The sequence below is a fragment of the Rhinatrema bivittatum genome, chromosome 1, assembly GCF_901001135.1.
Source record: "Rhinatrema bivittatum chromosome 1, aRhiBiv1.1, whole genome shotgun sequence".
Classification (NCBI taxonomy): domain Eukaryota; kingdom Metazoa; phylum Chordata; class Amphibia; order Gymnophiona; family Rhinatrematidae; genus Rhinatrema; species Rhinatrema bivittatum.
In genome coordinates, this window is record NC_042615.1 from 240,850,750 (window position 1) to 240,981,910 (window position 131,161).

The 131,161-nt window shown below is 44.0% G+C and overlaps 1 protein-coding gene across 2 annotated transcripts; it reads right to left on the reverse strand.

The window, feature by feature from the left end:
• Positions 1–8,414: 8,414 nt before the first annotated feature.
• On the reverse strand, positions 8,415–117,699 carry SMYD1 (SET and MYND domain containing 1). Of its 2 annotated transcripts, XM_029593051.1 has the most exons (10): positions 117,435–117,697; positions 72,223–72,399; positions 60,229–60,442; positions 58,845–58,975; positions 55,431–55,469; positions 40,616–40,805; positions 39,237–39,329; positions 23,405–23,568; positions 16,553–16,721; positions 8,415–10,109 (listed from the first exon to the last, which is right to left on the reverse strand). In XM_029593051.1, the coding sequence occupies exons 1-10, from the start codon at positions 117,554–117,556 to the stop codon at positions 9,948–9,950; spliced, it is 1,461 nt and encodes a 486-aa protein (XP_029448911.1). In that variant the 5' UTR covers positions 117,557–117,697; the 3' UTR covers positions 8,415–9,947. The 2 variants fall into 2 exon arrangements, with proteins under 2 accessions (XP_029448911.1, XP_029448919.1); XM_029593059.1 differs by lacking the exon at positions 55,431–55,469 and having other exon boundaries at positions 117,435–117,699.
• Between the last annotated feature and the right edge of the window lie 13,462 nt (positions 117,700–131,161).

Genomic DNA, 131,161 nt, shown 5'->3' on the forward strand with positions numbered 1-131,161 from the left:
TTTGGTACCACTAGCTTCTGCTCGGCTGTGTCTCAGCTGTTTCTGCCCCGGGCCAGGTTGTACTGCATCACATGAGGGTCTATCTGTGTTCTGCATGTGTGACCCAGGTAAAGGTATTCTGCAAGCTTGTAGTTTCTGTGTAGGGATCTATAGCAGCTTGGCTTGTTCTGTTTTCCTCATAGGAGGTGTATTGTTGTTTAGGGCCTGGTTAAATATTTGTAGTGTTGCCTTTTCATACTGTGTTGCCTTGTTACTGTTTGAATGAGTTTCATAATGCAGGTGTAACTTTTTGCACATTAGTTTGTGCACATTATTGCAAATCCTGGGAATCTATTAGGTGCTATATTTCTGTTTCCATTTCTTCAGTTTTGCACAGAATGCAGAGTGGCGTTTTTGGATCTCCATTTCAGTTTGTCTCCATATTTGTAATTTGCGGTCTTTCTGTACTTGGTGAAGGTCAGTTCTGTGTGTGTGACTGAGGTGAGGTATTTTACTAGCATGCAGGCATTTGTATCAATATTATTTGTTGTGTTTTCTCAATAGGACATGTATTACTATTGGTGGCATAAAAACTGTTTATGTTGCTGTTACTGAGATGACACCAGAAATATCTTTTTTGCACGGTTAATTGAAAGGGGAATGTCCTAGCTCTGTTCTGCACCCATTGTTGGGGGGGGGGGGGGGTCAGGGGGTCAGGGTGGATCCCATAGATACAGAGTATATGTTTACATTTAGCCCCATGATGGTCATGTGTTCAGTGTGTCACGCATGTGAGAACCATCTGTCAGGTGTGTCCCGACAGAAAAAAGATTGAGAACCATTGCAATATACGGTTACATGTATCATCTCAAAGAAGTTCATGAATCTGAGGGCCAACAAAGACACTTTCCTTTTTCTTAGCTTCACTTAACCTTGGAAATTTACTATCGAGGTACTTGAAGGCTGCTTTAGTTTGACCCAGTAACATATCTTGAAAACTAAAGTCAATCAACAATTTTAAGCATATTTTTCACTCTCAGTGATCCAGATTTAGAATAGTTTGACTACATTCATTTCAGAAGCATTTGGCTGTAGGCCAGTATATTTGGAGTAGGTCAATATCCATGGCCAGTCACAGCAGAACAGCATGAAGTTTAGATTAGGTTTTTACTTTCTGTCACTTGTATAACCCATTAAAATCCTCTATAGAAGAAAGAATGCACTTTATTTCATCATATAGCTTATTTGTGGATAATATTGCCCTCTAAAACAAAGTCATGGAAAGACATGGATCTGGAGATGGGTATAAAAGAAACAGGTTCATATGCAAAATACCTCAGTCATTTTGCTTCTTATCACTTCCCCCAAGGAAAAGACTGGTTCTATGTATCTGTAATTTAAAGTGTCAATATACTTAAGATTTGTATTGTAATCATTGAGGTCTTCAGTCAGATATTAAACCACAGCAAGTCCTCAAAGCACTTTAGAAGCTTGAAAATTACAGCAGCATTCTAACAATAAACAATAGCTAACAAAAGTCTTCACCCCTTGAACATTTTTCACATTTTGTTGTCTAAGTGCATCAGATACTATCAACTATTAACAGACCATATTCCATATCTTTGAGAGCTAAACATGTTTTATTGGGGGATAAAGCATATGCATAATCCAAAAGACAAAACTGAATTCCAACAATTGGATAACTCTCCACTCCAATGAGTCAATCCTTTATTTATTTAGACATTTTTTATAGCATCATTCCAAGTGTAAATCAAAACAGTTTACAAAGTGACATTCATAATTAGAAACATAGAAACATAGAAATGACGGCAGAAGAAGACCAAACAGCCCATCCAGTCTGCCCAGCAAGTTTTGCACTATTTTTTTTTCTCATACTTATCTGTTACTCTTGGCTCTTAGTAATGTTTTGGTTCTATTTCCCTTCCACCCCCACCATTAATGTATATATCTGTTACTCTTCGCTCTTAGTTTATTTATTTAATTTATTTATTTAAATTATTTTAATATACCGATGCTCAAGACCAAGTCTTATTGTACTGGTTTACAATAAACTAGGGGGGGAAACCAATTAACACAGAAAGCGAAAAGTTACATTAAAACAGGGAATGTAGAACAAGGCTGTTAGAAGAAGAGGGATAGATTAAACAATTTCTAACTGGAGAGCAAAGCAAAATAAGCAGAGAGCAATTGCTTAAATATAAAAACATATATGGTTATCATATAGGTGATGATTTAACAAGTTATTTGAGTGAGCAGTTCTAGCATAACAGTTCCTTTGTGAGGCGGAAAGAGGACGCAACCGAGGGGTGGTGGTCCGTGCTGGTTACCGTAAGGCGTCTTCAGTGATATGCTTGGGCGAACAGCCAGGTTTTCAATTTTTTTGTCTTGTGATGTTGTCTTTCCTGGCGATGTGGACGGCGAAGATCTCCTGGAGGTTTGCTTCCACCCACGCCATCAGGGGGTCTATTTCTAGGGACACCTGTTGGCTTCTTAGTAACCTTTTGGTTCTATTTCCCTTCTATCCCCACCATAATGTATATAATTCTCATACTTATCTGTTACTCTTGGCTCTTAGTAAACTTTTGGTTCTATTTCCCTTCCACCCCCACCATTAATGTATATAATTCAACCAACAATATCTATCAAGATAAATTTCTAGTACATATTACAGTTGATCTAGTACATGAGGCAAAGAATGAGGATAGTTACTAAATGTTAATTTTCACATCTTAGTCAGTGAGTTGTTTTGAGAATCTTCCATTCTCTAATTTTATTGATTTATTATTTGTGATTCTGTTATTATTTTTGTCCTTCTTATTTGCGGTTCTGTATATTCAGATGTTTTTAAGTTGAATTTTATGCATTTTTGAATAGCCATGTTTTTAATTCACGTTTACATCTTTTCCTTTCTTGTAGAATATATAACGCCTTGGGCAGGAAGTTCCAGAGCTTTGGACCTGCTATTGAACACACTCAATCTCTTATTTGTGTTAGATGTGTGCACCGTATTGTGGGAATAGACAATAGTCCTTTATTTTGAGATCTTAGTGTTCGTTGAGGGTTGTAAGGTTGTAGTATCACTCCTAATTGGCTGGTGTTATTGTAGTGAATGATGTTGAATATTATCATTAATACTTTATAGTAGATTCTGGATTGTACTGGTAACCAATGTAGTGTTATCAGCGAAGATGTAATGTGATCATATTTCCTTTAGCCTAATAGTAGTCTTGCTGCAGCATTTTGTAGTAGTTGTAGTGGTTTTAAGAGACTTGCTGGAAGACCTAGTAGTAAGGAGTTACAGTAGTCAAGGTTTGAGAAGATTAGAGTTTGCAATACAGTACAGAATACTTGGTGGAAGCACCTTTGGAAGTAATTATAGCTAGATTTGTCATTAATATTCTTCTTTATAAAACCGTTTAAGCTCTGTCAAATTGATTAGGGCCATACGTCCCTACAAGGGCCTGACCTCAAACGCTGTGCCTGTCTGTCCACATTTGGAATGTAGGAACATAAAAAGCTGACTTAAAATGTTTGGACCTTGCATATTTCATATGCTCAATATTTTTCATGACCTTGCCAACAGTAATGTTTCATGTGCTATTGAAAACTGGTGGTAATTGCACTCTAGTTCATCCTCTGTGTTCCCATTGTTTAAAGAGTCACTGTGTAAAACACAAAGTCAACATAGGTTGATATTGTAGATTTTGACTTGAATAGCGTTTTTCATATTTCTGAGAGGTCTTCATGTTCCTTTGTCATCAGCTGAAGTGCATATTTAAGTACAGTTCATAGCTTCTGGGTAGTCAAAAATAAACTCCAGCTCAGTTCTTGCTTTACAAATGGCAGTTTCCATTGCTCTAAAAGCATCCTCTGTTGAATTATTTTTCAGAAATGAAAAAGATGTCATTTTCTTCTGGCAGTGAACCAGTTCAGGAAGAAGTGACAGGTTAAACCACAACATACCTGCACAAAGGATATCCTCTATTGCTGTGCCTGTTTGTCCAGGCCTTATGTTCCTATGTGGGCTTGACTCTGTCCTGTATTGCTGTGCCTGTTTGCCAGGCCTTATGTCCCTATGTGGGCTTGACTCTGTCCTGTATTGCTGTGCCTGTTTGTCCAGACCTTATGTCCCTAGGTGGGATACACCTCTGTCCTCGACTGCTGTGCCTGTCCATCCAGGCCTTATGTTCCTAGGTGGGATTGCCCTCTGTCCTTGAATGCTGTGCCTGTTTGTCCAGGCCTTATGTCCCTACAAGTGTTTGACCTCGATTGCTGTGCCTGTCAGTCCAGGCCTTATGTCCCTATGTGGGCTTGACTCTGTCCTGTATTGCTGTGCCTGTCCATCTAGGCCTTATGTCCCTACGTGGGATTGACCTCTGTCCCCGACTGCTTTGCCTGTTCGTCCAGGCCTTATGTTCCTACAAGTGTTTGAACTCGATTGCTGTGCCTGTCAGTCCAGGCCTTATGTCCCTACATAGGCTTGACCTCTTCCCTCGACTGCTTTGCCTGTTCGTCCAGGCCTTAGGTTCCTACAAGTGTTTGACCTCGATTGCTGTGCCTGTCTGTGCAGGCCTTATGTTCCTACAAGTGTTTGACCTCTGTCCTTGACTGCTTTGCCTGTTCGTCCAGGCCTTATGTTCCTACAAGTGTTTGACCTCGATTGCTTTGCCTGTTCATCCAGGCCTTATGTTCTACAAGTGTTTGACCTCGATTGCTGTGCCTGTCTGTCTAGGCCTTATGTTCCTACAAGGGTTTGACCTTGATTGCTTTGCCTGTCTGTCCAGGTCTTATGACCCTAGGTGGGATTGACTCTGTCCTGTATTGCTGTGCCTGTTTGTCCAGGCCTTATGTCCCTTAAAGGGTTTGACCTCAGTTGCTGTGCCTGTCCATCCAGACCTTATGACCCTACGTGGGATTGACTCTGTCCTCGCCTGCTGGGCCTGTTCATCCAGGCCTTATGTTCCTACAAGTGTTTGACCTAAATTGCTGTGCCTGGGTGTCCAGGCCTTATGTTCCTACAAAGGTTTTACCTTGATTGCTGTGCCTGTCCATCTAGGCCTTATGACCCTACATGGGATTGACTCTGTCCTCGACTGCTGTGCCTGTCCATCCACGCCTTATGTCCCTACAAGGGTTTGACCTCGATTGCTGTGCTTGTCCATCCAGGCCTTATGACCCTACGTGGGATTGACTCTGTCCTCAATTGCTGTGCCTGACCGTCCAGGCCTTATGTCCCTACAAGGGTTTGACTTAGATTGTAAGCCCTCTGGGGATAGGAAAATACCTACAGTACCTGAGTGTAATCCACTATGAAGTGCTGGAAAAGCTTGAAAAGAGGAATAAAAATAAATTTAAAAAAAATTGCTGTGCCTGTCCGTTCAGGCCTTATCTCCCTATGTGGGCTTGACCTCTGAACTCGACTGCTTTGTCTATTCGTCCAGGCCTTAGGTTCCTACAAGTGTTTGACCTCGATTGCTTTGCCTGTTCGTCCAGGCCTTATGTTTCTACAAGGGTTTGACCTTGATTGCTTTGCCTGTCTGTGCAGGCCTTATGTCCCTAGGTGGGATTGACTCTGTCCTCGATTGCTGTGCCTGTCCGTCTAGGCCTTATGTCCCTAGAAGGGTTTGACTTAGATTGTAAGCCCTCTGGCATAGGGAAATACCTACAGTACCTGAGTGTAATCCACTATGAAGTACTGGAAAAGCTTGAAAAGAGTAATATAAATAAATAATAAAAAAATTGCTGTGCCTGTCCGTCCAGACCTTATGTCCCTACTTGGGGTTGACCTCTGTCCTCGACTGCTGTGCCTGTCCATCCAAGCCTTATGTCCATACTTGGGGTTGACTCTGTCCTCAATTGCTGTACCTGTCCGTCCAGGCCTTATGTCCCTACTTGGGATTGACTCTGACTTGATTGCTGTGCCTGTCTGTCCAGGCCTTATGTCCCTACATGGGCTTGACCTCTGTCCTCAACTGCTTTGCCTGTTCATCCAGGCCTTATGTTCCTACAAGTGTTTGACCTCAATTGTTGTGCCTGTCAGTCCAGGCCTTATGTCCCTACGTGGGCTTGACCTCTCTCCTCGAATGCTTTGCCTGTTCGTCCAGGCATTATGTTCCTACAAGTGTTTGACCTCGATTGCTTTGCCTGTTTGTCCAGGCCTTATGTCCCTATGTGGGATTGACTCTGTCCTTGACTGCTGTGCCTGTCCATCCAGGCCTTATGTCCCTACTTGGGATTGACTCTGTCCTCGATTACTGTGCCTGTCGTCCATGCCTTATGTCCCTACAAGGGTTTAACTTAGATTGTAAGCCCTCTGGGGATAGGGAAATACCTACAGTACCTGAGTGTAATCCACTATGAAGTGCTCTAAAAGCTTGAAAGAGGAATATAAATAAATGTCCGTCCAGGCCTTATGTCCCTATGTGGGCTTGACCTCTGTCCTCGACTGCTTTGCCTGTTTGTCCAGGCCTTATGTTCTTACAAGTGTTTGACCTCGATTGCTTTGCCTGTTCACCCAGGCCTTATGTTTCTACAAGGGTTTGACCTCGATTGCTTTGCCTGTTTGTCCAGGCCTTATGTCCCTACAAGGGTTTGACCTCGATTGCTTTGCCTGTTCATCCAGGCCTTATGTCCCTAGGTGGGATTGACTCTGTCCTGTATTGCTGTGCCTGTCCATCCAGGCCTTATGTCCCTACGTGGTATTGACCTCTGTCCTCGACTGCTGTGCCTAACCGTCCAAGCCTTATGTCCCTACATGGGCTTGTCCTCTGTCCTCAACTGCTGTGCCTGTTCGTCAATGCCTTATGTCCAGTCCTAACGGCTGAACCCTCATTGCAAAGGGAAACCTCAGTCTCTGGCAATTCAAACTAGTAATCCTTCACAGCATGGATCCTTAAATAAAACAAACAGTTTTCTTTAGTTTCAGGGCAGAGAAGAGAACTTCCTCCATCTTGCTTATGAAGTCACGATCTGTTTGCAAATGCTTAAATCCTAACAATTTGTACCATTATATACTCTATGGGCCAACCCATTCCAGGAGAGTTCCCACTCCTGCTCAAAGGAGTGGGAACTCTCCCCATTGTTGCAGCCTATCTCTTGTCACCTGTTGACCCATGTTCAGAACAAGAAAAGATCTCCAAGGTATTTATGTGGCAAACACAACACAGTGAGACCATGCTCCAGGTCATCACACTTTGCAGGCTCTTGCTCCACTCTAGGGGCCAACCCATTCCGGGGAGCCCTTCCCAGCTCAAAGGAAAGGGAACTCTCCCCGGGTATAGCCAGCCTGTATCTACCCTCTGACCTATGTTGAACCGCTGTTTACATGGTAACCTCCTCTGCCTCGGCCTTGAAAATTCTCTTTTGTATATCTGCTAACTCTACCAGATTTTAAAAGACCAGCGAGAGCTCACTAGACGCCAATGGAAACGCCCCACTCTAGGGGCGAACCCATTCTAGGGAGCCCTTTCCTGCACAAAGGAAAGGGAACTCTCCCCGGGAGTAGCCAGCCTGTATCTACCCTCTGCCTCTGTGCCTTGCTGCCACATACCAGATGACTCACTCAACTCCTTGTGGTGTTCTGGCCACTATCATGGTTGCTCAGTGTGTTGGTGCTAATCTTTCTGCTTGCTATGTATGTTCCTCCTTCATTGTGCTGTAGGATGTCGATGCCACTTGTCTTGTCGCTTTGCCTGTCGTGCTGCCTTTGAGGGTTCATGCATCTCTTATCGGTGCTCTCTTTTGAAGCTGTGGTGTGTTTTTGACACTCTCGCTGCTGCTTTGTGCCTCTATTAAGGCACTCTTCTTGCCACTCCTGGTACCCCTTTGCCCCTTTAAAGTACCTTAGGCTTTTCATGCCACTTTGGTGCCACTTTGCCACAGTCTAAGTACCTTGGAGCTGTTTTGTTGTTCTGATGATTGCTCCCCAGAAGTTTCATAAAAATTGATAATAAAACCCCAATTCTGCAGCCAAAAATAGGCTGAAAATACTTCCCCCATTGACTTTAATGGGAACCGGAAAACGAATGCACGTATCAACATATCGGGGCGCCATTGTACGAATGCAACGAATATGCCCCCCGACGAATACGTATCCTGAATGCAATGAATACTTTCTGGCTGCACATCCCTATCTTCCATCCCTCCCTTCTTTTTCAGTTCTAGATTTGGAAAAAAAAACCCAGTCCCATGGCAGAAGAATCCTTCCTCCCTTTCTGCTGCCTCAAAAAGGAGCAAACTATCGGCAACGCCCTTCCTTCCCTCCCTTCTGTCCAAAAAAAAAGAGGGAGGGAGGGAGGGAGGGAGAGAAATCCTTAGCAGCCCTCTGCGTTTTGGGGCAGCAGCGAGGAAGGGAAGGAAGAGATTCTCTGCTGCTGCAGGTTCCTTCTTCATGAATTGAAACAACTGGGTCAGTCTTCAGGTGCAACTTTTTTATTTGAACAGCTAGCAGAGAAGGAAGAGAGTTGTTGCGTTTATGTGCGTCGGGGGGAGGATAGAGACATTTTTTTCTATTTCAAGAACTGAGAGAGAGGAAGGAAGAGGGGGGAAAGGCTTGGGCTCAATGGATTAAGGGGAGTCATTTTTTTTTTAATTTAAAGAGTCAGGAGGGAGGGATGGATGGAGGAAAGTGGTCCTGATGCCTGGGGAATTTTTATTTTTAATCGAAAGCTGGGAGGGAAGTGGACAAATCTAGGCCCTGCTACTGCAGCCCCCTACATTTGGCCAACCAGGTTAGTCAGGTAAGCACTGAATAATATTAGTGCTGGCTGCCTAGCTTTCGTCCTCTCCCCTAATTCCGACCCCGGGGCCACCCAGAATTTGACCAGCTAAATTTAGGGACTTAGTGAAATGCAGAAGGCTAAATTTAGCTGGTTTGTCCAGTTGGTTTTCAAAGGTTTTGATCTAGCACACTGAGTCCCTCTGCTTATTTACCTCAAAGGAAATCCCGAAAGATCTTTCTATGGTTTGTGTGTGTTTCTTCCCATACCTTTATTAATATCCGCTCATCACACATATGCATGGCCGATTCTTTACAACTGGATGAATAGTGACCATATTTTTTTTAAATCAGTTTTCTGATGTTCTTAGATTTTCACCCATGGGGATCTTGTTATAGAAAACTTCAATAAACATGAGTTGTTTTAAATCATATGGTGGTGTTCTTTGTTAATATTATAAACTCAAAAATCTTTGCATACCACTCTTTCTATAAATCAATAGTGTCTCTTACTCAGCGATACAAAACTGCTATTAAACGTCTTCCCTTATTCATTGTCACTTTTAAAGTGCTTTCTTTTTCTGCCAGAAAATACGTGTTCTTGCTTTCTGCCCGATATATCTCCACTATTATTACACTTCTCTCCTCATCTCTTCTATGCAGCCAATAGGAAATCCTGTGATTGATATGACAAGAAATCAAATACCATAGAGCAGAAGGACAGGTGTGGCTACAAATTGGAAAAATATGAGACACTCAAATATTCTTTAAAAATATGATGAGAAACATGACAGAGAAGGAACTGACTGGATTATTTGGCTAAAGGGATAGAAGATCAACGTGTAAGCTATGGAGAAAGTGAGAAGTTTGATAAGATGAACAGTATCTGAAACATCAAATGGAATATATTCCCATTATCCAGATCCTTCACTTTATTCATAGCATGTATGTCACTTAGATTTGACCAACGTACGGCATGCCTGTGGCACTGCTGCTTTTCTTTAGGATCAGTGGATGCCCTTGCCCTATATAAATGCATCATAAGGTTAATACAGTGCTGCAGAAACAGTAGGAGAGTTCTGATGCAGGTGGTGAATTTTAGTCAAACTTTCGATATAACTGCATACAGTCTAGAAGTATCAAAATTCACTGTACTTCCTTGCAACCTATGCACTCCCACACAGCCCCCTTAATGATGAAATGAATCGCAGTGTAGCATTAAGAAATTTGACTATTTCTTGTGGAAGATGCTGGGCGTGGTGTCACTGTTACTCATGGGTTCTGGCATGACATGCATTGGCTGGTTTTTGAGGGCGGCTTCTCGCATCTTGTAGTACACATACTCGTTGTCCTTGAACATGCGTAGCTCCATCTCAGTCTGAACGCGCATGGCCTGGTAGGAGAAAACCAAAGAAGTGAAAGATTCAGTTGCATTTTTTCCTGACTTCAGTCTGCAGAACACACCATAAGAACAGATTTACCTGAAGGGCCTGACTTTCAAAGCAATCTATGTGCATAAAACACAGTTAAAAATGTCCCATGACTCAGTTTGCATACAACCTAGTTGTGCACATACATGTAAGTAAACTGGGGATAGGCGATTGGGGGGGTGGGAGGTGGGGGCAGTGTGCAGTTGGGTCTTATGTACCAATTTTTGAATTCTAAAAAGTAGGAGTGTATGTTAAACCAGACACATTATGCCCTTAAAGTAGCAGGTGTAACTTTACGCAGCTAAGTTTGTACACATTCTAGACCACTTATCCAGGAATTTTCAAAGCTAATTGTGCACATAAGTTCACTTTGAAAATCTGGCATAAAATCTATGTATAAAAAGATACTCACAGACTTCACCCAAATACACATAATTATAAAATCACTCTCCCTATCAGCAGCCATCCATGTACCTACTACCTAGCAACTTTTACATTCGTTATGATCAGATTTGAGCCAATCTGACACCTCATGAGATTCCTTGTTGGCCTTTTTACAGCTATGGTATACAATAATAATTATGCCTATCACTTAAAGGGACATTCCTGCCATGGGACTGGCTGGTATCTGATCAGTACAAGGTATATACACTGGGTGAATGGAACTAACTCCTCTATGAGTACTATATCATTCAATTTAAGAAGAGGATAGCATATGTCTTTTAATCATTTATTGATACAAAACTTCATTAACTTCAAAAATGTGTCCAATTTAAAACAACACACACACCCATACCTACACATTCACACCTTAAAAATATACATTTCAAGGAAGGTACACATAAAAACCCACTAAATACCCATATTAACTTAATACAATAACCATTATGCCCTGTGGGAAAAACCCACTTACAATCTATCTTCACACTTTAAATACTATACACATTTATCTACGACGAACAAACTCCTCCAGTGTCTCCTTCCTTCTTGACGCAATATTTGAATTTGTCTCTGGCTTGTCTCGATGTAATCAACCCCCAACAAGCGGCCCCTGTTTCGCAATCGTTTGCTTCCTCAGGGGGGTAAGAACCTCTGAGAAAACCAAACGAAACATAACATTAAAAATCAGGACACATTCCCATATTGCAATTCTGCCTCGACCTGTTTACAAAAAACTCAAACAACCCCAAAATCTTACCGCCCTAACACTTACCCAACCAGTACTCTTCTATACACAATTTCAACCTGAATCTCAAAGCCTCTCCAACGCGGTCTTCTTCATATCAAATATGATATCATAACAAGGGTATTCCATCTGCAACATATCCATACATATGCCTATGAGATACTATGATTTCAAAACTCCTACACTATTCAATTGTACCCCTATAGAAACTCACATACCTTGTAAACATTTTTCAATCTCTTTTCAACGTCGAAAACGCCCAAAGGTGAACCACCATCTTACGCTGCGTCAGTGTATGTTAACCCTATGTTGACTAATCCAAGCTTTATTGACCCACATCGGCCACCACTCCCATCTACGTCTCTTCAACGTCAGAAACGCCCAGAGGTGAACCACCCTCTTACACTGCGTCAATATATGTTGACCCTATACTAACAACTCCAAACTTTATTGTCCCGCGTCGGCAACCACTCCCATCTACATCCTAAATTTAAAAACACGTGTATACGCAACCACGCGCCCCACTGGATCAAAACAGACAACAAATCCGCACCCTCTCCTACTTATTCAAACAGCGTAATGGGGAACGAAACACTCAATATCGGAGACAAAATAAAGTATCAACCCTAATGCCTTCAAAAAGAATATTCCTTCAACTAAACTCCCCTACAACCTGCCTTGCTCCGCTACCCACTCCTCAGATGTAAACAAACAACACCCCTCCTTTAAGAAATCCATCGTCTCGCATAATGCCCTGAATGAGGAACACTCTAAAAGCAAGCCTGCCACTCGATTTCAGCATTCAAACCAGTCGGCATCAAAGTCTGCCACTTGAATATACATTGTTGCTCCCATTTAATCAGTAGACGATGCACATCGCCCTCTTTACTGACACATTGTCTTATAACAAAGTATCTAACATCTTCCACAATATGTTCCATCTGCAGCCAATGTGTTACCAATGGGGCAAATTCCTTTTTTGTTCTGATGCAACTTTTGTGTTCTATTATCCTCTGTCTGATAGCTCTAGTCGTGTGGCCAATGTATACCTTGTCACAAGGGCAAACTATTGCATAAACCACTTGTTCAGAGGAGCATGTATAATGACCTCGCAATTCATATGGGACTAACAACGTTTTACAACGATATTGTTTAATTGGTAAAACATGTCTATGTCCACTGGTTTTCTATGTTTCAATCGTTGCCTTAAATTTCTACCCTTCTTGGTAGCAAATATGGGTGGCTCAGAAAAGCCCGGTAATGACGATATAATTCTCCATTGTCTCTTAATGCTCTGTTTGATAGCTGTGGTTTTCGTGGAATATGGAAGGGTGCATACTACTCTGGAAATCTTATCCTTAACCTGCACAGATAACAGGTTATCACGATTAGCAAACAATCCCCTTTTATACGCTCTCTTGATGATCCTTTTACTGTAACCCCTCTCCACAAAGCGGTTAGATAACTCCTGAGCCTTGACTTTGTACTCCTCCACAGACGAGCACAACCGTCTGTATCTAAGGAATTGACCAGCCGGGATGTTCTCTTTTAGCCTACGGGGATGAAAACTCTTCGCATGGAGTAAGGTGTTCCTATCTGTGGGTTTCTTGAAAACTGATGTCTCAAAGTGATTCCTACATCTAGTAATGGCTATATCCAAAAATGATACCTTCATTCTGTCTTTCACAAATGTAAACTGTAAGTTAACAACACAAATGTAAACTGTAAGTTGTTAACTTACAGTTTACATTTGTGAAAGACAGAATGAAGGTATCATTTTTGGATATAGCCATTACTAGATGTAGGAATCACTTTGAGACATCAGTTTTCAAGAAACCCACAGATAGGAACACCTTACTCCACGCGAAGAGTTTTCATCCCCGTAGGCTAAAGAGAACATCCCGGCTGGTCAATTCCTTAGATACAGACGGTTGTGCTCGTCTGTGGAGGAGTACAAAGTCAAGGCTCAGGAGTTATCTAACCGCTTTGTGGAGAGGGGTTACAGTAAAAGGATCATCAAGAGAGCGTATAAAAGGGGATTGTTTGCTAATCGTGATAACCTGTTATCTGTGCAGGTTAAGGATAAGATTTCCAGAGTAGTATGCACCCTTCCATATTCCACGAAAACCACAGCTATCAAACAGAGCATTAAGAGACAATGGAGAATTATATCGTCATTACCGGGCTTTTCTGAGCCACCCATATTTGCTACCAAGAAGGGTAGAAATTTAAGGCAACGATTGAAACATAGAAAACCAGTGGACATAGACACTACCGTCATGGGTCAGTTCCAATGTGGACATTGTTCCGTATGTAATAATGTTTTACCAATTAAACAATATCGTTGTAAAACGTTGTTAGTCCCATATGAATTGCGAGGTCGTTATACATGCTCCTCTGAACAAGTGGTTTATGCAATAGTTTGCCCTTGTGACAAGGTATACATTGGCCACACGACTAGAGCTATCAGACAGAGGATAATAGAACACAAAAGTTGCATCAGAACAAAAAAGGAATTTGCCCCATTGGTAACACATTGGCTGCAGATGGAACATATTGTGGAAGATGTTAGATACTTTGTTATAAGACAATGTGTCAGTAAAGAGGGCGATGTGCATCGTCTACTGATTAAATGGGAGCAACAATGTATATTCAAGTGGCAGACTTTGATGCCGACTGGTTTGAATGCTGAAATCGAGTGGCAGGCTTGCTTTTAGGGTGTTCCTCATTCAGGGCATTATGCGAGACGATGGATTTCTTAAAGGAGGGGTGTTGTTTGTTTACATCTGAGGAGTGGGTAGCGGAGCAAGGCAGGTTGTAGGGGAGTTTAGTTGAAGGAATATTCTTTTTGAAGGCATTAGGGTTGATACTTTATTTTGTCTCCGATATTGAGTGTTTCGTTCCCCATTACGCTGTTTGAATAAGTAGGAGAGGGTGCGGATTTGTTGTCTGTTTTGATCCAGTGGGGCGCGTGGTTGCGTATACACGTGTTTTTAAATTTAGGATGTAGATGGGAGTGGTTGCCGACGCGGGACAATAAAGTTTGGAGTTGTTAGTATAGGGTCAACATATATTGACGCAGTGTAAGAGGGTGGTTCACCTCTGGGCGTTTCTGACGTTGAAGAGACGTAGATGGGAGTGGTGGCCGATGTGGGTCAATAAAGCTTGGATTAGTCAACATAGGGTTAACATACACTGACGCAGCGTAAGATGGTGGTTCACCTTTGGGCGTTTTCGACGTTGAAAAGAGATTGAAAAATGTTTACAAGGTATGTGAGTTTCTATAGGGGTACAATTGAATAGTGTAGGAGTTTTGAAATCATAGTATCTCATAGGCATATGTATGGATATGTTGCAGATGGAATACCCTTGTTATGATATCATATTTGATATGAAGAAGACCGCGTTGGAGAGGCTTTGAGATTCAGGTTGAAATTGTGTATAGAAGAGTACTGGTTGGGTAAGTGTTAGGGCGGTAAGATTTTGGGGTTGTTTGAGTTTTTTGTAAACAGGTCGAGGCAGAATTGCAATATGGGAATGTGTCCTGATTTTTAATGTTATGTTTCGTTTGGTTTTCTCAGAGGTTCTTACCCCCCTGAGGAAGCAAACGATTGCGAAACAGGGGCCGCTTGTTGGGGGTTGATTACATCGAGACAAGCCAGAGACAAATTCAAATATTGCGTCAAGAAGGAAGGAGACACTGGAGGAGTTTGTTCGTCGTAGATAAATGTGTATAGTATTTAAAGTGTGAAGATAGATTGTAAGTGGGTTTTTCCCACAGGGCATAATGGTTATTGTATTAAGTTAATATGGGTATTTAGTGGGTTTTTATGTGTACCTTCCTTGAAATGTATATTTTTAAGGTGTGAATGTGTAGGTATGGGTGTGTGTGTTGTTTTAAATTGGACACATTTTTGAAGTTAATGAAGTTTTGTATCAATAAATGATTAAAAGACATATGCTATCCTCTTCTTAAATTGAATGATATGGTATCTGATCAGTGCCATGGTGCAGCAGTAATATGCAGATTGAGGCAGCATGAAAGTCAGCTGCAGGCAGCGCCTCAGGAACTGACTGAGCAAAGCCAGTTCTCTTGCTCCTTCCTGCACATCTCTGCTTCCAATGCCTCAGAGGAAAATGGAGGCAAAGCAAAAAGATTCAAGAGGGCGCCATCTTGTGCTCCTACCATGTGACAGGGGCCGACCAATGGCACCGGTAGCCCCTGTGACATAGTATGGGCAAAGGCTATCGGCGCCATTTTGAATACCGGCAGCCGACAGCCCGAGTGCAGGAGATCGCTCCAGGACCCCTGTTGGACCACCAGGGACTTTTGGTAAGTCTGGGGGGGGGGGAGTTTCAACTTTAACAGGAAAAGAATACCATATGTAACTAATGGATGAATCCGGGTCCCCTGAAAACTGATGCAATGGATTTGGGTCCCGACGAATATGAATACCGAATCGTACGAATCCATCCCTGCTGCACATCCCTAGGTGTTACTACTGTGAGATGGCTGGGACTGTTTCTCCTGGGGGCTGTGAACACTGGTGTCCCCACCATATCCCTACCCCCTGCCAGTCTGCTGAACAAAAGGTGGGTTCAGAAACTGAACTCATTTCTTTCAAATGGCAGCATGCAGCCCTACCAGTGAACCATTAGCCTTTTAAATGATCAATCCTGATATTTATGAAGTTGATGGTATTAAAGTCTATGAAGGCAAATGATGTGGTGAAGAAAGTGACTACTTTAAAATAAGATGGTGTTTGAGAATCTTTGTTTTCAACACTACTGAGCTCGACTACATAGAAGTTTGACCACTTCTGTCTATAGCTCTGTGTATTTGGTCTACTAAATGTTCATACTCCTTACCTCATTCTGCCACCGAGGATGACATCTTCATTAGAAGACAATCTTCCTCTTAAAACACATTCACCATAATGTATTTCAATGGCATTACACTTTTAAATGTATTACCCTCATCATTTATCTTCATAGATTTCAACAGCATCACACTCAAATATAATTATAAATATTGAAAGTCATCTTACTCACTAGTGGCTTATTATTTTTGGAAGGTATGGAAGTAACCGTGTTATCTTATATGCCACCCCCCTGTTGGAATTCTAATGCCTAGAGTGCAGTAGGACCCATTTCAGAATCTTAGACTTTTCCATGAATAATACTGAAAACCACACAGATTTTTAGGCCATAATCACCTACCTCCAAGTCTTTGGTAATTGGATGAGTAGGTCCATGAGTCACCAAAAGAATAGCATAAGCTTTGCATATCATACCATGGCCAACTTCTATAAGACCAGCATGCCAGTGTGTCACTCCTGCACGCATTACTGCCATCCCTAACTGTGCATTGTTTGGATGGTACAGTTTTCTGAAAAAAAGATAAATTGCTTCATTTTCAGAAATACAGTTATCAAGCAATTGTAAAATCATATTGCAAACCAAACAGCAAACAACAGACAAATTGTAAGAAAGTATATTAGAACAGGAGATAGCGGTGGAGAAATTATCTAGATATGTATGTGCGAGAGGGACAGGTAGTCTGCATTTGTGTGAAAGTATGAACAGTTGTCAGCTAAGATAAAATGGTGATTGAGGAAGTGAGTTAAAAGAACAACTCTGACTCCATTAACACAATACAGGGTCTGCATGTAGCTTATTTCGAAAGTACCTAATATTTTGCCAGAAAAGATAATGGAAATTAGTATAGTTTATATGAATGTGCCAGACTGAAAGCATAAAAGAAGACGAGACAGAATGTTGGGTGGATTCCTGCTGAGCCCGACCAGATCAGCACAAATAGCTGTGCAATTATCCAGAATCCCTGGTAACGCCCAGTCCTTCAAACGAGATCCTGCTTGCGAGTCACCATCTGTAGAGCCCAGAGGACACCCTTACAGGAAAGTAACCATGTTTGCTAGGCCATTTGTATATACTTATTCCCTTTAGTTGGGAAAAAATATTTACGCTGCTTATTTTGCTTGTGTAACCTGTTTTTCTGGTTTGTACTAACAGTCATTCTTATAAGTGACAGAATATTTCATTGTTGTATTTTGCCAATACATATATACTCACATATACTGAATGGTTAGTTTCATTATTATTATTATCTTTGAGAAGGGTTAGGTTATCTTTTAGGGTGTTCCTCCGACTCCTCACTCCCACAAAACCCTGCTTTCATTCTGATGTCCTGATGGTAACCCTCTATCTTTTCCATCAGACAATTAACAATTGGGATTATATCAGTCAAAGAGGCACTTCTAAAACTCATGTCCTCTGTGGCATCCTTGAAGGGCTTCAGGATATATCTACCAGCTGCCTCATCACTGCCCAATCATGATGCCCCAGGGGGCAAGTCACACCTATCCTATTTCCTGAGAAAAAATGTGAATGGGTGTCACTGTCTGCTGTTCCACTAACCTCACCAGCAACAGGTACCAATATGCAATACTTATAATGACGTGCTTGAGAGGCATTCTGATTACCTCTTGATTCTCTCGCAGAAAATGCCCTGCCTTTACAATTCTGTGGAAGTGCCCCGCAATTTTCTTACACTTATCTAAAAGCTCTGCCAAGAATTCATTGTGATAGCTCTTAGACCCCAGTCCTAGGGCATCCTCCACAACCAGATGAAGAGTTCTGTGCAAAACATCAGATTCCCTCTAAGCCCCCCATCTTGTAGTGCCTTTACAATGTAGTGCCATTGTCTATCCCAAAGAAACCAGCATTTGAACTCCTAGCTCTCCTGTCTGGCTGCCAACCCTCCAGCATCTGTCTTATGGCTGACAGAATATACGCAGAGATATGAGACTCATCCATTGACTGAGTGTGCAGCAATGCCCACCTACACCATGTTCCTCCATCCTTGTCAGAGTTGCTGCCCTCCCCTGCTTCTGTCAGATCCCACTAGTGGGCAATGAGAGAGAAATAGGAGTGCGTAGCATTCATGGAGGTCCAGATGTCAGAAGTGAAATGCTTGCTACTCCCCTCTGCCTTAGCCAGCAGCATCTGGATGCGACTACAGCACTGTTTGTACAGGCTGGAGGATAACAGACCTACTAAAGGTGGTCATGGAGGGATCTTTATAACGTGGGAATGCCAGCTTTGTATAATGCAGAAATCACTTATTTTCTACTAGCTGCAGGGGCTGGCTATCAAGAGCAATTATTTCATCAACGCTCCTTGATATAACTTTGGCTGCTGCTTGTCTCCTGCCCAGGGACATTGCTAATGAAGCTCACCCCCAGGGCCGGCGCATCCTATTAGGTGAACTAGATGGTCGCCTAGGGCACCAACCATTAGGGGGCAGTGAAGAGCAGCCATGTGGGGCTGCGAGCGGAGTCTATCCCGCTCATGGCCAAGAGGAGTAGAGACTCGGCAGACTACAAGCGGCGCCCATCCTGCTCATGGCCCAGGGAAGCACAGAACCGGCTGGCTGCAGGCAGTGCCCATCCTGCTCACAGCTGAGAAAAGCAAACGCTCGGTGGGCCACGAGCAGTGTCTCAGTGAATGAGGTTGGTACCGGGGGGGGGGGGTGGGGGGTAGGAAGGGAGGGAGGGGGTGGGCGCAAGGAATAAGATTCACCTAGGGTGCCTAACACCCTTGCACCGGCTTACCCCATTTCTTCCATCATAGGTTGTCAATTCTGACACTTGGCAGAGGGCTGCTGGCCTGTCACCTGACTACTGGTGGGGGTCGAGGGCATGAGATGACCTTGGGAAACACTTTTCCTCTTTTCTGCCACTTCCCCTGACTGGAAGAATGTGTCGCTGAGCTACTACGACCACGTCCACCTTCCCCAGATGCCAGTACTAAGGGGTGCTGCTTCTGTAGGTGAGAATGCATGCCAGTGTTAGTTAAGTGCCCATTTGTTTCCCACGACTTACAACTTTTGCACAGTGCTTGCACTTTGCAAAGCGTGGGTCATCCCTTATTTGGAAATGTCTACAAATCATGAATTTCTTCCGTGATCCCTTCTCTACATCCTTATCGGCGGATGCTGGCACTGGAGCTGAGGTAGAGAGTAGACTCTGAGGAACAATACCAGGGGCATCAGTTGTGCTCTCTCTACTTGTTCAACCCTATCCTCATTTTGTCCTGTCTGTCTTATCAATGAACTGGATGGAGGAAAATATGGTTTCACTGCATCATCTGCTGCAATCTTTTCCCTCTTGTTGAAAACAGATTAGAGACAAATACATCCACTGTCATCTGCACTCTACAGTAGCATATCATAATCTTCATGTGCCATTTTCTTTGGCTTAGAGCTGGCTCCTACTGCCTTAATAGTCCAGAAGAAATCCCTCTTCATTTTGGTGCAGGTCTACTTTTTGGATTCTTGCTGGCACTGCCAGTGCCAGTGCCAACCTGGCCAATTTTGAATACATTTACATTTACTTCATCTGCTCTGCCCTTCCCTCTCCCTGACATGATTGCTTTTATGTCACTGGGGATGTGAAGGTTACAACAATCATTTAATATTTTGCAGCAGAGATAGGCATTTGGGAGAAACAAAATAGGAAATCAGACAAAATTTCCCATTTCGTTTTATTTTGTTATCAAAGCGAAATGATTGAAAATCCAACAAAATTTTCATGTTTTGTTTTGAAAACAAAATTGATCTGTCAGGCCTAAGCCCAGGCCCAAAGCCAGGGCCTCACCTATGGATCAGGCTGCGGCCCAGGCCTAATGTCGAGGCCTTGATCAAGACCCCAAAAATGGAAAAAATGTACATGCTCCATCGAGGATCCAGAGTCGAGGTCCAAGTTCAGGCCCAATGCCTGGGCCTCAGCCCGGACCCAGGCCCAATACTGTGACCCGATCCAGAGATCATGTCCTGATGAAGGGGCCTCAGCTCAGACCTAGACCCGATGCTGGGGCCCAACCTGAAGGCTGGGTCCTGGTGCCGAGGCTTTGTCCCAGGGTCAGGCCCAGGCCTCAGAGATCTTCTGGTCCATCTTCTTTCTTCAGCGGTAAAATGACATCCTCCCTCTCCGCTGGTTAGGGAGTGCCGGGTCAATTAACTCTGGCACTTCCCAAGCAGACAATATCATTTTGCTGCTGAATAAAGAAGAAAGAAGACAGGCCAGAAGACCTTATAGGCCTGGGCACAGGGCCTTGGCCTGACCCTGGGTTGAGGCCCCAGTGTTGAAACCCAGCCTCTGGGCTGGGCCATGGTGTTGGGCCTGGGTCTGGGATGAGGCCCTGGCATCGGGACCCAGTTTCTGGACCAGGTCGAGGTATTGAGCCCCGGCCTAGCTTGAGGCCCAGGTGTTGGGACCCAGCCTCAGGGTTGGGTAACTGCATTGGGCCTGGGTCTGGGCTAAGGCCCTGGCATCGGGACCCAGCCTCTAGACTTGGCCACTGCATCGGGCCTGGCCTGGGTATCTGCTCCAGGCTTTGAAGCCTGGGCCTTGCATAGGGCCTAGGCTGAGGTTGCAGTGACCTACCACAGCCTAGGCCTATGTAAGGCCTGTGTCTAGGCCTTGGTGTCAGATTCCCCCCAGACTGGGTAAGTGGGGGCCAGGGAGGATCCTATTCCTGGCATTTTATTGGGTGTGAGGGATGGGTTTGAGGCTTGGGAGGCCCCGGGAGACCCAATTTCTTTTTTTAATTTTTTTTTTTGGGGGGGGGGGGGGTTAATGTTGTTTTTTTTTAACTAAATAAACAAAATATACATTGGACGAAATGAATTTCGTGACATACCAAACCCCCCAAAACAAAATGAAAAACAAAACAAAAAATGTTCTTCTTCCCACCCCTATTTTGCAGTGGTATTGTAATGCCCAGACTGTGCTAGTACCACACTGCTATGTAGAGAACACAGAAAAACTGTGCATTAAGTGTCACACTATCTGCTCTACACTATTTCTCTGACACAGACAGGCTTCACAACACAGCCTGTTATGCTGTACTCTCTGCCCTGCCCTCAGTGCTCACTTATGCCCACTGCCTAGGGCCCTCTGCCAGAAAAACAGAGAAGAAATAAGTAATCTCAAGTGTTCCTAAGGCTTCAATCATCAGAAAGGAAAAACTGAACAGCAACTGCAAGCGAAGCAACATGGCGCTGTCTCACTGCTTTCTTTTCTTGTGTGACGGGCTGTGGCTGGCACAGTGAGACTATAAAATATGCTGCAGCAAAACATTTAGCAAGAATTCAGAGAGCTCAGGGCTATGCTTTCACACAGACAATGTCTTGAGAAGCAATGCAGAGCAAATCTCTGATATGCTCAGTCTTCAGGATCAGAGTCATTGTACCCAGTCTGCAGCGATAGGTCAGACTGACAAATTGCTTTGCTGTGATACGTCATTCCTCTCATATCCTTGACAACATGCCCATCTTCCCCTTTCCTGCTGACTGCCTGCTCTACACTGTATCAATTTCTAACTGTACACATGCACCTGTTGCTTTTCTATGAGTCCGTTGACTCTAATGAAATTTTGGAAATCATTCTATTTCAAATGAATGAAACAAATAGGATTCCTTTATTTCAGGGGACCCTTTTAATTAATTTTGGGGAGCCCAGAAAGAAACAAATTAGCTCCTATTCATTTTGTTTTCCAATTTCATTGGAAACTAATCCACATGCCTAGTGATTCCATTAATTTGCTCACCACAGAGGTCAGACTTACCGACCTATAGTTCCCAGCCTCCTCCTTATTTCCACTTTTATGAATAGCCACATTTGCCCCTCACCAATCCTCCAGAACTACTCCTGACTCTAAAGAAGCATTGAAAACATCAGCCAGTGGCGCTCCCGGGACTTAGAGGAGTCCTGGGTAACAAAACTTAAAGGAGATAAGGCAATGTGGCCAGAATGGATACATCCAAGAGTATTGAGAGAACTTACTCAATACTCTTGGAAGTATCTCATCCACTTCCATTACCTTATCTACTTTAATTTTAGTTAGCTCCTCACAAACACACTGTTCTGAAAACTGATTGAGTTTTACCTCACTTCTAATATATGTGTTTGTTTTATGTGGTCCTGCTACAGGCCCTTCCACAGTGAACACTGAATAGCAATATTTGTTAAGCAATTTTGATTTTTCCTCATCAGTCTCTACTCATTTTTCCCCTTCACCTCTGAGTTTCATAATGCCACTTTTGCACTTCCATCACTAACATATCTAAAAATGTCATGTCCCTCCATTTACTGTATTTGCTATTTTTTCTTCCATTTGAATGTTTGCATCCTGACTACTTTCCCAGCTTCTCTTATATTATATATAGATATTATTATCTGTCTTCCACTTTCTGTGACCTCTTAGTTTATGCATGCTAACCTTTTCTCCCTTATCTTTTCAGCTACTTCTTTATAAAACCATAGTGGCTTCTTTTTCCTCTTTCCTTTATTTACTTTCCTAACAAAAAGGTTAGTTGCCTTTATAATATCTCCTTTAATTTTGCCTACTGCTCTTCTTCTTCCTCTAGGTTTTCCCAACCAGCTAACGACTGCTTGAGGTATTCCTCCATTTTAACAAAAATTAGCTTTAATGAAAATCTAGGACCCTTGCTTTTGTATTCTAATACTGAATCACATCATCACTGGATCCCAGATGATCATCAACTACAACATCAGAAATACTGTCCCCGTTGCTAAGCACTATGTCCCTGTATTGCCCCCTCCCATGTGGGTTCTGTTACCAGTTGACAGAACAATTCCCCTTACAAAGAATCCAAGATCTCCTTGCATCTACAAGATACTGCAGGTTGGATATCCCAATCAACATCAGGCAGATTGAACTCTCCCCTAAGAAGTCACCCATAAGAAAATTGTGTGCATAACTTTTCTACTGGGTTCATTTGCTGATGAGTCCTGGTAAATTATTCATAGAAAATCGTAACTTCTGTGCAAAAAACTGTGCATCTTAGCACATCCGCCTCCCAATCAGGTAAAGCATCCAGGCAGTTTTCAGGAATGTGCCCTCCTCAAAATGAAGATTGAAAAGTTCTTCTAACATTGTTAAAATCCAGTTCATGGTTTGCCATAGCCCCCCCCCCCCCCCCCCCCCCGAGAATATTTGCCAAATACTGGATGTTGCTCCACTTACAGATAGCCTTCTACCATCTTCCTTGCATTGTCTGCTGCTTCTTCAAAATTCTGGAGGTAAGACAGCACCTCAGATGCTATGCTCAGAATCCTCAGCATGTAAATATTAGTGTCGGCCAACACAGGCTCCTGCTTCTTTAGACATTCCCGGCAGAGTTTTACCACCTAGATGCCCAAAACAGGTAAGAGAAAGGATAAGAAAATCAACTGCTCTATAACTATTACGCCTGCTTAATTCATGAAGGAGCTAAATTGTAAGGCACACCTGTTGGCTCTTGGGCGTTAATCTGTTCAATCACATAGCATTTAGAGAGCAATAATCAATGGCATTTCCACAGATAAAATAGTGTTTTACCCATAGAAATGGGCTCTATGCTTATTGTCCACCCTGTATCTGGGAAAAAGTATGTGTGTTTTTCAGCAGCACATTTTTACGATTCGACTGCAGGAGGTCGTTCTGGACCCCCGCTGGACTTATGGCAAGTCTTGTGGGGGTCAGGAGGCCCCCCCAAGCTGGCCAAAAGTCCCTGGGGGTCCAGTGGGGGTCCGGGAGCGATCTCCTACGCTCCTGACCTCGGGGGACAAAAACAAAATGGCGCCGGCCCTACCTTTGACCTGTCATATGACAAGGCAAAGGTAGCGCCGGCGCCATTTCTACAAGCACCGGAGGTCCGAGAGTAAAAGATCACACCGGGACCCTTCCTCTGGACCCCAGGTAATTTAAGGCATTTTGGGGGGGTTCGGGAGGGTGGGGGATTTATTTTAAAGGGTCGGGGTGGGTTTTAGGGTTGTTTTAGTGTGCCGGTTTTCGATTTTCACGATTTTCACAATTTTCACGATATTTAATAAACCCAAACGGCGACGATCCGATTCCCTCCCCCTCCCAGCCGAAATCGATCATTAAGACAATCGATCACACGATTCACATCTCTACATGCCATATTGGATCAGACCAAGGGTCCATCAAGCCCAGCATCCTGTTTCCAACAGTGGCCAATCCAGGCTTTAAGTATCTGGCAAGTATTCAAAAACTAAGTCTATTCCATGTTACCGTTGCTAGTTATTATCTAAGTCATCTTAATAGCATTATGTGTAATGTGCATGTGATAGACCCAAGAATGGCAGAATATTACACCAAATTCATTTAATTTGTAAAGTCACCAGGCTTCATTATCTTTTAAATTCTTTTTCATGTTTAGAGGTCAATTCAACCATACTATGCTGAGCCACTCCTTAGCAAACAGCACCAGAGATTCAGGTTTTCCTGAGTAGCAGCTTTCAAAAAGGTTTACTCAGGGGGTACTCAGGACTGACAAACAACTATTCTGCAGAAGTTTAATGTTTAAACTGTTTATTAATGAAACATTTCAGAGAAGCAAACGTGCAGAGTGCGGTTGTTTCTTATGCACTCCACACGAATATTGCATAAGCTTTGTTTTTAACATTTTTACCCCAGATGCCATAAAAATAATGACAAAACAGAATTACAAAAAAGGTTCTTCTCTTCCCCCTCTCCCAACCCCAAATCCACTGAGAACCCCAGTCCTAGAATATCTTCATTCCCTGCCAGTCATTGAAGAGTAAAAGACCACTACAGATGGATATCGTTCTCCACCGAACTCTGGATCCTTGCTGGAAGTATCTGCAGATATTATGCCAAACTTCTAAGAAAAAGAATTTACATTTAAATGATCCAGCCACTGCTTCTTTTTCCCCAGTAACATCAAGGTATGTAAAGCTTTTCTCCACATCCAAAAAGTTGGAGCCTGTACAGACTTCCACATAATAAGAATAATCTTCTTTCCTACAAGGCATGCTTTATGAATTAGAAGTCAAGTACCCTTTCCCCTTACTTGAAAAGACATAGATTCATCTTAAAGAGCCCCCTCCACCAACGCAAATACAATATTTTGCTTGTAATGGATTCGAGAAAAATGTGAATTCCATTCCAAAACTTTGCAGTTACCTCACATGTCCAGAAGCTATGTCCCAATGTGCCCTGGATCACTTTGCATCTCTGATATAAATCTGTGATTACAAAGCTGGAGTGATAAGCTTGAATGGGAGATATATATATACCTGTTTAAAAAATGTATATTGTGTCTTTCTCAAATCAGCATTGGCAACAAGAGCAGTAACATGCTTAAAACTAGAATATAGCTGTGCATCTGTAAGAGTAATAGGTAAATCTATTTTCTATTAATATAATAATGTATTATAATCCCATCTTGGCTGAATCAATAATAAAGAGTATAGATGGGTTATCATTTTCCTCACAAATTCCTCACTTCTAAAAAACTCCTCCACTTTGTCACATAAATCATCTAAGAGCTGAGAAGAGTTTAAGCTCTTTACATAATGCCTTATTTGTAGATAGAAGTAATTGCATACTGTGAAATGGCGAATTTGTTTAAGGAGGTTGAAAAGACAATATTGTTCCATCCACAGCTATCAATTGTCTAAGCTGTGCGATTCCCTTAGAGGTCCAAGATTTCTTACATTTCAATCTGGGACAAAATTCCAGTATCCTTGAATCGGCAGATAATGGGGAGACGTCCCAAGAATGATTCAACATTTCACATAAGTTCTGCCAAACTTTCCTAACTGTCATTCATTGTGAACGAGCCTTCACAAAAGGCGGCAATCCTACTGCCCTTGCATGAGGTACATAGTGCAAATGAAGGGGAGAAGCTAAATGCTTCTCGATTGACACTGGGTTGTATAAACTTGCATCCCAAAGCCAATCTTTCAGGTGCCCTAATTGACATGCCCTGTCATGTTACTCCATGTCAGGAAATCCCAAACCGCCATCCGCCCAAGTACCTGTCAGCTGTTTACGAGAATTTCAGGCTTACCTCCTTGCCAGAGAAATTTAAAGACCGCTCTATATAAGAGTTTGAGATCTTTTTGCAGCAAAGTCAGGGGGAGCAATTTGCAGCCATTTAGGAAATAGGACCATTTTGAAAAGATTAATTGTAAAAATCAGTGATAAAGGAAGCAAACTCCACCTCAGCAATTTCGCTTTAGTGTGTGTAAGCAGGGGCACGATGTTCCATCTATATAAATTCATAAGGATAGCAGGGAGAGGGATAGCAGGATAGTTTAAAAACATGGCTCTTTAAACAAGTGTATCACAAAGAGAGTGGAGAATAGAACCCAGGGGAGTGTAGGATGCAGACAGTAGAACAGCCACACACAGCACCCTAATCATGATGTGTGTATTTTATTTTATTTTAATTTTTCGTTCACCACCAAAGGATAAGATACAATTATTAATCTATTTTTGTACTTAAAACTGATACAGATAGAAATGGACATGATTTATCACACCCACCAAATAACATTGATCATACAACTATGTTACCGTAACTTGATGGCATCTGTGTAGTTGATATAATTTAATACATTTAGCAACATTAAGTTATTTATTTATTTTATTTTATTTATTTATTTAACAGTTTTTCTATACCGGTATCAGTAGATACATCATATCGGTTTACATCAAACAAAAGGTGGAAAATACATAGAACAGAGCAGGGAATAACAGGTGGCAAGAGGAGAGTTGCAGTCAGGGAGGAGGGCGGTAAGGGAGCCTGAGGAAGAGAGAAGCTGAGAAAGGAACTGGGGAGAAACAATTAAAGTAATAACATATTGTATATATTAAACATATTAACAAATTATACATAATAGATCTCTCCATGTACTAGTGAAGCAGCATTTCAGGGTAATTAATTGGGTGAGGGCTTAAAGGGGAAGGGATTAGTAGCAAGGGAATTTATGGGCCTTATTGTAAACCGTGGTGATGGTATATATCTTAACAACGGTATAGAAAAGATATTAAATTAAATTAAATTAAATTAAATAATCCTCAGATATTTAAAGGAATCTGCTGACCACCTAAGTGGGAAGCCACCATTCCATACAGTTTGCAACGAGGGAGAAGTAGCAAGAGCTTCCGATTTTACTAAATTAAAATTAAACCTAGAAATCTCACTGCACGAAGAAAATTCTCTCAACAATTCTGCAAGGGAATCAACCGGGTTAGTAAGATGGAACTGCAACACCTTCTGCAAAGGCAGCCGCTTTGAGGTCATAACCTTCCCAAAGGGACTCCTTTGAGATTACCTGAGACTTGTACTGCCTCAGAGTAGGGGGATCTAGTGAAAGGCCAAACAAAAGAGGAGAAAGGGGACACCCCTGCTGAGTTCCTTTTCAGCACAACTTTAAAAGAGACATACACCCTCTTAACTCCTTCCACTCTACTCCCGAATGAGGCCCAAAGAGCTATTCACCCCTAAACATGCAACTTTTAATCCCCCCCCCCCCACCAGAGCCCTCAGTACTGAATACACAATACTTCCTTTACAGGGCAGGAGGAAGTCCAAGTTTCATCCCCTTTTTCCACACAATTCTCATTATCTTCTAAAAGGGAAAACGTGTCATATTTATCTTTTTTCCTCCCACTGAAAAATCAAGAGAGCCAGGACATGCCAGCTTCTGTTCTTTTATTTACCAACATTCCATCTGAGATATCACATCGGTTTACATGCAGGTACTTCTCTATCCCCAGAGGGCTTACAATCTAAGTTTTGTACCTGAGGCAATGGAGAGTAAAGTGATTTGCCCAATGTGCAACAGCAAGACTTGAACCCTGGTTTCCTGGATCATAGCCCACTGCTCTAACCACCACTAGGCTATTCCTCCTCTGTTCATTTATATTTTCATAATCCATTAACATGGGCCCATATGGAATATGATAAAAGCGTCAGGACAGAAATCTCAAAAAGGTATCTTTGTGTTAGCCTTGCTCGCTGATTTTAAAGAGTTGCTTTTCCTGCAGCAAGTGTCCCAGTGTTGGGCCTGGAGGAACAGCTGGAGAACTGGAGGGGGATGGGGTGATTCAGTGGTAAGGGTGGTGCTGGTCTTTTTCCCAAGATCCTTTCTCAGTCAAAAATATAAAAAAATATGAAAACCCAAGGCTGAAACAAGCAATACACATCAAATAGAAATTCACCCACTTAATGAAAACATTTTTGTAAACAATGGGGTAGATTTTTAAAAAAGTGCGCCTTCGCGTACTTTTGTTGGCGCATCAGGCGCAAACAAAAGTACACTGGATTTTAGTAGATACGCGCGTAGCTGCGCGTATCTGCTAAAATCCTGGATCGGCGCGCGCAAGGCTGCCGATTTCGTGTAGCTGGCGCGCGCCGAGCCGCGCTGCCTACCTACGTTCCCTCCGAGGCCGCTCCGATTTCGGAGCGGCCTCGGAGGGAATTCTCTTTCGCCCTCCCCTCACCTTCCCCTCCCTTCCTCTACCTAACCCACCCCCCCGGCCCTGTCTAAACCCCCCCTACCTTTGTCAGGGGATTTACGCCTCCCGGAGGGAGAAGTAAATCCCCGTGCGCCAGCGGGCTGCTAGCGCGCCGAGACGCGACCCAGGGGCGGTTCCGGAGGGCGCGGCCATGCCCCCGGACCGCCCCGGACCGAAACCATGCCCCCGGGCCCGCCCCCGAAACGCTGCATCCCGCCCCCAAAACGCCGCGCCGATCGGCCCCACCCCCCGACACGCCCCCCTCGAAAAACCCTGGGACTTACGCAAGTCCCGGGGCTCTGCGCGCGCCGGCAGGCCTATGGAACATAGGCGCACCGGCGCGCAAGGCCCTGCTCGCGTAAATTCGGGTGGATTTACACGAGCAAGGCTTTTAAAATCCGCCCCAATGTGTTGGAAGACCATCATACTTGGGCAGTATTGGACTATGTTCATCAAGAACCGAATTTCATCCAATGTAAATGCCTTATAGTTTAATCATAGGCCAATGTCCAGGTTGTATTTTTTGTTTCTTTTTCAATTGCGTGTAAAAAATATTCTGCCAACTTTAAACTAATAAAAAATGCAAAATGCACTTAAATGTGAGGTAGACTGTAATATATGTAATTCTCAGAAACTCATTGTTATCTCAAGAAAAAGATGGGCTGATCATTAAGCAATGAGCAGCAGCACTTGATAGCAGAAATGTTATATTGTGCAGTTTCACCATAAAGGTGGCACATGAAAGGTAAGTAAATGGACTAGTTATTAGAGGTGTGAATCGTGTGCCAGATCATCTTAACGATCAGATTCGGCTGGGGGGGGGGGGGGAATCTGATCGTTAAGATATGTGAATTGGAATCGTTTCCGATTCCAATTCACATCGCTAATTTTTTTTTTAGGGAGGCCCGCGCCGCTAAAAAAAACCCAACCCACTCGACCCTTTAAATCGACCCCACCCTCCCGACCCCCCCAAAACCTTTTAAAATTATCTGGTGGTCCAGGGGGGCCTCGGGGAGAGATCCAGGGGGGCCTCGGGGAGAGGAGAGATCCAGGGGGGCCTCGGGGAGAGATTTCCCGTTCCCAGGCATCAGCTGTTCTAAAAAAAATGGCGCCGATGCCCCTTTGCCCTTACCATGTGACAGGGTATCCGTGCCATTGGCTGGCCGGCGCCATCTTTAAGGATGGCGCCGGCCATCTTTACTCATCAGCCCCTATAGTATAATAGGGGCTGATGATCAGCCCCTATTATACTATACTCTATAATAGGGGCTGATGGCCGGCGCCATCTTTAAAGATGGTGCCGGCCATCTTTACTCATCAGCCCATATTATACTATACTCTATAATAGGGGCTGATGAGTAAAGATGGCTCTGGCCATCCAGTGCTCCTACCATGTGACAGGGGCCGTCCAATGGCACGGATACCCTGTCACACGGTAAGGGCAAAGGGGCATCGGAGCCATTTTTTTTTAGAGCAGCTGATGCCTGGGAACAGGAAATCTCTCCCCGAGGCCCCCCTGGACCACCAGGTAATTTTAAAAGGTTTTGGGGGGGGGGGTCGATTTAAAGGGTCGGGTGGGTTTTTTTTTTTAGCGGCGCGGGCCTCCCTAAAAAAAAAGGGTCGGGAGGGTGGGGGAGGCTAAGGGGGGTCGATTTAAAGGGTCGGGTGGGTTTTTTTTTTAAATCGGGCCATCGGCGCCATTTTAATTAGTGGCAGCCAAAATGGCGCCGATGGCCCGAGAGCGGGAGATCGCGCCGGGACCCCCCCACTGGACCACCAGGTAATTTAACATTTTGGGGGGGTTCGGGAGGGTGGGGGAGGGTAAGGAATTGGTTTTAAAGGGTCGGGGTGGGTTTAGGGGTTGTTTTGGTGTGCCGGTTTTCCCGCCCTCCCCCAAATAATTCCCGTGCCCTATTTAAAGATACAATACAAATGCCCCTGACGATAAATCGGGGGCATTTGTATTGTATCGTGCACTCTAACGATTTAGGACGATTTTAAAATTATCTGACGATAATTTTAATCGTTCAAAAACGATTCACATCCCTACTAGTTATACTTTTGCTCATCTGAAGCAGTTGAAATATGATTTGCTTAATTTCTCACAATCAAGAGTAACCTTTATAAAGAATAAAGGAAATAGGTTGTGTCCACTTTTCACTTGGTCTAGCTAAGATGGAGATGCATTTGAACTACACCCTCTGTTGCACTGAGCGTCCATTGATTCTTCTTTGCACATTGCAGAAGACACTGAACTTCCTGACTAAAAACCAGAAAAAGCAAGCATTCAAATTCTACTGGTGCTGCTTGTGATTATTGGCAAGTTACTTTACCCTCCATTGTCTCAGGTACAAACTTACAGGAGAATTTTAAAAGCCTGGTGTGTGCCAAAACGAGGAGATACATGAATATGTCAGGTCAGTGCACGCCGTGCAGGTTTTAAAGCTGCCCAGATATGTGCAGCTTTAAAACCTGCTGTGTAACTTTACTTCTGCTATGGATGGCATGTAAGTCATAAAACAAAAAAATGTAGGCATGTCAGTGGGGTTTTAAATGTTGGGGGTAACAGGGTGTTAGACCCCCAGGTTTGCAAATCTCCACACCTAAGCAGCGGGCTCTCCTGGCCCCAGTCGTGGTGCTGGGAGAAGATGCTGCCAGCACATGCTGATGAATAGACCTGGCCAACATGAGCCTTAGGCAAGTGCGCAGGTACGAGCATAAAATATGCACACTAGTGTGAACATGCTGGAGGCGCCCACTGATGATCTCACCCCCTAGCCTCATTTAAGCATCCTCCTCTTGGCACCTCTTGCCTCGGCATCTTGTCCCTCAGCGCTGGTTGCTGCTCTTGCTTGTGTTTTCTCTCCTGTGGTACCCTCTCTGGGTTCTCCTTTGCCTTCCTTGCTTCCCGATCCTGCCTGGTCTGTTGTTTGGCTCCCTTGTCCATCCTGTTCATCTCCTCTCTGATCTTCTGGTTTTGACCTCAGCCTGGACTTGGATTCTCCGGATTTCTGCCTGCACCAGACCCCTGCCTGGGAATGTTGCCTGACATCTGCCACCAGCCCTGACCTCGACCTGCCTTCCGATTTACGCTGTTAGCCGCCTGCCTCGACTCACAGTCTGTTCCTTGGTTTCTGCTGTCTTCAGCCTGCCCTGACCCTTGCTTGGACCATGATTTGTGCCTCTCGGACGACACCTGAAACCTACCTAAGACCTTCCGGCCATCAGAACCTAAGGGTTCAACCTGCGGCGAGGTCAGTTGTTAAAGGTGAAGCACCTGTCCGTCCCACCTCGGGGTTTGTCCACCTACTGCAATATGTCCTACTACAGCCCAAGAGTCCACAAAAGCTAACAGTTTCTGAGGCCATGAATCTGGTGGACCTAGTGGCTCTGCAAGCTATTCCTGGCTTAACGTCTTGGATCCAGCAACAACAAGGTGTCCTGGACAAGATTACTAGTGTTCTGGAAAGGTCAACCGTACTCATGGATGCTCTTGATGCATCAGCAACTCCTCTTTCCCCTGTTCCTGACGTGACCCCTGTTCCCTGGCTGCTCCCTTCACCTTGCTTCAATGGAGACCCTCGCAAGTGTTGGGGGTTTTCTCTTCAAGCACTATTCTTCCTCACTGATAAGACTAAGTTTACATTTATTCTGTCTCTGTGGGGGGTACTGTACTGGCTTGGGCCTCACCCATTTGCGAAGGAGAGGATCCGCTGCTGGATGATCTAGATCGCTTCTTGCAAGCCTTTCACCTGGTGTTTGACAAACCCAGCCTCTTCATGTCTGCTGCTTCTGAGCTTCTGCAGATCCGATAAAGGTCTCGCACATTTCAGGACATTGGCCTCAGAATTACAGTGGGGTGAGTTCAACTTCATGCTATCTTCCATCACGGGCTTGCCAACTCCATTAAGGTTGAGCTAGCTGGGAGGGATCCACCTGACACCTTGGAAGATCTTATTTGGTTGGCCATTTGTATGGACTAACACTTCCGAGAATGCGCTAGGTAATGGGCCCAAGCACACCACCCCGTACACCTTGCTCCCAGCTTTCAGTGACCAGTCCTTCTAGTCTGACTCCCTGAACCTTGAAAATTGCCTGAAGAACCTATGCAGGTGGATCATCTGTGAATCTCTTCGGAGGAACATCAGCACCTTCACCAGCACAACTTATGTTTGTACTGCACTGGTTCTGGGCATTATGCGACCAACTGCCCCCTCAAGATGGGAAACTGATGGATCTAGATAAGGTGGAAGAGTCCACCCTAAGTGACCCGGGCACCTCTCCCCAACTTCTACTCCCTGTTACCTTCACTCTGGGCAGTGACCGGATACATCTCCAGGCCTTCTTGGAAACCATTGCTGCCAAACCCTTCATTGAAGAAGTCACAATTTGAAAATTCTGTATCCCTATGAAGGCTGTCTGTCTCCCCTCCACCCCCTTTGTTTCTGGTGAAGCCCTGCCAGGGAGGATTTTATGATTTATGGCACCATTAACGATGTCTACAGGCCTTTTATATCAGAAACAGCTTCAGTTTTATATCTTGCCCACGGAGATTAACCAGGTGATCCTGCGCTGCCATGTCTGGTCCAACACCAGCCCTACATCAACTGGGGAACTTTCCAGTTGCCCATTAGGGTCCTGCCTGCCATGAACATTATCTAACCCAAGTTCAGCCTCCGACCCTTTGTCTACACTGCTCCTTCCCCACAATGCCTGGTCTACCTGCTTCATATGCTGACTTTGCAGATGTATTCAGCAAAGAGAAAGCAGAAACCTTGCCTTCACACCAAGAGTATGATTGTCCAACAGCCCTGATCCCTGGCACAATGCCTCCCTATGGGAGAGTATACCCGCTGTCAGCCGCGAAACCAAAGCCATGTCCCTTTATAACCAAGACAACCTAGCAAGGTGCTTCATTAGACCTTCCTTGTACTCTGCAGGACTAGGGTTCTTTTTCATGGGAAAAAAGGACAGCTCCTTGAACCCCTATATCGATTACTGGGGGCTTAATGGCATTACAAAATTAACAATAGTTCCTAACTCATATCACTGAGCTTTTCTATTGGCTCAAAGGGGGCCCATATCTTCACAAAACTGGAGCTGAGAGGACCATACAACTTGATCCATATCCAGGAAGGTAATGAGAAGAAAACTGTTTTTAACATACAAGATGGGCACTATGAGTATTTTGTTATGCCCTTCGGGCTATGTAACACCCCTGCAGTATTCTAAGCCATGATGAATGACATATTCAGGGACTTCTTGTATTCGCATGCTGTCATATACTTGGACGATATTCTCATGTTTTCCAAGACACAGGACCAACATCGAAGACGCATATGGCAGGTTCTGCAATAAGTCTGCAAATATCGGCTTTACACCAAGATGAAGTAATGTTCCTTTCACCAAGAAGAACTATCCTTTTTAGGGTACATTGTTGTTGCATCCGTCGGTCTTCGCCGGCTTAGCCCCGCCTACCTCTCTCTACTTTTGGCTCCTCCCGCTCACTTTGGACTGATGGCCGCTGCGGCGTCTGCTTGCCGTTCTCTCCGGCGTCCCCGGCCGGCATTGGTGCTGCCTCCTGCCATTCTCCTTCAAAGTACCTCTAGGGAGCATGCCACCCTCATCTTTAACTCTATGTTGGCGCGAACCTCAGGGGCATTCCCCTGTTCTGACATCATGACTTCCAGGTATATCTGCCTACAGTATTTGCTAGCTCGTTGAGTTAGCAACAGGATTCTTACGGCTGGGATTTGCTCTCCGTTCCTAAGCTACTCTGCCACTCTAGCACTATCTGGAACTCTTACTACCCTTCGGGGTCTCTAATGGGGTACCCGCTCCTCGGGGGCCTCTTTGCTTCTTTCAGGTGCTATCAGGAAACCAGTACTCACTCCTCGAGGGCCCACGTTCCCTGTGTTGCTGCCTTCAACCTCTATCCTTCTACTTGAAGAATTAACTTACAGTTACCATCAGTGAGTACAGAAACCATCTCTCTCCACAGTACTACTTCACTGGAACTAGGTACTCGCTGCTCGAGGGCCTGCTCTCCACTCCAGTGCCAGACCTCTCGTCTAGTGGAATCTCTGTTACTGCTAAGTTAGTACAACGCTACAGAGTCTCCCTGCTCTAGGGGATCAGGTACTCGCTCCTCGAGGGCCTGCTCTCCCTGTCTCGGAGCTTCTCCTATTTCTACATTGGGACTCTGAATGTTAATCTTATTGTGTGCTCATAACTCTCAGTCTCTTTCCACTACAGCACTGCCTTGCAGAGGTTCCATTGTTCCAGCGTTCTGTGTGAGACGCGCCCAGCCAGGCTCTACAACCACTACTCACTACTGCCACCTCTGGTGGTCACTTAAACTGTCTAATAAAAGATTCAAATCTGTGTTTGTCTGTCCGGAGTCTAGCCTGACACCGTGGTCCCTCACGGGACTGCCCCCCGTGGGCGTGGTCAGCTGCCACAGTGTCCAAGGATCCACCCAAACACCATTAACCATAACAATTTTTTTCTGAACAGGGCTGTGTATGCACCTTGATAAACTGAAGGCCATCCAGAACTGGTCACAACTAGTAGAGAAAGGTGCGGACACCCATAACTGAACACGGAAGAGGTACGGGCCTTTCAACAGCTAAAACATGAATTCACAAAAGATCCATGTTCACGCACCCAGACCCAATTCGACCATTCATCTTTGAGGTAGATGCTTCCACCCTCTGGGTGGGGGATGTCTTCTTGCAACACGATGATGCTGGGAAACTAATAACTTGTGCCTACTTCTCCATGATGTTCTCTCCACTGGAAAAAGCTATACCAATGGGGATCGCAAACTTCTTGCTATCAAGTTGGCCCCTGAAGAATGGTGCCATCTCCTGGAAGGAGAAAGACACACAGTGACCATCTTTATTGACCATATGAACTTAGAATATTTAGCACATGCCCAATGCCTGAACCCATGCCAGGCCAGATGGTGCCTGTTTTTTAGTTGTTTGATTCCTACTTTCATTATAGCCCCGCCAATATGAACTGATGGGCGAATGCCTTGTCTAGATCCTTTGATGTTTAAAGCCCCCAGGACTCACCAGATCATGTTATTGACCTGCCAAAATCTCCATTACTCCCACTACTGTACCTGCAGAGAAGACAGTGGTTCCCCCAACATTTGCAGAAATGAGTTCTCAGATGAGACTATGATTCTCCTTTGGCCAGACACTTGGCAGCTCTGTGCACTGCAGAACTCCTGTCTCGCTACTACTGGTGACCAAACTGGAAATGGGACATCAAACGATAAGTATTCTCTTGCCCTACATGCACAGCAAACAAGAGTCCCTGAATCCGACCCTGTGGCTTGCTACAACCCCTACCAGCTCCAGAAGAAATCATGGACACATCAGGCCACTGACTTTAATACTGACAAACAGGCTGATACAATACAGTGCGTTCCGGTGGAGTGCACTGTTAACCCGTGCTTGGACGCACGTTTTCGACATGCAAGCTTTACCCCTTATTCAGTAAGGGGTAATAGTGCTTTGAAAACGCGTGTCCAAACCCCCCCGAAACTAATAGCGCCCGCAACATGCAAATGCATGTTGATGGCCCTATTAGTTATTCCCGTACGATTCAGTAAGTAAAATGTGCAGGCAAGCCGCACATTTTACTTTAAGAAATTAGCGCCTACCCAAAGGTAGGAGTTAATTTCTGCCAGCACCGGGAAAGTGCACAGAAAAGTAGTAAAAACTGTTTTTCTGTACACCCTCCAACTTAATATCATGGCGATATTAAGTCGGAGGTCCCAAAAGTTGAAAATAATTAAAAATAAAAAAAAAATTTAATTCAGCCCACGGCTCGCGGGTTGAAAACTGGATGCTCAATTTTGCCGGCGTCTGGTTTCCGAACCCGTGGCTGTCCTCGGATTTGAGAACCGACGCCGGCAAAATTGAACGTCGGCTGTCAAACTCGCTGACAGCCGCCGCTCCTGTCAAAAAAGAGGCGCTAGGGACGCACTAGTGTCCCTAGCGCCTCTTTTTACAGCGGGCCCTAATTTGAATATTTTTTTTACTGAATTGCGTGCACAGGAGAGTGGCCTGTGTACTTAGTACTGATTCTTTTCAGCCACCAGCAAAGTGATCCTTTCCTTTCAGTGGGAGCACAGTCAGAAGCTAGCCATATAGTAAACCTGCCATACTACAGCAGCAACTCAAACAGCAACAATGCTATGAAAAAAAAGGCAACACTATATATTACACCAAACTCTAGAACAATTCCAGCAGGAAAACAGAACAAGCAGGACTGTTACAGATACCTCCACAGAAACTACCTACAGGCACATACAGACACAGACCCTCACCGAATAGAGAATAAGTTACCACAAAGTAGAAACGGAAATATGCAGACAGGATGGGGAACAACAGAAGAGGAGTGGCTGGATTAGGGAAAAGAATAGCTCTCCTTTGCTGTGCTCTGAGCTTGCCAGTCTCACTTCCCTCCCCTTCTGTTTTCTGCACCCTGTTTCTTCCATTAGGCAAACTAGGCCCTTTCTGGTCTTTAAGGGCCTAATTCATCAAGGGTTTTTTCTATAGTCAAAGAATGGTGACGCAGACCCTCAATTGGTAAATCATTTCCATAGTACTTATGACAGAAGCCAGACTGATGGCACTCAAGACCGAAATTCTGTGTCCACTTAATATTTGATAGCAACAAATGTGCCTCTGTCCAGTTCTGAAGAGACTAACTCTAGGGGATGAGATGCTAATTTATTTCCCATGCAGAATCCATGTTCCACTGATCCTCTGAGACTGCTAACAAGAGCGCCAATTAGTACCATTTTAATGATTTGTTTTAGTGTCATGGACATTTGCCCAACATGAACTAGAGTGGGGCCATCAAATCTTTTTTCAGAGCTCACCAAACAGGTTTCAGTCTGTGCTGTTTTCCTGGCTGTAAATATCAGCAGATGGGTTCAGTTGATAAATGATCACCATGAGAAAGTAATACACACTTTGTAGAGTCTTCAGCCATTATTAAGTGCTATTTAGTGGGGGCATTTCCTCTAAGGATTATTTTTCTGCTAAATAAAAGGGTTACAGCCTCATTTGCACAGGAGAACACATTGCAGATACGTCTCTCCTGTACGGAGGCATAAATATTAATTCTAATATTTACCATGAATGATTCTTATTTATAAAACAAAGAAAACAATGATCCATTTAGTTTAGGCACACATATAGTTTGCAGGCTCTTGCAACCCTTCATAAACAAAATCTCCGTGTGATGGAAAGAGATGCAAACAAGAGGCGTCATTTTTCAAATTGTGAAGGGCCGTTATCATGTGCGATAACGCCCTAACGCACGCGATAATGCCCTAACTCATGAAAAACTAGTGTATTGTGAGTTGAAAATGTAAATTAGGGAAAGGGGAGGAGTTTGGGTGGAGTTTAGGCAGGGCAAAGGAAATTTGGGGGCCTGTAGCACTGCGGGTGATAACGTATCGCACATTATCGCCTGCATTATCGCCGGAAATAGCTACACCACGATGCGGCCGTCTGCTCACTAACGCCCCCACTCCTTTTTTTCCTGCGGCGGATCATTTCGCTATAATTATAACAAATAATTATAGCGAAATGATAAATCCTCCAGAAAGTATGTTAAAAATCAGTTAAGAGTTGCAAAAGAGAGGAGATAAATAGATGCTCCCTGGCACAAGATGTAACAAGATGGGAGTTAAGCCTTTACAGAACAATTTCATTAAATTTCAAAGCACTTCATATATATATAAAACAACCAATGGGCTATGTGTATATTGTATGAAGTGCTGGAAGAAAATTATAACAAAAAAATCCAAGTGGGTAAAAAGCCCTAATGTTGAAGGTTAAAGTTAAAATTAAAAAATGTTTTATTGGTAGATTGAGAATTAAAATAAGAGAGTCATTTCTAAATACATTGATTCTATTTGCCTGAATGCATAAATATACAATCAGCTGTGCAAACACATACATATACAAACATACAGCTTTTGTGTTTAGAAAAACATACAGAAACTAAATAAATGAAAGCCTAATAAATGTTGTCTAAATATTATATACTTATACAAGAGTTAGCTCTAGCAGACATAACACTAAAGTACAATGTTCTATTGCTATCTGTTATGTACATATACAAAGAAGTAACTCTAACACAAATATCACCAATATATAATGTTGTATTGCTGAAGAACACACTGATCACAAACGCATACAAATGTGTACACAAACATTCACTGGCTAAAGTGTACATTAATACTATCGCATTATCATTCACACAATAAAAAGTGTTCTTATGAACTGTGTTGTGTCGTTGGCTTGGTTTAATAGAAAATCCCCTCACATGTATTTGTAAGCTATGGTATATTATTTCCTGGGTCAGATGGAAAATATATATATATATATATATATATATATATAATATTTACTAATACTTCTCTGCTTTACTGCTGCAGGGAGCTCTACTCTGCTAGCTTAGGAGAAATGAATGCAACGTGAATCATTACCTCGTGGAAAGCTCCTTCGGAACGCGCCTTGCTAATTTTCTCCATGGTGTCTTTGGAAAACTGAATAACTTGCTTTACTGCTTCCTGTGATGGCTGTGGGAGACATTGGGAAGAAATAGCTCTGAATTTGCATGGAAAACTCTCTCAATGTAACCAGATTTCTAAAGGCAGACTTGTTAGTTAATGATAATAATGACAGAAAAAAAAGAATTCGGATTTATGCTGTTCTTTTTCTTCACATAGGCAGGGTAATTGTTTTGTTATCACAGCTGGTTTGGAGGTACTGGTGGATCTTCAAGCTAATCTTCAAAGGGAAAAAAAATCCAGGCAGTTTCCCTTTGAAAATTAACTTCGGCAAAGTCTGTAGGAATGAAAAATACAAGCAAACTTTGCACCTGCTTTATCTGCTAGCAAAGTCAATGCAGAAAATTCTGTGCAGAGATTTGAAAATCAAATCTCACCCCACCCACCCCCGCATGCGCCTTTTCTCTCCTCTGCCCTGACCCCCACCTCCAGCACAGCCCCTTTTTCCCATGCGAGAAAGTTCAGACATTCTTGTGGCTGCTGAGGGCAGGGTGATTCTTAATTATAGGGGATTTACTTGGGAAATCCCTCACCGAGGGCAACGCTATGTCAGTGCTGTTTCTAGTTTAACTGTTCAGATCATGATGCCCCTGCCGAAAAGAAAAGGCATCTCCTTGCCTCGATCTCTCTCTGGTTTCCTTGCTTGTGATGCTCACACCCCTTGGCATCTTTCCTCTGCCACTTCTATCCTATGCCATTTTATTTATTTTTTTTTTTGGGGGGGGGGGTGGGGCTTGATTTATCAAAGCCTTTATCTATAGACACGGAACAGAAGAAAACTCTGAAAGTCCAATCCAGCAGGCGATCACATTTGCAATAATTGTTTTAGCTGCTTCCAAGGATGTGTGGCAGCCGGAGGCCTCAATGGTCTTCTTTTAGTTCTTCCCCACATTCTACAAGTCTTAACGTTTCAGAGCCTCTGTGTTTTCTGTTTTCTATATGGAGGCATTTCCAGCACCATCTCTCCAACTCTTCCTCCTCCTTTTCCTGGTACTCTCCTTCTTCACTCTCACATATGTCTGTCAGTATGTCAGTTACAGACACACAGGTCACAACCCCACCACCACCACATAAACAGAAAAATAGAAAAAAAAACAAAACAACTAAAACAAATCGTATACTATGAACCAGTACAAACAAAATAACCTTAACCTCACCTTTCTTCAAAACTGGAATACAGCATTACTGAAACGTTCCTCCTTTCGTGGGACTGAGGATGGATTTACAGATTAAGCAGTCCTGGCATGAACAGTTAACAAGTTTCTCAGTCAGGGGGTAGGGGGTGGGCACAGTACCTTGTTTTCGTCTTTCACAGCCAGCATTAAGTCCTCCTTGAGCCTCCGTGTGCAGTGCTCGCAGGTGCAATCAAAGTAGTACTGTCTCTTTAGCTGCTGCCTTCGCTCTTCACACAGATTCAGGAAATCCACATAAGAAACACTAAGCTCTTCTCCCTTATTGATCTTACCAAGTGAGCGTAGTTCGATTCTGGGGTTTGAGCAAGAAGAAATGGGATATTAAAAATGGATAGAATAGGATATTTTGAGAGGCGATTTGAAACCTGGATTTTAGAGTAATCAGCAACCATAGCAATGTCACAAAATGGAGTTCCTTGGCTCCACTGATACATTGTACTTTTCTTTTAAAGTAATAACATATTTTCTAGTAAACAACTAAACAAGGTTAATCCATGACTGCTGCATTCATATGCCTGAGTGTATGCAACAAGCTGCATACTAGTGTCTAGGCTGGGCAGTAGGGATGCACATTTTTGCTTAGTTTTGCGTTGCTGATAGTAGGCTCTTTTGTTTAGTGTGCATTAAACGTGTGCGCATTGAATGAAATAATATGCACTAGCGTGAAATAGCACATGCTATTTTGTTTTAGTGCACGCTATTTCATATTAGTAAGAAATAGTATGTACTTAAAATAATGTGTACTAAAACAAAATGGAAATGTTCTGATGGTGCACACCTACTGGTTAATCTGAAGTTTTGTTAACCCATGTGTTCATGGGCAAACTTTTGTTTTGCTTTTCATTTTGTTTACTCTTTTTTGGTTTTCTTTTTATTTGTTTCTTATATGCAATTTATTCCTACCTAAAACATTTTAGCGTGTGCTAAAATTCAGAAACAAAACAAAATAAAATCTTGGGGGTTTTTTTGTGTCATTTCAGATGGGAAATGATTTAAAATGAAACAACAGAAGTCACCATGATTTCCCTATCATTTAAAAACAATAAAACATCCCTATACAAAACAAATTTTTCTAGCTTCCATGCAGCCCCTGATTTGTTAATAGGCACCCATTATGCTTGTGCCTAGGGTGGCAAATATTTAGGGGCAGCAGGCTGGCTAAGATTTACTTCCTTCTAGCTCTACTGAATCTCATTCAGCAGAATATCCTTCTGCTACTCTATAATAGACCCTTATAGGAGGCAGAGATATAAAAGCACCAAAGTGCTTAGGAATAACAAAATCCTAAATCCATCCCTGTCTCATGGATTGATCACTTCAGAAAACATGCTGTGGATTGTTATGCACATGCAGGCCGATATAGTACAGTGCGCTCCGATGGAGCACACTGTTAACCTGCCCATGGACGCGCATTTTCCCTTACCCCTTATTCAGTAAAGGGAGGAAAACGCGCGTCCAACCCGCGGCACCTAATAGCGCCCTCAACATGCAAATGCATGTTGATGGCACTATTAGGTATGCCTGCGCGATACAGTAAGTAAAATGTGCAGCCAAGCCGCACATTTTACTTTAAGAAATTAGCGCCTACCCAAAGGTAGGCGCTAGTTTCTGCCAGCATCGGGAAAGTGCACAGAAAAGCAGTAAAAACTGCTTTTCTGTGCACCCTCCGACTTAATATCATGGCGATATTAAGTCGGAGGTCCCAAAGAGTAAAAAAAGTTAAAGAAAAAAGAAAAAAAAAATTTAAAATGGGCTGGTGGCTGTCGGGCTGAAAACTGGACGCTCAATTTTGCTGGCATCTGGTTTCCGAGCCCATGGCTGTCAGCGGGCTTGAGAACCGACGCCGGCAAAATTGAGCGTTGGCTGTCAAACCCGCTGACAGCCGCCGCTCCGGGCTAAAAGGAGGCGCTATGGATGCGCTAGTGTCCTTAGCGCCTCCTTTTGCCTGTTTCTACTGCACCACCTAATTTAAATACTGAATCGCGTGCACCGGCGAGTGGCCGGTGCACGCGCCGGGAGAGCGGGCATTCGTCCGCTCTCCCGCGGACTTTACTGAATCGGCCTGATGGTGTGTTAAGATACAGTGCAGTGCACAGTCTTAAATAAAGCTATTATATAGGAAACCAGAAGATTTATCCAATATGTTATAGGGAGTTATGAAGCAGGCATTTATAATGGGTCTGATTTTCAGAGTCATTTAACTGGCTATATTTGAACTATCTGGCTGCACTCAGCGGCAACCATTTAGTTGACTAACTTTTTATTTGGCTAAAAAGTTAGGCAGCTAAGACCTAGATACATCAAATCTCTATAAATATAGCAAAAATAGCGCCCGTGAAAAAATGAGTGTTGTTAGGCAAATATCCAGTCTGCCACATCGCATAAGTAAATAATGCAACTGGCACTGAGTCAGCATATGTGGCATTGTGTCAATGCACAGTGCCACATGCACATCATTTTATGTGGCTAGCGTAAATTAGTGCATGGGGCATTAATTTTTTCAGTTTATATATAAGGCTTCCTGCAGCTGGCTCTCTGAGGGTGTGTCAAGAGTTTGGAGAGAGGAGGTAGTTGGAGAGAGGAGGCTAGTTGGAGGTTCTTTATAGTGATTACTGAGTGAGTTGTCTTGATTTCTGTTGTCATCTGTTTCCCTTTGCCTTGGTCTTTTGTCTTCTTTGTTGGAGTGAAAGCTTTTGTTTGTTAGTCAACTTTGTCTGTCTGTTTTTTGGTGTTGAAGAGTGGTGGTGGAGGAGTGGAGGAGTGAGGAGGAGTGGTGGTGGAGGAGTGAGGAGAAGCAGAGGAGTGGTGGTGGAGGAGTGAGGAGGAGGGGAGGTGTGGTGGTAGTGGACATTGAGGAAGAGTAGAGGTGTGTGTGTGGAGGAGTGAGATGTGTTGGTGGATGAGTGGTTTTGTGGTGAGGAAGATGGAGCGTGAGAGGTGTGGGGAGAGAGGAGAGAAGGGGAGGATGGAGGAGAGGATGTGGGAGGACAAGGGCAGGAGTGTTAGGGGAAGGAGGAGTAGGAGGAGTAGGAGTAGGGACAAGGACAGGAGTAAAGATAGGCAGGAAGGAAGGGATAGGAGGAGGTGGGAGGAGGAAGGGGATAGGCAGGCAAGAACAGAGGGAGGAGGACGTCAAGTTAGGGATAGACAAAGAGGGCAGAGGGGAAGGGAGTTGGCAGGGCAGGGGCAGGAGGGGGGAGGAAGGGAAGGGAGAGAGGAGCAGGAGGTAAAGGGAGGAAAGGGAGGACACCTCTCCGGAAGTAGAAGTGGCACCCCCTTCTGGCAGCCAAGCAGCATGACGCCCTCATCTCAGGGCTATCAAGTTCAGCATCCAGGATAATGAGATGGTCATTGGAGGGGTCCTGGAGCATTAAGCCATGCTGTTTGGCAACTGGGTGGCCAAGACCTCAAAGGCAGCCAAGGCCCAGATCTGGCCAGACATAGTCCAGGGCAGTGGTTCTCAACCTTTTTTTGGCCGGGACACACCTGACAGATGGTTCTCACATGCATGACTCACTCAGTGAACATGTGACCATCACGGGGCTAAATGTAAACATGCACTCTGCATCCACAGGAATCCCCTCAACCCCCAAGTAAGGAGTGCAGAGCAGATCTAGGGCATTACCCTGTACAACTCGCCATATAAAAAAAGATATTCTGGTTCTGATGACATCTCAGTAAAAGCAAAACAAACTCCTTTTACTACCAGGCAAAATAGCCTTCATTATGAAAAGACAGTAATTTACCACTAATGCATATCCTATTGAGAAAACACAACAAATAAGATTGATTCAAATGCCTACATGCTAGTTAAATACCTCACCTCGGTCACACACCCTTCACCAGGGCATCTCCAGGCAGAGCGGAGTCCAAAGAAGTGGGCAGCAGGTGACCCACAAGTACCGGCACATCAAGGCACAGCTGAAAGCCAAGGTGCCAGCCAGAAATGAATATATATGGCAGACCAGAGGAGAAGCCCCTTGTCCCATCATCCTCAACCCCTAGGAGGAGTGCCTTTTGCAAAGCCTGGACTGAATGTCTTCGAGGGCATGGCTGAGCAGCTGGACACAACACAAGCCGCAGCCAGTAAGTTCACCTCACCTGTAAATGGGAAGGCAGCAACGGGTGCACACATCATTTGGCATAAGATGCTCACAGTGCTAAGAAGCAAAGTGCACCTCTGATGCCAAATGACAAAAGGATAGTTGCTACCATTGGTACTTATGTCTTATGTTTTATTTCCACAGCTCTTGCCCATGAAGCAGCCGGTCCCAGCCAGGAAGTCCCAGGAACTAGCAACGCAGCAGCCCTTTTGCTCAGGCCCTTCCTGATGGATGCCCAGACCCAGGTGAGAGACAAGGAGGAGGAAGAGCATCAGCAGACACAGGCTTAGGAGCCATTGCAAATGCTGCAACCCCTGGGTTCACCCAGCCCACTCAATGTGTCCCTGAACCTCTCTGGCTTCATGGAGGAACAGTCTTGAGTGGGAACTGTTATGGTTATGAGGTGTTGGAGTGGATTCTTGGGTACTGCAGTGATAGCCAATCCCACGGGAAGGAGTCCCGTGAGGAACTGCAGTACTAGGCTAGACTCTTTACACGCAGACACAGAGAAGTTTGTATTTATTGTACAGCTCGATGGTACTGCCCGGGGAGCGGGCAGCAGTGAAGGTAACCCAGCATAAGTAGTCCAGGGGTCCTCAGCAGAGGAGACCAATCTCACACGTGAGTAGGTAATAGGCAGTGCGGCGTAGCAGTGCCAGATCCCAGATGTAGGCAAGGAGCACTGAAGCTGTAGAGGAGACAGACTGAGAGGGTTAGTTCTCACTGAAGAAGAAGCTGTATAGTTGATGGTCCAGGCAGGCAGAGTAGCGAGTACCTCGAGGATAGGTACCTGAAATAGAGCAGAAGGGCCCCCGAGGAGTGGGTACCCAGGTTAGGAGAAATACCCCGAAGGGCAGAGAGAGCTTCCTGCGGAAGCTAGGAAGCAGCAGAGCAGCTTAGACCGGAGGCAGTCCAGTCCTTGCTAACTCACAGGCCGATACAGTACAGTGCTCTCCGACAGAGCGCACTGTTAACCTGTCCTTGGACGTGCGTTTTCCCTTACCCCTTATTCAGTAAGGGGAGGAAAATGCGTGTCCAACCAGCGGCACCTAATAGCGCCCTCAACATGCAAATGCATGTTGATGGCCTTATTAGGTATGCCCGCGCGATACAGTAAGTAAAATGTGCAGCCAAGCCGCAAATTTTACTTACTTTAAGAAATTAGCGCCTACCCAAAGGTAGGCGCTAGCTTCTGCCGGCACCGGGAAAGTGCACAGAAAAGCAGTAAAAACTGCTTTTCTGTGCACCCTCCGACTTAATATCATGGCAATATTAAGTTGGAGGTCCCGAAGAATAAAAAAAGTTAAAAAAAAAAAGAAAAACATTTTTAAATGGGCCGGCGGCTGTCGGGCCGAAAACCGGACGCTCAATTTTGCCAGTGTCCGGTTTCCGAGCCCGTGGCTGTCAGCGGGCTCAAGAACCGACGCCAGCAAAATTGAGCGTCGGCTGTCAAACCCGCTGACAGCTGCCGCTCTGGGCTAAAAGGAGGCGCTATGGACGCGCTAGTGTCCCTAGCACCTCCTTTTGCCTGTTTCTACCGCACCACCTAATTTAAATACTGAATTGCGTGCACCGGCGAGTGGCCGGTGCGCGCGCCGGGAGAGCGGGTGTTTGTCTGCTCTCCCGCGGACTTTACTGAATCGGCCTGTCAGTTTGTTAGCAAACAAAGGGCAGGCTAAATACCAGGATGTGTTGATGTCACTCGGAGGGGACGCCCCTGAGTTTCCTGCCATGATGTGGATATAGACATGGGTGGCGTGCGCGCGTGCACTCTAGGAGGCCTTCAGGAAAATCATGGTGAACACCGTCGCTGTTGCCGATCCGGGGATGCCGGAGACAGCGGCATGAAGACGCTGCAGCAGCCATCTTCCCAAGGCTTGAGGAAAGAGAAGGAAGAAAGGTGAGGCACAGAAGTCGAAGCCATCTGAGACCGACAGATGCAACAGGAACCAGTGGCATACCAGGGGGGGCAGGGGGGAATGCCCCCGGACACAAGGCCATAGGGGTGCACTGATGGCCAACATGGAGGCCCAAGCGGCTGCTGATGGATCTCATCCCACTGGCAGCTGAGCAGAGAACTACTGTTGTGCTGTGTGCCGGATGAACACAGCAGGAAGATCGGTGGAGCTGCGGTGGTGTTGTGTTCCGCGGCCGTGGTATGCCATGACCGCGGCCCCCTACCTTGTCCGCGGCGTTCCTTCGCAGTGGGAGCCCCGGGGGAGGGCTCTGATCTGGGCCGTCGCTCCCGCGCGGCCTCCGGTGCTACTCGCTGCAGGGGGAGCCGTCCTGCTCCCCCCTCGTGGCGTCCAGCGGCGTCTCTCCTCCGCGGGGGAAAATCGAAGATGGCCACCACCATCCTTAGGCACGAGGCCGCGCCTCCTCCACTGATTTAAAGGGACCTGATCCCTTTAACAAGCTTCACCTGTTCCTCAGCAGCCTAAGCTGGGGAAGTATAAAGGGAGACTTCCTCTGCTCATCCAGTGACTTGGCAACATCCTCCAGCGCTGTCTAGTCTGCTTGCTTCAGTGAGTTCCTTGAGCTTGGATTGCTGTTCCTCTTCGTCTTGGTGTTCCCGGTTCCTGACTTCGGATTGGCTTACGGTGATTCTCTGGCATACGACTTCAGATTGGCAAGCAGTGATTCTCTGGTGTGTGACTTCGGACTGTGAGCGACGACCCTCTGGCACTCGACCTAGGACTCCTTCAAGACAACCGTCTCCAAGGGCCCGCCTAAGTCCCAGCGGCCCGGGTCCCTACGAGCTCCTCCCGGGGGGACCGCGGGCTTCCAGGGCGAAGCTCCAGTCAGCCCTTGCTCTGACACCTGACCTCTCAAAGGTCCACCTAAGTCCCAGCGGTCTCGGTCCCTATGGGCTCCTCCTGGGGGAACCACAGACTTCCAGGGGTGAAAACCCAGCTCCTCTTCTCGTCTCTTCATCCGCCTCCGCAGTAGTCTCAGTCCCTAGTGCCAAGGGCCAGCTGGTCCTGTCTTCTGCTCTGCCTCGCCACTCGACGAGAAAACCTGTGGATCCTCCGAAAGGTATATCATCCTCCCGTCGGCCAAGGTTCACAAACCTGAGCATAACAAGTGGAGCTCATCTCACTAAGGCCCAAAGAAAAAAGTCAAGTCCAAACCTGCAGGTGCTCCTCCTCCTTCCTGTCTGCTTGGCCCTGGAAGAAAAATGTTGCCAGAGCCAGGTAGGTAGAAAGGAGGAGGAGCATCAATCTCGTGCAGAAGAGGAGCAGCATTTATAGGCCATCGCAAATCCCACGTCACGGCAGCCCGAGAAGAGGAGGCAGCCCGGTAGCAGAGCCTCCACGGATCCCACATTGTGGGCAGCCTGAGAAGATCAGGTCCGCCACAGAGCCCATCCCATGGCGACCCACAAAGAGAAGGCCCAGAGGTAAGAGAGAGGCCTGTAGAGTGTGTCTGTATCTGTGTATGAGAGTGAGTTGAGAGATTGTGTGTGTGTGAGGGTGAGTTGAGAGACTATGTGTGGGAGTGAGGGCCTGAATGTTTAGAGACAGCATGTTAAAGCCTCTATGTGTGAGAGAGAGACAGTATGTGACAGTTAGAGCCTGTACTTGAGCAAGATAGCATGTGGGAGTGAGAGAGTCTGTGTGTGTGAGAGTAAGACAGCATGTGCAAGAGAGAGCCAGTGTTTTATGTATGTATGAGTGACAGCTGTGAGTGCATGATACAGCATGTGAGTGTGAAAGCCAGTGTGTGTGTGTGTGTGTGTGTGAGAGAGAAAGCAAATGAGAATGAGAATCTGACTGTGTTTTTGAGGGAAGACAGATAGAGAGAAAAGAAACAGAAAAAAAAGACCTTGTAAAAGAATTTGGCAAAAAAACAAGAACGGGAAGGTGGAATAAAAAGCCTGTGACCAATCAATTAGAAAATTAAGATCAGACAGCAGTGGTAAAAAAAAAAAATAATAATTTTTAGTGATTGGCATATGTTTTCTTTGGGAATGTGCAAGAGTAGCACTTTCTCTATGCTGATCTCGCAATGTAAAGAATCAGCATGGAGGAACTGGAAGCCCGCAAATGTTTAATACCGCGGGGCTGCATAGAGGAGGAGGCAGAATGGGCTTCAGTGCCAGAGCAGCAATCAGTACCTCCCCAAATATCCACATGGTATCAGTGACAGTGGCAGCAGAGGAATGAGAGAGGCTCTGAGGCTGCTGGCAAAAGAAAGAGAGGGGGGTCTGCCTTCAATGTGTGTAAGTGTATGAATGGGAGTCTGTCTGGAGGTGTATGTGTGTGAATGCATGGGTGCCTGCCTGAGGCTGTATCTGTGTATGAGAACGAATGGGTGTCTTCCTGGGGTCTGTGTGTGTGTGAGAATGAATGTGTGCATCATGCCTGGGGGTGGGGGGGTGGGGTGGGGAGGGAGCAATGTGAGAATGAATGGGAGCCTGCCTGGGGGTCAATATGGGTGTGTGTGTGTGGTGTGTGTGAGAATGACTGGGTGCTTGCCCGTGTGTGTGTGTGTGTGTATGTGAGGGAGCCAGTGAGAGTGAAAGTGTGTGTGTGTGAGAGAGAGAGAATCCAGGGGCGTAAGAGCTTGTATGTGTGTGTGTGTGTGTGTGGGGGGGGGGGGGGGTAGAGAGAGGATCTTAGAGCCTGAGAGTGTGACAGTGTCTGTGAGAGAGAGAGGTTATGGTGGGTATAAGAGCATGAATGGGTATGTATGTGACAGTCTATGTGTGAGAGAGAGAGGATAAAGTTTGTGTGCCCCTAACCTTGACAATATCAGGGTGACTGGAAATCAAGAGTTTCCAGGTATGGACAGCAGGGGCTTTTTAAAATCCTTATTAGTTTTAATTATTGGGTGTTATTTGATATATGTGCTGTTTTGAAATATTTTATTGGGTGCTTGGGAAATTTTTAAAAAATGTATCTGATTTTAATTAATAGAAATTTTTCTATTTATCAGTAGTTTAAAAATATTATTTTATTAGTATGATTTTACTATATAACTGATGCTTTATGTTTCTTGATTTTATTTGTTTTATGAGGAATGGTGGTTCTGTTTTTCCATTGTTAATACACAGAGTCTGGCTTCTTGGGGTTTACATTTCAATTTTTGTCTAATTTGTGCTCCTTTATTCTGTATTTGGTGAGGGTCTGTCTTTGCTCTGTGCGTGTGACCATGATGAGAGATTCTGCTAGCATATAATGTCTGTGTAGGAATCTATAGCAATTGGGTTTGTTTTATTTCCTCAGTAGGTAGTGTATTTGTATTCTAGGACCCAGTGTAATGTTTACCTGTGCTTTTTCACAGGTAGGGTGATTGTTGTTTGAGTCTTTGGTGTTACCACTATTACATTATGATAGGTTTGCTGAATAGATTTTGAGTGTCTTTTTTGCGGGGTGAACATTATGGCTTTAGGAAGCTAGGCCAGGTAAGAACGGGTGTTTTTATTGGAATAGGAAGACCTGGTAGGTGGGTCCATTATAATTCCTCTTTTTATCGCTCACGATAACCGCTGCGATAATACCCGTGATCTGCGATATCGCCCGCGGGAGTGCGATAAATATTTTTTTCACCATAACGCAAAAAATAAAAAGGTGTAGTTATTTCTGGCGTTAAATCTGCAATAGTGTGTGTTACTGTATCGCATGCTGCACTACCAGACCCTCATTTCCACTTACTCTGCCCATTAACCTCCCACTCGTATACTCAACTTTTAATTTTACAAAAGCATCTTGCGTTGCATTATTTATCACGCGCGTTACGGCGTTATCGCGCGATAAGGCCCAAACACGCAGGCCCGGCGCCACAGGGTGTACGTACCATGAATTTGCACAGGGCGGCACACGTAGGGGGGTGGCGGTGCCAGATCAGCTGGCTGGTGACCTGGTGGAGTGCCAAGTGGTGGGGAGCAAAAACAGTCACAGTTGCTGATGGTGTGTGCAGGCAGCCAGTGTGCCCTAAAAAATGGATTCAGGGCCTCATGGGATGGGGGTGGGGGGAGGAAGCATGCTGTACTGACATAGCAAATGTCTAAAAAAAAAAAAAAATGCAGCCGGAAGGCAGAAGATAGGTCTGCAGCATGACAGCGCCAGCCGTTTTTTTTTTTTGTTGGTTTTTTTTTATTTCAACTCCTTCTTGCTGCTCTGCACCAATGGCCAGCTCACCTGACCCCATTGACCTCACAGGCAGCCAATGGTTAGAACAGGCAGGGGCTGCACCAACAGGTGAGAGTGGGAGGTACAACTCATCTGCGCGGAGGCCGGCCAGAAACAAGGCAGGGGCAGCAGCCACAGAAGCTTCCTGGCTGGGAGGGACTGCTTAGAAGGAAGCCGCACTGTATGTCTTGTGTCAGCCTGCCTGGGACTGGGGTGGCAGCAAGCAGCTTTGGGCAGAAGAGAGGGGCAGAGGTGTCAGCTTGTTTGAAACTGGAAACAGTAACCTGACACAGAGTATTGAGCTGAGGGAGGGAGGAAGGGGGCAGAGAGCAAATTTGGCAGAGCATTGAACTAGGGGAGGGGACATGGGGCAGGGAGTAAACTGGACAGATCATTAATCTGGGAGAGGGGGTCATGGAACAAACTGGGCAGGGCATTGAGTGGAGGGAGGGGGAACTGGGCAGGGAGCAAAGAGAGAAGGGTGACCAAAATGATAAAAGGGGATGGAACAGCTCCCTATGAGGAAAGGCTTAAGAGGTTAGGACTGTTCAGCTTGGAGAAGAGACAGCTGAGGGGGGATATGATAGAGGTCTTTAAGATCATGAAAGGTCTTGAACGAGTAAATGTGAATCGGTTATTTACTCTTTCGAATAATAGAAGGACTAGGGGGCATTCCATGAAGTTAGCAGGTAGCACATTTAAGACTAATCGGAGAAAATTCTTTTTCACTCAACGCACAATAAAGCTCTGGAATTTGTTGCCAGAGGATGTGGTTAGTGCAGTTATTGTAGCTGGGTTCAAAAAAGGTTTGGATAAGTTCTTGGAGGAGAAGTCTATTACCTGCTATTAATCAAGCTGACTTAGAAAATAGCCACTGCTATTACTGGCATCAGTGCATGGGATCTTCTTAGTGTTTGGGTATTTGCCAGGTACTTATAGCCTGGATTGGCCACTGTTGGAAACAGGATGCTGGGCTTGATGGACCCTTGGTCTGACCCAGTATGGCAATTTCTTATGTTCTTAAACTGGGCAGGGAATTGAGCAAGAGTGAGGGAGGGGGCAGGGAGCCAACTGAGCATTTAGTTGAGAGAGGGGTTGAGCCTGGAAATAGGTGGGGGGGGGGGGGGGGGGGGGGAGGGAGTAAGCTGGGAGTTGAGGCAGAGGAGATAGAGTTAGATGAGTTTGAGCCTGGGGACAAGAAACGTTGTTGGGGGGGGGGGGGGGGGGGGGGGGGCTGTGGGTTGTTTCAAGCAGGGTCGGATTTAAAAAAATGGCACCCATAGCCGGAGACCAAGGGTGGGAGATTTTGTCCCCAGAAATCTGACAGCAGCAGGGGGAGTCCCAGTTTGTGGGTATCTTTAGAATTTGGTGCCCAAGGCAGGTGCCTATGTTACCTATGCCTGATGTAACTTTACACTACTCCTGGGAGAATTCTGCATCTTTGAGTAGTAAATCAAATACAATGCAAAAAATGAATATTACTCAAAGGGAATGATTGTATTGTGCTTTCATGTTAAAATATTGATTGTGCACTGAATGTGCTGGAAGCTGGCTGTCTGGCTGTGAGGCGGTAACATTGGTAAATTGTAATTTGTGGTCATCCTTTCTGTATTTGGTGATGGTCTCCCTGTGTTCTGCAAGTGAGATGGAGGCGAGCTGACGTATTCTGCTAGTGTGCAGGGATCTGTGGCAGTCTTGCACATTGTGTTTTCCCAACAGGAGGTGTGTTTTCCTTTGGCGTAATGCCTTGAGAAACACCATGCCAAGTTTAGGAAGTCCCTTAAAACTTTCCTTTTCACAAAGGCCTTCCGAGACGAACAGCTCCTCTGATTTTACAGATATCTATGTTTTAAGAATTTATACAGATATTTAATGTTACTTTCTATAGTTTACTATAGCTTGTTTCTGGTTTTTTAATCTTCTTTTGTTTTCATTGTTTTTAAGTCAATTTTTTAATTTTAATGTTAGTTTTCGATTTTGAACCTATAATTTGTATTAACTCACTTTTAGCTTTAATATATGGTATGTTTATTTTTTAATTTATGTACATTGCATTGATATACTTATATAAGAATTGCAATTCATCAGGCCTATAAATAATAAAAATAATAATAATAATAATTTTTTTGTAGATCCTGGTGTAATCTTTGCAGTGCTGCTCTTTCATAGGTAGAGTTGTTGCTGTGTGAATCCTATGACTTAATATTACTATGATATGGCAGGTTTGAGGTTGGCTGTATATGTCCTGACTATTTGTCTTCTTTTTGTAGGATTTTGTATTATTTCCACGTGCCTGGTAGTGGAGAGCATTTGAGTTACTGTTACTTAGATGACTCCAGAATTTGAAATTTATTTATTTTTTTTGTATGGTGAGTTGTACGGAGAAATATCCTGCTCTGCCCCCTTGCCATTCTATTGTATGTTTGGTTTATTGGAAAAAAAAGCTTAAACTTAAGTCTTAGAAAACTGAATTGGGCAGGGGGATGGGGCAGCGCAATCATTCGCACGGGACAGAAAAAGGCCTAGCACCGGCCTTGCTCTCGCGAAATGATAAATGACCCAGTAAGTGAGAGAAGGGGCAGGAGTTTTCCACATAAGCTTAGGACAGCTGTTCTGCTGTCCTAAAGTTAATTAGATAAACCTATCCGGCTAACTTTAAGATAGCTAGGTATGGTATATTCAACAGTGCCAGGGCCGATGCAAAGTATAAAGCACCCTAGTCTTACGCCCTGTCCCCACAACTTACCTCTTGGTTGCAGCTCCAGCACAGCATTCCCTCCTACCATTCGTAGCAGCTGTGGCACAGCACCCCTCTGGGCCTCACACTAGCAGGATTTTGCTGCCACTAAAATTTTGATTCTCCAGCTGACTGCTTAGTTTGCCTAAATGGAAGCACCCTCAGCTGAGTCCCTGAATATCTCAGCCAAGTTAGCTGGATAAGCTTGTCAAGTTAACTTAGGCTGCCAGATTGCATCTCAATATTGTGCCCTATGTTTTTAAAGAAAATGCAACACTGGATAGAAACTTGGCTAGAAACTGATGTTAACATATTACAGAAGGTTTTACAGTGGCTCTCCATTGTGCTGGTAATTACTTTGTTCTATCAGTATAAAATGTAATTGCTAACAGAATCAGAACATAGAATTGATGCCAAATGTTGGGGGTGCCTTCTGTTATTACTAAAAAGATAATGGAACATTGCACACAAAAAGTTAAGCATTTTTTCTTCAATATAAGAATATCTTTGAGGACAGAGTTGCTAGATTCTATTAAACGTGTGATGACCATCTACGTGGGAAAATACGAACATGACTACCTTGATTTGGATTATGTTGGAAGAAGTTTTTTGGAAAGACAGTCTTTGTATAATCTCACACTATCTCTCAAAAAAAGGGATTGCCAATGTGAAAAATGGGCAACTCATAGCCTTACCTCAGAGACATATTAAATGTTCTCCTAAGCAGAATATTCTTTAATTAATATTTACTTTAATAAGAAGCAACATAGCTATACCTCTTGCACGAGACATGCACTATGCATACAGCACTACAGTCAGTGGCACTGCAAACATTTTATCCCGTTGCTGGCACTGCTTTGTAGAATATATTACCCACTCCCTGAATATGATTCTGACTGCTTCTGAGTTCAGATAATATTAACAACTTCATTAAAAAAATTCACCAGAATGAAAGAATATGGACCCTATGTTCAAAATAGCATCCCTTTTTCTGAGTTTATGGAGAGAATCCTTAAAAAATACAGGACCCGTCACCTTTATGGAGAGGGGCAATTAGTTCAGTAACTTTATCCTGGATGCATAGGGTGCACTTTCTAATATAAGTTGAAATATGCACGTGAATTTTCGGTTTTTATTGTGACTTCAGCAATGGCAACTCATGTACCCCAGCAAAACAGAATGAAGCTTTCAATCTAGCACGATGCCCCTGAACAATTCTGTTTTTATATAGGGAGGGTCTTTTTAAAACAGCCAAGCCCAGGTCAGTTTTGGAAGAGCCACATATGAGCATAAAACCGGGTTTTAAGAATATAAATGGCTCTGATAGATGGTTTTGATTTGAAATACCAGAATAAATGGGATACTTTAAAAACAGGACAAAGTAAATATTAAACAAAATTTAAATGCAGCAGCATCCATTTCAGTCCATAAAATCAAGATAATTCCTTTAAAAGCATTGGAGATTAGCCGGGTAACTAGAGGATAAGAACGCATCTCTTCCGAAGTCATAAAGCTTTGAAAATGAAGCTAAATCCATAGCTCATGCTATCAATAGAGTAAATGGGAAAAGCTGGAGACTTAAGTGACACACTGTTTTTTTAGTGTGTTAGTCTTGTACAGTTTCCTAAGATGATCTATTGAGTTTCCTCTCTTACAAGAATGGTTAAGCTGTGTGATTTTCATGCTCGTGTTTGGAAAAAGGTGAGAATGTGTGCATAAGGAAATTACTTAGGAAGAGACAAGTGAGTAAAATGAATATTAATTGGTAGCAATGCAGACTTACGATGAGGTATTTTAATGCTTCTAACATTCAGGAAGGTATGAAGGATTTGAGGATCAAACAGAATCCTAGCACCTCATGAAAGGTACCTGGCTTTAGCACAAAACACAAACAGGGTGAGTGATAAAGAGGGGAGAGACAGATACTAAAAATACCAACCCACCTCATCTGTGTGTGAAACATTGATTTTACAGCCTCATGACTGAAAGACAAAATCAAAAGCTACAATGCACAATGGGAAGACAAACAGAAGCTCTACAGAAACAACCATGACTGGAACCGTCTTAGGTGCACCAAGGCTGTGCTTTTGTTTGTTCTGCTCTGTATCGTTTAGTGTGTGCTAAAGGGTCGCAATTTTCTAACAAGCTGCAGAAATTCGGGGACTCTTTTGCAGAAAAGTTACATCAGTTTTCAAGGCGGACTTACACACATAAGTTTGCTTTGCAAATTATTCCAGCAAAACTGCGACCATCCGTACTTTTGCTGAGAGACTTTTTACTCAGATGCATCCTCCTTGAATACCTTTCTCTTATGCGTGTAAAATTCTGCGTATACAGTGTGCATGTGCGTAATTGTATGCATGTATCATATGCATAATTTTCTAAAGGGCCATTTTGGCAAATAAAGCACTATGTTATCCACAGATGACCCTTTGAAAATTACCCTCTATGGGCCTGATTTTCAAAAGCATTTCATGCTTACAACTGGGTTTTACATATCTAAATGCACTTTACCCATGTAAGCAGGCTTTTGAAAATTGCCACAATATATGCCATTGAATTGTCAATAAGTTTTACCCCGCGCTAAGTGCACTTTACGCAGGTAAACGGCTTTTGAAGATTGCTACGATAGTATGCTACATTAACATGTGTAACTCCTTTGAAAATTCACCTGTAAATATTTTAGAGCGCTTTGAAATGTTTAATGCACAGTAAAGTGATTTAGCACACACTAAACTGATTTGATGCATGTTAAATTGTGTTAACGTGAGCTAAATGAGTTTTAACACATGCCGAAACCATTTAGCGCATGTTAAAACTAAACAACACAAAACAAAGTGAAAACCCCCCCCCCCCCATGAAAATGAAACAAAACACCACAAATGAAAATGTTTCACCAGCACACCCCTAATGGACACAGTCAAATGGAGCAGATTGCAGAGCAAAGTGTGCCTGGCAAGTATGCCTGTTATTATATTGTCAGGATCTTCAGTTCTGGTGAAGCAGCTGCTGTAATTCTATCAGGCAGCAGAAACCCTACTGAAATCAACTGTCAATTGCTTTATTTAGCAGGGAAGTGTTATAGGAAATGGCACATGGGTGACAATGGATAAGCTAACAGGGGATGCCAACACTCAGATGGTAAATGCTAGTTATTTCTTTATATCTGTCCAAGACTCTTTCATGTTATCAGATGGGAAATTGATAAATATGAAAAGCTTTAGCTATTGCACATGGCCTGAGACTTAAATATCGCAAGAGTTATAGTACTTGTTCCGTAAGAAAAACAACTTTTTAAGCCATTTGATAAATTGCCTTTAAACAGGATGGAAGAGGATTCATCATGGAATAATATCCAGATGACAGGACAAAAGCATCAAACATATAGCATTATGCACTTTAAAAAGGGATGCAGAACATTACAAAAATCCAGGAAAGTGACAAAATTTTTTTATGTACAGTAAGAACACATTTAAATTCATTACCACTACTGTTTGAGAAGAAAGAGAATGGAGCCTACCAAGTGGACGCATCCTTCCCCTCCATAGATTATAATGGCAGTTGTGACGTGAGGGTATGGTTGTACTCCTGTCAGGGTAATATATCACCCTTGAGCAACAGTTAATATGCTTAGGTCTGAGGACTGCCGGAGCTGAGTAAGAAGCCCGTATGTATTTCAGTGACAGAGTCTTCCTGAGCATGTTGGTGGGTGGAGTGAAGGGTGTTTTTGGAGCATGCATGCTGGTTCCTACTCCTGTGTAGTGCGAAAACTGTGAATATGAATATCTCTTTTTCAGGCTGTCACAAATATATATTTTATTGTTGTATATTTACTTTTACATCCATTTCGATTTCGATTTTTCCCCCCCAATATTTGCTTATTAGGGACCAAAAAGGTTTTGTGTAAATGAGCCCATTGTCTACAGTCATCACTTTAAAAAGCAATCCTGTATGATTTGTATTACATATACAGGCATGAGCCACAGCTCTGCAGTGATGACTGAGGCATCCTTCCCCTCCATAGATTATATGGAGGGGAAGGATGAAGGCAGAAAGAGGAAACCGCACAGGTTCAAGAGTCTATGGGGCTGAAGTACTAAAGTGCACTGAATTATTTTTGTGAAAACCCGAGTACGAAAGCCTTTCCATGCATATTTTAACTCTTTGAACATAGTTGATGAACTGCTTTGCGTGACTTTGCATCACGGTAGCTCATTAACTTTGATTTTGCATCAAATTTTGCAAGAGGAAACTTCCGTGCATAAGTTTAGGACACTCGAAGCCAAAAAAACCCCCGTCGGTTTGTATGTTAAAAGGGAATTTGCGGCCCTAAGTGCGACAGTGTGAAGTAGACTTTGCAAAAGTCAGCATGCAGACATCAACTTGTAAGTAACCTTGCAGACTACTCTCAGTAAAGCCCTTTGCCTTTGCCCATTGTATTGTTTGAAACTGACATCTTCCATAGGGAAATAATATGAAGAGTGGTGACTGTAGAGGGATGGGAAGATGGAAGACAGAATAAACACCAGGGATGTTCATTCACCGGAAATGAAACTGCACATTTCATGAACTTTCCCCATTTTATTTTTTTAGTTTTTAAAACATAATGAAAAAAGCAAGCAAAATTGTGTTCGTTTTTATTTTGTTAAAAATAAATAAATAAATAAGGCTGTCTCTACCGCCAACCCCTCCCCCCTCCAACTCTCAGTCGCTACCCCAGGCCTCCCTGGCACTCATCCAGACCCTCTTACCCTTTTCTTGAAAATCTCCTCATGCTCCTGCCCTGCATCTTCTGCCATTGCAAATAATGCAGGTAGATAAAGACCCGCACCATTGTAAAGTTTTGCCATACAGAGGGGAAGAGGGTGTGGGAGGGGGAGCTGCAAAGGACTGGGGGAGGACTCAGAAGTGGGATTTGATTTTTGGTTGTGCACCCGACATTTTTTGTTTTGCTTTGCTTTTTTCCCATTTTATAAATTTGATTTTTTGTTTCTTTTTTTTTTTTTCAAATTTTGAAAAGAAACAGACAAACATGAAACGAAATGAAAACCAAATGTCCATGCCCAACCCTAATAATGAATAAATACTGCTTAAGAGAAAGCGAATGCACGACAGAAAGCTAGTACATCACTATAGGAGGATGTTATTTTCCCTGACACCCTTTGAAATGTGAAAACAAAAGCTGCCTCAATGAGAAAATGTTGCTGGTGTCCTCTTCATAAAAAAATGAGAAAGGATTCATTGGTGACAGCAAAGCAATGTTTCATCCTGTGCACTGGCTGAGCCTTTGTTTCAGGGACATTACACATTAGGTCGGATGTTCGTCTCTGCCTTGCACAGTACAGTAGGGTACTCACTTGCCATTGTTGAAGATGACGGTACAGTTGGGCCAGCAGTCGTGGTTCACCAGGCAGAGATTTGGGAATATTCCTACTCCAACTGCCTGTAGTCCTCTTTGGTCACTCAGGGTGAAACCATTACAGTTGATCTAGCCACAAAAAGTAGAATATTTTATTTTTTAGCTTAAGGAAAACTGTGCTGGCATTTTAAATATTATCCTTTCATTTAGGATAAACTCCCTGATTTTTCTACTACATATTTTACGGTATGTTCTGCTGAAACCGGGGCTTCCTGATTGGCTATTGTAGTGGACCATAATGCCAAAGTCAAGTGTGGTGAGCAAACACAGACTCAAGGAGTTTCATGGAAATCAAGGGTGTGGGTCTGCATGTGTGTGTGTGCGCACGTGTGTGTGTGTGTATGTGTGCGCTTCATATACAAACAAAATCTGCAATTTAGATGTACACTCTTCTAAACAAACTTGAATCTCCATGACAGTTTGTGTTAGAATGACACTGACACAATAACTTTGTAAGAATTTCAGTCTTCTGAGGCTAGAGCATAGCAACTGATTCAGTATTTACACTGCATGCTCCTGTGCTGTGTGGCAGAGACATGTTGTCCACAGAAGTTTGAGCCAACACCCTTCAAATCTTTTTCATCTAAAGAAATGGCTTTGATTTGCAACGCTACTCCTCATAGTGGGCATCTCCCAGCATCAGTGACTTGGGGGTGGGGGGAGGGGAGAGAGCGGGGGAGGAGAGCAGGGATCTTGGTTGCATCTTGGACTCCTTCACACCAGACACAAGTCACAAAGCTGCTGAGATGCCCACGCCCCTTGATAATCTTGATTAATTACAGCATTCTTATATGGAAATTTGGCACAGATTATTTGCAATGAAAAAGAAAATGGGTCAACGTTGTAATTTGAAAGAAAAGCAAAATGAATCAAGCCCCCAAATAGTTAATTTACTGTGCATCAAATCATTCTGTGAAAATGTTTTCTTTCTTGCCTTTTCGACATTTTTCTTCCTCACCTCACCTCATCTCACCTCCTAGCTTGAATGTCTTTGGCAATTCTAGACCTTTTGCTGAAAGAAGACTGGATGGGAAGCTTTGTCTACAAGGGAATCCTTCAGTACTGCTCTAATGCTAGCAGGAGAACATTTCCAAATGCCACGGCCTTGGAGCCTGAATGCATTGCCTCCATGACGTGCCCGAGTCCTGTAGCCTCCAAAGGTGGAAACTCAAACTGGATCTTCAGAAGCAGGCCAGAGACTTATATGAGCTTTCCAGATTTCTTTTGCTTTTTAGCTTCCACAGTTGTCCTTGTTAGCTATTAACAGCCACCCTTTTATCTACCTTGGAGAATACAAGAGTGCAGCTGCTACAATGACATACCACACCGAATATGTGAGAGATGTACTGCATTCCAAACTGCTGGCTTGAAGGTGGCCAAAAGTCAATAAAGGTCTGAACATCCGCCATGAGTTCTTTCCTTTCCTCCTCCCCAAAGTTGTCCACATGGTTCTGCAAGTCATCAATGGAGGCTAAGCATCCCTCGGCGAGGCCACTTCCTTCTCTTTCTATCCGCCACATGATACGGGCTGCTAGCCTGGGTACAGAAGAATATTATGACATCAATACACAGCAGTCAAAAAGCAAACATGTCCCAAGCAACAGTGAGATATCACAGTAGGTTTCACTGCCCTAAAACATATGAAGGGGGAGCCCATTTTCTGCTCCTCAGCAAGTAGCCCCTGCCCCTTACAAACATGCATTTTGAGGCTTCAACAGGTCTGCGTTTCCTCAGTGTAACAAAGGTCTCACTAGACTAGACCTTGCCTGCATGTGATGTCAGTGTGATAAGGAGGAGCACCTCTCTCCACTGGGAGAGGTATTAGGAGGATTCCTGAAAGTGCAGAAAAGTGACAAGGAAGAGGGCCTCACAAGCATCAGATCCAAAGGAATCAAAGATCTTCCCTGGAATCTGGACACGGGCAAAGTTCCCTCTAAGTTGCGCATTTGCGCAGCTGCGCACAGCTTTTACCCCCACACGCAGGGATCGGATCAGGCAGGGGTAAACCAAACCCCTGCCCGATCCGATCAATGGCATCACACCTCCCTAAACCCCATTCCGGGCAGCAGGAGTCTCGTTTATCCAAACGTCATCTCTTGCTGCCGCGGGGACAACCTCGCAGCTCTTACCGCAAAATCAATCCTGCGGCAGCAGGAGATAATGTTCAGATAAACACGACTCCAGCTGCCGTCCACCCCACAATTTGGCAGGCCGCTGAGGAGCCTATCCCACAGTGGCAGAACAGAGAGGATGCACTGGCTGCCAGCAGACCTCATCCCACTGGCAGCCAAAGAGAGGAGGAGGATATGGTGGCTGCCAGTGGACCCTATCCTGCTGGTGGCCGAAGAGAGGAAGAGGACGCAGTGGCCACCAGTGGACCTTATCCCTTTGGTGGCTGAAGGAGGACCTAGTGCCACTAGTGGACCCTATCCTGCTGGCAGCTGAAGAAATGGCCCAGGCTCTGAGTGTTTGTGTGTGTGGGGGTGAGAGCCTATGTGTATGTGTGTGGATGAGTACCTGCATGTGGGGGTGAGAGCCAGTGCGTGTTTGGGTGTGGGGGTTTGAAAGGCTGTATATGTGTGTGTGTGTGTGTGGGGGGGGGGGACTGCCTGTGTGTGTGTGACTTACTGTGTGGGAAAGGTGTATGATTGCTTGTGTGTGTGTGGGTGGGTGAGATCCTGTATATGTGTGGAAGAGAGGCTGTGTCAGTGAGAGAGAATGTGTGTATGTAGGGGTTAAGAACCTGTGTGTTTGTGTGGTTGGGTGAAATCCTGTGTGTGTGGGTGGTTGTATATGTGTGACTGACTGTGTGTGGGTAGCTGTATGTGGGGAGGAGGAGGATAAGAACCTGTGGGTGAATGAGAGCCTGGGTGTGTGTTTGTGGGTGGGCAAGATCCTGTGTATGTGTGTGTAAGAGGGTGTGTTGGTGTACGTATATGGGGGAGGTTTGAGAAGCTTGTGGGTGTGGGTGGGAGACTGAGTGAGAGCCTGTGTGGGGGATGTGTGTATGTGTGACTGACAATGTGTGGGGATGGATAGATAACTGCCTGTGTGTGTGAGATCTGGTGCTTGGGTGTTTGGGTGAGAGCCTGTGTGTGTGTGTGTGAGAGAGAGAGAGGATAAGGTTTGTACATATCCCTCCAATCCACAACAATCTCAGAGTTGCTGGAAATCAAAACATCCCAGGTATGAAGAACAGGAAATTTTTAAAATCCTTATTAGTTTCATTATTGGATGTTATTTTATATGTCTGCTGTTTTGAAATATTATGTTGCTTTTTTGGGAAATTTTAGAAATATTTTTATGAGATTTTAGTTATTGGATGTTCTATTTATCAGTTGTTTTTATGTATTATTTTTATTAGTATGGTTTTACTTTTATGATTGATGTTTTATATTTCTTTATTTGTTGTGTAGGAGTCTATAGCAGTCTGTTTTACTCTATTTTCAATAGGAGGTATATTGGTCTTCTAGGGCCTGATGTAATATTTGCCTTGCTGCTCTTTCCTGGGTAGGATTGTTGCTATTTGGATCCTGGAAGTTAGTTTTGAAGTGGTATGTCAGATCTGTCTCTTGGAGGAAACTGTATTCTTGGCAGGCTGTGTGATAGCTTTTATTGGATCTATGTAAGTATTAGGGGTGTGCATTCGTTTTGAACTTATAGGTAAAACACAACTTTTTTTTTTTTTTTTAACTTAAAAAAGTGATGAGGCGAAAACGATCGGATTTCCAACTTATTCAACATAGCTATGTTGAATAAGTTGGAAATCGCGATTGTTGATCCTAAATAAAAATTTAAACCCCTCACCCTCCTTAATCCCCCCCCCCAAGCTGGCCAAAAGTTCCTTTTGGATCCAACGAGGGTCCCGGAGCGAACGCGCGGGGAATCACGTGACGTCCGCGTCACTCCGACGTGACGCGGACGTCACGTGCTCCTCGCAAAGGAATACAGAAATGGCGTCCTGACTCCCCGCTCGACCACCAGGGAGTTTTGGTAAGTCTTGGGGGGGGATTAAGGAGGGTGAGGGGTTTAAATTTTTATTTAGGGAATCGGTGCACGTATGGACATAGACTCAACTTATGGAATTCTCCATATGTCCATATTGACCGAAATTGACCCCCCCTTTCGACTTATGGACTTATGAACATAAACTTTTGGTCTGCACATCCCTAGTAAGTATTATGCAAAAATACTGTATGTGAGTTATTGAGACAATATAAGACCCATTTTTAGATGTGAATGTCTCTGATCTGACATCTGAAGAAGAGACATGTAGTTTTAAAAGCTTTTGTACAATATTTTTCGGTACATGTATTTTTTATTATTAATTTATAGGTATTTTAGGCAGCCTGGCTTGTTTTGTTTTATAAATAGGAGATATATTGATGTTTTGGAGCTTGATGTAATATTTGTAGTGTTGCCTTTTCGTTGGTAGGATTGAGTTTGAGTGCTGGCAGTTAGTGCTGTTTTTGATATGGGAGGTTTACTATATTGTAATTGTTTATTCACGGCTTTCTGAGGGCCAAACCCATACCCATTACGTTACAACAGGGCTAATGCCATAAGAGTTCCATGTGTCTTTTGTCTCTAGGGATGAGGTAGCTGAGGGAGCAAGACTGCTGTAGACAAGGGAGGGAGAGAGGTTTGGCAGGCAGCATGTGTGGGAGGGGAGAAGAGACTGAGGGAGCGAGATTGAATCCCCTTCTGTAAATGCCAACGCATGCCACTGCTGTAGGGTGTTTGTGTGTGTGTGTGTGAGAGAGAGTAAGTTGAAACTGTGCATGTCTGCTGTAAGATAGACAGCACGTGAGAGTGAGAGCCTGTGTGTGTGTGTGTGTGTGTGTGTGTGAGAGAGAGAGAGACAGCATATGAGAGTGGGAGCTTGTGTGTGTGTGTGTAAGAGAGCATGTGAGAGTGAAAGCGTGTGTGTGTGTGTGTGTGTGAGAGAGAGAGAGACAGCATATGAGAATGAGAGCATAAGTGTGTGTATTTGAAGGAGGAAGGGAAGAAGACAGGTGGAGAGAAAAGAACAGAAAGAAAAAGAAAAAGAGACTATATAAAAGGAATTGGGAAAGGATCGCGAAAGAGAATGTGGGGGGAAAAAAAAGCCTGGGTCCAACTGATTAGAAAAATAAGATCAGAAAAGAAAGGTAAAAAAAATATTTTGAATTTTTATTGATTGGCATATTTTATCTTTGGGAATTTGTATTACATATTGTATTTTGTTCTCTCTTTAGTATACTACTGTTCAGAGTCTGGTTTCTCGAGTTTTCCATTTTATTTTTGTCTGCATGTTTCTGTTTCCAATCTGTAATCCCTTATTTTGTATTAAGTAAGGGTCTGTCTGTGTTCTGCATTTGTAACTGTGGTGCAGTATTTCTGCTGGCATGTAGTTTTTCTGTAGGACTTTAATCTGTTAACCCCAGTGAATGGTTGCATTGTTGCCATGTCATAGGTAAGACTGCTGTTGTTTGAGTCCTGAGAGATTTGTGTTACTTCTCAAAGAGTTTGGCAGTGAAGGGTTTGCAGTTACTGAGATGAGTGTGTGTCTGTGTGGAAGAGGAGGAGAACTGAGCGAGTGTGCATGTTCGTGAGAGTCTGGGGAATAAATGAGAGGAATGAACATGAGTGTGTGTGTTGTGTTTGTGAGAATGAGCATGCATGTATGTGAAAGAGCTTGAATGTGAATATGCAAGTATGCTAATGTGTGTGTGTGTATGTGATGTACAACTGTACATGCTACACCAATATTCCCTGTAAGGATTGGGTTGCTCTGAGCATAAAATTGATAGGCTTTTTGCTTCAAAGAAAGTAGTGCTCACAGGGTAATGAAACAAAAATATTTGCTCACAAACAAAAAGGTATGCACATAGCAACCCAATCCTTAGAGGGAACTTTGCTGGGAGATGCCAAAGGAGAGGCATCCTATCTGGGTTAGTCTGACAGAGTCAAAGCTCGAAGACCTGAGGTGGAATAGATTCCCCGAGAGTTGGGAGATGAGTGTACGGGGAGGTGCCATAAGAGAGGAATCCTTCCTGAGAAGGTTCACTAGAGTCAAAGACTAATTCAGCCACAATCAGCTTGAGACACCAGCAAGAGAGAGAGAGGAAGAGGACAGGAATCCTCCAGGAAAAGATTTCAGACACCCAATAGGTACTGGAAGGACTAGGGTTGAATGGATACCCGTCCCACAGAGCTGGCCTGTGTTGGGGAAGATATGTGGAGAGGAGTCCATACGAGACTGTATTTAATCTGTTGGACACTTTTGGAACTGAGTTGCAGAACTGGTGAACTTTGTTGTGTGCCAGAATTTCTTTGGACTTTGTTTACCCTGCCATTAGTTAAAGTAAAGGGTTTTGTTTTGAACAACAGCCTGGAGAGTTTAGCATGTTTTTTTTTATTGGTGTGACTGTTCTGGTGAACAGGAAGAGCACCTGTAGGAACAAATCCCTAAGGTCTGTGAAGAGACTGTACTTTTCCCCTCTGTGGGGGCCCTGTGTGGGCCCTGTGTGGTCCATGGCCCTCCCTATACAGCCCCGTGTTCAGGTCCAGAATAGGATGAGAGCTACATTCTAGTTCATCTGCAAAGAATTAATGGTCTCCAGTTGTCACTCTTGTAAAATGAGGATATTTGTCACTCAAAAAGTACAGTTCTTTAGTGCTCATTACATTTTCATGTAAGTATGAATTGAGATGTAATGTGTGTGTGTGTGTGTGTGTGTGTGAGAGAGAGAGAGTACATGTGAGAACCTGTGTGTGAGTGTGAAGGAGGAAGGGAAGAAGTCAGGAGGAGAAGAAAGAGAGAAAGAGACCTTGAAAAAAGAATTAGGAAAAGACCAAAAGGGGGAAAGTGGAAAAAGAGACTGAGACCAACTAATTGGAAAAATAAAAAGATCAGACAACAAAGGTAAACAAAATATATATTTGGAATTTTGGGGAATGTGCATTTTTTATATTTTTGTAATTTGCTCTTTCTTCAGAGTTCCATTGTTGAGAGTTGGGCTTTCCATTTCAGTTTTGTCTACGTGCTTCTGTTTCTAATTTGTAGCTCCTTATTTCTGTTGTTTTCTGCATGTGTAACTGAGGTGCAGTATTTCTGCTGGCGTGTAGTTTCTCTATAGATATTTGTAGCAGTCCATCTTGTTCTGTTACCCCAGTAAATGGTGTATTAGTGTTCTAGAACCTGGTGTAATATTTGTATTGCTGCCTTTTCATAGATAAGGTTGCTGCTGCTTGAGTCCTGAGAGTACGTGCTGCTATGATATGGTATAGCAAGGTTCTAGGTGTCTCTTTTGTTTTTGCAGGGGTTTATGTTATTTCACAGAATGTTTGGCAGTGGACGGATTTTGTTTTCCTGGGGTGACACTAGAATTTGAATATATATATTTTCTTTTTGCATGCTGAGTTGAAATGTGAACTGTCCCAGTTCTGTTTTGCACCTGTTGCAAATCTTAAGTTCTTATCTAACTATAACAAAGAGGAAAGTTGTCCCACACTGGCTCTGCTGGTATGCAACTCTCCAGGCGATGGCTGGGCACCTGTGCCTTGGAAATTAGGCTGTCGAAGTGCTGAGAGTGAGCCAGGGCAGGGCTCCTGGTCTCCCGTGATTCTGCAGGTGCAGGGAGGACCGCAAAATCTGCCTCTTCCCATGGAAAGTGAGGCCACCAGGTAGTGATGACACAGGAAAAAAAAACCCTTCCCGTTGAGACTCCGAACTATCTTGAACCCCTTCATGTCCATGGTCTGTATTGTCCTTTCCCTTCCCCCTGTCCATGCATGCTTGCCTGCGTGTGTGAGGAATAGTATCGCGGCAGCACATCAGGCTCTGTGTGTGTGTGTGTGTGTGTGTGTGAGTGTGTGTGTGTGTGTGTTCCTTCTTTGCCGGTTGGGCACGATCACGATTTTCAACTGCCGGCCACTGTTGAAAGCAGTGGTCAGGCCCAGCTAGCAGAGGAGGAAGACACAGCCTGATGTACTGCCGCCATCCTGTTCCTCCTTGCAGTGATCAGTGCAGGGGGAGGAAGGTAGGGTTGCCAGCTTTTCCATGTAGCAGGACTGGACACTTGGGTGGGGGGAGGCATCCGGCCGCAGCTACCCCCCCCCCCCCTTTTTTTTCCCTTTCAAAATGAGCGGTTTTTTTTTTCCTAGGCTCGGGATCGATTCTCCTCTTCCTCTCAGATTCGCAGGAGGACAGCGTGAATCAGCGAGTGTGGGAGAGGCAGAGGAGGAGGAGGAGGAGAGTCAAACCGAGCCCCAAAAACAGGCAGGTGGTTGGAGCACTGCCAGGCTGCCACCACTGATTGGCCCCCCCGGCCTTGCCTGACCGGGTGTTACAACTGACAGGAAAACCGGCTTTCCGCTCCAGAACCGGGCAGTTGCTCACCCTAGAGGAAGGAGGGATTATTAGAAAAGCTGGAGGGGGGAGGAGGGAGTTAGAGAGCCTGGAGATTGTGAGGGAATAAGGTAAAGAAGTGACAGGGAATAGGAATGATTTTGTGATCTGGACAAGTTTATCCTGATAACTTTAGGCCTGTTCTCCACTCCGAACAGACTTAGCTGACTAATGTTAGCTGGCAGGTGCTGAATTTCGGTGCTACTTGGCTAAGTTTAATCACCTGGAATGCCCTTGCACCGTCTCTTTTTAGTTGGGTAATGACTTAACCAGCTATAAAACTTACCCATTTGGCAGGGCAGGAAATTCAAAACTCAGCTTAGATAGGCAAACCCCTTTGTATATGGTTTGTATATTTAAATGTATATGTCATACATCCGAAGTAGGGAGTGGCACATAACCAAAGGTCAATAATGCAGGAAAAATATGTGTACCAATTTTGAATGTCCACTAAAAGCATTTAAAGCAAGTCTTTAAATAATGAGTATCTTTTTTTTAATTTTAGATCTCTGAAATAAATTTTCAGAGAGCAAATATGGCAGTGTGTCCCCTGACATGGTCCCGTGTTTCACCCGAAGGCTGCAATGGGAGAGTCAGGGAGGCAAACAACTTAAACTGTAACAGAAACAGAAATAAAAGTAAGTTGAAATCAAGGTGACATTACAAGGAGAATGCAGCAAGCAGAGGTACAAATTAGTAATCAACCAGATACATACCAAACACAATGCTTTCACACTACTTCATAGAAGCACTTACAGAGTTAGATCAACAAACAGAATTTAAAGGGATCTGCGTGCCAAAACATAGACACTGTCACATGACAAATGATAGCCAATCAGTGATGAGCCATTCATAAAAACAAGATGTTACAGTAGTGAAAACCAACTATAGAAACCCAGACCATTCAATTTCCTGGTTAAGACCACCAAGGGATAGAGAGTGAAGTCCAGCATTGTTCATAGTGTATCAACAGATTGGCGAAATCACCACCTCTGGAGGGAGGGAGTAACCTCATCGATCACAACATTTTTAAATCTTCAGGATTATGAGAAGATTGTAGCCAATGAGTCACCTAAGGTGCCTCATCATGTGCCATCCGAATACATGATAGGTGTTCGAAAATATAAGTCTTTAAAGGTGGGGATGTTTTCCCCACACGTGGCGAAAAGCACATTTAAACTCGCTCTGTTTGTCAATCAGGACCTCCTTTTTATGCGGACACGCCTCTCATTAGCTGAACGGATGACCTATGTCCTCCCCTTCTCTAACCGAGTTGGACAGATCATCAGATGCCACTGGCCCATTTTCCATGTACATCCCATTTTTAATGAAGCACCATGCTTCACGTTCCACCACGCAGAAGTCAATGGGATCAGTTAGTCCATTCAGAACTGCTTCCCGTGGCACCTTCATTTACTGTTCGCATCACTGGCCCCACTCGTGTGGACATTGCGCAGCATGTGCTTTTTCACTCTCTATTTCCAATTTTACACACCCCACCTCAGGCTATGTATATCAACTCTGACACTCGTCCACCTGCTGGACCACCGGAGTAGTTTATGTGATCATCTGCCCCTGTTCTTTATTATGCATGGGAAAAACTTCCTGGCTTTTAAAGACTTGTATTTTTGAACACCTATCATGTATTCGAACGACACATGGTGAGGCACCTTAGGTGACTCATTGGCTACAATCTTCCCATACCCCTGAAGATTTAAAAATTTTTGTGATCGATTAGTGCAAGACCAGAATTAATTATCAGTCAATCAAACATGTTTAGGGTGGGTGGCTCAGTGATACTTCTGTGTGTTATCACTGAAGCTCCACTGTAGACTTATTCTAAATATGCTGGAACTCAAATTATCAAGCCAAAAAAAAATGTTTGGGATGCTAAAATGCCTGGAGCAAACTGATATTATGTGTTTGAGCTGCCTGAAGCTATGTAAGTTTAAAATGAAAAGTCCAGACAGGTTTGGCAATCATCCATTGCCAGTTATGCCAAGTGATCTTTTGCTGAAAGTATGTTTTGCATTGTAATCCATAATGCTCTCTTGCCTCACTTGTCAACAGATTCTATTTCTATGAGTGCTATAAATAGAAGGCCTGATAAAGCAAGACTACAGAACGTTGCATTGATGAACTGGCTAAACCCGGCTGAAACTACAATGAAATCTGAACTTAGCTTCACCTGTTCAAGAAAGAACAACCAACTAGTAAAACCACCAATGATTTGACTAAGACATGTATAAAATAAGGTTGATAAATCTGTGCAGGCAGGCTATCAAGTCTAAAAGTAACCAGAAGAGACATTTCTGGTCCAGAGTATGGGTCTAAAATATGCTGCAAAAGCATATTACATCCTGCTGAGTCACAAATGAGATAGTATTTTATTACTTTTGGTAGCTGTAATATAGACAGCCAAGTTTAGATTATTCATTTCCTCCATCTCCATATCTCTCTCTCTCTCTCTCTCCACTTTGACTCTCCCCCTTTCTAACCACCTTCTGTCCTCTACCCATCTCTCTCCCTCTTATCCCAAGCATCAGGACTGGTGGTGGTAGGAACAGCGGCAGCAGCTGCAGTCCTGGGGCAAAGACCCGGTTCGCCTTCTCTGTGTACTTCATTTGAAAAACTGAAGTGCATGCCAAGAGGAGAGGAGGAGGAGGCTTGACTGCAGATACAGACTGTGTGCACTCTCTCTGTTTTTGCCCCCATGGTGTGTGCTTCACTGTTTCAAATGTTACAGGGACCGGGAAGAGAAAGCGTAGGCATGGGCAGACCTGCTGCAGGTGATCCGGGTCCCATAGCCCCAGCACATGATACAGGAGATCCCGTAGGGGATCTGGGAGGCATGAGGGAAAGCAGGTCGGCTAGGAGTCTCCCTGAAGAATGGAAAGACCTGGGTGGCGTAGTGATGGTGAGGTTCTGGTATGTAAGAGGGCTCTGCTGTTAAAAATCTTTGAAGTGGAATTCTCTGCTTAAGTGAGTGAGTGTCTTTCAATAAGACTTCCATTCTGGAGAGGTAATGGACAATATAATGCAACCTTTTAAACTGGGGCCTTTTCATTTTCACCCTATTTGTATGGGTATTATTCTGTGAAAACAAATCTTTTCATTTTCTGAAATATTTTACTTCAAAACTTTTGTTTTTCCAGGTTTTGAATTGTGACATAGGGACGGTAACTTTCAAACTGGCGCGCGTGCACACATTTGTGCGAATATGTCGGCCTGTGCCCAGGTACGAGGCTATTTTATACCTTACGCACGCAAATGTGTACATGTTATAAAATAGCTTGGTCACGTGCACATGAGCGCCAAACGTTAGGTGGGCGCGGGCATGTGCGCGCAAATCCCGCTTCTACCATGCAAATCAGAGGATTTTCCAGTTTTACCAGTTCATCCCCAGTACACCCAGTTAAGAGATACCAATCCCCCCCTCCCCCGGTTTGATAGCCTTCACTCCTTCCAGTTAGCTCTGACTCTTAAAACCCTGCAGATCTTCCTAATTTTCTTTAAATTTTAACTTACACAACATCCGTACTAGAAATAAAGTTATGCGGCAGGGGGCCTCAGTTTGCGCTGGGTTGCAGCAGAATTTATGCATACATTTTAGGTTCATGCCTCAAAATGCCCATGCATGCCCAGACCATGCCTATGCCCCACCCCCTTTTTGAAAACTTTGGAGATGTGCGTGCTGCAGGAGATATGCTGCATGTACCTCGATGGCTTTTAAAATACGCTCGGCGCATGCGAGTCCAATTCATTAGCTCATCCCCCGGAATTGATACGTGCATTGGGCATTTATTTATTTATTTATTTATTTATTTATTTAACAACTTTTAATATACCGACGTTCGTATGTTCTGGGTGTGTTATTTAAACCAGGATGCTGTATGCCAACTATCTCTGGGTTCAGTGACTTCCTGCTGCAAACGACTTTTCAGGCAGGTGGGCAGCCGGATAAATGGGATAAAGGGTTCGATGTACTAACTCATGGTATTTCTCATAGATTAGTGGCCTCCTTCACTTGCAATTTAGCTACTCATGCAAATGAACTGAGTACCAAAATTGTGTGCCAAAATTTGCTTCTGGGATGGCCAAAAATTCCCCCCTAAACTATACTTCAATTAGATGTAGCCATCTTTTTGGTGAAAACCAGCATGCAAAGAAGTTTTTGTGTGCTGGCTTTCATAAAATTCATAATTAATGAGTTGCCTTGCAAGCATTTGCATCACAATAGCTCATTATTTATGAATGTAAATACATTTTTGCAATTAGCAGACTATATGCAAAAGTTTACTATGGGGAAGGGACAAAATATAAATATGCATTTTTCGCAAAAGGAGACTGTGCAAAATGGCAAGCTTTTGGCATTTTTGTGTATTTTGAAGTATTTTACGTGATTTCTTTTTCACATATTGGCTTCTTTGCAAGAAAATTTAACATTTTAATACATCAGCTCAAAGTGACTAGCACAAGGTCAAAAAGCAGGATTTAAATTTCTAATCTCCTGGTTACCAGCCTATTATTCTAAACTACCTGGCCACCATTTGCTTCCAGTTTTTATGACATTGAAACAACAACATTTTGCATAAAGATATAATAAATCTGGTAAAGTGCAATGACCGTGCTACACATCTGAAGCAGAGAACTATAATTGAGACTTAGATAAATATTTTTCTCTTTTTTTTCTGCTTTAATCTGAGACTCTCTCTTGAGTAGCTCTTATAGATCCTGGAGCCCGGTAGCATGACCTTAGGGGACTGCTGCAATACAAGGTCATGCAAGGGAGACGGTAAGGAATAAAAAGCAATGACAGTATTAGAGATCGTGGATAATGATTTATCCTTAAGAGACGGTTGGGGAGGTACAAAGAGAGAGAGAATAAAACTGAAAAAGAAAGATGTTACAGATCACGGCTCACCTGATGTGCTCATTAGGTATTTTTCCATGCCTCTTGATAGCCGCACACTCACTTTTGTGGTTTGTCCAGGCATCCTTCTGGCAGGTACGGTCACAGTATTGGGCAAACTTGCATTGACCACAACGATGGAGCTTCTCTTGCCTCTTAAAGCAGTTATGGCACACATGGGCAGTAAGGCTGAAAACCCAACAGAATATACCTTTAGTCAGCAGCTATATATACAAACCTCTATAAGCTTAGTGTGTTTGCTTGGTAGTTGCATGAAAGTTTAATGCCTGTAGCGTTTCAGTCCTATGACAAAATCAACATTCCCGTACTTGCTCTACCTCGTTATTAATTCACTTTTTTCAATATGTGAACTTTTTTTCCCCCAGAAACACTATATATATAGTATATACATATAATTTAAAGGGTCTGTAGAAACATTATTCATATAACTGTATCATTTTTCATCTATCTTCCCTTTACTTCCCCTACCTCTCATCAACTCCACCAGATGTGGATAGGATGACTGATTTAGATAGGATGACTGTTATTATTTATTTTCCACATTTTCTCCCTTTATTAATTGCTTGTTCTATTCTTTCTTATTTACATGAAACATGCTCCTGGCCCCTCTGTCATATGTTGTTTCACTGTGATGAAAGTGAAGCATGAGCGCAGCAGGATCATCATTCAGCTGGCATTAAGAGACTTGCTCAGACAAATGTTCGCTTTAGGATTGTGTCCTGAACAATTAGTTCAACATGATGTCCATTATGATACATTTTCAGTGAGAACCCACATGAAACAATGGAAGATCTGAGTTGGTGAGCCTGACCTGGGCCATGCTATATCTGACTAGGGCAATAAGGTACTGTTCATTTTGCAAACTCCACTCACTATTATTTATTATTTATTTGTTCGTACTTATATTGTGCAATTTCTAATGCTACAAGAGGATAAAAATGCATTGTTCTTGCACAAATGCAAGGTCCCTGAAAAATCTGATGCAAAATGCATTGCGAAAAAGTGCAATGGAAGAGCAGTAGTTCTGTGGTCTAAGAGTGGCAACTTTACTTATTCAGGCCAAACAAGGTCCTTCCCTTGGCCAAGCAGCAGAAGCTGTTTCTTAGTGGCAGCAGTTCTTTCCTCCTACCAGTAGAAGAGACTTGATCCAGCATTGTAGGATGAATAGAGGACTTCCCTCTTATTTTATTCATTTATGGAATAAAGATGTTCCTTGATTTTCCTTAATTTTCTAGAACTTGTCCAAGTTTTAATAGGCTGTTGGAAATTACTGAATTTGTTTTAATTTTTTTAATGATAACTCTAAGTTTATATGAGTACAATGTTACACATTTCTACTAGAGAACACAAATGTAATGTCAGGGCTGGTCAGCCCTCTGGTGGTTCCTGGGGGTAGATCTCCGGCCACTCTGAAGCCCTTTCGGATTGATGAACAGGAACAGTGAATGCGTAAGCCCCTGTGCCATGGCACAACCTCAAGGCTCATGCAAATGGCAGGCGAGCATGTCCTGACGCAGACCATGCAGAGTTCTTGAGTATGTATGAAGGCAGGATGCATAACTGAAGGCTTAGCAAAGACAAGCTGAAGCAGAGAACTAGCAAGGGCAAGACTAATGGCTTGAGACTAGACTGATGACTTGTAACTAGGCTGATGGCTTGCACAATGCACAGCTGAACTGGAGCAGAACTGAAAACTGGAGCAGAACTGAAGACCAGAACCAGGCCAAGCCAAAGACAGGAAACAAGCTGAACCAAAGACAGGAACCAGACAGAGCTGAAGAACACAGCAGCAGAGTCTGACAGAAGGTCTAGGGCCTGGCAGATGGAAGGAAAGTGAGATCCTACACAATCCAGGGACAAGGCAGGTAGCGATCAAGGAGAATCCAGTAACCAGTCCAGCTTCAAGGCAGGCAGTGAGCAAGGAGAATCCAGTAACCAGCCCAAGGTCAAGGCAGGCAGAATCCAGAATTGTTCAAGGTCAAGGCAGGTAGCAAGCAGGCAGAATCCAAAACCAGGCACACAGCAAGCAAGGCAAGAACCAGGAACAAGCTAAGGAACCTGTTTCCAAGGCAAAGAGTCCAGCTTCAGCAGGCTAAGTAGTCTGATGTGTGTGACATCGTCATCAACAAACACCCAGCTCTCCCTCCAACGTGCACAGAATTGTGTGTGCCGATGCCGAGTGACTGTTGGATTCCCCCTTTTAAACTAGAACAAAGAGGAAAGGCGACAGTTACTCAGCACTGCATGGTTCAGAGGAATGCATCTTTAAAAGATACAAATGAAATAGGAGAGTTAGGGCATCCCAACAAAAAGATTCCAATAAAAGCAAACATAGTCCATGTGCCTATAAGTAAAGAAACATCTGAACTAAAGAATACCAAATTATCCATATCATCTGAAAAGCAGGTTGTTAATACAAACAAAAACCCCACTTTGAAATGTTTGTATGCCAATGCCAGAAGTCTAAGAAGTAAGATGGGAGAGTTAGAATGTATAGCAGTAAATGATGAGATAGACATAATTAGCAAATCAGAGACCTGGTGGAAGGAGGATAACCAATGGGACAGTGCTATATCAGGGTACAAATTATATTGCAATGATAGGGAGGATCGACTTGGTGGGAGTGTGACACTTTATGTCCGGAAGGGTAGAGTCCAACAGAGACTACAAGGTCATACAAGAGACTAAATGCTCAGTAGAATTTATATGGGTAGAAATCCCATGTGTGTTGGGTAATATAGTAATAGGAGTATACTACGGTCCACCTGGCCAAAATGATCAGACAGATGATGAAATGCTAAGAGAAATCAGGGAAACTAACCAATTTGGCAGTGCAGTAATATTGGGAGATTTCAATTACCTAAACAAAAAAAGGGGACCAAAAAATATATATATATAAAGAAAAGCCTAAATGACGGTGTCAGCAAGCCTGTCATTGTGGTTTGTAACAAAGAAACCCAACCGGTCTTCTCAATCATTCACCATCATTATCAAAATTTTTATTTACTTCAAAAAATTTTTTTTGTATATTTTTATCTTTTCATTAAAATTGTATTGAACTGTTATGGAGTCTCAGTTTAGTGGACCCTTAGGCCGACCTGCAGGAGACTAGGAAAGGTGGTCAATGTCTCTAGTATGTGGCAGGCCGGGAGGCAGATGTTCAGACAGGACATAGAGGTGCTCTTCACCCTGGAAGCTAGTACTCCCCCGGGAGGAGCCCGTAGGAGCCCAACCGCTGGGACTTAGGCGGCTTCATCCTTGGAAGCCGAAGCCCCCCCTGGAGGAGCCCATAGGGGCCTGGCCGCTGGGACTTAGGTGGGTTGTAGATCAGGACTGAGAACTGGAACCAGACTAGGACAGTAGAAGTACTGTAGCAGGGCTCGGGTTCTGGAACCAGGCAGGATCTGTAGCAAGACTCGGGTACTGGAACCAGGCAGGAACTGTAGCAAGACTCGGATACTGGAACCAGGCAGGAACTGTAGCAAGACTCGGGTACAGGAACCAGGCAGGAACTGTAGCAGGCAAGCAGGAACCAAGCAGGTACTGTAGCAGGCAAGCAGGAATGGAGCGAGTAGCAAGGTAACTCACTCCGGGGCACGACGCAACAGGGAACCAGGAGGTAAGCCCGTTGCAAGGCAAAGACTGAGTGCCCGCGGCCGGCTTATCAAGGCCATGGCGTCTGACGTCAGGAACTGGGCGGAGTCACCACTGGCGGGAAACGGCCTAGAAAAGCATCCAAGTGGCACGCGCACGCGCCTAGAAGCAGGGTGTCCATGGGAAGCTTCCTGGCGGCGCGGCCCCCACGGGGACGCCACCAAACGGGGTGCAAACCAGGCCTCCAGAAGCGGGAGTAGGTCCAGAAGCACGGAGGTAAGGGTCTGGTCGCAGCGCTCGCGGCCAGAACCGCAACATTGAACCATCAACTCTCATCCATGACAGAAATATAGCCAGCAGTCTCTTTGTCAGCCTGTGTTTATCATTCTGACAAAGAGACTGCTGGCTATATTTCTCTCATGGATGAGAGTTGATGGTTCAATACTATTTTAATGAAAAGATAAAAATATACAAAAAAATGATTTTGAATTAAATAAAAATTTTGATAATGATGGTGAATGATTGAGAAGACCGGTTTGGTTTCTTTGTTACAAACCACAAGAACAGGTTTGCTGACACCATCATTTAGGCTTTTCTTTATATATATATTTTTGGTCCCCTTTTTTTGTTTAGTTTACTATTTGGGTTACCATACTGACTCTCTTTGATATCAGATTTCAATTACCCCAATATTGACTGGGTAAACGTTAGCGACATAATGACATGCTAGAGACATAAAGTTCCTGGATGCAATAAATGACTGCTTCATGGAGCAATTGGCCCATGAGCCAACGAGAGAGGAAGCTATTTTAGATTTAATTATTTGTGGAACAAAGGATCTGGTGAGCAAGGTAACGGTGGTGGCGCCACTTTGCAATAGTGATCATAACATGATCAAATTTGAACTAATGACTGGAAGGGGAACAGTATGTAAATCTTCAGCTCTAACACTAAACTTTCAAAAGGGAAACCGATAAAATGAGGAAGAAAGGTAGAAAAAAACTGAAAGGTGCAGCTTCAAAAGTTAAAAGTGTACAACAGGCATGGACATTGTTTAAAAAATAATCATAGAAGCGTAAAAAAGGCTATTTTAGCCCAAAAAAATCCTTCAAAAATTTAAAGAAGGATCCATCTGAAGAAAATATTAAAAAACATAAGCATTGTCAAGTTAAGTGTAAAACATCGATAAGGCAGGCTAAGAGAGAATTTGAAATGAAGTTGGTCATAGAAGCAAAAACTCATAATAAAAAGTTTAAAAATATAACCAAATCAGGAAACCTATGAGGGAGTCAGTTGGACTGTTAGATGACCGAGGGGTTAAAGGGGCTCTTAGGAAAGATAAGGCCATTGTAGAAAGACTAAATTAATTCTTTGCTTCTGTGTTTACTAATGAGGATGTTAGGGAAATACTAGTTCCGGAGATGGTTTTCAAAGGTGATGATTCAAATGAACTGAACCAAATCTCTGTGAACCTGGAAGATATAGTAGGCCAGATTGACATACTAAAGAGTAGCAAATCACCTGGACCAGAGGGTATGCACCCCAGGGTTCTGAAGGAACTAAAAATTTCAGATCTATTAGTTAAAATTTGTAACCTATCATTAAAATCATCCATTGTACCTGAAGACTGGATGGTAGCCAATGTAACCCCAATATGTAAAAATGGCTACAGGGGTGATCCAGGAAACTATAGACCAGTGAGCCTGACTTCAGTGCCAGGGAAAATAGTGGAAACTATTCTAAAGATCAAAATCACAGAGCATATAGAAAGACATGGTTTAATGGAAAAAAGTCAGAATGGATTTACCCAAGGCAAGTCTTGCCTCACAAATCTGTTTCATTCTTTTGAAGGGGTTAATAAACATGTGGGCAAAGGTGAACCGGTAGATGTAGTGTATTTGGACTTTCAGAAGGCATTTGACAAAGTCCCTCTTGAGAGGCTTCTAAGTAAACTAAAAGTCATGGGATAGGAGGCAATGTCCTTTCGTGGATTACTAACTGGTTAAAAGATAGGAAATAGAGAGTAGGATTAAATGGTCAATTTTCTCAGTGGAAAGGGTAAACAGAGGAGTGCCTCAGGGATCTGTTCTTGGACCAGTGCTTTTCAATATATTTATAAATGATCTGGAAAGGAATACGACAAGTGAGGTTATCAAATTTGCAGATGATACAAAATTATTCAGAGTAGTTAAATCACAAGCAGATTGTGATAAATTGCAGGAGGACCTTGTGAGTCTGGAAGGCTGGACATCCAGATGGCATATGAAATTTAATGTGGACAAGTGCAAGTTATTGCATATAGGGAAAAATAACCCATGCTATAGTTACACAATGTTAGGTTCCATATTTGGAGTTATCACCCAGGAAAAAGATCTAGGCAATCATAGTGGATAATACCTTGAAATTGTTGTGTCAGTGTGCTGCGGCAATCAAAAAAGCAAACAGAATGTTAGGAATTATTAGGAAAGGAATGGTTAATAAAACGGAAAATGTCATAATGCCTCCGTATCACTCCATGGTGAGACCACACTTTGAGTACTGTGTACAATTCTGGTCGCCACATCTCAAAAAGATATAGTTGCACTCGAGAAGGTACAGAAAAGGGCAACCAAAATGATAAAGGGGATGGAACAGCTCCCCTATGAGGAAAGGCTAAAGAGGTTAGGGCTGTTCAGCCTGGAGAAGAGATGGCTGAGGAGGGATATGATAGAGGTCTTTAAAATCATGAGAAGTCTAGAACAGGTTGATGTGAATCAATTATTTACTCTTTTGGATAATAGAAGGACTAGGGGGCACTCCATGAAGTTAGCAAATAGCACATTTAAAACTGTTACAACCCTCGGTTGCAGGCGGCTGCGACCGCTATTACTCACTGCATGTTCTACCTGTTGTGTTTGTGGCATTGTGGACCCTTGGTTGCTGTAGAGATGACTCCAACGGGGAAGGGCCCCGTGGGGAACCACAGAGATAGGCTGAATGCAGTTAGCAGACACAGAATGGATGGAGGGCTTTATTATACTGCTGTAGGTAGATGATGTAGACAGGAAGGTAAGGCACTGAGGTCTGCAAGGTGCCAATACGTTCAACAGGCCCGGATGTAGATTCTCACCCAGATGTTCACGATAGGCGGGAGCTCACAGTGCAGGTAACACTGCGGCTGGTGGGTGGAGATGGAGCACCGGATCGTGGAGGTACTCACAGGAGTGTAGGCTTCTTCCTGGTGATGAGATGATGGGACCGAAGGTCCGTGGTGCAGGATACCTAGGCTGATAGGTCCTCGAAGAGTGAGTACCTGAAGACGGGTATCCTGAAATGGAGAAAAGAGAGAAAGACCCCCGAGGAGCGGTTGTCTTAATTAGTAGAGCCCCGGAGGGAAGTTGGAAGTGAGAGACCCCCGAGGAGCGGGTGTCTAGAGCTTGTGGTGGAGTGAGGCTCTTGGAGTGAAAGCAGCGTCTAAGCGTGCAGCTTAGAGCGGTCAGAGTAGCTAAACCGAAGTCTGTGCTAACTCAAAGGTGGTAGCGAAATGGAGGCTTGATATACCCGGAGGTATTGATGTCATGTGGTGGGGATGCCCCCAAGGTTCCCGCCATGACGTGTATTTGAGCGCAGAGGGTGTACACACGTGTGCCCTCGGAGGCCATGGGAGTGAGCATGGCAGACTGGAACGCCCATGCTAGGTTGGAGACCCTCAGCACTCGGCCCATGCTAGGTTGGAGGCCCTCGGCACTCGGCACCGGAGGCAGCCATCTTGCCCAAGGAAGGAGAGAAGGGAAGAAAAGAGGTAAGGCAGAGCGGTTGCAGCCATCTGCTACTGACTGACGCAACAGTACCCTCCTGCAAAGGGCTCCCTCCAAGACCTCTTCCAGGTGGTCTGGGCTTGCGTGGATGTGCCAGGTGGAATTGGCGTACCATCTCTTTGTCTGTAATGTTGGCCAGTGGTTCCCAGGTGTTCTCTTCTGGACCATAGTTCTCCCATGAAATGAGATACTCCCATCTCTTGCCTCTTTTACGTACATCAAGGATGTCGTCAACGACATATTCAATGTCATCTTCAGTGTACAGACTAGTAGGTTCTGGGTCTTTCCTGGAGAATTCAGAAAGCATCACTGGCTTTAGTAAAGATACATGGAATGCATTGTGTATCCTCATAGATGGTGGCAGTTTGAGACTGTACGTCAGAATTCCTAATTGCCGGAGGATGGAAAAAGGTCCCACATAGCAAGGTACAAATCTTGCCAAAGGAAGCTTAAGTCGAAGGTACTTGGTGCTTAACCAGACTTTGTTTCCAGGCTGAAACTGTGGTGCCTTTTGATGATGAGCATCATAGGTTCTCTTTGCCTTTTGTCCCGCTTTGAGGAGAAGCTCCTTCATCTGTTTCCAGAGTTGGGCTAACTCTGCTGTGGTAGCCTGGGCAGCAGGAGAGGATACTGACAATGGAATTGGCAGAGGAGGTAACTGTTGTCTTCCGTAGACAAGCTGGAAAGGGGAAGACCCCGTTGAGGCAGCAGGATGCAAATTGATGGCAAATTCTGCCCAAGGCAGTAATTCAGCCCAGTTGTTCTGTCTAGAATTGACATAGGATCGCAGAAATTGTTTCAGCTTTCTATTCATCCTCTCAGTCTGACCGTTAGACTGAGGATGGTAGGCAGAGGTTAAGTCCAAGGCGATGTCAAATTTTTGACATAATGCTCTCCAAAACTTGACAGTAAATTGCACTCCCCTGTCGGATAGGATATGCTTAGGCATTCCATGAAGATGGAAGATGTGTTTAATAAAGAGTTTTGCTAACTCAGTAGCAGAGGGTAGTCCTGGTAGCGCTACAAAATGTGCCATTTTAGAGAAACGGTAAACCGTGACCCATATGGTGTTATTCCCATTGGATGATGGCAGGTCCACTACGAAATCGGTAGCTATATGTGTCCATAGTTTATCCAATGATGGTAGAGGCTGTAATAAGCCCCACAGATGACCAGGTGTTGGTTTTTGCTTAGCACAGACAGCACAGGCACCCACATACGCTTGTACGTCCTTCTTCATGGTTGGCCACCAATAGTATCTTTGCAACATGGCTAGAGTACGACTCTGTCCTGGATGGCCTGCCAGACGGGAATCGTGTGCCCACTTCAACAGCTTCTTCCTTAAATTTCTGTCCACCACCATCTTCCCGGTGGGTATCATGTGGGTGGCTGCGAGGACCACCCTCTCGGGATCAATAATATGATGGGGTTCATCCGGCACATCCTGAGGTGAGAAGGATCGTGATAGGGCATCAGCCCAAGTGTTCTTCTCTCCTGGATGATACTTCAGAAGGAAGTCAAATCTGTTGAAAAACTGAGACCATCTTGCTTGATGGTGGTTGTTGAGCATGTTGAAGGTACTCCAGGTTCTTGTGATCGGTGTACACAACTATTTGGTGTTGTGCGCCTTCTAGCCAAAGACGCCACTCGTCAAAAGCCAGCTTGATTGTGAGAAGCTCCTTGTCTCCTATCCCATAATTTCTTTCAGCAGGTGAGAAGCGCCTTGAGAAGAAGGAGCAAGGATGGAGCACATTAGATTTGCTATACTGACTTAGCACAGTTCCTACACCAACGTCTGATGCGTCGACTTCCACAATGAAAGGACGGTGTGGGTCAGGGTGGCAGAGACACCGCTTATTCTGAAAAGCCTCTTTGAGCATCAGAAAGGCTGAGATGGCTTCTGGAGACCAATTGGCAGGGTTGGCCCCCTTCTTGGTCATAGCAGTTAGAGGGACTTTTAATGATGAGTAGTTTTTAATGAAGGATCGGTAGTAATTTTTGAAGCCCAAGAAGCGACGCAGTGCCTTCAGGCCTGTGGATTGAGGCCAGTCCCAGATACTCTCAAGTTTCTTGGGGTCCATTTGAAAACCGTTCTTAGAAACAATGTATCCCAGGAAGGGTACAGGTTCTTTGTGGAATTCGCACAACCATTCTCTCACTCCGGATTTATCAGATCTTCCAAGTCCCCTGCTGGTGCAGGTTTCTTTTTCGTAGGGAAGAAGGATGGCACCTTACGCCCCTGCATCAACTACAGGGGTCTGAATGAAATTACCATCAAGGACAGGTACCCCCTGCCCTTAATTTCCAAACTGTTCGATAGGCTCCAAGGAGCCAAAATATTCTCCAAATTAGAACTTAAGGGAGCTTACAACTTGGTGTGTATTTGAGAAGGAGACAAATGGAAGACTGCTTTTAACACTCGTGATGGAAACTTTGAATACCTCGTCATGCCCTTCGGTTTAAGTAACGCACCTGCAGTCTTTCAAAATATGATGAATGACATCTTACAGGACTTTATCAATGTGTAGTAGTATATCTCGATGATATACTGATCTTTTCTCAAGATCTACAGAGTCATCAGGAGGATGTTAAAAAAGTCCTAAGACGCCTGCGTGAGTACCACCCCATGCCGAATTCTTGTCAAGTAGTTGCTGCTGTGGACCAGTGCCACAGTGTGAGCAGATCCAGATAGAGGCAAGGCAGCAGGGATGCTCCAGTGCCAATGAAAATTTGACATCGGCAGCAATTGCCTAAACCTAAATCTGGGCCTGTAAATAAGGTTATATGAATTTGAACAATACATTAGTGATCAAGGCATCGGCTACCTGTCCTGCCCCCAGCCCTAAAGAAAACCCCCCGTACCTTTGTTGTAGAAGTTATGCCTGCAAGAGGCAAGAGACAGGCGTAACGTGCGTGTGCAGGACGAGGGCCGGCGTGCGATCCTCGGCTCAGCAGCCTTACTGAGGCCTCTGGCCACACTCCGCCCCACCCCTGGACCACCCCGCCCCAGCCCTCCCCACCCCCTCTCTGCCCTCGGACTGCCCATTTTTTCAAGCCCCGGGACTTACACGCGTCCTAGGGTTTTATGCACGCCGCCGGGCCTTTCGAAAATAGGCCCAGCACGCGTAGGGCTTTTAAAATCTGCCCGTGTGAATTTACTCCCCTCCCCACTTTATTTGGTAGACTGAATGAAGGGGTCTTGCGGTTTCCAGGATGCTATCAATGCCCAAACCGCTGATACTCTTTGCCGTAGCATCACCAGGTAGATCCTGGGATGCCGGGGGTTTGCTGGCAGGGAAGAGATCTAGACCTCTGAAGCCCTTAGCGTGGTGGTAGGGATGCTCCACACAGTTATTCAAACTCACCCATGTCTCACTCACTGGAGAATCCCTTGAGAGAGCCTGGTCCCCCCTTGTTGTAGTGGATCGGGGCATCCTTGTGTTCAAGGTTGGATCAGGGATAGGGAAAACCTGCAGTGTACTACCTCTCCTTCAGAGGGTGAACCTGAGAGTGACCTGATGCAGAGGAGTTTAAACTTTATCATAGCTATTTTGGACTATCTCCTCTGTCGTGAGGCAAGAACATTTTTCCATCCTTCCTATCTCTTGCTTGATTTTCCCCTCTTTGGGTTCAGAGAGTATTTTTGGTCTATTGGGAGCTGATGGCCCTTGGTACCCGAGACTCATTGACCAAAACCTTTGGAGATTGGTGTCTTTCATCTTGAGAGAATCTGGAGTGTAGAGGAATCCAGTTGGAAATGAGTATTCCTGTCAATGGCAAAGAGGGAAGGAAACTAAAGGATCTAAAAGGGTAAGAAGTTGGAGGGAAGTGCCCATCAGGTACTAACTAGTGGGTCGATACAGAAAGAAGCGCGGGAGAGCCGGCGAGCGCCCGCTCTCCTGAAGTGTGCAAAGGCCAGTGTCCTGGGCACGCGATTCAGTATCGGCCCACATACAAATGAGGGCCCATGGTAAAAGGAGGCACTAGGGACACTAGTGCGTCCCTAGCGCCTCTTTTTTGACAGAAGCGGTGGCTGTCAGTGGGTTTGACAGCCGACGCTCAATTTTACCGGTGTCGGTTCTTGAACCCGCTGACAGCCACGGGTTCAGAAAACGGACGCTGGCAAAATTGAGCATCCGTCTTTTAACCTGTGGGCCACGGGCAGATTTTTACATTTTTTTTTTATTTTTAATTTTTTTTAATTTTTGGGGCCTCCAACTTAATATCACTATGATATTAAGTCGGAGGGTGTACAGAAAAGCAGTTTTTTCTGCTTTTCTGTACACTTCCCGGTGCCAGCCGAAATTCACGCCAGCCTTTGGCAGGCGTTAATTTCTGAAAGTAAAATGTGCGGCTTCACTGCACATTTTGCTTTCTGTATCGCGCGGGAATGACTAATAGCGCCCGCAACATGCATTTGCATGTTGCGGGCGCTATTAGTTTTAGGGGGGGGTAGGCTGCGTGTTTTCGAAGCGCTATTACCCCTTACTGTATAAGGGGTAAAAATAGCGCGTTTAGAACGTGCGGCCAAACACGGGCTAACAGTGCGCTCCGCTGGAGCACACTTTACTGTATCGGCCCATAGGAGAGCTAAAGTATTTAAGAATTCAGGAAAAAGTATGGAACTGGGACTATGTTCTGGTAAAAAATTGGGATTGTATTCTAACCACGTACAGTGGGAAGAAGCTGGGATAAATTTGGGAATCTAAAGAGGTTTGAACTATCTTCAGTTTGAGATATCTGAGTAATTGGAGTAACTGAGAAGAGTGTTGAAAAGTGTGCTTCGAGAGAAATTGAGAGACTTTACTAAAGAAGTGAGGTCACAAGTTTATTAATCTTTCTTTCGTCTTATTATTTATTGACTTTAATTTAAATCTTTTTAAACTCTATTCATTTTCTGTGGCATAGATACCATGTGGTACTTCCAGCTCTATCAGAGCTAGCGCAGGGATCTGGTGCTATGAGGCTTCATTCACAACTACCTGGGGAATTATCCCTACCTTATATTCCCCACCTCACCCACAATATGCCTAGTCTGCTCATTGCAGAGAAGGTTCTGGGCCAGTGCCCAGACACCAGAGCGCCTTCTGGAGCCCTGCAATTATGGACCCTGAATCTGGCTTCTAGGTGTCACCCTGTTCCTCCTGGGGGCTGTGAACGCTGCCCCTGCTGCATCCCCCAGACCTTGCTGAGTCAGGGAGCAGAAGACCTGACTTGGGGATCAAACTGAGCACCTTCCTCATGGCAATATACAGTGCTTGCTAACAGATCTGCCGTGCTGACCCCGGATTTCACTTTTATCCTTGAGCCAGTTATTTTTCTGTGGCTTTTAAATTGGTTTTCTGTATTTCACTTTAACATTTGTTCTTTTTTATTTGATACCTTCTTTTATTCCTACAATTTACTTGCTTTTCTTTGTTTCCCCATACTCTCTCCTTTCAGTTCTCCTCTCTGCAGGGGTGGCACCTTTTAGGGATGTGAATCGTGTCCTCGATCGTCTTAACGATCGATTTCGGCTGGGAGGGGGAGGGAATCGTATTGTTGCCGTTTGGGGGGGTAAAATATCGTGAAAAATCGTTAAAAATCGAAAAATCGAAAAACCGGCACATTAAAACCCCCTAAAACCCACCCCCGACCCTTTAAATTAAATCCCCCACCCTCCCGAACCCCCCCCCAAATAACTTAAATAACCTGCGGGTCCAGCGGCGGTCCGGAACGGCAGCGGTCCGGAACGGGCTCCTGCTCCTGAATCTTGTTGTCTTCAGCCGGCGCCATTTTCCAAAATGGCGCCGAAAAATGGCGACGGCCATAGACGAAAAAGATTGGACGGCAGGAGGTCCTTCCGGACCCCCGCTGGACTTTTGGCAAGTCTCGTGGGGGTCAGGAGGCCCCCCACAAGCTGGCCAAAAGTTCCTGGAGGTCCAGCGGGGGTCAGGGAGCGATTTCCCGCCGCGAATCGTTTTCGTACGGAAAATGGCGCCGGCAGGAGATCGACTGCAGGAGGTCGTTCAGCGAGGCGCCGGAACCCTCGCTGAACGACCTCCTGCAGTCGATCTCCTGTCGGCGCCATTTTCCGTACGAAAACGATTCGCGGCGGGAAATCGCTCCCTGACCCCCGCTGGACCTCCAGGAACTTTTGGCCAGCTTGTGGGGGGCCTCCTGACCCCCACGAGACTTGCCAAAAGTCCAGCGGGGGGCCGGAAGGACCTCCTGCCGTCCAATCTTTTTCGTCTATGGCCGCCGCCATTTTTCGGCGCCATTTTGGAAAATGGCGCCGGCTGAAGACGACAAGATTCAGGAGCAGGAGCCCGTTCCGGACCGCTGCCGTTCCGGACCGCCGCTGGACCCGCAGGTTATTTAAGTTATTGGGGGGGGGGTTCGGGAGGGTGGGGGATTTAATTTAAAGGGTCGGGGGTGGGTTTTAGGGGGTTTTAGTGTGCCGGCTCACGATTCTAACGATTTATAACGATAAATCGTTAGAATCTGTATTGTATTGTGTTCCATAACGGTTTAAGACGATATTAAAATTATCGGACGATAATTTTAATCGTCCTAAAACGATTCACATCCCTAGCACCTTTCCTTTTCAGTAAGCAGTAAAGAACAAAAGTGTACAACCAGACAGGAGCTGTGGAAACAGTTCCGTCTTAGATGAACCTGTGGTTTTAGCATAGGAAAGCTAAACCACTATGCTTCCTATACATACATACCTATGTTCTATCATCATTAATACATTAATAAAAAAATGTGCAGAGTTAAAATAATTCACATACATGCTGAGAACAGAACAGTGCTATTGTCTTATTCAAAAAGGATATTTAGATAAGCACTGAATAGGGAAAACAATTATCATGAATATGACCCAGCATATGCTAAGCACATTGCTTTTTCTCTTTATTAAAATGGCAGTAGGATATTAGTATGAATCACAAGACTGTTCTGTATCAGTTGTCAAGTCAAGAGGGTAGGAAGATGGAGCACAAGCTAACGAATTCCTTATAAGGAAATTAAGTCACAGAACTGATAAAAACAGTGCAGATGGTTTCGGTCACCATTCGTGTCAATGTCAGAACGTGTGTAGGTATATCGGCATCCATTAAGGAGATTATTATAAGACTGAAGCATAATTTCTAATAGGGGTAGGCTGGCTGCTTCTCTCCAGCAGCACCAGTTATTCCAATTGAATAGCTGCAGTTCAAGAAAGCCGATATTTCTGTTAAAACACAAACTCCTCCTGTGCACAAGCTGCCAATATTCAGTAATAATTTTCACAGGAAGTTTGTCATTTAGACTTTTCTTGTCTTCCCATTTCATCTCTTCTTTCTCCTTCTACCTCTGTCTGCTGACATGCATTTTTCCAAAGCTGCCAAGTAAAAAAAAACCAACCCCTATCCTTTGTTTAACAGATAAATTTCAGCAACAAAAAGGTAACAGAAGAAATGTTATTAAATGACAAAAGCATATATATCAAAATTCTATCTGTACGTATTCATAAACGTGCACATTATAATAGTGACTCACTTCACCACATGATTTTAAACTCTCTCCTAAAACCACATTCCCCCAGAAATCAAGCAACTTCTGTCACAGACTGAAGATAAATACACTATGTAATAAGTGAAAAGAAAAGCAATATCCAAAGAGAATTAAATATAATCAAAAGCGCCACTGCTCAGACCATTTTTTTTTAAATTTTATTTTAGATTTATATTCCACTTTTCACATTTTTTTACAGTGCTTCAAAGTGGATCACATTCAGGTACTGAAGGTATTTCCCTATCCCCAGATGAGATCCCTGGAATGCTGTGCAGCAGGAACTGCATGATGTGCCTTTCAGAGTATTATATATTGTTTCTTGAGCTTGTGCTGAAAGATGCTGAATGTAAATTTTTCAAACTAAAAGTTGTATTATTGCATTTATTGCCCAGTATCTGTGCTCTTATCTTGTCCATTGCCATATGCCTATGGAACTTAGGTTACCATGAGCTCATGACTGGAGGGAAGCTACCAAGCCATCAGATCATTACACAATGCCTAGTTATCTAGAGAGCTTTCGTGAAAACTATTTTACCATATGCTTCCCAGGTAAACTGTTTTTCACATTCTCTAGGATTTTGCATATATACCTCCATTCCAACATGTCACTCCACATCCTGGTAGACAGATATCTGGTATTGATATATATATCTAGTGAAATTTGGACTTAAGCCAGGTAGTAATCCTATTTCCAGGCTAAACTGCAGAGCTTTCTTTTCGTGCTTTCTAGCAATGGATAAAGAGAAGGGTATATGAACTAAGCTCTCACCCTTTGTAACTGGTCACATGGATTGTATTGTGATCAGTTTGTCTGTGAGTGCTGAGTTACCTTCAGTAAGCAGCTTGGTCCCTACTCACAATGCTGCCACTAGAGGGCACAATTTCTTTGCACTGGGGATTAGGTGTTCTTCTACAGTTGTTGTTGGGGCATAGGTGGATGGAACCATCATGGGATCTTCTGAAGATTTACATGTCAGTCACAGCTGGGAGCCTCACCTTCTTCAATAAGTGACCCCACAGCAGAGGGGCATATAAATGCCATGAGAGAAATGGAGATTGCAATGTTGGTGGTATTCCTGGTTGCTGGGTTCCTGACTCCACAACAATGTGTGACTCACTCCCATTTTTGTACACATATATTGGCATTGTTTTGAATTCAAAAGATATCAGTTTGTCTTTGTTCCTTTATCTTCCATGTGATTTTTAAGACATCCCTCCTGATTTTTTCCATAAAGGGGTTCATATTCAGCAACATTTATCCCAATAACTTGTGTGTTATCGGGCTAAATGCCGAATTTTGAATATTTCAGCTACTTATTTATCTGATTAAAGTTTAGCTGGATAACTCATTATGCAACTAAAGCTTAACTGATAATGCAAGGACACTCTGGGGGTGTTGTGGGGAGGAATTAAGTTGCCCAGATTAAGTTATCTGGTCAACTCTGATATTCAAACATAGCATATAACTTATCTGGCTAACTCTGGTTGTGTCATAGAGTAGTGCTAAAGTAAGCCTGATAAAGTTATCCAGCTAAGTTTAAGTTACTTTGGTATATTCAGTTGTGTGGCTAAATATCCCACCAGAGTTAGCTATATACATTTGCAAGCCAGCCAGTGGTTAAATCTTATCCCCATAATTTTTAAAGATGAAAAAAACAGTCTGAATTCATATTATTCTTGGGAGAATCAGTACTGTTTATACAAGAATTCATTCTTTATCAGAACCTCAAGAAGATAACAATCAAAAAAAGATGATTATAGCTACTGTGACTGAGGTTAAAAATCCTAAGGCTCCCAACAAGGGAGTGTGCCTGGAAACAAGGAAGTGATTATTATTTGTTTTAAGTGTTTATGTCGTATATTGTTAATTTTTATTGAATGTTTTGGCGGCTTAATTTATGGAACGTTGTGTATGTTTTCTGTAAACCGTTTTGATTAATTCTTTGAATTGTAAAGGCATTATATAGTATACAACATTAAACATTAAAGTGATAGAGTAGTCAACTCTGGGAGTGTATGGAGTGGAAGAGGTCAATGGAAGAGGGAAGGATCAGATTAGAAATGAACAAGTGTTTTGGGTGCTCCTAAGATTATAAAATTAGAAATATATATTAGAAGCTTGAGACAGTGATGCTTTTACTTCTGGTAGATGAACAAGCAACCCTTCTGGATGACCACACAACTACAAATGTACAATATCGTCTAAGCATCAATTATTTACTTACCTTTCAGAAGGTGAATGTAGACATTATTAAAGATAATAAACTACTCCATTCTAAGACTGAGAACAAACTCAGTCAAGAAGAGCAGCTTATATTTCTGGTGTTTCAGTGTAGACTTGTTCAAGAGCTATTTGAAATAGGTAATGCACATCCCATGGGAGGTAATTCCTTTAACACTGATAGTGTGTTATCTCCCTATCTTCCAATCAAAAGGATTGGATAAGAAAGTAGCCCCAGAAGATCAGCCTAAGGTCTCTGAATCTGTTGCAAGAATTGGATCAAGTTCAACAAATTGTCTTAGAGAAGAATGAGTCTGACAGAAACTACCTTTTAAAATAATGACTCAGGAAATCTGTATCTTCCCTAGTGTTTCTGAAGCTGCTCAGGCAAAGTTTCTTTGACTCTTTCTTTAAAGGATTGAGTTTAACATTTCTTGGTACACAGGCCCCAGAGACTGTGAAGTTTCATAATTGTGGAGAGAGAGAGAGAGAGAGAGAGAGAGAGAGAGACTAGTCCTAATAGTATGTCCCGTAGATAGGTATTTGTATCCCTAGGATAGGCCCACCTAGTAACTCGAGGTGGGGATTAGGTAAGAGTGTAGGGGGTTAGGGGCCGCTTTCACATTCTACATGAGACGTACGAACAGAACAGTGGCCTCTTGTGAAGATTAGCTGGCTCTCGGAGTGAGGAAACTCACCCAAAGATGAGATTTGGGCAAGGGTCTCTCAACCTAGCTTGATGGACTCTCTACCTGGGTAACATCAAGCTAGGTTGAGAGACCCTTGCCCAAATCTCATCTTGGAGTGAGTTTCCTCACTCCAAGATGAGATTTGGGCAAGGGTCTCTCCCTTGCCCAAATCTCCCTACACTCTTACCTAATCCCCACCTCGAGTTACTAGGTGGGCCTATCCTAGGGATACAAATACCTATCTACGGGACATGCTATTATGGCCAGTCTCTCTCTCTCTCTCTCTCTCTCTCTCTCTCTCTCTCTCTCTCTCTCTCTCTCTCTCTCTCTCTCTCTCTCTCTCTCTCTCTCTCCCCCTCCCTCCCTCCCCTCCTTCCTTCTGCATTATGGCTGTGCAATACTCTTCACAGGGAGCCTTACCACAGTTTGAAAAATGACCCTATTTCTGAAAAGCACCTCCCCCTTGAGAATGGGTGGTCATTCTGATTTGGCTTCTGGATAACAGAGTTGTAGCTGGGCAATTTGGCACCTATAGCCAAGTGAAAATTGCACCCGAACACATGACACTGAAGTTGGGAGATTGTTAGATGTTTGTGCAGCAATGCCAAAGGCTGGTGCAAGGGTATTAGGCAAACCTTACAGCTTTGCACCCACCTTGTCACACTGTCCATATACACAATTAGAAGTTATGCATTTATAATAACAGATTTTACATGCAAAAGGATATTCCAAGTACAGTCTTCTGAGGTAAAATATCACTTACAACATGTATATTATATTTACACGCACTGCTTTTGTGCCAACCAGAAAACTCTGTGAAAAATCAAAACAGATACTTGGAACCTGTATGGTATTAGTCATACTGTAAAGCACTATGAGCATGGACTTTGCCTTCAGAAAGCCAGGAAAAAATAGAATTACAATACAATAAACTTCTATATCAAAACAGCACTGACTGACAGCATTCAAACTACAAGAACTCCCTATGAAAAGGCAACACTGCAAATATTACACAGGCCCTAAAACACCAATACACCCCCTATTAGGAAAACAGAACAAGCCAAACTACTATAGATCCCTATACAAAAACTACATTCTAGCAGAATACCTCACCTCAGTCACACATGCAGAACATAGACCTTGAAAAACAGAGGAGACCATCTACTAGATAAGGGAGCCCTGACCGACGTGCCGCAAATGCGCAGTAGAGAGCAGCTCTACCGCGCATGCAAGCACGTCGGCCAAAGCAGAGCGTGCCCCCCCCCCAAAAAAAAATGGCACCTGCTCCTTAGGAGCAGGAGTGGCGGCGGCGACAAGCAGGAGCGGCGGCACGCACGCGAGGGAGGGAGGGAGGAGCAGTAGGCGGCGATGCGCGCGAGGGAGGGACACCCCCCTGTCTGCCAGTTGTGGATGAGCTGAGAGGAGGAAGGAGAGAGTGAGCTGAGGGGAGTGAGGAGAGAGTGAGCTGAGGGGAGGGTGAGAATAGAGGAGTGAGGGGGAGGGTGGAGGGAGGAGAGGGAGAATAGAGGGGGGAGGGAGGAGAGAGTGAGGGGAGGGAGGAGAGGGAGAATAGAGGGGGGAGGTGAGAGGGAGAATAGAGGGGGGAGGTGAGAGGGACGAGAGAGTGAGGTGGGGGGAGGGAGGGAGGAGAGAGTGAGGTGAGGGGAGGAGAGGGAGAATAGAGGGGGGAGGAGAGAGTGAGGTGAGGGGAGGGGGAGGAAATGGGAAGGAAATAGATCGAAATTTTTTTTAAATGTATCCCGTTGTTACGGGCTTAACGGCTAGTAAAATATAAATAGACATGTGTAGGCAAAAATTGTACAGGAAAGTTCAACTAGCCAAATTCTGTAAGCTGTGCAACAATGGAAGAAACATTACCATTCCTCATAAAACAATAAAATCAAGAAATATAAATTTCATCAATAGTAGTAAACCACACCAATAATAAGTATAATTCAAAACAGCTAATGAATAGAATATCATTCAATAATTAAAAAATCATATAAACTTTTTCGCACACCAATAAAATAATTTAAAATAGACACATCAAATAACACCCAATAATTAAAACTAATATGGATTTTTAAAAAAATCCCTGTTTTCCAGACCTGGGAACTTTTGATTTCCAGATGCCCTGAGTTTATCATGGCTTAGCAGGCAGATTGGAAGGGGGGCTGTTGCCTACAATGTTTCTCCACACACATAGATAAGCCCTTGGTCTCTCACACACACACACACACACACATACTCTCACTCTCAGTCTCACACATACACACGCTGTCACTCTCTCTCTTTCTCTCGCACACATACACACACACACACACACACACATACAAACACATACACACACACACACACATACACACACACACACACACATTCACACACATACACACACACACACATACACACACACACACACACACACACACATGCTCTCTCTCAGTCTTTTACACGCAAAGGCTCTCAGCCTTACACACACAAATGCTCTCTCAGGTGCACACACCACACATATGCTCTCTCTCACTTTTCTCTCAATTGTTGAAGCAGCAGCAGCAGCAGCAGTCTCCTTATTCAGTCCCTGTGACCAACAGGATGACTTCTTCTTGGGGCCAGCCCAGCTCTGGCCTAGTGCTCTTCCTGTAGAGCAGGCATCTCGCCAACTCATCCACCGAAGGCCCCGCCAGAATGGCTGGCAAGGACGCGGTGCTTGTCCTCCTCAGGGCCCTTCTGACATTTCCAGTGGGGCCGCAGCATTCCTCCTCCAACTCCTAAGGCCCCTCCAGTGATTCCAGCAAGGTTTCTCCTGCTCGGGCCCTGCCAGTGATTTTGGCAGTGCTCCTCTTCAAGCTCAAACCGTGCTGACAATTCTGGTTATGCCGCGTTGCTCTCTCTATTCCTCAGGGCAGCCCTGCCATTGAGTCCAGAAGGTCCGCAGCGCTCCTTCTCCTTTTAAGGCCTTGCCGGTGATTCTGGTGGGGCTGCGCCATTCTGACAACAGTGATAGATGACATCACCAGCAGCACTAACGCACACTTCGGACAGCGACGCCTATGGCCAAGGCCATATTGGCCATAGGCATCCTTTGGCTCTGCTGGAGAATAAAGAGCCGATTTGGGAGTTAGTTGATTTTTGAGGAGATCTTTGCAGTGCACCCCTTGTCTGTCAGGATCTGCCTGGAAAAAGAGATCTTGGTTACATTTTGGGCAGTTTTTCCTGAGTTTACCAGGTGTGAGACTCTGGTCCAGTTCTGGTGAGGATCAGACCCTAATTCAGGGGCCAGGGGTGGGAAGACTGTGTACCCCTTCCCCTGAAGAAGAAGGATAACAGTGACTCCCCACTTCTGAAGAAATGTTTTTGGACTTTGAAAGTGTTTTGCCTTTTTTGGTTTCTGAAGAGGTATTGAGCCACCCTTCCTCATGGCTGAAACTGGCTATCTTAGCCTGTTGGTTCATCAGTAGACCTATCCTAACGAGAGGTCACATCAGAAGGAGTCCGAGGAGCAGAGACAAGATCTTTTGGAGGAGACCCCATCTGGATCTCCACTCTTGGGACACAGGCCTGGGAAGAACCGGAATTGTGTGGACCTCAGGTACGATTTTGAGACTCAGGGGATCCTCCACACAAAGAGGGATTTCTCTGCCCACCTGGGATGTCTTATTCTCTCACTCCCTGAGGAATAAGCTCTAACCCAGGACCAGGTACTGAGGACAAATACACAGAGGAAAGGAAGAAGAGTCTACACTATAAATTCTCCAGTGAGAGCACAGATGTAAAGGGACAGTTATCTACATGACTGGACGTTGGTTTATTTATTCTGAATAATTAATAGTAAAGTTTAAGTTGAACACCCAATCTATGTCATCCTATTCCCTGCAACATTACCACTAATAGCACAGCAGCACAAAACAGAGGGATTCTGCTATACCACCTGGGCATAGAAGGTCAGCCTCCCCCACAGAGAAAGCACCCACACCTTGTGACAATCAGAGAGGGGGAAATATATCTACAGAGACAGCCCCAAGAAACACATTCTTTTATGGCCCTTTGGGAGACAATACCCCCACTGAAAAAGGGTTACTTTTAATATGGCTTCTTGCCCATTGGATAGGAAAATGTCTCTTCCATTTGGGTGATACATGAAACAAAATTAGTTAGAGCCTCTGCGTTTTACCAGTTTATAGTGAAACCTAAAAAGGAACCAAATGATTTTATACATTCCATGACAGGTGCAGGTGGAAGTGCTCTTTTGTAGTTTTGTAGCTTTGGAGAATGTAATCTCCAAATAGGATCACTTTGCATTCACATTCTATCATTTCAATTCCCTGGAAATACTTTAGTCAGAATTTAGATCATTAATATAAAAGCAGGGGTGACAAAGCAGCTCAACTTCTAATGCTTTGATTGTTTTATTTCTATATCTTGCAATTTCTATTTTACTGCTGTTGCAGAGCCTTGAAAATATGAAATTATCTGTTTTGAAAATTCTCTGGTTCTGATTTGATAGCGACTGTGAAATTAAGTCAATTGTGAATTCAATCATGACGAGTTTTTCCCTCAAGCATGCACATAACTATTTTAGCTACCTCTCTGGTAATGTAATATGTTGCACCCATGTTCTCATTCACAACTAGTGGCTCACTCACATTCTCTTCCACAAATGTGGATGCCATTTTAGATTTAAAAGATTTCATTTTCTCATTTTTTCCTTTTCTTTTCTAGTGAGTTTCTAAGATATTTTCCCCACTGTCTTCAGAAACATTTTAAGTACTATAAAAGCTGAGTCTGACTCCAAATTATTCTTGAGAGAATCTCTATAAGAATCTATTCTACAGTCTTTATTGGAATCTCAAGGACTTAACAATCATGATGAGGTGATAATTATAGCTATTATGGTTGAAGTTAATATTCTAAGACACCCATCATTATTTACATTAATGGAGACGATTCCACCTAGGATATGCTCTTGCTTGAAATTGGAAGCAGATCGCTAGATAAATGGATAATGATTCCATAATGTTCTAAGCCTTACAAGGACTCAGGATGAGGGTTAACCCAGGCCACCTAAGGCAAGAAAGTAAATTTTACCACAGGAAGTTTAGTTAACTTTTTTGCTTTAGCACCATGTAAATGCATGCCACCAGCCTCCAACCACCCAACTCAAATTAGAACCCAGAACCCTAAACCCCCACCCTCTAATACAACAAAGTACCTCCAGACACTAGTACCCTCAATATAGCAAAGGAGGTCAACCAGTCCTCCATCCTGAATCAAACACTAAAAGGGGCTTCTAGGTCTTTCCTCCCACCCAAACACCAAAATAGGTCCCTGGGTCCTCCAGGCCCATTCACCCCTCCACAGAGTTTGCAGAATCTTCACAAGCAGGAGGGAGCTAGTTTCCCTTCTGCCAGCAGCTACCCAAAATTCAAAATGGTGCCACTGACGCTGACTCTCATGCTGAAATATTGTATTTCTTGTGATAGGCGTATGTGGTATTTTATTGTTTACACTTCCTCACTATTGTTAATTATTTTATTTTCCTTTTCTTCCTCTGCTTGAGTCTTTCATGCAGGTTAAGATTAACTAATGGATCTGCGTCCTCTGCATTATATCTGAGCCTCATGCAGGGGCATTTCGGAGTCCCGTAAGTGATACATTTAGAATAGCATGCATACCAATGTTTTAATAAAAAAAAAAAAGACTTGTTATAAAATGAAAACAGTTGTTTTGATATTATGTCAGACTGAAACATGGTTATGACATGGTTATTGCATCACAACTTTGTCCTCTCAACCATTTTATTGAGTGCCAACCAAGTATGGAAAAGTGTGAATGATCTGTGTAATGATAAAATTTAACCTAACTCAAATCCTATGTGCTTTTGTGACATGATTTTGTTTAAATATTTTAAATGTATTTGAATTATAATACCTTTTGTTCTTATTATGTTTTGTTATTGTTGTATTCCCTGTATGGAATGTCTAGGTGATCATGAAAGTCAAGAAAACTGAAAGTAAATAAATAAATAAATAAATAAAGGAAGGCAGGAAAGGGGGTAGCCATCATTTTTCAAGGACAGTTGAATTTAAGTAAAACTGTAATAGCCATATGGATGTGAATGTTTATTACTGTGCCCTGTTAATAGGATTGAGGGGGTCGCTATTTGTGTAGTTTTTACAGCACCCAAAGATGTATTGCAATCCCTATCAGATTTATTGGAATTTATCTCAGAACGTTCCCTTGAGCCAGGAAAACTGATGGTTATCGGAGACGTTAATGTACACATATAAGAAATAGATCATCAACAACCAGAACAACAGACAGTATTAGGGAAATACCTACAATATCTGAATGCAATCTGCTTTGAAGTGTTTAAAAGGTAGAATATAAATCAAATAAATAAAATAGTGCTCAGCCTTATATATTTATAAATTAATCTACCCATTTTTTTTGGAAAGAGAAATGAGGTATATAAAATTAAGTCTACAATTTTCTCCCCTCCTTTATATAGATAATTTTAAGATTAAATGACAATGCTCTAGGTATTGTCCTTTAGTGAGAGAAATATAATAGCCAGGAAAATTGGTCCTAAAAGTATCTTATTTGTTGTGGGAGTCTCAGTTTAGTGGACCCTTGGGCCGAACTGCTGGAGACTAGGAAGGGATGGACAATGTCTCTGATGAATAGCAGGCTGGGAGGCAGATGTTCAGGCGGGACGTAGATGCTCTTCACCCTGGAAGTTGGTGCTCCCCTGGGAGGAGCCCGTAGGAGCCCAACCGCTGGGACTTAGGTGACCTTACCCTTGGAAGCCGAAGCTCCCCCGGGAGGAGCCCGTAGGGGCCCGGCCGCTGGGACTTAGGTGGGTTGTGGATCAGGACAGGTAACTGGAACCAGACTAGAACAGTAGTGATACTGTAACTGGGTACAAGTTCTGGAACCAGGCAGGAACTGTAGCAGGACTCGGGTACTGGAACCAGGCAGGAACTGTAGCAAGACTCGGGTACTAGAACCAGGCAGGAACTGTAGCAAGACTCGGGTACTAGAACCAGGCAGGAACTGTAGCAAGGCTCAGGTACAGGAACTAGGCAGGAACTGTAGCAAGACTCGGGTACTGGAACCAGGCAGGAACCAAGCAGGTACTGTAGCAAGCAGGCAGGAACTGAGTAGGTACTATGGCAAGCAGGCAGGAACCAAACAGGTACTGTAGCAGGAAAGGAGCGATGTAGCCAAGCGGGTCACTCCGGGGGGCAACGCAACAGGAAACCAGAATGCTAACCCATTGCAAGGCAAAGGCTGGATGGCCGTGGCCGGCTTATCAAGGCCATGGCGTCTGATATCAGGTATTGGGCGGAGTCGGCACTGGCGGGAAAAGGGCTACAAAGGCACCCAAGTGGCACGCACACGCACCTAGGAGCAGGGCGTCTACCGGCACCTTCACGGCGGCGCTGCCCCAGTGGGGACGCCACCAAACAAACTGCAAACCAGGACTCCGAAGGCGGGAGCAGGTCCGAGAAACAAGAGGTAAGGGCCTGGCTGTGGTGCTCGTGGCCAGGACCGCAATAGTACCTCCCCTCTTACGCCCCCTCTTAGCTGGTCCGGGTTTACTAGGGTGATCCAAATGAAACTGCCATAATAAGTCCTTGTCGAGGATATTACGGGCCGGTTCCCACGAGTTGTCCTCGGGTCCGCAACCCTCCCAGGCAAGCAAGTATTCCCATCGGCGTTGATGGAACCGGACATCCAAAACTTCACGTACTTGATACGTAACCTCGTCTGGTACTGAAGGGTCCGAGGGTTCAGGAGCCCTGGAGTGGTATCTGGACAACACAAGAGGCTTCAATAATGACACGTGGAACACATCATGTATGCGCATGGAGGAGGGTAGGCGTAGACGATATGAGACCACTCCCACTCGTTTGGCGACTCAGAAAGGCCCACAGAATTTCGGAGCTAGTCTTCGAGAGGGAATGCGTAACTGTAGATTTCTGGTGCTAACCCAGACACGATCTCCTGGGAGGAAGGTAAGTGCTGGCTGACGATGCCTATCCGCCCACTTCTTGGCAGTCAGGGCGGCTTTACGGATCTTTTCCTGGGTAGAGCTCCACAAGGCACGGAGCTGGCAAGCAGAGAGTTGCACTGCCGGGAGTGTACTAGGTTCAGGCGAAGGCAGGAGCGGTCGAAGTTGCTTCCCATAAACAATGAGGAACGAGGAGCTTCCCGTAGCAGCATGCGTGTGATTATTATACGAGAACTCCGCCCAAGGGAGTAGCTTGGCCCAATTATCTTGTCGTTTGTTCACAAAGGCACGGAGAAACGTCTTCAGGGTTCGATTGGTTCATTCCGTTTGCCCATTGCTCTGAGGATGGAATGCAGACGAAAGACTAAGTTGCACGTTAAAGCGCTTACATAGAGCTTTCCAATAGAGGGCTGTAAACTGTGGTCCTCGATCAGAGACGATATTCTGCAGAAGACCATGAAGTCTAAAGATGTGCTTGGCGAACAGGCCAGCTAGGACAGGGGAAGAAGGAAGCTTTGGCAAGGGAACGAAGTGCGCCATCTTGGAAAATCGGTGCACGGTTACCCAGATGACCGAATTACCTCCTGAGACAGGAAGATCCATGACGAAATCAGTGGAGATATGTGTCCAAGGCTCCACCGGGATGAGCAATGGTTGCAACAAGCCCCTGGGCTTCCCGAGGAGCGGCTTTTGAACCGCACAAGTAGGGCATGAGCCCACAAAAGCTTGGACGTCTTGTCTTACCGTTGGCCACCAGTAGAAATGGTTTAACAATTCTAATGTCCCTTTCCAGTCAGCATGGCCCCCAGTGAGGGAGTCATGGGCCCAAGCGAGGACTGCTCTCCTGGAGTGACGCAGGACGACGGTCTTCTCTTGGGAGGACACCAAGGTTGCAGCAAAACTTACTTTTTCAGGGTCCAAGATATACTGAGGTGTATCAGGGGTCTCTTCGACCTCAGAAGAGCGTGAGAGCGCGTCAGCTCGAACATTCTTAGAGCAGGGTCGGTAGCGTAAGGTAAAGTAAAACTGATCAAAAAACAGCGACCATCGGGCTTGTCTTGGATTCAGGCGTTGGGCTTGCTTCAAGAATGCTAGGTTTTTGTGATCAGTGTAAATCGTGACCGGGTGGTTGGCTCCCTCCAACCACTGTCTCCATTCTTCCAGGGCAAGTTTCACGGCTAGCAACTCTTTGTCACCTACACAGTAGTTGCTCTCAGCCGGGGAGAATTTCTTTGAGAAATATGAACAGGGCAACAGCTGTCCAGAATCAGAGTACTGGCTCAGTACGGCCCCCACGGCCACATTGGAGGCACCAACCTCCACCATGAAGGGCCGGCTGGGATCCGGATGACAAAGGCAGGTGTCTAGTAAGAAGGCTTCCTTGAGGGCCTCAAATGCTTGGCAGGCAGAAGGAGGCAAATCCACCGCGTTAGCACCCTTTCGGGTGAGGGCAGTTAATGGAGCCACAGTATGGGAGTAGTTGGGGATAAAGTGACGGTAGAAATTAGAAAAGCCAAGGAAGCGTTGCAATGCTTTAAGACCCCTGGGCCGGGGCCAATTCTTAATAGCCGCCACTTTCTCATGATCCATTAGAAAGCCTGTTGCAGACACTATGTAGCCTACAAACGGCAGGGAGGTCTTCTCAAAACTGCACTTTTCCAGTTTCGCGTATAGACCATGCTCCCTAAGTATCTGGAGCACATGGCGGACATGTTGACAGTGTGACGGCAGGTCCTGGGAGTAGACTAACACGTCATCGAGGTAAACAATTACACAGGTGTTCAGAAGGTCACGCAACACCTCATTCATCAGGTGCTGGAAAACCGCCGGGGCATTACATAAGCTGAAAGGCATCACGAGGTACTCGTAATGCCCGTCTCGGGTATTAAACGCGGTTTTTCACTCATCTCCGGGACGGATCCTGACCAAATTATAGGCTCCTCGTAAGTCCAACTTTGTGAAAATCTTTGCTCCTTGAAGCCGATCAAGGAGCTCCGGGATTAACGGGAGTGGGTAGCGGTCTCGCTTGGTAATCAAATTTAGGCCTCGATAGTCTATACATGGCCTCAGTGAGCCATCTTTCTTGCTGACAAAAAAGAATCCCGCCCCTGCAGGCGACTTGGACGGGCGGATAAACCCCTTGGCCAGATTCTCTGCAATGTACTCGGATATGGCCCGGGTCTCAGATATGGATAAGGGATAAACCCTTCCTTGTGGGGGCATGGTACCAGGTAGCAAGTCAATAGCACAGTCATACAGACGATGCTGCGGAATGATCTCCGCCTTGGTCTTGGAGAATACATCGGTGAAGTCCTCATAGGGTGCAGGGGGACCCATAGCAGAGTGCATCAACGGAAGGGAGGGGGTCCTAGGCACCTTCATACAATTAGCTAGGCAGAAGGGACTTCATTTAACAATCTGTAGCGTGTCCCACTGAATCGTGGGCGAGTGTTTCTGTAACCACAGCAACCCTAGCACCACAGTGTGGACAGCCTTATCCAGTACCAGGAAGGCTGTCTCCTCCGAATGGATCACCCCGGTGCGGACCATAATGGGTGCCGTGGACAGCTGGATGGGACCAGGAAGGAGCGTCCGTCCCCTGGATCGAGGTAATTCGCAACGGGACCTCCCATCTATATGTAGGGATTCGCAATTGGGAGACTAGGTCGTGCAGGATGAAATTACCTCCGGCTCCAGAGTCCAGGAACGCCATCGTCTCAAAGGAATTTCCGGGGTATTCCAGAGTAACAGGAACAGTGCATTGAGGAGTTGTAGCACAGCCTAGGAGGAGCTCCTCCCGACCTCCTAGGCATTGGCGTTTTCCGCACACTCCTAGCAGCATGCCAAGAAGTGGCCCTTCTGGCCACAATATAAACACAACTTCAACGAACGGTGACATTGTCTTTCTTCAAGAGAAAGCGGGGCCCATCCCAGCTGCATGGGTTTGCTGGTGGGAACGTCTGGACGAGAGCTCTTAGGAGAGGGCGCAGGTCTCGACCCACGAGCCGGACTATGTCAAGAAGAGTACTGCTCCTTGGCCCGTTGCTGTAGGCGGCGGTCTATGCGAGCAGCCATCTCGATCAAGGCGTTGAGGTCCTCTGGCAAATCTCGAGCCGCAATCTCATCCTTAATGCGTCCAGAGAGGCCTTCCAGGAAGATGGCTTTAAGACTACCATCCTGCCAACCAACTTCCTGGGCTAAAGTCCGAAACTCCACTGCATAGTCTGCCAAGGAGCGAGCCCCCTGACGCAGTTGCAGCAGATCAGACGTAGCTGTGGCTACTCGGGCGGGCTCATGAAAGGCCCGGCGAAAGTTCGTGATGAACAATTGTAAATCTGTTAGTGAAGAATCATTGTTTTCCCAAAGGGGAGAAGCCCAGATCAAGGCTTTCCCATCGAGCAAGGACAGGATGTATGCCACTTTCAGCGCATCCGAAGGAAACTGCCGAGGCAACAAGGAGAACCGTACAAAACATTGGTTCAGGAAGCCGCAGCAGGTCCTTAAATCACCAGCGTAGCGGGAGGGTGCTGGTAACTGAGTCACAGAGGAGCTGTGACCCTCAGGGGCCTTGCCAGCGGAAAGCAAGGACTCCAGGCGCGAAGATAGCCGTTCCACCATGGCTGCCAAATTATCAATGCATCTCTGGTGCTGTAGCATCTGCCGGGCCATCCCGGATAGATCCGAGGGAGCGGGTGCATCCGCCGAGTCCATGGCCTTGCAATCTGTCGTGGGAGTCTGAGTTTAGTGGACCCTTGGGCCGACTTGCTGGAGACTAGGAAGGGATGGACAATGTCTCTGATGAACAGCAGGCTGGGAGGCAGATGTTCAGGCGGGACATAGATGCTCTTCACCCTGGAAGCTGGTGTTCCCCCGGGAGGAGCCCGTAGGAGCCCAACCACTGGGACTTAGGTGACTTCACCCTTGGAAGCCGAAGCCCCCTCGGGAGAAGCCCGTAGGGGCCCGGCCACTGGAACTTAGGCGGGTTGTGGATCAGGACAGGTAACTGGAACCAGACTAGAACAGTAGTGATACCGTAACTGGGTACGGGTTCTGGAACCAGGCAGGAACTGTTGCAGGACTTGGGTACTGGAACCAGGCAGGAACTGTAGCAAGACTCGGATACTGGAACCAGGCAGGAACCAAGCAGGTACTGTGGCAAGCAGGCAGGAACCAAGCAGGTACTGTAGCAAGAACGGAGCGATGTAGCCAAGTGGGTCACTCCGGGGCGCAATGCAACAGGAAACCAGAATGCTAATCCATTGCAAGGCAAAGGCTGAATGGCCGCGGCCGGCTTATCAAGGCTGCGGTGTCTGACGTCAGGTATTGGGCGGAGTCAGCGCTGGTGGGAAACGGGCTACAAAGGCGCCCAAGTGGCACGCGCGCGCGCCTAGGAGCAGGGCGTCCACCGGCACCTTCACGGCGGCGCTGCCCCAGCAGGGACACCGCCAAACAGGTCGCAAGCTAGGACTCCGAAGGCGGGGACAGGTCTGGGAATCAAGAGGTAAGGGCCTGGTCGCGGTACTTGCGGCCAGGACCGCAACATTATTCTGTAAAAATTTCTAGAATCATTGAAACTCCATATACTTAATCAGTCTATTTTATTTGGGGATGATATTGTAGATATATGGAATTTAAATTAACTAGATCCATTGATTAGATTGCACCTATAGGATACTATGTGGTTGCAAATAATAGGAAACTTGCCCCATGGCAAACTCCAGAATTAAGTAAGATGAAATATGTTAAACTTAGACTAGGAAAACAATGATTAAAGTCTCGGATGTGATAAAAGATGATATAGATCTTTTGTAGTAACCTACATTAAAGCCGTGGTCATTGTAAGGAAAAATGAATTCTATTTAAATATGTCAGCATCCAAAAGCCTACCAAGAAATTATTTTAAATGATAAAGAACTTTGCAGAAACCCCTTCAGTTCCTTGTGCTATTCAAGCATCAATAAGCAATTGTGAATCGTTTGCCTCAGAATGTTTAGATAAAATGATACAAATTAGAAAGGTTATATTTATTTATTTGTTTGTTTATTTATTTATTTACTTAGTGTTTTTCTATGCCGGCATTCGAGAAAACAAAATCCCATCATGCTGGTTTACATTAAACAGGGGGTGTACAAAGAGAAAACACTGGAAATCTATAACAAGTGAACAGAGAATCTGAAGTTACAATAAAACAAGGATGTTCCAAACTTGGGAGAGGAAGGATATAAAGTTTCTCTTTATTAGCATTCCTTTGCCAAATCCACCAATCCCTTTTTTGATCAATTTTTTCCTGGAAGAGACAGAAGTATTTTGAATGACATCAATCCAACAACCTACTGTACCTCTGATCAATGTCCCTCATGGATAATCAAGTATTTAAATTCAAAGCTTCTCAGTAGGGTTTATCCTATTAATAATAATGCCCTAAAAGTTGGAGCTGCTTGTCCTTTGCTAAAGAAGGTGACATCAGGTCTAGCTTACCAAAATTTTGTATGGCATTAATTATTTGGATGGTAGTCAATCTGGATTCAGGAGGGGCCACAGAGTGGAAACTGTGGAGGCGTCTTTGACAGATGGCTTGCTTTCAGTCAGACAAATGTTCTGCCTCTTTTCTGATATTACTTGATCTAACTTCTGATTTGATACAATCAACCATGGAATTTTATTGGAACACCGGAAAGCTTTGGGGGTAGTTGGCACTGTATTATCATGATGTTAGTCTTTTCTACAGGGCAGAATACCACAAGTAGATATTAAGGATTGCTGCTCCTCATCACATTTGCTTACTTTTGAGGTGCCACAAGAGTTCATACTATCATGCTTATTGTTCAGTGTTTTTAGAAATCCCCTAACTGATTTAATTAGATAGTGAAACTATCTAATTAAATACTGTAACCGCCCTGAATGTGGGAAGGGAGGGCTAAAAATGTTTAAATAAAATAAAAAATAATTCTATTGCTCAAAAATCATATTCATATGAGAGACAATATCATCAACAGATGCTCTAAGGTATTTTAATCTACTGTCTCTTGCCCACAATGGGCCGCAGGCAGTCATCAGCCTTATAGAGCAAATTTTCATTTAATCATTTATTTTCTCTCATTGCAATTATCTCAAGAAGAATTTAATTTTATTTAAAGTGCTGAAATAATCTTTATTAACGCATCTCTCGTAGCAAAAAATTGTGCAAAAAAGCTAAAGTGCAATTAGTCATAAAAATCTCCCTAGGGAGATAATGAACAATAGTGACTGTTTTGAATGATCATCAATCGGGCTAAGTATAATTTTTATGACTAATTGCACTTTAGCTTTTTTGCACAATTTTTTGCTACGAGAGATGCGTTAATAAAGATTATTTCAGCACTTTAAATAAAATTAAATTCTTTTGAGATAATTGCAATGAGAGACAATAAATGATTAAATGAAAATTTGCTCTATAAGGCTGACGACTGCCTGCGGCCCATTGTGGGCGAGAGACAGTAGATTAAAATACCTTAGAGCATCTGCTGATGATATTGTCTCTCATTTGTATATGATTTTTGAGCAATAGAATTATTTTCTTTTCTATTTCCCTCTCCTTTTGGTGGTTTGTGATTATTGTGAGAGGAGAGTTGCTTCTGTAATTTTTTGATTAAATAAAATAAATACATTTTCATGTGCTTGCAGATAATGTGCAGCTGTGCATTTCTGTAGGGCTGCATGTTGTTAAGCCTGTAAAGGAAGTAAATAATTGCTTAGAAAATATTCAGTTATAGATGACCAATGGCAAGTTAATGTTCAACCATAGCAATATGAAGATCCTTTCTATTGGGAATGACTTACCTCAGAATCAGAATCTTAATCCTCCCTTGATTTTAAATGGCACAAATTTCCCAATTTAAAAAAAAAAGTCAAGCATGTAGTCTGAGAAAAATATTAGATTTTAAACTGCATATGAATCTACGTGTATCCCCATTTCTCCAAATTAGGGATGGGGAGGGGAACATTTCACTGTCGGATGCTATCGAGCACCTGAAAAATCAGTGCAGCCTCTGTGAGTTGTCTGGTCAGGTGTGAGAATCGGGATCACAATTTGGTGAATAAAGTTCTTCACACTGGCTGCTTGTTACAATCAATTAAAAATTTACAAATGCAAAGTGCAAAATTGTTTGAGTTGACAAAAAGTGCTATGTCTCCCACCAGTACAGTCCAGAACAAAACATAAACAGTTACACATACAAGTCCATGAGATTTCCTTTGGCTTCCAAACTTTCCTACCTCCATTGGGATCTTTGTTTATTTTACACTTTTCCCTTTGTACCTGTAATCCTTACAGCTCATTAGGATGGCTCTCCTCTGGCTGGGATGGTAGTCCTCCAATGGTTTAATTGCAGGACTCTCGATAGAATTAGGTACTAGATGCTTCACCTGAGTTACTAAACTAGTAAACACTTTCACCTTTTCCTCATGGGGTTGGAAGACTAATCTCCTTCCCCTCCAATTCCAATCTCATTTCAGATAGCAGGCCAGTGCAGAACTGCCCTTTTCCTCTTCACAACTCTTCGATGACTCCTAAGGATTCTACCTGGATCCTTATACGGAGATTGGAATCCCCTCCCACATAGGATGGGATAATCAACTACAAGGTAAGGATCCTAATACATTTCAAATATTGCAGAGTTCTTTTTTCCATCTTTGATCTTCATGTTTATTAAAACCCTATCCTGATCAGGACAATTTGTCCATATTGATCCATGCTTTAATCGGCTGCCGCTTGGATTACTGCAAAGTGCTATATCTGGGCCTTTGCAAGAAAACATCTAGGAGACTGCAGCTTATTCAAAATACTGCTACCTAGCCTGCTTTCTTATTGCAATCATATTACACCTACTTTGGTTACCAAATCATTTTTGGGTTGTCTTTGAAAGCTTTGCATGGTTAGGCTCCTGTTTACTTTTCTGACTATCTGGTTAAATATGTACCAGAAATTACTTTTCAATCTGCCCAGAAAACATGCCTTGTATTCTCTCTCTGTGAGATGTTAAACCAATGAAAACTGGAAGCTCTTGTGCAGTGCCTATTATCTGGAATTCATTACCTAAAGAGATTCATCTTATTTCAATGTATCCATTATTCTTTGACTGCCCTGAACTGATTTTTCTCCCAGTCTTATACAGATTAAGTATTTGATAGTTAATTATTTCATTCTTTATGGTTAATTTTCTTTGAGCCTAAGCCACTAATAATTACAGATCTCACCTGTATTGCCATTTCTTTTGGACATGACATTGATTTTAGGATATGTCCACATATTATTGAATTTTACTCATTTTCTGATGTTTATGCCGGTTTTGAGTTTTTATTAGTAATGTTAATTTTATACTTTTCCTATTCTATTTCTTTTGTGTATACTTTTATATTATTATTATGTATTTATTGGTGCATTAACTTTTTTTACCCATGGAGTAAGGAGAAACCTGTGCATCATGAAACATGCATGGGAGTTGCTCCAGAAGTAGCTCCGGAGGAACTGACCATTGCAGTGGGATATGTGCCTAGAGGAAAGTAGATACAGATAGGGAAAGGTGAATTTTGCTGTCAAATTAAATGGCCAATTAAAGACTGTGCCTGTACCCAGAAATGAGTAAAAAAGATCATTTGGGTTAAAAGGCTTTCTGCCATATGGGCACATACTGCCAGGCAGCTGGGTGAGATGCAGAAGCATGGGAGCACTACAGCTCCACAAACAGCAGGGCCAAGAAGGGTAAATTATGCTAACATCTACTATGTCACTATAGCATTATGCCAAACTCAAAATGTGGTGCCTGTACGCAAGGCATTCCAAGGGAAGATCTCACTTCAAGAATATGAAGTCTATTTCCAAAAGCTGGGGAAGCACACACAGCATCCATAGATGCCTAAAAGGCCAGGAAAGTACCACACCTAGAGGGGGTGAAGGGTTAGATGGCAGCCAAGGAAAAGTGCAATAAAGTATGACCCTTTTGCTGCATCTCTCATCTAATTCTATATCTTCTTATCTTTCTCTGTAACAAGAAGGGCCCTGGAGCTGTGTCATAAAGAGGGGGACTGACTGCAGCAGCTATTCATCTGGCAGTAGGCGGCCAGAGGTAAGGACACCTAACACATCTGCCAGGTTCATCATTGTTAACCAATAGGTAGACTGCCTCACATGACCACTACTGCCCATCTAGGCATTCCATCTCTGCCTAAGGCTGCAGCTCGCATTTCCTCTGCAGTCATAGATTGGAAACTCACACCCACACATAAGCCTCCCTTAAGGGGAATGGTGTCAAATAGAGAAAGTTGGGATCATTCTTAACCTTACAGAAAGGCAGGTCTCAAATGATAGCCATTGTCCAACTCATGTTACTTACTCTTGTTGCTAATGGGACTCATCACTTTTAGCATGTTAACACTTTCCCCCACTGCTTCTAGCCCTGTTTCCCAAGAGGCCTAATTATCACCACAAACACAAAGGAATCACAGCCAGTCATCCAAATATCAATCAGCCACAAAGGCCAACAACCAGGTTCTACTTCTTTGCTGTCAGTATATTAGCCTTATTTTAGCCTGCTTGTTAGGTTCTGCTGTTGCTGTGCAATCCATCATAACAGCATGGAACCCCACTGCCACATACCCCTGCAACAAACCCTCTCCTAAATGAAACTTTCATTGATGTCTAACCCATATCATGTTGCCACCTCCAGCTCTCACTGCCTTTCACACTGCCTGGTCATTTAACCCACACAATGTCCTCTTTTCACAGAGAACCTGAGTGAGGATAGTTAGGAGCAGGAGCAGGAGGAGAAGGATGAGGTTGAGGAGGAAAATGCAAAAGATGTCCTCATAGCCCTATCTGCTGAATCCTCTTACCAATACACCTCCAAGCCATCCTCAGCTCTTTCAAGGAGCTGCTGCCCCTCCCAGAGGCAGTGCCTCCAGATGCTGCTGTGTCACCCTCTTATTAGTGTCCCCTCCCCTATAGGGCCACCTCCTTTTTTTCCCTTGAGACCTGAGGACACTGGTCCTGTTCATGCCTTCTATTTAGAAGGGGAGGAACACCAGCATGCAAGGCCAGTCTCATCCAGATTTTCCAGACACAACACAATTCCTGAGGCTGACTCTGTGCCAATGAGCATCTTCTCCTAGGCCTGAGCTAGCCCAAGAAGCTGGGAATGTGCCTGAAAAGCCTAAATAAGAAAGTTTCTAGCATGCAGGTAGGCCTCAGAGGGAAGCTGGTTGAGATTCAGTAGCAGCTGGTAGCTGTTATGGAGCGCTTGACCAGGCTGCCATGACCTGTTCACCCAGACGACTAAGTGCTGCAGGATTTGTTCTCCTCAGATCCCCAATTTCGTTTGATGCCTGTTGATGAATACTACCTCTGTAACCTGTCTTTATATGTTGACCCTAGCTATAAATGTTACTTTTGTAAACCGTTGTGATCATTATATGGAATGACGGTATATAAAACATCTAAATAAATAAATAAATACAATATTTTTTTCCCGAGAGTTTGCTTTATCTCTCCCAATTCATGTGTTTTTTTAATTTTAATTGTACATAGTTCAAATTTAAACTTTTGATAAACAAAATGGATATTTCATTTAAATGTTGAGACAACTTTTTTCTTTGCATGCCAGCTGTCATGTCACACCTTGCTTTACCCCTTCAGGATCCATTCCTGCACACTTACATACACATAAGTTAAACCTGCTTGGTCATGCCGGGTTACTATCCAAGGCCCTTTTGGAATTTGCTTCTTTTACCCCATTGGGAATGGTATGTAACCCCTGTTTTCTCTGATGTCACCTTTCCAGCCTTGGGGAGGACTGGGGCATTTCTTCCAAGGTGGGGGAAACAGTCTCTCGGGACTTGAGCTGGGGGCAGGATAACCTGCAGGGCCAAAACTGGGCCTATTACCTCTCCATGAAATAACTGGCTGTCAGTGTCCACACCAAACTTGTGCTCCAAAAAAAATACTTTACTGATATTTGGTCAGAACAAAATATTTGGAAAAATAGCTGAAAAACCCCATGAAAAAATTAGTTTTCATCCCAGCATTTCAATCCAACTCCATCACAAGTATTTTCTTTTTCAGAACAAAAAAAATTCTTCCCCAATCACAATCTCTTCCAGTACGCAAAATGTCCAGAACAGCTCCAGAGATGATAACTCCTGCTGTAGGCTGAAACCTCCTGAGCCTGTCCTGTTAGTCCCCAGCTGCACTTGTATTTCTTCCTTTTTTCTGTTTCCCTCACACTTATTCCACACCAATTTCTCTTTCAGATATCCTGAGATACTTAAGAGAATAGCCCACCTGCACTCCTGCTCCTCCCCAGTTGTATTTCTGGGATGGGGTAACAGCTATATCTTCCTTTTCCTCAGTCACTTTAGAAAAAACTCCAGACCCACGTGCATCCAGGGTTTTTACAAACTTAGTGAATCATGCCCTTGGGTGCTGTACCAGGCTGTCAGTCATAGAGTTGCTTGTCACACCCTCTGTCCTTAGCATGAATCTCTTTTCTAGAACATTCTCACAAACATGATGCAACTTTACAAGATTTCCTTTCGAAGGAAAATCACTCTGTGAACAGACCAGTCCTCTTATTTTAAAAGCTCTTGTGGCCAAGGGAGATGGGGTGGGGGTGGGGGTTATAGTGGGTATGAAAATTGATGAATATTTTGTCATAGATGACACAACACACTTCTTTATAAGCATAGATGTTTTATTTATAAGTCTGAGAATAAGCAATAAGAGCATATAAGATTAGAGTTTGCATTAATGAATATATACCCCAAAATACTTCCCTTCACAGTTCCCAATATGAGTCTGATATATCTTTGGAAGGATGGGAACACAGCTCACCTGGAAACCAACAATAGCCCATCAAGCACTTCATTAACCACTAGTAATGTTCAAAAGCTATTCTTCTGAATTATTCTTTCTCTGATTTCAAACAGCTTGTCTCATGTTGCTTTTTTAAGTTAATTCTTCTGGCCTTTGCTCTAGTTTCTTCTCTGGGCTACTCCCTTGTGTTCTTGAGGCCCCAGTGTCTGTTCTTATCAAATCAGCAAGCAGTTAGGTGTGGTCAAGTGCCTACTGGCCTGTTTTTCCTTGAAATATGCAGTTAGCTTCCTGAATTACTGCTCTTTAATATATCTGATCTCATGACTTTTTTTGTTACAAGCAAGCTAAGAAAAATAGCATATTTTATTCTCAGAACTTATACGCCTTATATCAAATAATTACACTAATAATATTAGTGATTTCTCTTCTTCATTACTTTCTATCACAGAATAATATTCTTCTCGCAAGCTAGCTAACTGCTTAAAATAATTTCCCACAGGGGTGGTTTGGGGTTGGCCTCCATCGCACCCAACTCTATACCACAAACAAAGTTCCACTGCAGGAGATTCACCAAGAAGCTGTGGGCAAAAGAACAACCAGCAGCTGAGCACTAAGGCAAGTATTTGGTGCGTTTTCCTTCCACAATCTCTCCTTAACACCACATCAGTTTAACAGTAAGGAAGCATGTATGGAGTCTTAGGCTGCATTGTCCCATTAGCTGGCCTCTGTTGAGAGTTTGTCTGCCATGCCTCAAATGCTTTCCTAAATCCTAAGCCTGCCAGGAAACAGAGGTAAATTAAAATGTCTTCATGACTGGGGCCCCTCATAGAATCCCACTCCAACCAAATAGAAATGACACATGTCATTATCCAGAGTACATATTACCAACTTTGCTATGCACATATAGATGCAACACAGTGTTCATGAAAGCTCACAAGATGTGGATTCCTCTAAAACTTGCATGCATCAACAGCTAAACTTTCTTCTGCTAACTCCTAATCCATCTATAGCCTTACTTTTGCACCATGATAAAGGATGCGTAGTATAAGCAAAGCTCCCCAAGGTTTGTTTGGTGCTCTACCCATATTCCTCCTAAAGAATATGAACCCCACTCAGGTCTTAGCTCCTCCAAGTCCAAGACAGTTTGTCCTTGCAGGAAAGCTAAGTACACTGTGGCTGGCATATTGATGCTAAGATATAACACAATCAGAATGCAACCAGCACACAACTGTATGAAAACTTAGGTTACAAAAATGCCTTTATCACATCTCATGCAACACATTTTGGGAAATAGAGGTGTCATATAGTAGTGCTGTTAGGTGTTATGCTGTGCAAAAGCACTCTGCCACAACTCATAATCATCCACTCTTATCTCAGAAATGCTGGTGCAATAGTATCAAATGTGGTAATATATACTACCTCACTCCTAGTTTCCAAAGCCTAAACACAACTTGTAATCATGACAACCATTATTTGGGCCAAACAGAAATGCATAATGCACTTTTTCTAACTACTCCTGGGGGAATTGCTATTGCGGGGCAAATAATTTGTACAAAATTCCTCTCCTGGCAGAACTTTAAGCTGCCCGATGGGCTGTAAGTGGAATCCATCCCACTCACGGCTGAAGATGGAGGCCCCGGTGGGCCATGAGAGGAATCCACTTGCAACTGAAGTGGAAGGAGGCCTGGCGGGCAGTGAATGGAGCCCATCCCACTCACAGCTGAAGACTAGGGATTTGCCAGTGGGCTGCAAGCAGAACCCATGAGGGAGACACCGGTGGACCTCGAGTGAGTCACAGCTGAGGAGCAGGGAACAGCTGATGACAGTGACACGGCCTGTGAGTGTATGTGTGCACATGAGGGTGTGGGTGTGATTTGAAGTATTTGTGCCTAAGTGAGGGTATTTGTGAGCAAGAGATTTTGTAAGGGTGTGTGAATGTGTGTGAGAGGGAGCCCATGTGAAGGGATGTCTCTAGAGCAGAATATGTATGTATGTATATGGTTTGTTTATTTTAGTTAACTATGTTTTTGTATTATTGCATTTTGTATGTATGTTTTATTATACATCGCCTTGGCTGTTAGTGTGAAACAATTAATACATTTTATTAAATGAAAATGAAATGAAATGTGTGTGAGTGAGTAAGAGAGCCTATATGCAAGGGTGTATGAGTATGCAAGAGAGAGATAAAGCCTGTGCAAGTGCATGTTTGCCAGAGAGGGATGAAGTCTATGTGAGGGGGGAGGGGTGTGTGCAATAAAGAGGCTTAAAGAGAGGGAGTCTGTGTGAGGATGTGTGTGTGTGTGTGAGAGAGGACAGTGTGAGTGGGTGTGTGTATGCGAGAGAGGGAGCTTGTATCAGGGTATGTGTTTGAGAGAAGGATAGAGGGGACCTGTGTGTGGGGGGTTGTGCATGAGAGAGAGAGCATGTATGAAGGGGTGTGTGTGTGTGAGAAGGACAGAGAGAACTTGTTTGAGGATGTGTATGTGTGCAAGAGAGAGAGAGCGTGTGTGAGGATGTATGAGAGAACGGTGTGAGTGGGTGTGTGTATGCAAGAGAGAGGGAGCCTATGTGAGGGTGTGTATTTGAGAGAAGGATAGAGGGAACCTGTGTGTGTGTGTGTGTGGGAGGGTTGTATGGGAGAGAGATAGCATGTATGAAGGGGTGTGAGTGTGTGAGAGAGGGACAGAGGGAACCTGTTTGAGGGTGTGTGTGTGTGTGTGTGTGTGTGTATGTGCAAGTGAGAGGGAGCCTGTGTGTAGTGTGTATGTGTGTGTGTGTGAAAGAGGGAAGGTATCTGTGTGAGGGTGTGAGTGGAATAGAGGGAGCATGCGTGAAAGGCTGTATGAGAGAGTGGTCAAATTTTAGGAGTGGAGGGCTATGGGGTGGCAATAGTGGAAGGGGTTGAGCCTGGAGGGGAGGGGAGGGGAGAGAGAGTGGAGTGCGGAGAAATTAGAGTCTGAGAGGACAGAGTGAAAGGGGTCTGGCCAGAGCCGTAGAGAGAGGGTGGAAGGGACACTCCTACAGTGTACTTCTAGGGGAATTCTGCTCAAAATATTTAAAACTCTGCATCTTTGAATAATATTTTTATGTATTACATTTTAAATTAGTTACTCAAAGACTGACCAATATAAAGTATGCAGAATTTTGCAGAGTTTTAAAATTTTGTGTGCAGAATTCCACCAGGAGTAACTAACACAGTGTTAAAAACCATTTAGGTGCCAGTGTGCCACCGGTAATTTCAAAGCAAACAGTCTGTTCATCCAAAATTTCCTGAAAAACAGATGAGAAACAGAAACCTCCACACCTTAACGTCTGATGCCCCTAAGTAGATCTCACAGAGTGCTCCCATATCCTGCTTCTTCAGGATAATGTACATCTGTGAGCTATCTAGGCCAAAAGACAAAGTGAGAGCTCAGGTAACTTGTTACTCAACAGCTGTCTCACTTCTTGCAGTTGAGAAGGTTCTAACAATAGGAAGTGCACTTATTAGCTGCATAGTCCAAGGGGTCCGGGATCTAGGCCTTTCTGGAGCGAATACTCCCTTCCTTGGGTTAGAATGGACAGACTATGAGATGAGGAATGGTAACCACTTAAATAATGAAAAATAATTCCAAGTGACACCAAAAGAAATTCTAAGTATTGGATAAACTTTGATTTTCGCTAGTTGCTGTGTTTAATATCGCAAGAATAAACAACTCGACAGCTATCAGGATGAACACCAGATCCCAGAGCCTTTTCCAAGACCAGAATAAAAAGCATCACAGTGTTAAATGCCAACATTTATTGGCCACCGATTTCCCTGTTTGGGGTGCGCCTAGTACTGCATTACCATTAAAACACTGCTGCACTTACAGGGCAGCAAGTGGAATGCTGAAAGAGCGTGCACTGCACCGATGATAACACCGTCGTAATTTCCTGGGTCTTTTCAGTGTTAATGGAACAGACCGCACCCCTTCTGACACCCCTGTCCGTGCTAATGCAGTGTTACATTTGCTGCTTGGATTGTAAAGCTAGGCGTGATGTCCATTTAACTCTGCCATTTGTCGGTTGGGGAAGGCTTGTTGTGATGTACTTTGTCAGGCTTAAAATGCTGTCTGTTTCTATTTTTTCACTTATCGGATATTATTCTTGACATGCTTGATGTGATGTATGATTTATTATGTGCTCCACCTTTGGATATGAGCACGTTCTACATTTTCTCAATAAGCAAATTAATAAATGGAGATTAAAAGTGGCAAATTGGTATAAACATCACGAAACCCTGAGTTTAGAGAAGCATCCTTCCCCGGCAACCCTTCTCTCCCTCAGTTCTTCCCATAACTACAGTAATCAAGCTGCACAGAACCACCTTGTGGTCACCCTCAGAGTGTGCTTTAAATGTCTAACGGCTGCCAGAAAATGGGAGCATGCAGGGTCTGATGATCATGATTAATTAGAGCTGGAACTGACATAAACAGTTGTACACCCTGGAGGTAATCTTCAAAAGGGATATCTACATGTAAAAGCAGAATGTATTGTACCAGTTTTCAAAAGCCTTTAAGTACTTAAAAGTGCATTTATAGGACGCGCAATTTTATAACATGCTTGTGCTGGCGCGCGCATGTTATAAAATCCTGGTTGGCGCATGCAAAGGGGGGGAGTATAATTTCGCAAATTCGTGTGGCAATGCATCATCGAGCTTCCCCAGTTCCCTCCCAGTCTGCTCCAATTAAGGAGCGGACTGGGAAGAAACTTCACTACCCCCTACCCTAACCTCCCTTCCCCTTCTCCTATCCCTATCCTAGCCCCCCCCCTCCCCCATTTTTTTAACTTACGTTTTGCTCTTGCAAAGGAGCAGGAGCAAGTTGTGCGCACCGGCACCGCAGCAAACGGCCGCTGTATCGGGCACCTCTAGCTCCTCCCTTCCCCCCCCCCCCCCCGGACCGCCCCTCCCCACCTCCCTCCCTGCTCCTCTGCTGAGGTCTGGCTCTTGTGCGCGTATCAGGAGTTTCGCGTGCAGCTGGGCCCCTTTTAAAATGGGCGTGGCATGCGCAAGGCCCATCCATGCACGTCACCCCTGTGTTTTATGGGCATGGGCCTTTAAAGTCCATTTACCTGCGTAAAGCTCAGTTTTCCCATGCATAAATCCTTTTGAACATTACCTCCAGAGGTTCTCTGTGCAGTCCCAATGTGAAAATAATAGAATGTCCAATATAATGCAAGGTACATCACTAGTATAAATCCAACCTATAGTATGACTTATAGCCTAGTGACCAACGTCACATATCGTGATAATGAAAGAGCTTTCTTGTCAAAGCATTTCTGACAATTAATTTACATACTATATGCCATTCCTGTGCAAGATAACATGCATCGTTACATGGCATGGGCCCCCCCTCCCCCCCCCCAAGTCTCAAAACTACATTAAGTGTAGCGAGATTAATTAACTTGCTGAAGGTCATATTGTGAAAGGCAGACAGTGGAATCCAAGCAGGGATAGCAGGCTTGCAGCCTTAAGGCACAACTGTCATCACAACATTAGTAACCACCTGGACCCCAGTTCAATTTGCTAAACAAAATTTAGTGGAAAAAAAAGTTTAGACACTAAATATGACTGAATCCCTCCAGGAATGATTATATATTAACCTTAGGTTTCAAAAAGAATATCAAATTGTGCCGGGCACCTTGCTGATTTGTGATTTGTTTGCTCATGAAGCAATGTATGAACCATAAAATACACCCCTATAATTTTTAACAATTCAGTTCTGTAGCACTGTCTGATCTTCATATACTTGAACCCGTAAATCTTCAAATTTTCAAGAGTCAACTAGCAGTTTCAAACTCACAGCCAACTGATCTGCAGTACAAATTTTGATTAATTAATATATATTTACAAAACAAAATAGTGTATCTTTCAAAATGGAGCTCGACTTTGGAGGATGTCTAATAATATAATATTAAATATAGGAAAAACACAAGGAAGAAGATAAAATTTTCCTGCCATCCTGTCATCATAAGGTAATCCTGTGTCAATAAGTGAACATGAACTGCAGTATTATTCATGTACAAGGAATCTGATGGAGAATGGGAAATTCAGCATCATCCAGATAAAAAAGAAAAAAATCTACTGTACACTGCAGCTTTGTGGCTGTCACATGGAAAAGACCAACAAGCAAAGCTATCTTGCAATCCGTCTCATTCTCAATCCATCTCACAGACAAGTTCCTGGTCTATCCTGGTACAGACACTCCTGCAAAGGCAATTAGCAATATGTGTGTACATGACAGCTCTCATGCCAATTCCTTGTCCAATGCAGTTTAAAAGCTCATTTAAACTGCAAAATGAATGATCTGAAACCATCATGGAATGCTTTTAAACCTAGAGGACAACGTACTAAGTGGAGCGAAATATCAATGCAAAATCTGCAAAATCACGCTTGCCATTTTTCTACCAGGACTTATAGGCAAATAAACCCAGGAGAAAATTAGCATGCAAAGTTTTGCTATGGGAAATTTTGTCAAAAACATATACCTCATAGAGGCACAGTTATTTCTTTCATGAAATCTGGACTGTAAAAGCAAATATTGCCATAGGTTTGCTATGTGCTAATAGTTATTGAACTGCTTTGCATGATTTTGCATCGTAGTAACACATTATATATTACTTTGAATAACATTTTGCAAGCGTAAAACTACATGCCAAAATTTTTACTCTTTGCCGAGGAGAAAACTTTCACATTGTATAGTAAAACAGCAAATAGTCCACGATATCGCCAATAACGCACACCTTTTGCTGGTTTTGCACGTGAAGCAGCTTTTGCTAATTTGTTTCCTCCCGGCACATCAGCCTTTTCGTGTGAAACTTTGAAAATGCATTGCGAGAAGGTTAAATGATGACTGCATTACAATTTGAACAAATGCAAATTCAGTGTTACAATGTAATAATACTGCTTCTAGCTATAAAACTGTTTACAGCTGGGGTGTATTAACAATCCTGCTTGTAGCTAGGGTTGCCACCTAATCCCAGGTCAACTGAACAGGCTGATCCAGTGCTGGTTTCCTTCATTGCATGCTCGGATTTGCAGTTCTGATTTTCTTTGGGACCATGAGTGAGACAATCAGAAATAAAAATCCATGCGTGGCATGGGCAGAAAACTAGCACTGGGTCAGCCTGTTCAGTTGACCCGCGATGAAGTAGCAACCCTACTTACAGCCTTGTTACAATCTACATTTCCATTACTAAATATTTTACCTAAAGATAACAACTACTGCTCACAGATATCAGGGATTTCTTAGTACTTTTTATTGTAAATGTTTTCATGCAGTGCTTTGATTGCATTACTGCTTTCACTGGGTACTTCGTAATAAGACCTGTGCTGAAAATGTTAGTCCTGAAGTAAAGCCGTATTCTAAGCCTAGCGCCCTTTATCATCACATCGGTCTCGTTGACATTGACCAGACGTGCGCTCGAATGATCCGAAATTAGCCTTTAGCCAGACAACTATAATAAAGTAAGTTTAAGGTACCTGTCGAACACCACGGCAGCGTACGCTGGCTCTGCAAAGATGACATCCCCGGCCCAGAATTCTTTCACGGCCTTCAGCCCCCGACCTTTGCTCTCAGAGCTGAACAGCTCTACCTTCTCCATGGCTGTCAAGTTGTCATTACAGGAAACCGAGACTGGCTAAGCAGCCTTTAACTGAGTATCAGATCTTCTGTCTCAGCGCCTTCAAATTCCCCAAGCCCAGTTCTATAAATGGACTTCCACTATACACCCCCCTCTAAGTCAGTCCCACTTTCCAGGGAGAGAGAGAGAGAGGGGGGAAGCCCATTTTAAACGGGATACAATTACGTGCCGTGCACCGGTACCACTGCCTGTTTCCTTATGGCAGCAAAAAAAAAAAATATATATATGCTTAAGCTGGGATGGAAGAAGAAATAACACAAAGTTTATAATGGTTTTTAAAGTCAAATCTGTAGCATCCTGCTGGAAAGCAAAGAGCTTAAAGGTGTATTTTTAGAAAACAGTTGCTTGTGCCATTCAGAAGCCAACAGCTGAAAAGAGCAATCTGCTCTTTGTTTGTAGTATGTGTGGTCTCGATGCCTATTCTTGCTGGTCACTTATTTGCTGTGATAAATTCAAACGTGCAATGTTAAGCTGCAGTGCAAAACTCCCGAAAAGCTGTAGTTTACGATGCCAGACAAACACTGCATAAGATGTACCGCACGACCATGTACACAGAGCTGGGACGGCATCAGTGCTGCCTCTGTTCCAGAAAACATGATAATGTTAATGTAGTTCTCCTCCTGAGCACATAACAATAGACCCTGGTGAACTGACAGCATTTAATGTTTAGCCATACAAGGCAGAGCTAAAACACATCACAGCGTCCCAACACATACACTATAAGAAATGTAGAAACTGCAAAATAATTAGGCATTCTAAACATTTAGAAAATATGGAGAACTGACAAGAAGAAATTCCCTCATCAAGTCACAGTGCCAAGTATAAACCGAAGTAAATCAGTGTTTCTGAGGTGACACAACCAGATGCCCAATTTAGTTTATCCCACCAGTATCATTCCAGCTATTGCCTGTTTAATCTCAGCACAGCTATGAACTGCCAGCCAAGCATCTGTGCTACCACTATTTCTTTCCTGCTGTCCTGCAGGATAATCTGACAAAGAACAAAGCAACTGTAAAGTCAAACATTGAAAAGGACAAATTCCTTTTTTATCTTCTGGTGCCTGTAGTCTGCCTAGCATCACTTCCTATAAATAGAAAAACCATAGCCGTGACGTGCCTTTCCCTTCTTGTATTGCTACAAATATAATTCTGCATGTACTGATAAATGGATCTTGTAACTCAACAGATACTGAAATTAGCTAGGAAAAGAGTTCATACTCTAGAATATTTGGGGGAATTTTTCAATTCTTTCCTGAGCACTTCTGTCATTTCCTAACTAACCATAAGGTGGCCACCACACTGGCAGTCATATTTCACAGAGGTATCAACTGCTAAATATGGGGCGGATTCACGCATTTCGAGACCAGAAATGAAACTGAAGTAAATAATTATTTGGGTCAGATGGTGAATACAAGCCTTTGCATGATGAAGGAAATTGTATCCATCACACAATTAACTGCTTCATTTTCCTACATGTTGACCTCATCTCTTATCGGTCCTGAAAAATCACTGATGTGATCTCAGCGACATCTGGACCTGGATAGGGAAACCACACTGAGCATGTGCAGGCCATGACATCTCCACAATTAGTAGGACAAACAGCAGACGATTCCTGCCCTCACTTCAGTCCCCCCCATAGCCTCACTTGCATTACTGTCTGAAACACTCCCTGTGTTCATAGAAATGAATGGGGAAAAATTCAAACACTTGTATAAGTGGCTTATTAGTCCTAACAAACCACAAATGCTGCAGCAAACTGCAGGCACCAGTAAATGAGCATTGCTCTTCACATCCAGCAATCTTATGCTCTGCATCATTCCATCACTGCATCCCTAGCACAGCGTATGCCGCCTTCATCCATCCCACTCCTGGAATCACCCGCACACCTTCTCCACCACATCCAAACACACACAATGTCTGGCCAAGTGCCATCCATCCCAGGACGCCCTGCCTACCTCCTGCTCTCATTGCTTTCAGTAGGGATGTAGAAAGTTAATTACGCCACGCACTAAATGATGGCCACATATGTCATCCAAACAGGGACTTTTGACACTCCTCCTCCTTGCCCCTTCTTTCAAGCCTGCTGATTACAGGTCCCAAAGATCATGTCATGCTTCTCTGCTGTGCCTAATTGACCCACAACAGACTCGGGCCTTTTAATGCCTAGAAAGATGCAACCTTAGCAGCGCTGTTGGACACACATCAAAAGGCAAGCATCATATGATTATGCTCATTGCCTGGCTGAAAGCCTGCAATGGCAGGTAACATTTGTTGGGATAATCTGCTGAGCCATATGTCTGTAGCTGGTCCACCAGGAACAATGCAGGGATAAGGAATAATACTCCTCAATGGCCCTCCTCCCAATTCCAGTAAGTCGGGCGTGTCTTGTATCCTCTCTTTCTACGAGACATGTAGACTCTTTACACTTTGCTGAAGGTTCCAATGTGTGTTGTTAGAATGAAAGTGAGTCTTAGTTCTAGTTGAAGACTGTGACTGAAACTCAGTGGATTCCATCCACTAATAATTGTCATCTTGTTTTTGGATGTTTTGTAAACTGACTTGCAACCAGTTATCCACCTGATCATGGTCTAATATCCTGGAGTGCCACAAACAGGTCTGGCCTTCAGGACATCCACAATGAATATGCGTTAAATATATTTGCATACAGTGGAGGCAATGCAGCAAATATAGCTCTTGCATATTCATTATGGATATCCTGAACGCCAGATCTGTTTGTGGCAGACCAGGACTGGAGTTGCCTGTCCCTGGTTTTGTGGGATGGTGCGAGGAAACCTGCTTTCCAGACATCAGAAGGCTATGGTCTAGGGGGCCAGGGTGTCCCATTGATTAGCTGAGGACTCAAAGTGGTACTGGGGTCTGAGATACCAGCTGTGATGCCTTTTTCTGATCCACTCTGTATTTCCCTGTATGTACAATATCTGTCATTGTCCATTAAGGAGACTGCTGTGTGTGTGTGTATGCAAGTGTCTTTTCATGGGTTGCCTGCCTCTGCTGTAGCACTTGCTGTGTTCCCCTGTTTTGTTTCCATGTGTGTCCCATGATTCAGCTTCCTTCTTCTCTTTTCCTTTATTGTGTGTGCATGCTCTGACATTGTTTCCTTTCAGTAGTTTGTTCTGTCTTCAGTTGTCTGCTCAGTGAAGCAGGTATTGTTTCTGGATTTGCAGCGTTATGTCTGTCATGTTAAATGTCCTTGTCTTTTAGTGTAATATTATATGTGTTCTCTATTCCATGTCTCTTTCCTTTTTATTCTTTGCTCATAGTCTTAAGTGCAACCGAATCCCCCTTGTACCTGACTTTTCTCTTTCCTTCTGTTTCTCTGACTATTCAGAGTATGCAGTAACATCTCCAAAGAACCAGTGTCCATGAACAAGCCGTGTAATCAGTGGATTCATCCATGCATGCTTGTATTCCTTGGAGTTTGCACTTCAGAGGATGATGAGCCCCCTGTTGGCGGTATAGCTGTAAGTTCTGGCCTCGTTCATGCTTTGCGCCTGCAGCTTTCTGATTTATTCGTAAGCATCCTAACTTTTTTCTCACCCAGATGTGCTGCACCTCTGATTTTGGTAAGTGGTTGTTGCGCTCAGGGGTGGACCCTTGTCCTGGGGCAGAGATGGAACGCCTCCTGAAAGGGAATAGTAGGTAACTGCCCCCAGGGGGCGGAGCACTGGAGGAGGCAGAGGCTGTGAAGAGCTTCACCACTGGAAACCCGAGGTCCCGCTGGGAGGAGCTCGTTGAGACCCGGGCCGCTTGGACTTAGGTGGGCCTCGCAGAGTCTCCTGAGAGAATGAAAGTCCGGCGTGCCCACGGAGACAGGGGGAGCGCGATCGTGTTCAAAGGTGGAGACTGGTTGGAACAAGGAGAACCAGAACAGAGTTGGTGATGACCAGGTGAGGAACAGAGCCAGAATCTGGAGATGAGGTCAGGCAGGCAAAGGTCAAGATTCAGAGGTCAGTCCAAGGGATGGTCAGCAAAGCAGGGGTCAGGTCGGAATACCGGAGGTCAGAATAGATCAAAGGCAGGCTGAGGTCTTGAGGCAGGTGGCAGGTAGAGATGTGGTTCATTTATCACGAATTAGGCAATTTCAACGAAATTGCCTAATTCGTTGTGGGTCGGGGGCCCCAAACCCCGAAACTGATTTTCCCCGAACTATGAGGAAAATTAGTTTTTCGGGTTTGTAAGGGGGGAGGGGCACATTTTATTTTTTTTAAATAAAAAACCACCCCAAGTTTTAAAATTTACTGTAATACAACCCCCCCCTTCCACCATCCCGATCCCTCCCCAGGGATGGTGGAAGGGGGGGGTTGTGGTGGTCCAGTGGGATCCCGTGAGGGATTTCTCCCTCCGTGCCATCGGGCTGTCTGGCCTGCCTCGATCAAAATGGCGCCGATAGCCTTTGACCTACTATGTCACAGGGGCTACCAGTGCCATTGGTCAGCCCCTGTCACATGGCCATTGGTGCCATCTTGTGCTCCTACCATGTGACAGGGGCTGACCAATGGCACTGGTAGCCCCTGTGACATAGTAAGGGCAAAGGCTATCGGCACCATTTTGATTACTGGCTGCTGATTGTCCAAGTGCAGGAGGTCGCTCCCAGACCCCCGCTGGACTTTTGGCAAGTCTTGTTGGGGTCAGGAGGGTCCCCCAAGACTTGCCAAAAGTCCCTGGTGTTCCAGCGGGGGTCCGGGAGCGACCTCCTGCACTCGGACCGTTGGCTGCCAGTAATCAAAATGGCGCCAATAGCCTTTGCCCTTACTATGTCACAAGGGCTACCGGTGCCATTGGTCAGCCCCTGTCACATGGTAGGAGCACAATATGGCGCCAATGGCCATGTGACAGGGGCTGACCAATGGCACCGGTAGCCCCTGTGACATAGTAGGTCAAAGGCTATTGGCACCATTTTGATCGAGGCAGGCCAGACAGCCCGACGGCACGGAGGGAGAAATCACTCGCGGGACCCCGCTGGACCACCAGGGATGTTAGTAAGTCTTGGGGAGGGATCGGGATGGTGGTGGGGGGGGGGCTTTGTATTTAATGTGTTATAGTAAATTTTAATGCTTGGAGTGGGATTTTTTGAGCTTCGTTTTCCCGTGTTGTTTTTTGGGCCCGTTTCATTTTTCCCCGTTTAGTTTTTGTTCGTTTTTCCAAAAAACTAACTGAGGAAAAACGAACTTTACCCCGAAGCTTCCGACTCAAAAACGACCCAGTAGAAAAAAACGAAGCTCATCTCTAGCGGCAGGCAGGCAGGTCAGGAACAAGCTGTGGTCTTTGAGGCAGGCGGTAGGCAGGTGAGGAACAAGCTGAGGTCTTTAAGGCAGGTGGCAGGCAGGTCAAGAGCAAGCTGAGGTCAGTACCAGTAAGACAGTCCAAGGGTACTACCTGGGTAGACAGACAGATGAACACCGGAACAAGGAGGACACAGGAAATAGGATGCAGGAACAAGTCAGGAACAGAACTGGAACAGAAGAATCCTGGAACGAGACTAGGAACAAGCAGGAACAGGAACAAGCACAGAGGCAATCTTAGAACAAACCGACCAGATTACCAAGGCAAAGAAGCAGAGACAGGAGCTTCCTTATATCGAGGGATCAATCAGGGCGAGCCGCGGAGCTAGGACCCGGCTTTGGCCCTACATGAGTCCGGGTGGGGCGCATATCAGTACCCCCCTTTCTAGGCCTCCCCCTACGTGTCTGTGGTTTCTCAGGGTACGTTTAGGTTGTTCAATCGAAATTACCATGTTCACAGAGAGGTGGTAATTTCGATTTAATACAAAAAGAGCAGAAGTGGATTCATTATTTCAAAACAGTGACCCCAAGTGGTCTAAACAGGGAGATTGACTGGTCGGTATTCTAAATAAAGTTGGTTTCTTGAAGAGCAGTCCCTTTAAAAGTGATTGACAGCTGAAGGTTCCGGGCGGGTAGCTGGATATAAAAGTTGTTGAAGGAAGTGAAGACATGAGTTTGAACGCCGAGGCGCCATTACTGTTTCAATTGAAATTATAGCAGAATTATTTCGCATGCAGTGATATTTCTTGAAGGTAGGAGATTATGATAAGAAATGGTGAATAGAACATCTGAAAATGTAATGTTTAGTGGGAAGTGTATGGTGATACGTGGGTATGTGGTGAGAATTTTTAACAGTTTATGTGTTTTAGGTTAAATTGAATGACTAGAGCGTTGGAAAGACAAATAAGAATTTGTGATACAAGGCACCCCCTGATGAAGACTGGAAACAGTCGAAACATGGCCCATGTCGGGACAGTATTAAAATAAAATCTACAGTGGGAGCTAAGTATAAAATTTTAGGATTTAATAAAAAAAATTTTGGTTTTTGGGGTAAAAAATAAAGTTTTTTACGTGGATTAAATAAAATAGTGTGAGTAAACGTGAAACAACACCAAATGATTACAATACAGTGCTTGACAAACTGCTGAAACTGCCTGCGGCCCATTGTGTGGCGAGAGGCAGTGGATTAAATTAGATCTGCACTAGCTCTGATGGTGTTGTTTCTGTAAATTTAAAAGTAGAGATAAAAGGGAAAATAAATAAGATATATGCTCTCTATTTTGATTAGTTTAATTAATTAAATAAATAAATAAATAAATAAATACCATTGATGCGTATATTAAGCAGTTACATAGAGACCGATCATAATACAAAAATGTAACAAATTCAGTTGAAATAGGGGACTCTATGTTATGGCTGTGGGCTGAATGCTGAGTGAAGATCCAGGTTTTCATTTCAATAGCTTCCTGAAAGTTAAGAGACCTGGAGCAAGGGGGGTGCTTGCGAGCTCCAGGAAAATGGCCACCTGATTTAATTGCTCCTCAGCTTTCTGCTCATAAATGGCTGACCACTCAACCTTTGGCAACCTTTATCTATTCATATAGATTTTGAACGAGAGGAAAACATGTCTACCAACAAAGTTTCCAAACCCGAGGCAATTTTCACTATTGCAACCGGATCCAAACATACTAAGCAGAACCCATCTACCCCGGAGAAACAACATCCTAACAAGGTGCCTGCATCGGCAGATCCAGTTCTTACGGAACTAATTTAACTTAAATATATGCTCCGGGTTAATATAGAGGCAACTCAAGTGATTAAATCGGAACTTATGGAGCTCTCGTCAAAAGTTGGTACCTTTCACTCTCACCTAGAGTCTTTGGAACAGATGGCGGATGACACAGAGATGGCCATTTCTCAATTACAAGGGGTGATTTCCAAAATGGTGGTCTTGCAGAGAGACATGGAAGATCTCTCTAATCGCAACCGCCGGAACAATGTTCTCATCCTTGGTCTCCAGAGGGAAGAGAAGGAACAGATATGGTTTCTTTTTTGTTTGCTTTTATCCCTCAACATCTCAGCATTACTTTTATGCCATCTTTGGAAATAGAATGTACACACAGAATACCATCATGGCCATTACAACATAGTCGCTATCCATGCCTGTCTGTGGCAAAACTCCTTTGCTATCCTCAGGCTCTGAAAATACTGTCGATGTCCAGAGAGAGAGAGGGGTTCCATCTCCCATGAAGGCTTAAAAATTCTTTTTGTTCCTGATTTAGCTAAATCTATGGCCACGAAGAGGAAGCTGCTTCTGAACCTTAGGACACAACTACAATATCTGGGCACTTGTTTCGGCTTCCTATATCCAGCCCGCATGAAAATTACTCATAATAACTTGACGAAAATCTATGACGATCCGGAGGAACTCTAAAAATATATACACACTGCTAATGCTGCTTCTCAGATGGTTACCTGATTTTATTGCCTTGGTTCACTTTTCTCTACCTATATACCATTATCATCTTGTTTTATGGAGTTGCCAGCTTAGTTAATTCATCCATTCTTGCTGTGGCAGTCAACTGCTCTCGGGCAGCAAGCCCTTTTCAGTTCTTTTTTGATGTCCTATTTTGTAACAACCTGGTCGATATATGGCTATTTGTCTCTTATTTTCTTTTGTAATTTTTTGATTGCACTTGTGCTTATTGCTATTTAACATTTGGTATTGCCTAACCAGATGCTCTTCCGATGGAGTAAACTGTTATTTTTGTTCCCATCATGCCTAACTATGGTTGTATTTTTTGCCTATGGCTAAGCTTTCATTGCCTGAATTAACCAGATGTCGTGATGCTCCAGGAAACTCACTTTTCTTATAAAGAGTCACTGAAATTAGTGAGATTAGGTGGGTGAAGTGATTTTTGCTCCTGCAGTAGGTAAGAAATGAGGAGTGGCTCTATTACTTGATAAAAAACTGCCAATTATTGGAAAATAATGCCGATCCTGATGGCAGATGGGTGGCAACACTACTTTCCACTGCTAATCAGAAGATATTGTTGCTAGCTTTATATGCACCTAATGTGAATGTGACTTCTTTTTACCATGATATCGTGGCTTTTCTATTGAAATATGCTGATACTCCTATAATTTTAGGGAGCAACTTTAATCAGCCATTAGATTTGTTCCTAGATAAAAAGTTCCAGTCTAAGGATAGACCCTCTCTTACTCATAAACTTGTCCACTCCATGGCTGAACAAGCCAGTTTGGTGGATCCCTGGAAGATTTTACAATCTACAGGCAGAGACTATACCTTTTTTCCTTTCCTCACCAATCATACTCCAGAATTGACTACTATCTATTGTCTAGTTCTCTTTTACAATCCGTCACTAAGGCTCAAATCCATCCCATTTTGATTTCTGATCATGCTTTGATTTCCCTTATTCATCATCTTTCCTAGTGTCCCCTTTTCTTGTCTCCCTTCTCCCAGAAGGACACAGTTCCCTGTGTCTCCCTGCTGTGCAGCAGATCAAGTAGCAGGTTTGGCCTTCTTTCTGTCACAGTTGTGAACCCTTGGGCTGTGGCGTGGTTGATGCAGCCTAGTAAGCAAACTTACCAGCCCCATATTGGCAGCTGCCAGACACGGCCCTTCTGGAACTGAGTGGGAGTTTCCCTTATACCATCTCCGTTCATCGCAGGTTGAGCCCTTGGGTTCCAGGGAATAGATAGTTCAGGTACAAGCAGAGGTTAGGGCTGGCAGGGAGCAGACAGTAACCGGGTCTAGACCAGGAATCAGGGCAGGCAGCAATCAAAGAGTGGATAGGGTCTGTAGCATAGGTCAATACCAGGCAGGAGAGTGGTCCAGGTCCATACCAGAGGTCCACACCAGACAGACAAAAGGCAAGGACAGTGCGGACAAGGAGGACCAAGACAAGGGCAGACCAGGACAAGGCAAAGGGAGGCAAAGGAGCAGGGCAGAAGGCATAAGACAGCATGGCAAAGGAAGGCAAAGCAAGGCATGGCAAGGAGACACAGAAAGCAAATGAGCACAGGAACAGTAGCAACATACACTGCAGGTAGGGTAGAAGACCAGTTGCTGTGGCGCCAGGCTGGAGCGCGGCTGGGGTTTTAATACCCAGCCGAGCTGACATCATCAGGGGAACACCAGCAAGTCTTTCCCACCATTGGGCCTTGAAAGGTTGGAGGAATACGCGCCTAGGGCAGGCACAGCGAGGCAGACTCAGCACATGATAGCAGCGTCCCTGCCACGATGAGATCTCGGCGGCATCCAGTGGCCTCGGCATCGCCCATGCAAGGTGCGGCCGGTCGTAGGGCCTACTCGTGGCTAGCCAGAGCATTACACTTTCCCATTGGCAACTCTGAACCTTCCTCCAGCACAGCGTCCGTGGTTACTCTAGCCTTCGTCCCCAGTGACTGCAGCAGCAGCAACTCTGACCTCCTTTCTCTGCTGCAGCTCCAGTGGTGACTCCGGCTTGGGCAGGGAATTCAGACTTCCTTCTCCACCAGCAACTTCCTTCTTCCTCCTGCAGTATGGGCATGAGGTTGTGGCTGCAGCATGTATGGTCCAGGCCTAGTTTCTGCGTATGCTCCACTGTCTGTCTTTCTTCTAGGGGATGAGACACTGGAAAGCATTCCTGGCTTGCAGCTATGTTTTTGAAATTAGAATGAAAATCAGTTTAAATTTCCAGGCAGAAACTGAATTCACCTTTGCAAAACCTTGGAATTTATTAGCAAAAATGGGTCAAATTACCTAATCGTGAGTACACATTTTTCAACACATTCGAGGGCACCCAAACAGAGTCTTCGCCTGTGGGGAGAGAGAGAGGGATTTTGGACTCCCTGTGCTGAGATAGTTTACCCATCTTTGGTCAGAGTTGGAGGGGTATTCCTGCCCAACTAAAGGATACTCTGTCCATTTGGGGTCTTCACATCTTCCCACTCTGGAGGATGGAGGTGCCCTTGGTCCATGTCAAAGGAAACCCCTGGTGCAGATTGGGGGAAGAGACTGTAATCAAAAAGCCACCGTGATACTGAGGACTGTGTCATTTATGCATATGAAATATCATCAGTAAAGATTTTAAATTTTGTGACTTTACATCCAAGTTTGGAGTGGCTTTTGGGCACTTACAGCACACAGTGGGGACAAGGAGAATATTACCCCTTTCCCAGGGACCGATAGAGTTGAAGTCATAACCTAGCACTCTGGGCCTTGAAATGGTAAACTTTCTCCCTACCCAATAAAGAATGCAGGCCTTGGAGTTAAGAAACTGTGTTTGAGATAGCCTGAAGTTCCATCCCTGAAGAGACAATAACATTTCTTTTATGGCCCCATCAGAGTGCAACCCACATCAGGGAATGGGTTACACTTGTTTCAATTTTTAAGACATAGCAAAAAAAAAAACAAAACCCCGAATTTCCTTCTTTTAAACTTTATTTCTTTATTATGATTGAATGTCAATCATAATAAAGAAATAAAGTTTAAAAGAAGAGTTGGTATATTGATAGTGACTGTGTTCCTGAAGGAAATTCGGGGTTTTGGCTTTTTTTGCTATGTATTGACAGACAGTCTTTATTGCGGTGTGTGATTTGGTGGTGGTTCAGTTTTTAAGATACCTGTTTCCCAACAGGCACACATTGGTGTGCTGATGACCATGAGGCTTGATGAGGTGACATAAGTAAGAAGTTTACTAGGAACTTCCTTTCCTCAAAACAGCATCAGAGCAATTCCTCTAAGTATGCCTTGGCACTTTCCTCTTCAAACAAAAAGAAAAAGTAATGCTTTAAATAATATCAGGCTTTTTACAGTATTATATATTACTAATTTCTGAGTTATTTTGGTGTAATAGGGTATCGGGCCCTGGTGCTGGAACCAATCTACCATTTATAACATTGTTCTTAAGTGAATATTGGTTTTCACTTACAATATTTCAACTTAAGACACAGTTTTCAGGAATTAATTGTGTTTTAAGATTGAGAACTTCCTGTATACCTTAGAAGAGAGGAGAGACATGGGGTATTAATGCACAAGAGCAAATCTTTTTCAGTGGAAAGGAAATTGTAAAACTAAGGGTCATGATGTGAAGTTTCAAGGGGGTGGATTCAGAAACAATGTCAGTAAATATTTTTTCATGGAGAGAGTGGTGAATACTTTTGTCCCCTTCACCTGCCAGAAGAGGTGATAGGGACAAAAATGGTATCTGAATTTAAAAAACAGTTGGATAAATATAGAGGATCCCCGGAGATAGAGGATGGTAATGAAACACCGGGTATGTTCCACAAGTAGAAGTGTGGCCTACAAAACAGCAGAAGTATGACTGCATTGTGTTTCCAGGAATGCATTGGGATAACCAAAATGGGGTGGTGGTTAAAACTCCAAAGAGCACTGGGCAGACTGCATAGACTAGGGAAATTAAAAAGTTTGATTGTACCTCTCTGTACAATTTAGCTTATACTGGCAGAATCATATTTTTTAAAGCTGTACTTAGTTTTTTCTATATTTGCAAGAACTGTGGAAGTCAAAGTCAAGGTTTCCTAATTAGACACTAATCATTTTTAGATTATAATGAAAATAAAGATATGTAATAGCTGTTGCAAAACGCGCTCAAGGCTGTTCTGTTAGACTTATTGGTTCCATGGATGAGATAAAAGATAATGAGACTAAGGGGGTCATTTTTCAAAATGCGATAAGGCATTTTCACATGCGTTAAGGGCTTATTGAGTGCGAAAAGCCCTGTTAACGCATCATATTGTATGGTGTGATGCAAATTCTGAAAATAGGAGGAGTTAGGGGTGGATTAGCCTGTCTGCAAAGAGCTATTGCACAGCCATAACACTGATTTTATCTACACCTCTTTGGATTGTGTGATAGCTGCTGTGAGGTAAGGTTTCATCACCATTTGTGATGTCTCCCATAAGTCTGATGAGAGAGAGAAAGAGAGAGAGAGAGAGTGAGAGAGAGAGAGCACCTGGCCAAGATGAGATTTGGGCAAGTTTCTCTCAACCTAGCTTGATGTTACCCCGTGAGTTTCCTCACTCCGAAGGCCAGCAAATCTTCACAAGAGACCACTGTTCTGTTCGTAGGTATCACGTAGAATGTCAAAGTGGCCCCTAACCCCCTACACTCTTACCTAATCCCCACCTTGAGTTACTAGGTGGGCCTACCATGATATTATGGCCAGTCTCTCTCTCTTTCTCTCTCTCTCTCTCTCTCTCTCTCTCTCAATGGTTGCACTAACTTAGCTCTTCACACAGGTAATTAACAATAAATACACCCCTTTTGCTATCGCATGCGGTACTTACTGCATTTTGATAAATCCACCCCTAAGGGTCAAAGAAATGAAGAAGGATGCTGAAGTTTAAACATTGTTTAGCTATGCAGACTACAACTATATCAAGTTTGAAAAATTAATAATATTTGGTAGAAAATAGATATAAAACACAATTAATGATATATGATCCTTTCTTATTAGTAACAAGAGGTGCTGTGCTTGTAGAAAACTGTAAATAATTATAATTAGAACTTGGGCCATGCTGACCTGATGACTAATTATGATATAACGTATATTTTGGTATGCACCACTGCATCGGCTGTTACCATTTATATATAATCATATACCTCTATAATCTTATTTCCTTTTTTAAAGATATTTTTATATGCAAATAAAACCATTTAAAACTTTATTGTCATCTTTTCCTTGCATTTCATTTTTCTCTCTCTCCGTAACTTTTCATATTGTGGGATATTTCATACTGCAGGATATATTCTCACTGTGTGCATGACTACACACTTGAAATACTTAAAATGCTTTTATTGCCACACTTATCTTTTTAAAAATGTGAAATGGTGTCACATTGTCCTTTTCTGATGTTCTGCCCTGTATTATTCCCGCCTCCTTTACTGCCCGACACCACCAGTGTTTTGACAATTAACATCTGCTTCAAGGACTGGGAAGAGTTATTTTTATTATCTTTCATGTCACCATCTTTTGTCTAGAATATTCATGCACACGGTGAGAATATATCCTGCAGTAGGAAATATCCCGCGTGTGGAAAGATGCGGAGAGAGAGAAAAATGGAATGCAATGAAAATATGACAGTAAAGTTTTAAATGGTTTTATTTGCATACAAAAATATCTAAAAAAGGAAATAAAATTATAGAGGTATATGATTATATACAAATGGTAATAGCCGATACAGTGGTGCATACCGAGATATATGATACCAATCATTGGAGACAGCCAGAAAGGTAA

Excerpts from the sequence above, each read along its gene's own strand:
- SMYD1 (XM_029593051.1), bottom strand. The coding sequence starts at position 117,556 with ATGGAGAAGGTAGAGCTGTTCAGCTCTGAGAGCAAAGGTCGGGGGCTG. Across the intron at positions 40,806-55,430 it reads ATGTTTCACACACAGATGAG|AATCGAACTACGCTCACTTG; the intron begins GTGGGTTGGTAT and ends CTCAAACCCCAG. Across the intron at positions 39,330-40,615 it reads CTGTGAAAGACGAAAACAAG|CCATCACAGGAAGCAGTAAA; the intron begins GTACTGTGCCCA and ends TGTCTCCCACAG.